At 35.8% G+C, this 144,179-nt stretch overlaps 1 protein-coding gene across 1 annotated transcript; it reads right to left on the bottom strand.

Moving 5' to 3' along the window:
* Positions 1–43,100: 43,100 nt before the first annotated feature.
* KAK (HECT ubiquitin protein ligase family protein KAK) lies at positions 43,101–122,544 on the bottom strand. Its single transcript, XM_089820880.1, has 17 exons — positions 121,455–122,544; positions 120,685–120,795; positions 119,937–120,053; positions 119,651–119,821; positions 119,405–119,566; positions 52,350–52,598; positions 52,138–52,259; positions 50,620–52,009; positions 47,890–47,982; positions 45,883–47,490; positions 45,528–45,758; positions 45,307–45,411; positions 44,765–44,845; positions 44,615–44,683; positions 44,390–44,518; positions 44,190–44,306; positions 43,101–44,100 (listed from the first exon to the last, which is right to left on the bottom strand). The coding sequence occupies exons 1-17, from the start codon at positions 122,298–122,300 to the stop codon at positions 44,035–44,037; spliced, it is 5,667 nt and encodes a 1,888-aa protein (XP_089677006.1). The 5' UTR covers positions 122,301–122,544; the 3' UTR covers positions 43,101–44,034.
* Between the last annotated feature and the right edge of the window lie 21,635 nt (positions 122,545–144,179).

Here is a 144,179-nt window from a genome sequence, read left to right as displayed (position 1 = left end):
AAATAACTATAGAGTTATCTGATAGAAGCTACCAAACATTAACACTCCCTCCTAGCAAGGGAGGATAAACACAAGACAAATATTACACCATTGGTAATATTAGGAATTTAATGATATCTCAGAAGTTTTCCACCATTAATATTGCATACGATATCAAGAGTATTGATCTCTAGAATGTCAACATATGGTATTCATCAATTACTCAAACTAGGGTATGATATCACGGGTCAGTGCAAGAAGTTGGGTCTCACTTTTGGCCAAAAAGTGAAAGTATTTTTTCTATTTTTAAATTTTTTTGTCAATTGATGTCAAAATTTGAGGCATTTAGAGATTGAATATAAAAATACTCTAGAAATAAAAAAAATTTAGTGTTCAGAATCTAGTTTTTGAATATGTAATTTATTTATGTACCCATATGATAGATTATTGTTTTGGTATGGATCTTTAAAAACCACTTTTCCAAAATGCCTATTTTAAGACCATACCATGCTTGTGTATAGACACCATAATTTGACACAAATAAATGAATTTTCACAAATCCTTTTAAAGGGAGTTACCTAATACACCTAAGATTGATGACAATATTTTTTCTTAATTTTTTATTAAATAATTATTAATTTTATTAATTATTAATTGGCTATAAAGGTAAATTTTTAAACCTCTCGTGTACAAACCACATAATTTGATCATAATCTCACTTTTTTCAAAAAAAAAAATTTAACCTCAAAAGAATTGCATGAAGATTGATGACATATAAATTAATTTAAGAAAAATTATAAAATAAAAAAGTTATTAAAGTTTTATTGAATGTCACTTTTTAACGTTTAAGAGATAGTTTTGATTAATAAATAATGAAAAGATAGAAAATAAACTAATACCACTATGAAATTTACATTTTTGGAATTAGAAAAGTAAGACCTATAATGGGTTTTTGTTTCATCAAAAAATTCAATGGGGACAATTATAAAAAAAATTACAACAATCCCAGAAATTATTGATTAAATGCCTTAGAAAAAAATGGATCATAAAGGCATGGCTTGGTGGGACCAAGCCTGTGCCATGCCTTTCCCCAAGGCAAAACCTCATGCAAAAGTCATGTGCCATACCAAATTCTCACTCATGTCTTAAGAATTGAACACTCGATTTGTAATTCAAAAATCAAGTGTCTGATTACATTTCAACCATTGTAAGAATTGGGTACTCGATTATTTAAAAATTGGGTACCCATTTCTTATGTACTCGTTGGGCCCCAAAAGCAACCCCCACAAATCGACTTTCAATGATTGAATAACAGTTTCGATCTGCAACAGCAAATTCTGTCATAATTATTTTGTTTTCTTGTCTTCTTATACAATTTGCAAGCTACTGATTCAAATTCAAAATTGGTGCAAACATCAGATCAAAACAAAAGAAGAAAGAAAAAGTTCTAATAGATGAGGAGATTGCAGCAAATAAAGAGAATAAAGCACGATGTCAACAAGAGAGAAGACAAAGAATTAGAGACTTGAACAATGTTTCAAAGGAGAAAGACATCAAGGATACCATGATGGATGAAGAGGTCAAAGAAGAGAACCCAATACAAGAAAATTCAGGTGCACATTCTAATCATGCATTCAATATAGGTGTGTCTCCAAACCCTCAAATTTTCTCTCTTGATGAAATTGGTGATTTTTTAGAAGCAGGTTATGATTTAAATAATTTAGATTTTCTTCATGAGAATAAATTGTCAAATGATCATGTACAAAAAACTCTAATTGAAATGCATGCCTCGAAAGAAATGCCAAGAAAAAATGAAAATGAGATTCAAATCCCAAATAATAGTGAAAATGAAATGTCAGTTGAAAATAAAAATTGCATGAATGTAGATATAGAAACACCAACTACTGAACAAACATGTCAGAATGATAGTAAAGTGTCTAAACATAATTTTCATATTCCTAATGATGTGCTAGATAATCTTGAGGGATTGGTTTCATAGAAACAAATTAGGACACATGCTAATAGATTGTATAGACATTTTTTTAATAAAAAGGAATTTGGGTTTCAATGTCAATTGATGTTGCAACTAATTAACATCTCTAAAATGTGAAAAGTAATGAGAAGGTTGGGAATGTATGCAAAACTCAAGAATAAAAATGAGTCTTTAAAACAAGTTGTATCCATTGTTGCTAGTGCATTTGATGTTATCAGAAAGAGAAGTCATTCTAAAGATAAAAATGTAGTACAATGAGCAATAACAACAGCTTTAGTTAACAAATCAACATCTAACAAAAGATTGATTAGCAACATAAGTGGATATCTTAATGTGAATCGTAATATTTTAGAAAGAGTTGTAAAGAGAAGGGCTAACTTTGAATATGATCCAGCAAATATTTTATGGACTTCTAGTGGTAGACTCCCAAGATGTGATATGAAACTTACTAGTGAAGTCAAAATTTTGATTGAAAAATTTTGGAATGATAATACAAGAGTATCAGCTAATTCAAAAGATGTTCTTAAATTGAGAATTAGGTCAAAAATATGTGATCCACATCCTAAACACCTTTTGGACATGACTCAAACTAAATTGTTTAGAAAATTTGTAGATGGTAAGGTATTAAAAATTACCATTAGTCAAAGATCTTTTGAAAAATGTAAACCATGGTCTGTAAGGATTAACAAGGAAAGAATCACATGTTGTAAAACTCATATTCAATTTTGTTACCATTATGATGTATTTTGATCTATACGTGGTACCATGCATAGTAAAGAAATGTTGCAAGAATGTGGTATAAAAATACCACCTCAAACTATAAAGGATTTTATATCAAGTTTGTATTGTAAGCCACCTAATGATCAATACTTTCATTTCAATGCATGTCTTTTTGGTACATGTGATACGTGTGGCAATCTTTCTTTGTTAGATGAATGTTTGCATGAAAATGCTTTGACTACTTTTGGACAACAATTAGTTAAGGTAAAAAGATTCAAAACTATTGAATATCCATTGAAGGATGGGAAGATTGGAAGAAGGTGTGATCTAGTTACAGATAAAGTTAGTTGTCATGCATTTATGAATGAGTTTAGGAGTGTGATCATACCAAAATATGTTAAATACTCTCAATATGCTAGATGGCTTGATGGACAATTTTGCATATGTAAGAATACATTTCTAATTGGTACTATACTTTCAGTTGTTGATAACGTTGCACATAACTACACACTTGCACCACAAGAAGAGGTACAACCACAATATTACAATTCAATGCAAGTAACAATTTGTTTTCATATAGTTTATAGGCATGCACCTGATAGTACAGAGGAGGATCAAAAAATATTGAGAGAGTACCATTTTTATATAAGTGATAATAAACTCCATTCATTTGAGTTTGTCCAATATTTTTTCAAGGTCTTTTATGTTAATGTAAAAGAGAGACAAATTCAAATGACACAACATTGGATATGGTCAGATAATTGTACAGGACAATTCAAGAATGCTAGAATGTTCTATTGGTTGAGTAGGACACATAGGCAAACTAACATCCAACATGTGTGGAGTTTTTTTGAGGCTGGACATAGTAAAGGAGAACATGATGGTGTTGGTGCATGCGTGAAAAAAGCCTTTAGTAGAGAGCAATTAAAATTTGAGGAAAAAGTTAAATTCAAAAATGCACATGAGATTGTTGAATGGTGTAACAAATATTTATACACAGGATCAAGTCAGAACTCTACAATCAAACATTTCTTCTACCTAGTTGAAGAAAAGAATATCCTTTGAAGATATGACTGTGATACAATTAGTGGATCAGCTAAATAGCATTCATTTAGGAGTTCAGATTCTAACACTTGGACTATATGGAGTAGGGAGCTTGCTTGTTTTTGTCAATTTTGTCTTGCAGGTGAATGGGAAGAATGTGAGAATACAGAATGGGTTGAAGATTGGCAACAAAAATCATTAGCACCTACTGACATGCATTTTCAAGATGATATAGTAAATGAAGGCCGAAATGTTACTTTTGCATTAGAAGACTATGATCATATTTCGGACCTTATAGAACCTGGTATGCACAATTTAATTAGATTTTTTTTTTATCTCATGCTTCAATTTATATAATTTTCATATGTATTCATGTGATTAAAGTGTTTTTGTAGTTTATCTTATCTTGTAGGACATGTTTATGCTGTTATTGTGCCTAGTAATAATTATGAATAGACTGAGTATTGGTGTGCTAGATGTATGGAACCTAAGAAAAAATTGATATCTCATCAAGTAGACAATGATGGTTTTGAGTATCTAGTTGGGTCTTTCATTTTAGGTAGCACTTGGCTACATAGATACCTAAAAAGAAGAAATGGTTTACTAGCATTTGAAGACTACCAATCCAAAAAGAAGATTTTACACTATTCTCATTTGATTGTGGCAACGAATATCAAATTAGAAAGATACAAAGGGAGACCCATCAATAAGGTTATGGACAATTTCAATGGACGAGCACGAGACAATCATAGATGCATTGCAAAAGAGAGAGGATGCAGATGGTACAATGGGATGACTACATTTAAATCAAACACATGTAAGTTTTTTCTTTATTATGTTATTTTTATATATGTACTTATATAATTTAATTACATGTATGTTTGCAATGTCAATACCAAATTAGAGAACTTATATATATTCCTCTTATTCAGGTCTCAATTATAATTAATGCAAATTTAAGTGTTAAAGTGGATCGAGCATCAACGTCTTGTGCAATTCCACATAGTGAGTATATACAAATTACACATATATTTACATAGTTCAGATACCTCATATTAATTTATGTGTTTATTAATATGTGTTTTTGTTTTACAATTTTATTTTATAGGACCTCATTTGAAGAGATGTGTTGAACCAATTTTATATTTTGAGTTCACTTCTATATATTTATCATTGACATTGTCTTACATATATTGTAAAATATGTTGTACAAACAAATTTAAAAATAGGAGTTTACTTCTATTTGAAATTTAAAGGTGTGCACTTGATATTATAAATTAATTTTCAATTTAAGTAATGACCTCCTATTTTTTTCCATTACTTTTACATTCAAGCATGTTTAAATTAATGTTTTTTTGAAGTTTCAAATTACTATTGATTGTAATTAATAACCCTTCACCTTTACATGATCATTTAAAGATCATTACTCATTGTATTGGTCATATGATATTGTTATGTTGATAATTAACATGTATGTTTAACTATGTTAACCATGTTAAGTGAGAAGGAGGGAAGGAGGAAGAGAGGGAGAGAGAAGGAGGGAGGGATATGGGGAGGGTTATAAGTGCTTGTAATTTATCAGAAAAGGTTATAAGTTCTTTTAGTATATTAGAAAGGGTTATAATTCCTAAAAGTAATATTTTCTAATGTGTCCTAGTAAATTCTAATATTTCCAAGAGGTTTTGATGGGTCATATGTGGTCATAAGAAACCTTAGGACCCATTATGACTCCTTGGAACCCATTCATACCATTAACATACTTTATAAATGCTTAGAACACATTAATCATCATAGGATACACTTTAGGGTTGTAATGTGTCCTATTCAATCCTATTTTTTCCTAAGGAGTTTTAGTGGGTTCTAAGTGGTTCTAGGAATCCTTGAGACTATTTACAACCTCCTAAGAACCATTATGACCCATTATGAGCCTTTATATAATATTAGTCATTGTAGGACACCATTTAGAGGTCTAATGTGCCTTAATGAATCATATGTTCTAAGGGGAAATTATGGATTTTTAGGACCCATTAGTACACATTAGGTCTCATTAGGACACATTAGGATCCACTCACACACATTAGGACCCATTAGACCTCATTAAAACTTCTTACAACACAGTAACCATTGCAAGACATAGTAATGTGTCCTAAGTGGTCCTAATATCTCACAATGGATCACGATTGGTCCTATGTGGTTTGAAAACCCATTAATACTATTTAGGGTTCACATTATGACCATTTGAAACATATTAAAATCCATTAATACCTCTTAGATAATCTTAAGGGGCATTTAAGACACACTAATGGGTTTTAATATGCCTTAATGGGTCCTAATATGTCTTAAGGGGTTCTAATGTGTTTTAAGTGATCCCATGACCTTTTAGGACCCATTAGGAACCCTTATAATCCATTAGGGGCCATTAAGACTCATAAGAACCAATTATAACCCCTCTGAACACATTCACCATCATACGATACACTACTATGTCCAAAGGAATTATAATAGTTCCCAAGTGGTTGTAATTAGTCCTAATGTTTCCTCTTGGATTTTAAACTATGGTTTTAATATATCATGAAGGGTCATAATGGGTTCTTAGTGGTCCTAGGACATCTTAGGGTCTATTAGGATCCCTTAGAAAACATTAACTATAATAGGACACACAAATAGGATGTTAATGATTCTAATGTATCATAAGGGGTCATAATGGATTGTAAGTGGCCCCAGGACCCATTACAAAACCTAAGAATATATTAGGACCAATTAGGACACATTAAAACTACCTCAATTGGTTATTTAATTACTTGGGATGTAAGAAAACCTAAGTCAAAGTTACAAGGAACCATCTAGGTATATGACTTTCCTAGGTAAATAATCGTATGAAAATACGTACATAGCCTTGATGAGAATATGTGTCAAAGGAAGGGTATCATCCATCATTTTATTAAAAAAAAACTTCAATCTTTACCTAAATATTATAAATTTGAATTTTTAGGATGAAAAATATTTATAATTTAGTAGGTCAAATTTATTTGTATGAATCTCAATGCATAAATTTGATGTGATATTTATCCAGTAATCTTTTTGATATCAGTACTAATGCTCTATAAATAGATAAAATTATTGTTCATGTAGCATTTATACTTACAAAATGTGATAAATGTTCATAAATAAAATATTTCGCAACAAAGAAAATGGTTTGAATACTTAAAACATGATGAAGCATAATGATATATACTACATATACTAGCATGATAAGAAGTCATAAAAAAATAGTACATGGTCTAACATGTCATAACATGATCTATGAAGTCAAAAAATGCATGTCATATAGTTAACTATCCTCATACAAAGTGTATCAAAATAAACAATATGTGTCATAAAAACACAATATAAAAGTTCCACCGAGACCTAATCTATCTGATGGAATGTCCTCTTTACTCCACGCAAAGAGGACTTAGATGGATCATGCTATGTAATATGAGTTGTCTCATCATGTGGGACACCTTGTGAGGTAGATGGATCATCCTATGTGATGGGAGGAGGTGCACTAGGAAAGCTACCAAATACAACAGTGGTGAGGTCCTGTAATTTACAATACACACATTTTTAAAATTTGATAAAGAGCATTTAATGAACTAAGCATGTACATAAATCACAATACTGACCTCAAAGGATGATGTAGGTACCTCCATCTAGCTAAGTCTTGTACTCTGAGCAACACTCATGGCAACATAGTCCTAAAATTATGGATACATAAAAGTTGAGTCAAAATTATATATACATGAATAATTACAAAGTACATAAACTAAAAAGTACATAATTTGTATACTAAATTTTTTATACACTATAAAAACATGTATATATATCATACCTAAGTAGTTTCCACTATCACAAATGTGTCAATAGGTATGCTAGCATGATGATCAAAAGATGGATTCAAAAATAAACTATATCAAGGCCTGTATGGATAAGTATGATCTATCTCCTATTCATAAAATCAAAACACATAAAATATATACATGAGTCAAAATTGTTTAGATTATAAGTTAATAACAATGTACATACATAAAAATAGTACAAATTATTTGTCTTTAGTCAAAAGTTCATATCGTATGTATTTGAGGCTATGCCTCAGTGGTAACTGGTGTAGCACCAAACAATCCCTACAAAATAAAATAAAAAAAACATATGAGCACATGTTAAAATTTGAGTTTGAATCTACATTTTTATTGTGTAATTAAAAATGCATACCATATGAGGGACACCAACATCTATAGGTCTCAAAAAAAGACTATACTGCCTCCTAGGAGGAATAGTATCATTTGTCCTCTATTATTTGAAAAGTCCAAATTAATATGGTTTATACAATTACACATATATGTAAAAAATAAATAATTATGTACTTTATATTTGAATTTTTTACATGTTTCTCTTCACTTTCTTCGGGCTCTCCCTACATGAGGTCAACAAATGATGACACATTAATCTCATCACTACCATCACTGTGGGTAGTGTATACATCATCATCAAAATCAGCACCCTTAGCATAATGGTCATCGTGCACTACATCAACATTTCTCTCGGGGCCTCTGCATATGACTCCATAGCTAGTACAAATATGTCCAAGTGGACGAGCATGTGTTGCCTATGTCCACTATTGTAGTAAATTTCCCAAAAGGGCACTCAAAGAGGTAAGAGCAGATGAAACTACTCGATGATGGTGTGGAGCAGATACAATGGGTGCAGGAAGAGGTACAAGGGGCTGAGGTCGCCTACGGTTTCTCATTCTATCACTGATCTTTGCCCCAGGCCTATCTTGAGGCATCCCTCCACCAACCCCCTAAAATTATTTGATATTAAAGTAATTGGGTTTCAAACCCAATTCAAACTCATTCCATAGCCTCCTAAGGAAGTACATGGGCACCTCGTGATTAGCGTGTGGTGGATGGTCAAATACCATCCACCATTGCTCCCAAAAGTGTGTTGCTATGCGTGAATGTATGCACCATCTAATTGAAATACAAGGCTTCTTCTCATTAATCTCCTCACCTGTCTTAGGGTTTATAAAATATCTTTGAAAATGCCCTTTACCTATTTTGAGGTTATGGACCTATCTATATGATAAGCCATTGGAATAGAAGGCACACAAGTTTTGCCTCCATAATCTAAATGAATCAACCTCACAATATAGATGTAATATGGTGTGAAGGATGCCTTGCTTGCTATCTACAAAGCATAGTAGGTGAGGAGGAGGGTGTGCCTCACATCTGATAGCCTAAATATCTTGCATGAGGTCATTAAGGTTACGCCTCATGGTCTCTCGCAAATCATCTACGATAGGTGGTGGAGGAGGATTAGGTGGGAGTGGAGGTGGGAGTGGAGGTGGAGGTGGAGATGGAAGGGGTGAAGGCGAGGGTGGGGGTGGCAGTAGGTCCATCAAATATAATCTACATATATGTTTAAACAACATTAAAAATGACAAAATTACTATTTAATAAAATTTAAATCTAAAATATCAATTATATAAATGCATAGATATTTAAAACCATATCAATTAAATAAATAAAGTTAAACACTTAAGTAAACTTTAATGTTAAGGCCAACTGAACATTATACTGAATTATAAGCCTTAATCATAAATCTTAATCATAAACCTTAATCATAAAACTTAAATATACACCTTAATTATAAAAACTAAATTATAATACTTATCCTATTTATATTCTAGAATTGAATACAAATCCTAATACTAGATCCTAATCTTAAATGTTAAATGTTAAACTAGGGGATTGTATTCTCATTATGGATTATATGTTCATCTCAGGATCAAACAAAGTTAATTTGATTATGGCAAGGTTATGGTTTAGAGTTTTGTTATGTTTAGGGTTTTCATGATGGCTAAGCTTAAGATTATTATAATGATTATGACTAATGTTAGGGTTTACCTAGGATTATAGTTTTCTAGTTAGAATTATACTTAGGTTTCAGATATTTATTATGGTGCTATTGTTTAAAGGATATATATAATATATGGTGTTAGGATGAGAGTGAATGTTGCAATTAGAATGAAAGCTTAGAGATAGAATTATGACTTGTTTTATATTTATGTTTATAGCTTATCCTAAATATTATCTGCTAATGCAAAAGTTATAAGTCTAGATCCTAATTCTAATACATGAACCCTATCCCTAACCATAATAATCCTAATTCTAATCATAATCCTAATTCTAATCATAATAATTAAACTTATAATTTATCTTCTTTATAATTTAAATCTTAACTTATCATTTAACAATTGTTATGAATTGTGAGCTAATAGAACTTTTCTTCCCTCTAAATCTCTATGTTGGAATGTGTTATATTAATTGCATTTTCTAATTATGACCAAAGTCTTTTTACCATTAGAAAAATTTGCATTGTATTACTTGATTACATCTTTTATAATTACTTTTGGATTCTTACTTGTCTTCCACCTACGAACTACTCTTGGGCCATCCAAACATTACCCTCAGTAGTTTCAAAATTAATAAAATATGTTTTCGTAATTTTGATTTGTAGGTGGAAGAAACTTCATAAATTATCATTTTTCTTAAGGTGTTTTAATGAGTTTCTAGATATAAACCTTAATTATAAACCTTAATCATAAATCTTAATTATAAACCTTAATTAAAACCTTAATCATAAATCTAAATATACTTATAAAATCTAAATTATAATACTTAGATCCTATTTATATTCTAGAATTGAATACAAATCCTAATACTAGATCCTAACCTAAAATGTTAAATGTTAAACCCTAACCTTATACATGTAAATCATAGTTAAGGTCACGATTAGGGTTTAACATTTAAGCTTAATATTTTTATTTAGAATTAGGAGAAGGGCTTAGGATAAAGGTTTAGAATTTAGGATAACTTAGTTAGTCTAAGGGTTAAGAATTTAGGATATAAAGGTTTAGGATAAGGGTTAGACTTGACATAATTAGAATTTAAAACTTAATGTCAAGGTTTAATATTTTGTAAATTAGGTGCATGTAATGATAAAATGGATGTAATCATGAACTCAAGTCACACTAAATAAACCCTACATGATGCTAGAAAACTATAAAGTGTAATGAGATTATGATCTTATAATATGAATTAGCTCTCAAATGCCCATAATTCACTCAGAAGCACTTGCAAATCACCTAGAATTATTTGCATAACCTTATTTAAAAAAATGTAGATATCTCAAAAGCTTGAGTTGATGGCACATTTATAGAAATCTATGGGAGTTCAATGGTTTGGATTTATTCTCCATGAGTGGTGGAGGTTGAATCCTTGATTGATCAATACATGATTAAGCTTTATTGGTGGGAATTAATTTCATTTTCCATTAGTAATGATATGGATAATTGATCATTTTAATTAATAGTTCTATCCATAGGATTTAAAAACTTTATTTGATTAATTTTGTTAGGATTAATTAATGAATCAATGCCCCTTTTTTAAAATTGATTTTTTATATTAAATTATTGATGTTTTATCATGGGCCTCTGGAGTAGGAAGCCAAAGGAGAGCCCACATAAGATGTCATTAGGGGACTCTAGAGAATATTGAGAGTAGCACAGTGATGGTCTAGACATAGGTGGTCATCTGAGCTAGCATGGTAATTGATCATGACAAGCAAATTGCAGAGCTAACTTCTCAACTGAGGATTACATAGGATGAGGCCACTTATCATAACTCTAGAGAGACTTACTATTATGATGAATACTCAACAACTATTCTAGTGGAAAGACAAGTTATTCACTTCTCTATATATTCTTAGGCATCCAAGGGTGTACTCCCTCCTACTCGCACTAATGTTCCACCTCCAACTTTTGATGGTGAGGGAGGGTTATTTAATTAGATGCATGATTCCTTCTTCTCTTCTAATTTTTTAATGATGTATCATTATCTTTGTATCATTTCGAGACCTTGATATTGATAATGCTTCGATATCACTCATTTTTTGATATTTTGATTATATCACCCCCATACATTGATAGTATATGCGATGATTACAAATATTATTTGATCTCATTACATGTGTCATGATAAATTTTTCTAGTTTATACATGAGATGCTCCTATATGGTGTTTTTCTTTTCTTATAATATGATGCTATATATAAATTTACCTAAGTACCCTTCTTGATTATCTATGATGGATGTAGTAAATGACATGTCTCTATATGATTCTTTTGATATGATATGCATGGATAATATAATGAAATGTTTAAATCCTTCCTATGCAATAAATGATGTAATTAGATATGTAAATGTTTTTAGATTCATATGACATGTAGATGTAGATATGATGCTCCCCTAGGATAATAGTTTATCATTTAAGGTTACGATTATGGTTTGACATTTATAATTATTACTTGGTTCTTAGGATAATTATTTATATATTAGGGTGTAGGTTTTAGCAAATTAAGATTATGGTTAGGATGACAGTAAGGTTTATGATTAGAGTTTTGGTTAAAATTGGGATTATAGTTAATCCTAAATGATACCCAGCCAAGGGATCCAAAGAACTAATCTAAAGTTTTACTAAGCAAGAAAAATCATGTACAATAATTTACATAAAAAACATAAGAGATTACATTCCTTAACAATTCCTTAACGAGCATATTTATATTTCATTTTTAAATAATTATAAATACTAGAAGTAAAATAAATAACACATCCACATGAAAGAATAACTACTTGAGTTCAATCCATTTAAATAATATATATTTGTTCCGAATGCCACTTGGCAAATTAATTCAGAATGCACAATCATCCACTATACATGTCACAGGGTATGAAAGGCTGAAAGAATATACATTTATAAAATAGTTTACATCATCCATTTTTGATCCATGAAACAAAGTACAATACAATAAGTAAAATCATTAAATACTAATTTTTTTTGTTTGGATCCCTTGACAGGCTGTTACGTAATTAAATACTTAGTTATATGTTTAAAGTTTCATTGTACAAAACTATATGGTTAGGTCAAAGTTATAGTTAGTTTAAATACTTTCTTTGTTATATGGTTTACAAACTAATCTAGATAATTAATCACTAGTTATTTGAAATTAATATTTATTTGTAATTACATGTTTAAACAATGAATTTACATCTAATCTAATCATTCAACATTGTAATAAATACATAAATTAAATACATTTCAAAACATCTAAAATAATAATTTTTAGATGAACATTATTTTACATCTCTTGCTCTCTCATCCTGATGATGGATCATGTAGTGTGATTCGAAACATTGATGACAAATATCTTTACACAATCTAATCTAGAAACTCAGTATCATAACTATTATAGATTGTGGAAATCTAATCACATTAATATCTACGAAACTATTATTTAAATTAATAGATACAATAATCTAAAGATAATACTCATTAACAATGTAAATTTACAATTTTACATATATTAAAACTATAAAAAAAAAAATTGACGTACATATAAAATGTAAAACTAAAAATAATTAAGTAAAATAGTACAAAACAAATTAAAATACCTATTATGTCAGAAAATAGCAGCAGGGGGCAGTCAGTAGAGGTAAAAAATGGGCTCTCGTATTGCTCTCAAATCGGGCTCCCATTTTTCAAATGATGAAAATGACCCCAAAATGCTTTAAAATGAGTATTTGTAACTTTTACAAATCAAGTACCCAATTTGTAAAAAAATTGGGTGACCAATTTTTAAGCATTTTGGGCACCCAATCCGCTTTTCAAAATTTTGGTGCCTGATTTGCAAATCATGACTCGAGTACTCGAAGTGCAATTTTAGAAACGGGTACCCGATTCTAAGTAAACTGGGTACCCATTTTTGAGGAGTACAATTTTGCGGATTTGACTTCCATAGAATTGTGACCCAACTTCTTGTAGTCACCCTCACATTTGATATCAAGAGTCTTGATCTCCCAAAATATCAATGATATTCACCACTTACTCAAAATATTTAGATATCACATTTGATATCAAGTGTATTGGCCTCCCAGAATATCAATGATATTCACCAAGTACTCTAAGAGTAATGGCCTCCTAAAATGTGAGATGCAAGACATTCACCATTTACTCAATTTATTTCATCTCATAATACAAGTTTATTATAAGATCGTCACCTTACAACAACTTCTCAAATACAAGTGATGATCATTTGGAAGTCATCACTTCCTCATGATGTACACAGGGGATAGGCCCATATAAAAGTCACATGGTCATAGTCCTCTTGATTGTGACAACTTATTGATCCTTATAGAAACCATCTCAGCACGGTTTACTCCCTCTTAATCAATAAAATTGGGTTCATAGGAGGTTAACCAAATAACATCCTTAGTCTTCTCCCATTGAATCTTAATCTCCCTCTTTTTCTTACAAAAACATTCTCAGAGGAAAAGATCAAGGAAAATAGCTCATATAGAGATATAAGATAAGAATGATAACATTAGTTTGATTTTTAGGAATTCAACTCATGCATATTACTAACAACAACATAAATGATTATACCATGACTCTTTATTTTGTATATAAAATTAAGATAATACTTAATCTTTACTTTACACACTTCCTATCTCTTACTGATTGTCCTTTATTAGGATTCTTTTCTACTTATCAATATATGGTTCTTCTACCTTCATTACCTTCAATTCTTATTCCATATTTATTTTGGTCTATCATATTATCATTGAATTTTTATTGCTTCTCTTTGTCTTGGTACTGTTTCCTTTCACCACTTATTAGTTGTTCATGTAATAGCATTTGGCTCCTTACCAACTTCTTGCTTATGTCGATGCATGTCCACACTATCATGTGTGTTCATATTGGGATTTTGTACCTTTTCTCTTCCTTACCTCCCAAATGGCTAGCATGTTTTTTTTCCACTTATATTTATTATTCACAGGTAGATGTGTAATTAAACATAGTGGAGAAAAAATTGGTTGTAACTATTTCTTAACAACAAATAAAGACAAACTATGAGATTAGTATGGTCATCCACATAACCATAGCTTGATAGGTTTTTGTATAATTAATCTTTAACCATCAGTTGTACATAGTGTGTCATTAGTGAAATGAATACCATCCCTCCCTGTGTGCTACCCAGCCTAATGTCATCAGATAAACATTTCTTTAAGAACCCATAGGGATTACAACATAGCATTTATTTGAACACCCAATTGATTATTACAAATACACAAGCACCCAAATTTCAATGATTTTTTATATATTTTCATCAAAATCATTTTATTGAATGTTGAGTAGGCACTAATCCCAACTCTATCATTTTCTTCAAATTTCTGACTTGGACCAAGATAGCATAGTATCAAACTTGTCAGATAGAGGTGTCAATTAATATCAAAAATATCTACAAGTTTTCTACCAAGAACTACAACTATCAAAGTTTCATGAAGTTCCAACATCTTTCAATATAGACTAAGCCCTTGTAGTCCAACAGGTTGTGTTCATTGTATCACTTGTTGATTCACCATTGAAGCAAGTATGTCCAAATCATAATGATTTAACTAACCTTCTTATGTCTTATGTCCACCACGATGGGACACATTTCATGTCACTAATAATTTTAGTCTTTTAATCGCACCATTTCCATATTAACCCCTATGGAGAGATTTTGACTCATATGCACATTTTTCATTGATAATTTTACTATTGGTTGTCTAACTCTCCTTTATCACCTTCTTACATTTGCAACTTGGCTCTAATACCATGTTGAGTTTCCTAGATCTATTGCAAATGTACTTGCACTGCCTGTGTATGGTATGCATTTTCCATATGCAACATCCTCTCATTTATATTAGGCATAGGTCAATGAATAGACATGTCTATTCAATAAATAGATAATTAATAATACAAACTTAATTGTTATATATATATATATATATATATATATATATATATATATATATATATATATAAGCTTATGTCTCACATACTATTATATCTCATATATAATTATATGAATAACCATAGAGTTATCCAATAGAAGCTACCAAATATTAACACTGATTAGGAGAGAATATTAAACTATTCTTGAAACCAAGTGAAGTTCAATATTAACCTATGATTGCATAACAACTAACTATGTGAATTTATGATTGCATGAAAACTAATTGAGTGAATCTACTATGACCTATGAGAGCATCATAGTTGACTTTGAGCCAAAAAAACAATTATTAATATTGCAAGTCATTGTAATTGTGATGGCCTAGTCTAACGGCTAGTTGTTGCTCCCACAAAAACTTTGTCACATACCCATCGCTATTGTGATGGTATAGTCTGACAGATTGTTGTTGCTCCCATAGCATTATTGTCGCTTTTACATGGCATGTGTGATGGTGACCTCGACAGCTAGTAGTCACAATTGTAATGGTGTAAAGATGAACTCTTGTCATGGTTACAACCTTATCCATCACAATTGTGACAGATGCCCTTGTCATTGCAATTTGCGACAATAGAAGTCTGACGCCCGTCCGACAAGAGCAAAATTGTGATGGTATCGCTTGGGAAATGGGTGGTTGTTGTAATTGGGATGGCCTGTCATCCCAATTTGGGCCCAAATATAGTAGTACTATCCAATGCCATATATGATACAAGCCAACAAGATCTCATTGATCAGGGAAAATTTGTCACAAGTGGCATACTCAAAAACTCTGATCACAAGGCTTTCAAGAAACCATTATCTAAATATGAGAAAAAAGAAACATCCAAAGCCAAAAAAAAGTGTAATGACACTAAGGTTAGTTATTCCTATACTAATACAGATAATATGATCAACATGATTAAGCTAATAAGTGGAAGCATCTACATGATGGGCCTTAAGTTCAATGAGGAACCCAATTATGATAGTGATGATGAGAAGCCTAAGGTAGTCCTGAGAATGTGCAACTCTCATCAAAGCTTCAAAGGCACTAGACCTAGGGTGACTCTTAGGGTGGCAGATTCCTCCTCTTCACATGGTGAGACCTTAAATATTGTCACTAAGGGGTGATCTAAGGTTGTTCTCAAAGTGGAAAATGATCCCAAGAATGCCTCATCTTCCAAATGGGTGGCTACACCTGCCATATCTAGTTATGATCTTGTAAGTCAATTATAGCTAACCCCCACACAAATCTCTATTTTTGAGTCACTAGAGTTGTCTCCTTTGCACAAGGAGATCCTAGAGAAATATTTACACACTGCTAATGTTCCCACAGACATTTATGCTAAACAATTATAAGCTATGGTTAACCATATTTCTTCACCTCATTATCTTAGATTTTCTAAAGAAGATGACAAATCTCTTAGTGATTCCAATAATCTCAGTCTCTACATTGAAGTTCAAATGTATTGAACCTAAGTTCAAAGTTCTGATAAACAATGGTGTTGGGTTAAACATTGTTTCCTTCAACATAATTCAATGACTAGGAATGCCATAGTTTGCAATAGATCCTAGAAAGAAGATCACTATCAAAGCATATGATGAGGTTGAAAGGTCTTCCAAAGGTCTAATTGTCCTTCCTATCCATCTAGGTTCTCCTGAGAAGGATGTGGTATTTCAAGTGTTGGACATCCCACTCACATACAATCTTTTACAAGGTAGACCATGGAATCATGAAATGCAAGTTGTACCATCTACATATCACCAATGTATCAAATCCCCATTCAATGGCGCAAAAATAATAATCCTAGAAGACAATTCTATGTCCATAAACATACTTATAGTTGTTGAGTCACTACTACCCCATAATCAACCCTCTAGTGAATTCAAACCATCTCTTATAGAATGAGAAAAGAAACTAAAAATAATGAGCATTGGGATGAGGGAGTACACTTTAAACTCCATTGTAGCACTACCAATTTCTCCATGGTCCTATGGAAAACCCTTTGAGAAAATGAAGCCTTCCACTTCCACCATGACTATTTTTGGCACTTGTTCAATCATCAATTCCTTTAGAAGTTGAAAAACAAGATCAAGTTGCTAGAGATTGGATCTATAGAGAGGAAGAGGATAATAATGAGGTCATTTTAACTACACCCATTTCTCCTAAGAGAGATGGAAAGGGTTACAAGTTTATTACAAAAATGGGTTATCAAGGTCAATGACCTTTGAATGAAAAAAAAAAAATTCTCTTTTTGAACCCCTAAGTCACACCAAAGGAAAAAAAAGAAAAGATACTACATGCTTAAGGTACATGTTGAAAATGACTTGCCACAGTTTGATAGGGAGGTCCCTACTAATTGTGATTCTGAAGATGATACTCAATACACTACTACTACTTTAACACATGACTAGGACTTCACCCCTTCTACATTCCTTATTTGGGGAGAAGATATTCTATTTTATGATAACACTATTGAAGTGTCCACATCTAGGCAACCCAGCTTTGATGAATCAAATGTTGAAGATCCTAATAAAGAGAGAATTAGAAGAAACATAGCTCAAATTGTGGCTCGTGATCAAAGTACTAACTCTCAGGAATATGATGGGAGTCCTTTTCTAATGCTTCTTGTAAATTGGGTGTGGATGTAATACATGCCTATCTTACCCAACTGAATGCAATTGATGAGTCTTTTGTAGGGTCAGATGAGTTAGATTCACAACTTGCCTTAGTTGACTGGGTTAATTCTTTTAGGTCTCCTCCTGGTTTGGACTCCTTTGGAGCTTTCTCTATAAGTCTGACCTCTCTCATCACCAAAGATGACTCCTCTCATATCAATAACCTTGAAGCTTCCACCTCACTTTCCCTCATGCACCTGATCTCATAGATTGGTTTGTTCAAAATAAAAGACCAAAGGTGCCCTCATTCCAAAATGATTATGAGATTGCATGTTACCTTAATTCCATTGAACTTGTGGTTTCTTCCACTAGTCAACTAGCAATCAATATGACTAAAAGAGACATCCAATACCTCAATCACAAACTAGAGAAAAATGGAAAATAAGTGCTCTAAAGGTGAAAACCACCTTGTGGTAGTGTCTGAACCAAAAAAGGTAAAAACAAAAACATATCGAAGGGTGAAAACCTTTTTGAGGCACTTGAGGATGAGGTATTGTGTAGTCTCCCAAGATACTTCCAGGATAGATCATTGATTTTGATGGAACTAATGCAACCAACCAATCTTAGTACTACAGAATCTCTTAAAATCATACATGTGGCTCAATCCTTATTAATGGAAGAAAAAAATAATTCACTCATTTTCTCCAAGAGAAAAAGATCGACTTTTCACGGACGTATGTTGACATGTCTAGACTTGATACAGATCTTACTATGAACCATCTCTATATACTTGTTTGCATTGATCCCATTAAAAAAATTTGAGAAAGATGTACCCACATGCAACCCTACATGTGAAAGATGAGTTATAAAACCTCCTAAGTGCAAAATTCATTAGAGCTATTGATTATGTTGAATGGATCTCAAATATTGTATCTATTTCCAAACATGACAAATCCATTCATGTATGTACTTATTTTAGGGACTTAAATAAAGCATGCCCAAAGCATGATTTTTTGCTACCAAATGTACATATGATAGTAGAGATGACTACAGGTTATGAAATGTACTCCCTCATCGATGGCTTCTCATCTATAATCAAATAAAGAAAGCTCTCAAGGATGAAAAGAAAACCGTTTTTACATGTGCATAGGAAACATCTTGCTAGAATGACATGCCCTTTGGTCTTAAAGATGCAAGAGCTACATATCGAAGGGCTATGACTAGAATCTTTCATGATATGATGCACAAATATATAGAAGATTATGTTGATGATACCTTAGCAAAATCTAAACAATGAAGCACTCACTTGTCTAACCTAAGTTTGATACTAAACTGCATGGAATAGTTTCAACTTAGGCTTAGTTCTTAAAAAAGTGCTTTTGGTGTCACATATGGAAAATTTTTAGGGTACATAATCTAAGCGAAGGTCATAGAAGTTGATCCAGAAAAGGTGTAAGAAATTATAGACATGCCACCCTCCCAAGAATATTATTCAACTAAGAAGTCTACAAGGATGTCTTCCATCTATTAGGAGGTTCATCTCTCAATTAGTTGATTGGTCACAACCATTTAACAAAAATATACACAAAGGATCAACATGCATATGGAATGAAGAATGTGAGAAAATATTGGTTCAAAAATTAAAGAGTGTTTATCAAAACCACCTATTTCATGCCTCCAATTCAAGGAAAACCATTAATTCTATATATTTTAGCTACAGATAATTCCCTCGGAGCTCTTTTAGCACAACATGATGAAAGTGGGAAACAAAGGGTCATATACTACATTAGCTACACATTGGTCAATTATGAGCTCAATCATAATAGCATTGAGAAAGCTTATCTAGCTATAGTATGTGTCACATAATTTTTTCCACTACATTCTCATGCACACCACATAGTTGGTTACTGAATTTGGCCCTTTACAGTATCTATTGAGTAAGAAAGTGCTTATGAGTAGACTAGAAAAATGGATGATGATTCTTTCCAAACTTTGCATTCAATGTGTTCAGTGTAAGGCCATTAAAGGACAAGCTATTTCTAATCAACTAGTTTAATTCCCCATCATAGATAGTGCTCCTATGTAAATTGAATTCCCAAATTCTTCCATCATGTACATTACAAACAAAACTTGGAAGATGTTCTTTGATGGGTCATATACTCAAAATGGTGTTGGTGCTAGAATTTTGTTTGTTACACCCCATGGCTATACCATCCCTAAGTCCTACAAGTTGTTGTTTCCATACACAAATAATATAGCTAAATATGAAGCTCTGCTTAATGGAATCAAGCTAGCTCTAGAATGGATAATAATAGAGTTGCATATCTATAGAGATTCTCAACATGTCATCAACCAAGTGAACAATGAGTACCAAACTAAATATGACAAACTCATACCTTATAAGAAGTTGATTGATGCCTTGAGGAATTACTTCACATTTGTCACATTCCAAAAAATTCCTAGGGTAGAATAAAGTTGTTGATGCTATGGCTACTTTGGTGTCTATCCTGCATCTACAAGAACATGAATCTCACTTTGAGTTCTTGGTGGAACAACTATGCCATCCCACTTATGATTCCCCTGATGATCAAGTAATCTGTACTATTGTCAGTCATGACTCCTCCTGATATTCTATCATTTTCTCCTACTTGTGTAGGAAAATAATCCCTAAAAACCTCACACAATGAAAAATTCCAACTTATCTGTAATGCCTCTCACTACAGCCTCATCTCTTGTGACTTATATAGGAAGGGCTTAGAGAAACCACTCAGATTTCTAGAGATATATGAGTCCAAAAAAGCATTAGCCAAAGTCCACAATGGCATTTTTGGGTCACTCTAATGGCCTTGCACTTACTCAAAAATTTCTTAAGGTAGGTTACTATTTGGCAACTATAAAATTCAATGTTTTGATGTATGTTTTTGATAAGAAAAATAGGTTTTACAGGGATCATGAAACCCAAAAGAAGTTAATACATATCAAAATGTTGATAATAAGCAACAAAAGCCCAACCATAGTCCATACATATCAAAAGGCTGATAATAAGCAACAAAAGCCCAGCCATAGTACTATAGCCAACCAAAAGGCCAGAACAATAGATAGACAAAAAGCCAAAAGCCAAAAACTACAGAAACCAGATAGTCCAAAAGACAGGAAATGAAAAACCTTTGTTACTCATCTGCCTTTCTTTCCAACTTTTACATTGTTTCTACCACTTCATAGGCTTTTTGGATCTCCTCAGCCATATGCTCCTACTTCTTCTAACTCATCTGATCCAAGTTGCTAAAGGTAATGTCCATAGTCATGTCCTCATCCATCCTATCTCTGGCTATGTCCTTTTCCTCATTATCCTCTAGGAAACCCCTAGCTTTTAGCTTTTTGACAAGAGAAGAGATATTTTTATTAAGAGAAGTTAGAATTGAAATTATTTGGTTGCCAAATTATGATTGTAATTTTCTAGATTATGAATTCTTTTTTCCACCAATCTGAGGCCATCCCCCTGATCTATCAAATTTTCATATTCTAACTTCTTCCCTTGGTTTTCCAACTGACCCACTCTTTCTTTGACCTCCTCCAGTTCATGGTAGAGCCATTTAATTGACTTGAAATTGTCAATCATACTATTTCTAGCATTATTTATCAAATTCATGCCAATTTCCCTTGCATTATCAGTAATAGCCACCAGGGCTAGATCAATGAGTTTCTCCATCTAGAGCTTTCCCTCTTTACCTTCAAGGATTTGGGGGTTCATGATTTCTCTCACAATTTCCATTTTTGATATTCTAATATTAAAAAAATTCCATGCAATGTACCTATCCTTTATAACTGCCTCTCCACTCTCATCCTTTGCCTTCTCCTTGTCATGTTCCTAAGGATGGGAAATTGGGGAAAGAGGAATGGCTATGATCCCTGGCCTCGGATCCATTTTCCCCTCTAGGGGCACATCCTCCTCCTTAAACTTGCTCTATTTTTTAGCTACTAGCTCCTCCCTCTTAACATCCTCCTTCTCCTTATTCTCTTTGTTCTTATTATAATAAAAAAGTTCATCCTCATGAATTCCAAGTGGGTGAGCTTGTTCTTCGAGAAAACTCTAGGAATCAGCAAAATAGAGAACAAAAGGGTAAGTTTGAGCCTAATTGGTTGGGTCCATATATTGTCACTATTATATTCAGATTTGGTGCCTATTAGCTTTCCACCTAATGAAGAATAGCTCTATGAGCCTATCAACATTCTTAACTTAAATAAATTATATGCCTAAGGATTCTATGGCTCAATTGTTTGTACATACTTTATGATCTTGAAAAAATCCAAAATAAATCATATTTGATACTGAAAAAATCCTAAAATTTGGAAAATGTCCTAAAAAATGATCATCTTAATGAAAACCTAGCAATAGGTTCTTTGATGTATTACCATAGAAAAATACAAAATATAAAGAAATCACAAAAACTCTTGAAAAATTGCCCAAGTGGTGAAAACTTGGAAATAGGCACTACTTGAGACCCTTGCACATATGTCTATCAGTCCTTCTTTGCACTCACTTGCTTCAATTTTCCTTGCCTAGCTTGGAATCAACTCTTTTTTAGATCTAGGGGGCACAACTACTTAGCTTATCAAGGTATCATTGTGCATTGGTGTTTCTATGGAAACTTGTCTAAATAGTGTTTCTCAACACTTCCCCTTGACATTGAGTGTTTTCCAACACTTATTAGATAATTTTCCTAGTCTATGACGTTGTGATATTTCTCACTATTAGATGCAAGTCCTAAAGAGATGGTCGTGCAACTTACACACATACACTTAAACATTAAACATATTAAGACTAGATTGACTTTATTTTTTGTGTTCTATGACAATTTCTTTGTTGAGTGTTCCCTCCCTAATATTCTCTCAAGGATGTCATGGACTAGAAGACTGGGGGTATGGGGCATGTTTTACTTGTTTTCTACTTGTGTGTATTCTTTTTTTATCTAAAGTGTTATGAGCATTCATGCTTGTCCTATTTGACATTTCGGGTATACAACATATCATCCTTGTTTGTTTTTGCAAGACCGCACTCAAGGGTTATCCTAGCACTTACATCTTATATATAATTGTAATCTTGCTATACTAAACTTAAGGAGTCTAACTGCATTTGTCATCTAGACCTATATGTCTTTGATGCTTAGTTTGGATTCCCATATATCTACCCAATAGAGATCATATTCATATTCTCATGAGCATTGTATGAACTTCTGATGTCCTTGATAAAGCTCAATGATGAAATTAGAGTCTCAAAGTTATGTTTCCCTTGTGATTAAACCTTATGCATACTAGTTTGCATTTTAAGGATCATTCTAGCTTAGTCTTACATATTGGATATATATATATATATATATATATATATATATATATATATATATATATATAGAGAGAGAGAGAGAGAGAGAGAGAGCTCTTCATCTTTTATAGACATGTCAACTTAATTATATTCATATTTTCTCACTCCCTCTTGATCATGTTTTTTGCTCCTCATTGATCATGTCCACTCAATGTTTCTTTTATTCCTATCACCATAAGGATTTAATATCATTATCATATCTAATCTATCCAAGTATCACATCTTCAAAATATGAGTTTGCATCATAATACGAGAGCTAAATACATCCATCGGATAGATACATCTATGAGCATACATAAACATGGGTATATATAAGTAATATCACATGGAAACATAAGAGAAAGTGATAAAACATCCATACAAATCCATCACATGAACAAGAAAAGAGACATAAATGATATTGAATCCAATATCTCATATATAAAGATGAATTAAAATACATATGCATGTGAGATCCAAAATATGGATAACTATCTCAAAATACATCATCAAAATGTCACAAGGACATCATCCTAGACCTAGCCCTAGACTTAAAACCAACTCCCTCCCTCATGAGTAGGATGTGCCTAAGGGGAGGTGCATGTGTCTTTGATGGAGGATGATTAGGTATACCTATACTCTCTTAATAGAGAAGCACTCGCTAGAATTGTAGCTATATAGACTCCATGATAATATGCTCCTCTGGCTCCCTATCTCTCTACCTCTCACTAAGCCTCTGCTAGATCCTTGCACAAGAATCTCTCCCTAGATCCTTTGGAAAGGATCTCTCCCACCTGTCAACCTCTACCCTTGTGTCAACTAGCTACTAGTCTCAAACTGAAATGGTCATCCTCAATTATTGTACCTCTGCCTCCAGAGCCTAGATTTGAGCATCTCAATGATCCTCCATGCCTCCCCCCACATGTTGCTACCACCTTGGCTCTACCCTCACCACCTCCTAGCATTTGATGAGTCTCTCCTCCTCCTCAGATTCCTCCTTGTCCCCCTCCTACTCCTTGGCTTCCTCCATCTTAGCCTCGCTCCACAACCATGTTCGGCTACCTGATGCTCCTCTAGAGTTGCTCCCTACCTCCCTCCTCCTGAAACCTCTCCCTCCAATGTCTCCACCATCTCCTCCCTACCCCACATCTTGAGGTAATGCATCTGACATATTAAAATGAGCGAAGGGGTGCCTTTGTATCTCATATGCATATGTTGGTTCTACTCTTGCATCTACTTCATCAGGGAGATACTCCCACACCTTTTGTTATAGAGTCATAGTATCCTATAGGGTTGTCTGGTAATCCAACATGGGCAACCAATATCATCTCTCCTCTCCAATAAACCAAGCATAAGTAGTGGTCCCTATAGACATCCCCTACCACTTCCCAAACTGCCACCATACATGGTTGATGAAAAAATGCTCTACAATCTCAAAATGTTTGTCAAGCAGTGATATGTTGTAGAACATGTATCCCATCTCATCATCAGCATCAACCCATCTTAGACACTACCTATATGGCCTCTACTCAAAACCTGAGAGCTCATTAAATAATCATTCATATTATTTCACATCCTTGGTGAGGTTGGGAGATGAAACTGGTATACCTATAGATGAAAGGATATCTCCTCTCTCACAATGTTTCTTGCAGCCGAACCACTACTATATGCTCCCACGCCCAGATATGGGCCAAAATTGTACCACATTCCCATGTCCTCCCCTTCAAGTACATAATCTTATGTAGCTCATGATACATGTCTATGAGGATAGCCATTCCCCACTTCATTTGCCTCGGTCATCCAACTAGGTCTTATACCAATCTACCCTAGCCCAAATGGAAGCCCTTTTGGCTCCTATCTATCACTAGAGCCTGAGCTACCATAGAACATACAAGATAGGCTATGGGATACCGATCCCTGTACTCCTTTATCAACTGCTCCCACCTCAAGTGTCTACCTAGGATAGTGACATCCTCAAGGAGATCATGTATTGTTGCCCTCCCCTCTATCAAGGTTTGATCATAATACACATGTGACACACTAAAGCTCATGTCAACACTCATAGTATGAAATCTATGAACCAAAAGAAAAAAAACCTCAAAACATTTATGCTTTATGAATCCCCATGAAATGGTACCCAAAGGATGCGATACACATCCTCTAGTGTGATTGTGGCCTCTCTAGTGGGAAAATAAAAAGTGTTATGCTCACTATACCACTACTCTACCAATGTTGAGAGTAGGCTGTAGTTTTCCTAAATATGAGGCATCCTTAACAACCAACTAAAACCCATGCTATCAAGTATCACTCTATCATAATCATCTAGATAATGCACTACTCGCAACCCCACCAAATTTAGGGCTTTGAACATCAATTTAGGAAACGCCATTCGCATAACCAATACAATGGAAAAAGTGCATCAATACTAACCATGATGGATCTAAATATATGAGGAAATGAGAAATCAAAATCAACATGACTAAATCCTACTTCAAAACATGTGAAATTGCTCAAAATACATCTGTGTAATACTTTCTATAATACTCATGCGATACTTCTAGTTGATCTATTATTGTGTGATACTTTGCATTATACGTGTGTGATACTTTGTAATCGTGATACTTCACAAGGTATCATACAACTAATGGGTAGCCCTCATACAATACTTCCCCAAATAATCGAGCGATACTTTTTCATTGCCAGAAGTATCACATGATAGTTTCCATAACAAGCATGCGATACTTATAAAGTATTGCACAACATTTTGCACAAAACTATTTAAAAATGAGTAAAGTGTGCCAAAAACATGCAAAAAATGACTAAAATACTCAAAAAAATATCAATGACTTACCAAGGCATCATACTGTGGAGGTCGATTATGTAACTGATTACACTCGATTTGATGCCTGTGTGACAAAATTCTTGCCTCTATCATCACTATCTCTCTTGAACCCCTTATAAAGCCTTTGGACCTCATTTTGACCTAATTTTTGAACTTCCTAGAATTGCACAAAAATTGCACCTCTTCCTAACTTTGGCATCCTAGATCCATTTTCAGGATTGAAATTAAAGTCTGATTTTATCTTTATGGTCAAAATCGCATTTTTAAATTTTGGCTTCTTCTATCTAGTTAGCTTATTTCATTTTACATCCATATTTTCTACTTGATTTGACCTAGTTTTAATACTTTATTCTTCTTGGTCAAACTAGAGCATTCTATCACTCTTTGTGATCAATCTTGGGTTTTAATCATATATTTATCATCATGGACCTTTCTTTATCTTGATTTTATCATATCTTTCTCATTTTTCCATCCTCTTTACTTCATTTTGATTTCAATCCCAAGGAGGAAGGAATATTCTATTATCATTGCAAATTGTTCTTCTATTATGGCTATCCATTTCTCAAGAGCATATGCTTGACCATTCTATTTTCTCTTAATCTATCTTCTTTGCTTGATGTTATTACTCTCTTGAGTTTTGATATCATTTTCCTCCCCTAGTACTCAGTATTGTCGCTACTAGGTTATGCATTCAAGATTTGCTATCTCACTATGAATTTTGTTCTCCAAAATTAGATCTCTTTATCTACTTTTTCCTACTTAGCTTCTTCATTCTTTGATGTAATGTGTTCTCAAAAAGATCACACATTAGTCAAAGAGGGGCCAATGTAATCACCCAAAAATGGTCACCTAGACTATTAGCTCCCTTCTCAGCATTTTGGTTAATTTTATTCTATAGTTTGACCACTATATCCTAAGTTTGTATTTAATTAAAATGGACATCTCCCCCTTTAATTAAATAAAATACCCCTTTCACCTCTTATCCTAAGTTGCACACATAAATCATTTTCTCTTGTTTTCAAGTTAAAAGAAAATATTTTTGTCTCCTATGGAGACACAAAAGTCAACTCCCTCTGATTTGAGGAAAAGATTGTACACGTGGATCATGCTAAAAGTTAGCCTTCACCCTTCATCATGTGCCTCAAGATATTGATCTCTACCATCTGTACATCTTTAAAAGGGAGATCGCTCTCCTCATCTAAGGATACAAATTTGAATTATTGTTATATTGCAAATTTTTCTATGGATTTCTTGGAGCATTTCTGAAGAACTTCTATCTTCTCTCTCATTCTTCCGTAAGCATGCTATCTTAGTTTCATAGTGCATTGGCTTAGTTTATTTTGTGCGACAGAATAGCTCACATAGTTTAATTAGAAGGATTTGCAACACTCTCATATTACTAGTTTAGTTGCATTCTTTTCATCTCATTTAGCTAGTTGCATTGTTGCATTGCATTCCATGGAAATTCTTGGAAACTAGCATTATTTCTCGTCTTAGAATCTCTTGTTTCATGGTTTATTTGCAAGGGGTTGCATTCCTTAGGTTTAGAGCCAAGAGTCATCTTATTATCCCTTTGCACTCCATGACTAGGGAGCTCTAGGCTACCATTCAAGCTTCTCAATCTATGGGATACTTTGGATAGAATGGTTTAGAGAAGTGCGCAATCTAAGTTTACACAACATTCTTCTACGTCATCAATGTTCTAGCACAATCCATGATTGATATGTTCCTCCTTTCAGCTATACCATTATGTGGAGGGTTCTTTCATGTAGACATCTATCTCTTGATTCCTCTATTATTTCATAATGTGTTGAATTCCCTAGATATGAATTCACCTCCTTTATCAGATCTTAGACACTTCAATCTTTTACTTTTTTGATTTTCAACTCTTGTGAAATACCACTTAAACATTTGAAATGTATCATATTTTTCTTTAAGAAATATCACAATCATTATTCTATAGTAGTCATCAATAAATAGAACACAGCATTTGTCACCATAGAAGATTTGCACTCCAATATGTCTACAAAGGTCAGTATGAACCAACTCTAAAATAAAATCAAAAGTATAGCACTTGCTCTTGAAATTAGACCTTTTCATTTTTCCCAGTTGACATTGTTTACATGTCACATTATTAGGTTTCTTCATTCTTAGTAACCCTCTTAACCTCTTCATCTTACTAATACTTACCAAATTATCAAAGTTCACATGACATAGCCTCTTATATCATTACCATATACCATCACATTATGCAAACAAACATGTATCATCATATAGGTCTAGATAGAACGAATTACATTTTGTTCGATCTTCACTTCCAATCAATTCACCAAAACCATTATAGATCTTTTCTTTTTTGTTCTCAAATTTAACTTTGTATCCTAAACTGTTCAATTGAACCACACTCAACAAAATGTAGTTAAGTCTGTCAACCCAATCAGCATTATCACATCTGACCTATCTGTCATTCTTATTGAACATTTACCTTTCACAAGACATGTGCATCATTACCAAACTGCCTCTTTTATAATGTTCTAAAATTTCAAACTTACTTTTATCGCCATTCATGTGATGTGAGCAACCACTATCAATAATTCATCTATCACCTTTACTCACATATGAAATAAGTTCAATTTTCTCATCTTCATCAGAATCATTTTTCATAGGAAGATAGACAACTTCTTCATCATTACTATCTAAATCACTATTAGTCTCTTCTTCAGTAATGTAACAAGACGTCTTACATTTTCATTTGTAGTATTTGTATCCTTTGTTGTCTCTTTTGTCTCTTCTTCCTTTGAACTTGTTGTCTTCCCTTTCATCATTTCTATCTCTGTCAGGATATCTTGCTGCAATATGACCAATTTTATTAGATGAAAAACATATTTAGGGAGTTTACATTTGAATTTTTCTTTGCCTCTTGGCAACCTCCTTGGCATTAATGCTTCAAGATCCTCAAGATCGTCATCAGAAGGTTCACTCTCATTTTCCTCATACATTCCTTTCTTCTTCTTAGACTTGTGTAAAACCAATTGTGACTTGAAAGCATATTCAATAGCAGGGGCATTAGAATTATCAAAATTTGACAATTTAAAAGAAATAATTCTACCAACTAGACTATCCAAGATCAAGTCATTACCAAGAGTACATCTCAGTTCTTGTATTGTAGAAACTCTAATGGCATCATTATGAAATAAGGTTCTTAGTACCTTGTTGATCATAGTTTCATCATTAATATTTTTAGTGGCTCCTCTGATAGAATTCATAACTTCTTTGACTCTTCCAACATATTGGGCAATGCTCTCACCAATTGTGACTTGAAACAAATTCAATAGCAGGGGTATTAAAATTATCAAAATTTGACAATTTAAATGTTGTAATTCTACCAATCAGACTATCCAAGATTAAGTCATTACCAGGAGTACATCTCAGTTCTTGTATTGCAGAAACTCTAATGGCATAAATAGGAAGTAAGGTTCTTAGTACCTTGTTGATCATAGTTTCGTCACTAATATTTCCATTAGCTTCTCTGATAGAATTCATAGCTTCTTTGAATCTTCCAACATATTGGGCAATGTTCTCACCTTTTACCATCCTCATGTTATCAAACTTTCCTCTTAAGCTTTCTGATTTGGCTTTTAATACATTCTTATCTCCTCCATGGATCTTTGCCATCTTTTCCCACATTTTCTTTGTAGTATTGCGGTCCTTTATATCATCAAACTTTGAATAGCTTAGAGCATATGAAATATCCAACATTGATTGATTATGCTCTTGTTTCTCCTTTATCAGTTGGGCAATCATAGGTGTAGGTATTGTTACATATTCATTTTCCAAGTAGAATATTGTTGAATCTCAAATTCTAGCAATGTACAACTTCTTTAGACTTTTCCATGCAAAGAAGTTCTCCTTGTTCAACTTGGGTATCTCCTTTCTATACATCTTGATGCTAAAATTTTCTCTACAAGAACCAATGCTCTAATACCAATTGTTAGAATGATTTAGAATTAAATGAGAGGGGGGGTGAATTAGTTATCCTCGGGTTCAAATGTACCAATTAAACTTTTGAACTCTTCAAACAACTTAGATCTATTCTCTAATCCACTCATTCTCTGTAGAAACTTATCAGTAACATAAACTTAGTCCATTGGCTCAATAATAACTTAGATATAGAATGATAAACATTAAATAGTAAAACATCTCAAACAACATCCACACAAGTATAACACTTGAATTTAACGTGGGAACCCAATTTGGGAAAAAACACCAGCAATATGTCACCAATTTTTCACTCTTCTAAAGTGAGATCTACTAGGAGCCAACCTTTTTAAAGGTTGCGATACACATTGTTAGGTGTGACATTGTCAAAGGATTTAATCACCCTATTAGGAGTGGCCTTGTTAGAGAACTTAAGAAAACTCTATTAGAATGTCACCTTGATTAAAGGATTTACAAATGACTGTTAGGTCAACCTTGATTAGAGGATTTACAAATGACTGTTAGGTCAAATTTGATTAAAGGATTTCAAGCTGATATAATGGTTAGAAAGTAACAGTGGGTTGATCTGATAAATTACTTAATCAAAAAAATAGCAAGTTGATCTAATAAATACAACTCACTTTGCAAATTCATATCACAATGTAGCTCATCTTCTAACTCACTCACTGAACTCCATCATTGTCTCTAATCTGCTTGGCAATCCTTCAGGAAATCACTCTTTACCTCATCTCTTCTCCTTCTCAACCTTTTGCTTTAGTTTGTCACTCAAAAAATTAGCAATTGCTAACCTTGTTAGGTTAATCCTTATGCCTCCTTAAATAGGTAGCTTGATCTTTTTCCTCTTAAACATCACCATTGATCTTAGGGTTAGGTTAGATTCATCGAATCCTTCCATCATTTTGTTCATCCCTCTCCTTTTAGAAACTTCTCAAAATATCTCTTTGAATTTATGCCTAGAAATGCTCAAACAGGATTTCTCTTGCATTAAATATTTTATCTCATCAATCCTTATCTTCAACACGCTTTACATATTTCAAAAATTCAACTATGTCGGCCAAGAATCTTAATTCTTTCACAAGGTAACAAATGTTGGCACTCAGCCAAAACTATTATTCTCGGCCTTAGTCATCAATACATTACTCGGTTGATACTAATTGTCTTGCTTGGCTTACTATGTCTTCGCCCAGTCTAACTTTTCTGATACTTTTTCTTTACTGGTGCTCATCGACACTATATTTGTTCACCTTCTATTAATAGTTCACATGGTTGAGACTAGTATAGCTCAGCTTCAACTATAAGTTCCTTAATATTCTAGTTTGAAGCTCGATTAAGCTTATGTATTTGTTCCTTCATTGATAGTTTCTACTAGCATCTCTACTATCAATCAACACAACTATCTTCTACACTTAGTGTTATGATTAAATAACACATTACCTTGTCAAAGTCTAACTAATCAAGTACCCATTGTAGGTCCGCATAACTCAACCTTTCCACTAGGTCTTCTTGTTATCTCTTCTTCTCAAATCTTCTTCATCAATCATCATGATATGATACTCTACTTAGGTAGCAATTGTCTCATTGGTAAGGTTTGACATCAATGACAACATAAGAGTTGTTCCAATTGTAGTTTCCAACACCAATCAGCATCAATTAATCTGTATTGATCATGATCATCAGCATCAATTAATCTTTATCAGTCATGATTAGAAACTTCCATGATAAAGAAAGAATGTCACTACTAAAGCTCCTTGTTTGGTCAAACTAGAATCAAATATCTTATTGTGGTAATCAATGTAGTCTCTGTTAAGAGGGATTCTCTAATGAGAGAAAATGAACTATTGTTATACATGTTGCTAATGAGTTCTTTGTGAGATAAATTTGAGGTGAAATCCCTTGTTCCACCCTTAACGAGTAATTATGGTGGATCCACCCTCTACGAGTAGGCATGGTAAAATGCATACTTCTATGGAAAAAGATCAAGGTGCAAGGCCTCATTCTATCCTTTGTAAGTAGGAATCGTGAACATGCATTCTTTTCTAGAAGAATTTAGAGGTGAAAGTCCTCATTCCACCCTCTGTGAGTAGGTATGGTGGATCCACACCCTCTATGAGTAGGCATGTTTCATGTGTGTGATTCCATGACCTTAATCTTATGCTTTTATAACGTAGCTATGGTGAATAGTGTTATGCTGAGATAATGTTTTATTGATATGAATTTATTATTGCCATTTTTTGTTACGATTATGTGCACCTTCCATACTAAAGATCTCTCTTTCAACAAGGGAGAGGTGAAGATTATACTTGCAATAGATATCCAAGTGATCATGAATGGCATCCAAGGTGTGGTAGGTGTCTCACTCTCTGGCATTTTATTATATAAGAGTCATGTGACATGCAAAGAGACATGCATTTGGAAATATGAAGAGACCTATAATTGGAGATTTATTATTTTAATGAAAGGAAAAAAATTCTACTGTGACTTGGATTTTCTCAAGTTGAAGGGTTGTTTATATTTATTTCTAGGCAAAATATTAACTCTATTGAAACATTGATTTTATAGTTCTTAAAAATATTTGTAGTGTGTAATTCCCATCATAATACTTTTGGGAAACATTGGTAGCAAGTTTTTTCCTCTATAATCAACTGATAACACAACTACTTTCTTTGCATGATAACTGTTTATTTGGGCTATTATAGTATGCAATTCACTTAATATTAAGAAATTATTTATGAAGTTTATTAGAAGATCAAACTCTATGTTGGTAAGCACAATGTTTATTACCTACAATTCATGCTCAACAAGTTTGGCTTTAAGGGTTCACACCCCCCATCTTCTAGAGCGTCTAAATCTATGATTCTTCCACCTACCCATTTAAAGGAGAATCCATGACCAAACCATTTATTTTTATAAAGAGACAAGTCGAATTATGGTAGAAATCTTCGTACATATTCAAACCATTAAGATTGGAGAATATCATATAATGCATCAAAGTGGTAGTGTTTGATTCATACCATTTTTTTAAAATAAACTATAATTTTTTACTTGAGAACTGAAGAAACATAGTATAACTATGCAAACATTATTCAAACAAGGATTCCAAAGAAAGCATTTTTCACAAAAGATTAAAATATTTCTCTACTTGTAACGTAAATAAATTTGTCTTATCAATTCCAAACAAATTATATTAGCTATAACATTAGACCTACATATAAGTAATTACACCTAAAAATATATTAATAAATAAAATATATGTGGTGATTTTAGAAATTGTCACATTAAAAAAGAAATTTCTTTAATAAATAATTTGTAGACACGATATGAAAAGGATAAAAATGAATTTTATTTTTTTATTAAATAATCAAGGTACAACCATAGTATATTATAAATAAAGTCAAATTAAGAAATTGTCACCATATTATGGATCAAACCGTGTACTACATCAAATTTTCTTTGAAATTTTGCAATACACAAACTACTCAAATTTTCTTTGAGATTTTGCAATATACAAATTACCATCCAAAGAACATTATTCTAATATTCACTCAGATGTCCATGAAAATATTTATAAATCATTGCTTAACTCTATGTTGGTAAGCACAATGTTTATTACCTACAATTCATGCTCAACAAGTCTAGCTTTAAGGGTTTACACCCCCATCTTCTAGAGCTTCTAAATCTATGATTCTTCCACCTAACCATTTAAAGGAGAATCCATGACCAACCATTTATTTTTATAGGGAGACAAGTCAAATTATGGTAGAAACCTTTGTATATATTCAAACCATTAAGATTGGAGAACATCATATAATGCATCGAAGTGGTAGTGTTTGATTCGTACCATTTTGAAAGAAAAAGAAACTATATTTTTTACTTGGGAACTGAATAAACATATTATAACCATGCAAACATTATTCAAACAAAGATTCCAAAGAAAGCATTTTTCACAAAAGACTAAAATATTTCTCTACTTGTAACATAAACAAATTTATCTCATCAATGGCAAATATCGCTTTTCCAAACAAGTTATATTAGCTATAACATTGGACATACATATAAGTAATTACACCTAAAAATATATTAATAACTAAAATATACGTGGTGATTTTAGAAACTATCATATTAGAAAAGAAATTAGTTTAATAAATAATTTGTAGACACGATATGAAATAGGGTTAAATGAATTTTATTTTTTATTAAATAACTAATCAAGGTACAACCACGATATATTATAAATAAAGTCAAATTAATGGATCAAAACATGTGCTACATCAAATTTTCTTTGAAGTTTTGCAATACACAAATTATTCAAATTTTCTTTAAGGTTTTGCAATACACAAATTTACCATTCAAAGAACATTATTCTAATATTCAATAAGATGTTCATGAAAACATTTATAAATTATTGCTTTTATCAAGTTATGAAGGATGATCAACTACAAACATTACTATAATGTCAAGAGTTCATGTTGGGAAAAGTAATTGTCATGGACTCCCAATAAATGTTACTAATGTCTATACACTCAACATTTTTTTTAAAAAATTGTTAATGTTGTCTATACACTTCAATAAATTTAAAACAATTATTGAGTTTAATATTTTTATATAAGAGACAAAAATACTTAATAATACGTAAAATGAATAATTAAAAACTAATGATTAGTCATTCACATTTGGATGAATTAAACATCTATGTGGAGAAAAATTATTGAATTGGTTGTACATTATCACAATACGTAACACATATAAGGGTTATATTATCTATTGTGAATTTTAAGTAGCCTGGTAAGTAGGCAAAGATACTATAATGCAAACAAGTATTTTATTAGAAAAAAGGTACGACATAATTTTTTGTTAGATTCTTTTACTTTTTGTTGCACACTATAAACAACTTAGTCAGAAAGGGCAAAACTTGATGGATAGTTGATTTATGAAATTACATTTCTAGGAGCACAAAAAATAGAAAATCTCATATGACCTATAAAATCACTTTTCAAGAAAAAACTATGTTGAAACATTACTTGGGGTGGGTACTAGAGTTGCCCAACTCAAGAAAGTAAATGGCGTTGTCTATGCTCATTGGGTTGTATAGACCAAATTGATGTAAATTGCATTATATTTCACATCATTTGGAAAGCATCAAAATCCTAGGTTGTCAAGAAGATAAGGTAGAACGGGCTTTATCAAGAGTATTATTAATCAAGTTGATTTGAAAGGATAAAAAATTACATTTAGACTCTATCACTAATATGAATTCCTTAACATGGTATCGGAGCAGAATTGATAGAGCTCTTATAAATAAATTGAAATTACTATTCAAATCTAAAACTTATGCTAAGGCAATTCTAAGGAGTAACAATGGCAAACAGAGTCAAATTAGAAGACAAACTCAAAGGTCCATTAAACTTTGTATCATGGAGAATTAGAATAATGATCATTCATTGAGAACTCAAAATAGAATCATATATGAAAGAAAACAAAACCATGTCGAACAGTGAACTAGATAAAACCATATGGAAAAGGAATAACAACAAAGCCATGAAAATCTTTATAGATCCATTGAAGGATCATTTACTACCAATTATATCAAAAATGGGAACTACCTATCAATTATTTAGGACTACAAACACGTATGAAATTAAGAATACTAACAAGGTTCTTAATTTGAAACATCAACTCCTTCATAGCAAGATGAATAAAGGGGAAACAATTATGTCATATTTTATGAGAATTATGGAACTAAAAGATAAAGAGTTATCCTTGATAGCCCTAAATGGGTTACCAACTTCCTGAGAATTTTGTATTCAAGGGATTAGAGTATGGCCTGAATTTTCTAAATTTGATCAACTTAAGAATGAGTGCACTCAAGAAGAATCAAGATTCATTATGATAATAATCAATCTAAATAAATAGGGAAAATACAAGCCCTAAATGCAAATACAAACAATAACAGGAAGAAAAGAAATCTCAAATGAAAAAGAAGGGAAAATAGCCCTAAAAAAATCTTTAAGAAGAGGGATATGTCCAAAATACAATGCTTCAAGTGTGACAAACTCAAACACATGCACATTTAATTCTCAGAGAGAAACAAAACTTCTTCCTATATAAGTTGAAGTCAAGAAAGCTAAAAATCAATGTTCTTAGTCGTATCAAGTGAACTAAACACTACCAAGAACATTTTGATAATTGATAGTGGTGCATTTCGATATATAGTTTGATTCAGAGAACAGTTCTAGACTTTTGAAGGACACTCAACTAAAGAAGTTACAATAGGGGATAACTTCATGTATATAGTGAAAGGAATTGGTACATGTTAAATACAATTAAAAACTAGAGTTACCTTACAACTAACAGATGTATTATTTGAAGAAGTCCAATTTTAATATTGCGGAGTTCGATGGCTCCCGCTCCTCCTTTTCAAATTTCTGGAGCCCCTGCGCATGTTTCCCCTACTACGGTCTCTGACCCCGACTGGCGTCTGGGTGGTGGTGCGGTTAAGGGCGGATGTTGTTTGGTTGCTTCTGCGGGTGGGGGAAGGGCTTTGCCTGCCCCTCGTTCGGCCTTTGAGTTGCCTGCTTCTTGTCTAGGGTCTCCTGGCTCTAGAGGTAGGTCTTTTGCGGACGTGGCTGCCTTTGAAGCCGGCCTACATGATGCTTCCATCTCATCTAGTCCCTCTCACTTTTCGACTGTTAGTGCTTTAAAGCCTATAAGGGTTTCTTTAGATCCTAATTTAGTTGAAGACACTTTCCATACGGCTGAAGACCTTTCCTCTCTTGCTGCCATTTTTCGCTTCCGCGGCTACTGGCCCTCTCTTGCCGATCTACATGGCTAGATCTCCAAGAACTGGTTGCCACTGATAAATAAAAAAGCCCACATCTTCCCGTGTGCTAGGGGTTTTTTTATTGTTAAATTTCAATGCACCATTGACAGAAAAATTATTTTGTGTCACAATAATTTTTCTTGGCAGGGCAGATTTCCTCTCATGGCCAAACCATGGCACATGGATTGCGATCCTCTCTCGGAATCCTTTAATAAGATCCCTACCTGGGTCTGTCTCCCTAATCTTCCGTTACATCTTTGGCAAGATTCAGTTTTTGAAACTATTGGGAATGCTATTGGGGATTTCTTATATGTGGATGCTGATACTTCGGATATTCTCCACTCGACCTGAGCTCGCTTTCTTGTTGACTTGGATGTCTCTAAGGGCCTTCCTGAGGCGATTTGTTTGGATTCCCCTAGGGGTTCTTGGACACAATTGTTGGATTATGAGGGTGTCCCTTTTCGTTGCAGGATATGCCACTTGATGGGTCATATTGCTGCTCGTTGTGCTGCTGGGAAATCCAAACCTAGGCGACCACTTTCTTGGTGGTCAAAGGCCTCCTCTGAGCACTACACAGTGAAACATTCTTTGGTTGCTCCTGACGATTCTGAGGCTGAGGCTAGATCCGTGCCGGTGACTGAGGAGGATGCTCTGGTGGATCTTTCCTTGGATGCTTCTAAGGACTTTGTGGCTGAGGATTGCGTTCTGTCCGAGCCGGTGGTGGAGGTGGATGCTTTGGTCTCTTCCCTTGGTTCGGATGTCCCTCCTAGGGGTCAAGCGTCTTCTGATTCTCTCACGGAGGTTGGTGCGGCTTCTGCGTCCCCTGGGTTCCTCGGGTCTTTGTCTTCTGAGGCGTGGGTTGCTGAGGCTACGAAGATTGAGGACGGTTGGATTGCGGTTAAGCGAAAGAAGAAGTCTTTTTCTTCTGCCCCCCCTTTAGATAGGGTCCTTCGGTCGGGTAAGGAAAAATTCATATCAAAAGGAAAATCCTTTGTTTCCTTATGTTGACTGGTTTTTTGTGTTGGTGAACTGGTTGCTTTACTGGTTCGTTGGTCTCTGGTCTGGGAGGTTTTTCAGGTTGCTATTCCAGTCTATTGACCTTCCAGGTTCCAGTACTATTTTGGTTGTTTTTTCTGGTCACATCTATTGGTCTCAGGTCCCTATTTAACCTGGTTTAGTTGTTTTGCTGGTTTCAGGTTTCTTTTTAACCTGGTCATGCTTAATGGTTTATCTTTCTCTTAATTGTAAAGGGTTTTGGGGCCCCTTCAAAACCTGTTTTTACCTTAATCTAAAACAGATGTATTATTTGTGTCAAGCAATAAGAAAGATTTGGTGTCCATGACCAAGGGTGTTGTGTCACTTTTCTAGAATATAAAGTTCTATCTTGGCCAAAAAAATTAACATTAAGAATTCAATTACTATAGGATCTAGATATGGAAGTTTCTATAAACTTTGCAATATTCAAAACCAAACTTTATGAAAGTTTGCAAATCTAGTAAAATTTGGGACAAAAGGTTAGGACACCTTCATTTTCATGCACTACCCTCTATAAAAAAAGATTGTGATAGGTTTGCCTAAACTAAAATCTAAACATGTTGGAACTTGCAAGGGACGTGCTTTAGGAAAGAACTCTAAAGGATCTTTTCCATGTAGTGAACATAAAATAAAAGTTGTACTAGAACTTATTTATGATGATTTGTGTGGTCCAATGTTAGTGTCCCCCATTAGGGAGATTCTTGTATTATGTGGTTTTTCTTGATGACTGCTATAGGAAAACCTCAATTTATTTTTTAAAGCTTAAAGAATCAAATGGATTATTATTGAAATTTAAAGAGTTTAAAGCATTAGTTGAAAAGTAAGCTAGAATGAAAATTAAGACTTAGAGATCATACAATGGAGGAGAATACATTTTAGAAAGCTTTAAAGAACTATGCACTTATGTTGAGATCAAGGAGGAGTATACACTACCTTATAATCTACAACATAATGGAGTAGTAGAAAGAAAATAAAGAACCATTATTAAAGTTGCTAAAGCCATTATCCACAATCAAAACCTTCACACAACATTTTGGGTTGAAGCCTTATATGGTTGTGTACATTTAAAACAGATGCCCTCATTCAATTCTTGAGAATATAACACTTGAAGAAGCCTTCATAGGAAACAAACCAAACTTAAGTCACTAAAGAATTTTTGGTTGCCTAGTGTATATTCATGTTCCTAAAGAGAAGTTCAAACTAGAACCCTCAAGAATGAATGGTATATTCGTTGGCCATAGTGTATCCTCTAAAGCCTACAAAATTTATATTTCATGACAAAGAACAATTGAAATAAGCAGATATGTTAAATTTGAAGAAGATATTGCATATAAAATATCTACAAAAAATTGAAGAACTTAATGATGAACCAACCAAAGAATTGGATGAGAATCGTACTATTGAGATTCAGAGGGAGAATTGTACAGAAGATCATGAACTCATGCAATCTTTCATAAAAGTGATAAAATTTCATCCAACAAGAAAAGACCACTATGGGCAAGGAAGGTTATCAAAGAAAATAATGTAGCCCCTAATGAAATTTTCAAACAAAGCAAGAGAATAAGAAGTCACTCATGCTAGGCCACACTTACAAGTGAACTTATCAAATCTGAACCATCGAATGTTGAAGAAGCTTTAACATGCCAAGCTTGGAAAGACGCTATAATTGAGGAAAATCAAGCCATGTTGAAAATGATGTCCGAGACATGGTACGTAGATCTAAGAACAAATCAATGGTCTCCTCTAAATGGCTATTCAACATTAAACATGCACCAAATAAAAGTATTGAAAAACACAAGGCTAAATTTGTCGCTAGAAGCTTCTCTTATAAGGCTGGAATTGACTATGAAGACACCTTTGCCACTGTTGCTTGATAGACCTCCATTAGAACTATAATTGTCATTGTTGCATCCAAAGGATGGAACATACATCAAATGGTGTTATTGATGAAGTATGTCCAGAGCAACCAGAAGGTTTTGTCATACATGACAAGAATTCTCATTTGTGTAAATTGAAGAAATATCTCTATGGCCTTAAACAAGCCCTCAAGGCAGAGTATGAAAGGATAGGTAGATCGTTACCTTAACAAACTAGGATACTCTGGAAATGAAGCAAATCCAAATATATACTTCAAAGTATCAAATGATGACATGATAATACTTGTGCTTTATGTTGATGATTTACTACTAATAGGGGAAGATTATCTCATTGCAAAATGTAAACAAGGCCTTGAGTTTGAATTTGATATGAAAGACCTACATCTCTCGCAATATTTTCTACGATTAGAAGTATGGCAAAAAATAACTATATTTTCCTAAATCAAGGCAAAGCATCTAAATCTGAGTCTACAGATCCCACACGCTATAGACAAATAATTGATGCACTAATGTATTTGCTAAATGCTCAATGCTGACACCTATTATGCAACAAGTGGATCAAGTCAATTCATGTGTGAACCCAAGAAAAATCATCTAATGGCAGCTAAATACATCTTCAATGGCATTCAGATTTGGAGTAAAAGTACTACAAGTTATTTTAGCCTAGGATCCCCAATGATTACTGCTTCTATAAGAAGCAATCCTCAGTTGCACAGAGTTCTACTAAAGCATAATACATTGCACTCTCTATGGGAGCTCGAGAAGCAATTTGGCAATCAAAGTTGCATACACTGCGGCAATCAAAGTTGCATAAAACTATATATCAGTAAATCCAGCCTTTTACAACAAATTTGAGATTCCCTATGTGTGGTTTTGACTATTCAAGATGTATATATATCCATTGATGTCACTAGTGGGAATATATCTTTCATAACACATACTTTTACCTTCAACAATATCACTGTTATAAGCGACTACACCTGCAATATATAAAACGTGTATTAAAGTAAAATAATATACTGTGGTAGAACAGTGTTTTAAAAGTACAAAAGATCAAATCAAATGTTTACAGATATGAGATCAAATTCATTATTTATATCAAGAGTGTTATCAATCAATTAGATTTGAAAGAACAAAAAATTGTATTTAGACTCTATTTCTTATCTGAATTCCTTGACAATAATGGGTTCATAATCAGAAATGGATAAAACTCCATTACAACTACAAATATTGAATTTTCCATCACAATTAAAAAGTTCGGTAACTAACTTCCCATTGATCATAAAGCAAACTGGAAATGAATGTTCTCAGATGCATCTTTGTTTCTAACTTCAATAATCTCACAAGAGTTTGTAGTGTCAATAGACTTTTATCAAAATTTAAAATATTAAAGCAGCAAGCACTTTGATGAAAGATAGTATTGCGCTGGTTAGGCAAGTACCTTGAATAGAAAATTGATAGCAAAAGCACAGATCTTTGATACCTCCTAAAAGTTTAAAAAACAAAATTTATATACAAATAGAATAATTTCCAATCAATAATTGGGAAAATAAATTAGGAATTTGAATAAAATGTGAAGGTATTAAAGTATCAGATTTTTCATGTTTATGCTTTCATCCAAAACCATTATAACCAATTTGATGTCATTAGCCTTACCTCCTAAAACATTTGAGGCATTACTCCGTTCAATAAGAAAAGTGGAGAAATATTATGATATGAAACTATCCCATTAACTATCCCCCAAACGGAAATTTGAAGATAGTGAATGAATTAGTTGTCGGAATCATACCCTGAAGGCCGGATTCAAATTTGTGCCTGGACTCTTGCCAGTCCCCGCAGGATCCGTGTTTTTACCCTACGGATCCAGAAGGGTCTGCAGTCATATGAATCCAGCCAGAACCACAGGGTAAAAACGTGGATTCGGTTCAGATCAGCATAAATCATGTGAGGATTTGCTCGTATTCTCAAGGATCCAGCGAAAATCCGCAAGAATACACAGGCCAAAAGTGTTAAAATTATTTAGTTTTAGTTTTAAAATTATTTAGTTTTAGTTTTAAAATTATGTATATTTCACTATATATACATGAATCCAAATTATAGATTCATACTATGAAATGATTTAGTGTTAGAATTCTGCATTATACATGAATCCTTACGAACCATAACGGGAAAAAATAACGAATCCACAGATCACAATCGGCAACTAAGGTGACTGCCAAAATAAAGGCAAGGCACCCAATATATGACAGAAAAACTATTGTATTGAAGGATTGTAGCTAAATTAGCCATACAAAATAAATGTATTCACATTGCAAAAGAGAAGATATTTCAATACTGCTTTCAAAATAGGGGATGGGATGCTTGGGTATGTCAAAAAAAATTTAATAAATATATATTTAATATAAAATATGAGTTATAACAATGGTTTTCAAAACTAGAACAGTGAAAGTTTGCAGATGTAATGCATTGTTTTGAGTTTCACATTTGCAATTTGTTTATAATAATATTATATGTTAAATGTTCACACATAACAGAAAAGACAAACTTTAAACATGAACAAGAAGATCATAAATCATATAGCACTGACATAGAAAATGATAAACTGCTGACTTGAACAATGACAAAGTTTACTATTAATCAGTATTGTATCGAAGTTTCAAACTGATTGCATATTGAAATAAGATTTATAAACAGCAAGCTGATATGCAACCAAAAAACTGATACCCATATGATGTGAACTTCTTACTATCAATCTATGGAGGACCTTGGAATGCAAACATAAATTGCTAATCTAGTTAAAACTTTCTACAGCACTTTGACGTACTAATATTGAGACAGTAGAATAAAAAACAATTGCAACTTCAGATCACAATACCCATTTACATTCCATAAATTTTAAAATCATCATGATGTAGCAAATACAGTCAAGAAATCAATTAATAGCTTCTTTATCCTTGAATGTGTTGGAGACAATTGCTTTTGTAAGATGCCTAAAGGTCGTGTACCATAAGCTAAAGGTTTTATATCCTTTTGATGCTCCAAGTTTGAAACAAATATCACCCATGCAGCATATTATACTTGAGATTGGGCGAATAATTTAAGAAGTCCATTTGCTCCAAATTATTATGTCATTTAAAATATACTTGCATTTGCAAAGATCTTCACGCCTTTAACAAAATCAAGATTAAGGCTGAACAAATACAAACATCAACATCATCCATTGGCCCTGATTGAAGACCCAAAATAACATGAGACTGATAAAAAAAAATTGTAAACGCCACTGGAAAAGGCAGCTTCTGATACATGAAGAAAGCTAGATAATATTTGAACTGCAAGAGGAAATTCCTCCTGCCTCAAACACTCTAGTCAGAAAACTTACTGGAAAAGGAGACATTACTTTAGCACCTTCCCTAGTAAGTTACAGCCTAGAAAATTATACACAACGCATAAGCCATAGGAGCAGCAGAATTTTCCAGTTTCCAGCTGCAACATCGTGGAGACCTGATATGCACATGTTTCAAGATTATCCAAATAAGCAGGCAACTTCAAGTTACCTTCCGGTATGACTTTGTACCTTGATTTCTAATGTAGTGTGCGCAAATAAAAATTGGTTGTGTTAAAGGGCGCAGTGTTCAGAACCAATCTTCTCCAGAAAAGCCCACCATCAATGCCTTGTAAATTTCATTTTGACAGCTTTATCCTGTTTAATGGCACAAATAATATACTCGGCATGCAATTCCCAGGAGGTGTCACCAGCATGTGACATTGGACTGACTTTACAAAAAGAAATTGCATGTGTGGCTGTATGGTGAAATTATCAAGCAGCATGTGTGATGAAACAACTTCAGGAGAGGTCAAAAGATCCTTGACCCTCCTGTATTGTATAAAGTAGTCTATCCCGCATCACTTCCTGCAGTCGACGAGTCAATATTTCATACATATTCTATGATGATCTGAAAAATTTTACAACCACATGATACACCACATAATGAGACTAACCTTGCTCGAGTAAGGAGGAAGTTTAAGGTAGTTAGCACAAGTCATTACACTTGGCAAGTCTCCATCAGCTGCTTCTGCAGATGCATTTCCATTTGCAACTCCACTTGCCATTGAATGCTGTAATTAAATTATCAGAACCCCAGATGAAACAAATAATCATCCAAAAATAACATATCCACCAGATATAACAAATAATGTACCTTCCTAACTATTGTCAACTTTGGTTTCAGTACAGCTAGGCCTCCAGGAGGAAGTCTCGGAGCCCCAGTCACAAACTGGCAGAATGCTCGTTGCTGTTCAGGAGTCAACTCCCCCATGATTTGAAGAAGCTGCAGCCCCAGAAAGTCGGCAATTAAAAAGCTCTTATTGCAATGCCCTCAAATATGCTCAATAGATACAATCGAAACAATACAGCTAGAACTTACATTGATAATGGGAGGGCTCTTAGCTGTATATCCATGATCAAATTTGATGTGATCAGCAAGAGTTTCTGCCTGCAAAATGTGCAATACTTGTCAATTTCAAGAAAGCATTTATGGATGAATAAGCAATAAAAAAGTAAAGAATTTGCATACCACCCATAGCTCACGCCGACCACAAAGAAGATAATCTAGCTCACTCGCAATAAATATCTGCAAAAATGAAAGAGGGAAGACCTGCAAAAAGTAAATACAAGACGTTACAAAGCAGACTGAAAATTACAAAAAAACAACTGAAAATGCTCATCAACATAAAAAAGCATTTATATGTAATAAAAACACCATATTTGCATGGAAGACACAAAGGCTACTACTGAGACTGATCATTACCAAACAACATAAACAAGGATGGTGAACATAACCATAACCAAGCTTGGAAACCTATCTTCCAAACCTTAAGAATACATTGACAGAATTTTGTTTTCAATAAATTCATATTCTGAAAATGGCAAATCAAACACGTACTTAATCATCCTGATAAGCAGATGAAATGTATGATCCAAGACATCAATTAAACAGAAAGTGTTGTGGTTATTCCAGATAATACCCACTCAACAAACTCTGGAAAAATATATCATAAAAAAATAAATATACAAGGACAGGGCAAAAGTGCATTAAATTCCAAAATGGAATCTTGCCTGATTAAATCCAGCGCGAAATGCGTCCATTTGTGGCATAATGCCTGTTTTGACAAATGCATCTACTACCAACTCAACATACTCTTTCAAATTATCCAGATCCACCTGCAGCAAATGGAACTGTGTCAAAAGAATACTTTAAAAAATGACCTGCATAGAACGAACACATACAAGTAAATCCACATGGCACATATGTTAAGAATCTAACACAGAAAACGTACCATAGTATCACTACCCCCTGTTTTAAGACAATATTCAGGATATCCAGGCAGTGTAAAATCAAGGCAAAGGTCTTGAATTTTAGCACCACGAAAACGTAATTCAGATAGTTCTCTGCTATTATCACCTGCCATAGATTCCAAGAACTGCTTCCTACAAACAAGTGCTTGCATTTCTTGTAATGTTGTTCCAAGCTCGGTATCAAAAGACATAATATCATATAAATCAAGTTCCTATATAAGACAAAACACAATTATCAAATTATTTGAGGAACACAAAAATCAATAGGTAACAAGTAACTATCAGACCTGTTCAAGACCTAGTGTGTATAACCTATAATAGTTAAATTATAGTTACCTGTCCAAGGACTAGTTTATAAAAGGCTGGTGAGAGAGGTAAATCCAGTAGTCGACCATCTTGTAGAGCTTTTGCCATTACCCGTCCAAGGAGACGAAAATAATCTATCACTTTAGAAAACCGGGTTCCACTGGAAGAATCTGAATTAGATGGCCATGGACAAGGAAATAAGCCAAGAGATGCTTGCACAAACTCTCCATTTTGATCATCACACTCATGATTGATTTTCTTGACAGATGATGATGAATCAGTTATCTCAAGTGGCTTCTCAATGGCTCTGCTTTTAGTGACAGGAGAATTCCTCCACATGCCAAGTGCACTCCTTTGTAATTCATGGCTCAAAAGAGTGTAGAACTCTAAGGTTGGTCCAAGACCTGTACCCACCTCACCAAAATATTCCACTTCAAGAACAGCTTTCTGACTAGAATACATTTCCATTACCTTTGCTGCCGAATCCAATATGCGGCTTCTTGAGACACGAACCTTTTGGCGCTGCAACCTTCCGACACGCAATTCTCTTTCACCAACCAGATTTGGATTATCAGCAGTCTGCTGTTGTTGTAACCGCTGCAAGGCACGAGACAATCCAAAAGCAGTTGAATGAAAATATTGCCTCCTTGTCTCAAATGGAAATAGGAAGGGGCAGGCTTTGGTCAGTTGGTGACACCATGAAGGCAAACTTCCACTGCATAATGCCAGTGCATCTTGAATTTGACGTGATAATTTTGAAGTTAGTTTGCTGCTTAAAAATTCTTCTTGTCGAACAATGGGGCCTACAATTCTCAATTCATCAAATGTAGACATCTTCCCCTCTGCAAAGCCATCTAATGCTGCTCCAACCCTTAAACGAGGTGCTAAACAGTTAAGACCTTCCAAAACTCGTAGTAGCAACAAAATATTATAGGTGGGATTTGATTTTTCTAGATCACATGGAAGCTCTCCTTGCATAATGCTATCCAAGAGTGATGCCTGTTGCCATGAAGTCTCAGAGCTGGAACTGCTAGTAGTAGCATTCTTAGAAGTTTTAAGTGTGGAAGAGCCTGTAGAGAATCCTGTGAAATCTCTCTCAGATTGGAAATCTGCCCTTTTATATGTAATAGTGTAAATCTCATCCCAAAGCCTTCGACCCTCACCAGGGGCATTATCTAATCCAGTATATCTTTCATCATCATCTTCATCTGCTACAGCTTGGCGTTGGATTGCTTGATATATTGTTAAAGATCTCTTAAGTTGCTTCCCACATGACAAAAAACTCAGTCTAGGAGGATCATTTGTACAGTTGACCATTGATAAAGAGCGATGGTCTCTAGTTCCCATTCCACCCCTACTACCAGAAGAAGAAAATCCAGCCATTGTTGCTGCTGCAAAAGATGTTTTTGTGCCTAAAGAATTACCAGGTTTCATATCAGTGGATTCGTTTCTCGTTAAAATGGTAGATCTGCTTTCGTTTCTTGTTAAAATGGTAGATCTGCTTCCAGATCCAGTACATGGATGTGATTGAATTTTTCCTCTTGAAGATGTATGAGAATCCTCTTCCATGGCATCTCCAAGTTTCACATCATGCACTCTCTCTGGCACACAAACAGGAACTGGCTCTTCTCCATATACCTACACACAAAGTGTATTAAGCAAAAGTTGCAAAGCCCAATGCCACAAATATGTGTAACACATGAGCGTACATATATTGCTTCCTATTTATTTAGCATTCTCTATCAATAGCAAAGTAACAAGAATTGGAATCGGATCGAAATCGGCAAGGCCGAATCAAATCGTGAATCGGCCATGAATTGGAATCGAATCGGCCATGAATCGGAAAATTTAAAAAACCCTTGAAATTTAGTGAGTAACTTATTTCATAAACCCTTTATCACTGATTCAATTCACCGATTCACAAAAAATCGGTTGGCTTGAATCGAATCGCCGAATCGCGTGAATCGCATGAATCGCCGTGATTCTTGGAACTATGATCAATAGATACCTATTATGTGCTAATACAAACATACACACCTCATGTTGTTCGTCTCCATCATCAGAAATGTCATCATCTTCTATCACTAATGCCTCATCCATATCAATAGGGGAGACATCAAGGTCCTCATCCTGCAACAATTAGGAATAAAACAGATATTATTTAAAGTACACTATCGTAGAAATTTGGGAAATTCTTCAGATTCTTGATTTCCCCGTTATGCATTCAAAACTATGAGTAAAATGAGCATTACTTCTTCACTTGGAAGTGAATACCCATTGAGATTGATAAGTTTAAAATACATTCCACCAAGATGTGTACACATTCACATTGGCAGAACATGCCTTGATTTTTACATGCACAACGGGCATTTGTTTGGAAAGGTGCACCTTCACCATAGACGCACATATATGAACAAATAGAACTGATATAGTTTGTGACCCCTGTCAACTGACTGCCACATCATCTCAGCACAAAAGATCCCTGCAATCTTGTTTAAGCACAAAAATTGGTTCCTTGCATTAATTGTATTTAAAAAGTATTTGAGGCCCCAAAACCTTTGGACATTAACAGACACTAAGAGTTGTGTCCAGCCACAGTTACCAGACCCTCTTGGCTATTACAAAAATCATTTCACTTCCAAATCTCTTAAAAATAAATAACACAGAAAAATCATAGTTAAACTAATAGCCAGACCCTTGGCCCATCTCCTGTATCGGAATCCCCAACTTAGAGACCCGAATAGGGATGTCTCTGCCAATAGGATACTTCAGTTTAATTGAAATTTTCCTAATAGAAATCTAATAAACTTATATTAGGAAAATTAAGTAGTCTGTCTATTATAATTAATACTTTCTTCCCTTGAGATCTATTTCAATGGTATAAAATGTTTCTTTTTATTTTTAAGCATTTAATATATACTAAATCCCTTAAGCATGCATATTCATTGTATAATTATCTCTCTAGGTGCCAATCTCCGACTTATTTGAAAATGGCATACTGCTGGGCACTCCTGCACCCCCCGCCCCAAGCCTATTCTGATTCATGTCTCAAGTTAACTATGAGAAAGATATTACTAGCTTAAATAGCATGTGTCTGTGTTTTCCTAAGCAAACTGCTTTCCAGGTCAAACAGCGAAATGCACGTACATCTACGAAAACAAGAATCAACAATCAGATTAAACACAGTTAAATGCTTCAACTAACATTTAGAATACATTATCAGAACAATGAACATAATAAACAAGGTCGTATGTGAACATAATAATACACATTGACATCCAGGGTGCTGTGCCCCAAAGTACAGCAATACAGCATGTGGTTCCCATGTTCCAGTACAAAAGTATAACACTATTACCTTCTATCTAGTATGACAAGGAATCCTAGAGATGGTTTCCTCGTATATCACAGGAAGCACAAGAAGAATGAGCATCGAGAAATTCATCCTTGGTAAACCATCTCCCTAAGTTCTCTCTTCACTTATCCTTCAAGATATCTGCTTGATTATGTTTGGAATTTTTAGGCAGCATTTTCCATAGTGGCTATCAGAAACTTTCTGAGGACATACTCGAATGCAGTCTTGCATCCTTGGGTTAACATTAACAGCCTTTTAATGTTGAAATGAGCACTAAAGATTTAGATAAGTCAAAGTTATGCATATTTTAAGTTTACATGCTCAATTATGTTTGTTTTATTGGCACTCTTTAACATACAAGACTTTTCAGTGAATTATCTTGTTAAGCATACCATGCATGTGCCAGGGTGGATTGACTTCCGTAATTTGTGAGAAATCTGTCATCAGCTTCATATCAACATATTTGTCCCTCCAACTCCCTGATTCGCCCTTCGACCTTCTTTTTCCTTCTAATGTTTTAGTACTAGTTTCTGGTCTTCTATTAGTTGCAAAACACTAAATAAGCACTCAAGATTGGCAGATATAGGTAAAATTACAGAACCGAACCACCCCATGAAGTAAATGAGGATTATCATAAGGCAGATACAAACACTGGGAGGAGATTCAATATGCAGACATAAATCTATTTCCTTTATGATGCTTCCTATCCAGTCTTCATACACCACAATATCATAGCTACCAGAAAAAAAATCACTCAAACCTAGTATCTCCTTAGATCAACATTGACATACTTGCACATAGATATCAGTCTCCAAGATCAGATTTGTAAGGCAAACCTAGAATCTCCTTACATCATCATTGACATACTTGTACATATATATCAGTCTCCAAGATCAAATTCGTAAGGTGTGAACAATCAAATCTGCCTCCGAGACTTGAATTAAATTTAATCCGAGGACAAGATCTTTTCAAAAATTAGACATGCAGTTAGCTCAGGGCCATTTTTTTAATAGAGCATCAAAAAAGATAATATATACAGTTCTACACCTAGATGGAACAACAATATTTATTTTAATCTAAATGTATTGAAAAGGATAGTAGCGATAGCATATTCCGTATATACTCCAAATGATTAAAAGATTATACATACATCTCTTTTGACAAAAAAAATCTTTCAGAAGCATTCATATTCAACGATTTCCAAAAGCTGAACATTTATGAAGTTTTGTGTACTTACCATGTTAATTATCTTATAAGCTAAGTGAAAATTTCTAATTAAACATACTTTAAATCCTAGATTGTGTTACAAATATAGATTCAACAAAAGTGGAGGATAAAAAAATTTAGATAATTCATTGGTAAGCATGAATGGATCCAACATTCAAACCTCATACAAACACTCTTTTTTAACATACCTCAGATCCTGAATTACCCAGTGTTTGCTTCATCTGCAGCTCCCTATCAGAAGCTCCTTTTCTATGTGTGGTAATTCTTGTCTGTGAGCCCCTCAACTCACTTGGTACACATTTCAATACAGCCTTTCCCTTCCCTTTTGATATGTTAGCATGGGCATCATCCATTTCTTTGCCAGCAGCAGTGCCAACTCCAACCAATGACCTAGACCTTGTTGTTGGGCAGCGATCAGATGTAGCTGAAGCTAATTTAGATGGACATGATGTTCCTTCTGTGCCAGGTATACCTGCAACACTATCAGAAGTGCCAATTGCTGATGATGATTTCTGCAGAGATTCACTTCGCTGAATTCTAGGCCAAAGAAATTCTTCAACAGCAGCCAAATTAGCTAAAGGATCAATGAGAATAACATTGGATGAATAATCACGAAGAGACTTTTCGCCTTGTGCTCTACAAAGACGTAGTTTGAAAGGCTGAGACAATGCACTAAGTCCTGCTGCAACACTAGCATTTCCACTAGCTGATCTTGGAGCATGGCTCAAGATAACAGGGAAACGTTCTAAGGAAGCTAATGCATCTTGTAGTTTGTTTACTAAGAATTTCATAGGAGCCTCTTTCCCTTCAGTATTTAAAGGAAGAGCTATGTCAATAAACAATGTGAATCTTCTTAGTGCCCCCTGATGAAGCTTCATAAAATCTGCTTCTTGCATACTTTCTCTAGATAATGTAGTACAAGAAAAATAATTCAGTAATGACTCTACAACCCCACTACCAATAAATTCAAAAGTTGATACACCATCACCTTTGCTAAGTTGTTCAAGAATTTCAGCAATAACATTCAGACATTGCTCATCATTAGAAGCTGATATATTTCCAACAGCTTTACCCTTCCCTTTTGACTTCCTCTTTGAATCCAGCAAATTGCCATTTAACTTCATGCATAAGGTTTTTAAAATACACAGTCTCTCTGTAACTCCTGCATCAACAGGACCTGAATCAGCAGGGAAGTATTTATCTTTGAAACGTTTAGCATGAGCACTAACAGCTGCACGAAGACCAGTATTGAAGGTTGGAGTCGATGCATCCCCGGCAGTTGCTGAGCCCTTCTGCTCTTCAATTCCATTCGTTTCACTGTTTGATCCACCACTTGGCCGCTTGTTGCGTCTGTGCTTTGCCATTGCCCCTGTGAGACGATCTTGATCCTTCCCTGTATGCATTGAAATTGTACTAGGTTGATTTGAAAGTATTAGTGCATCTACAGCATGAACAACGCCCTCTCTAACAAACATTGTGGAAAATATATCAGGCAGTTTTTGCATGAGAACCTCTGCCATCTGCAAAGCTGGTACCAAGACCTGTGGATCTTTCCAAGCAAGAATTCCAGCTAGAAAGCTGCACTTAAAATTACTAATATCTTGTCACCGAATTTATATGTAAATCGATAATCTCTTGTATGGAATTTAAAGCTTAAGATCATATATAATCTAGGAAACACATTAATCATAAATATAGCTTAATACCTTGAAATATTTGTCACTCGAAGCAAAGATTGCAGCATGTCAGATGTACTGAAATACATCAATTTGCTGATAACAGAGAGACATATGTGCCGAACAGGGGCATTAACACTCGAACCGTAGACCTGTTTTTCCAAGAAGATCAAGTGTTGACAAACTACTAAGATTGAAAAAGTCGAAGTTTAGAGTTTCACAAATGTGTTCATTGGGCTGACCTGTACTAAAACTGGAAAAAGATCCATTCCAAGTTGTTGCAGAAGCTCTGGTTGATCACGGAGTAGTTGTTCCCGAGAAGATATCTCTGGAATGCTTCCATTTATATCTTCTTGTTTTGCAGAATTGCTTCCAAAACTCTGCTTCCCAAATGAAACCTTTGATTTTATTCCATAACTCATGGGGAGGGAGATGGTTCCTTGGGGTAAAAGTGGAAGAAGTTCATTCACTAAGGAGACAATTTCATACATCTGCTTAAAATAGAAAATAATACATGCACTTAATTAGCTGAAGGTTTCTACGCATCTGGGGCACAGGCAGGCCTACACCTAAAATATTATATAAATTTACGACCTGAACAGTAACATTGAAGAGTTAATTTAAACATAGATAACCAGGTGAGATCTGCACATCATGAAAAATGGAGTTAACCTTTGGCAATAGTACCAAATACACCAAATTCATAAACCCCTCACTACATGACTAGGAAGTTCATTTTGTAAGCAAAAATATGATATTCCCATAATGCTCCTTACGATTCTCAGAACCATTCCAACTATAAGCATCCATGATTTCCAACCTTATTTGGAACAATTATATTTGTGATAAGACAGCTTTAATTTTGAATCATCCAATCTAAAAAGGACTCTGTCAAATTTAATTTTATTCATCGCTGCTAGCTTTTCCACAAGGCCTAGAAAGTTTTATCTGGGATAAGTAAACATATGCTACTACCAGGAAATAGTAAATAGATTTTTCACTAACTACACAATAAATACCCTTAGGTCATGCAAAACAAATCTAAATTTGATTTTGAGCTGGGGAGATTCATGGGCACAAAGTTGAAAACAAAACCCCACTTATCTAAATAATAAATATATGATAACTATCCCAGTGCTAGATAAAATGGCAAACCATCTCCGTAGTGAGAATTGAATTTCCTTTTGATTAGCCAGCTCAACTCATGCATCTTATATGACTAAACAATTGCAAAATTTATATACCACAGTAAAAATCACTTTTGTTACTTGCATTACTAATTTACTACTAGAGCTAGTAAATTGGTAAATTGTTCAGTTACGGTACTGGAACAAAATTTAATACATTGGGCAGTAAAATTGATATTACCAAATCAGTACCAATGCCCAGATTCCATTAGTTGCAAGGACTCTTGGACTCCAATCATCGTCTTCAAGAAAATAAAATTGTCACATGTTTGGGGTCACCAAGCTTGCGAAATTCCTCCTTGTAGATGGTTCAGAATAGTGCATGTGATTTGCAGTAACCAGATAAACATTTGCTATACACTACATCATATTCAACAACTTTTATCCGATCTAATTTGAATTTTTCCCATATCTATGAGTGCATTGTTCATGGCATGCACACAAGGAGACTATCGGTACCCTACAAAACTTTGCCTGCGCTCAGTTCTTTCTACTCAAGTTAACAATGTTAACTGAAATTCTTCAAACTTGTCAAATTGCAAAATGTTTGTATCAGTCTAGTTCTACCACTAACAACTTTGTAAATTGTATGAGGTTATATTGTACTTAGTGGAAGAAGAAGAAACTCCAAAACTAAGGGAGATGAATACATAAAGGGGAGGTGAAATAGTTCTTGATTGATGATCTACTCCAGCAATAAGAAGAAAGGAAAGAAAGGTCAAAGACTTTGAATCTTGATACCTGATTGGCAAAATGACTAAATAAACTTCATTCAAGTGATATATAAGCTAAAAGCAAATATGGAAGGCAAAACAGTCACTCTTTTCTCGTGGCAATGAAACCTAGAATTCTAATCAAAAAGAAAATGAGACAAGAAATCAGAAAAAAGAGAGTAAAGTAGTCAAGTTGTCACCTTTTCAAAATAGCAAAGCCCAAAGAAATTCATGCCAAGGTGATCAACAATTATGTCAATCATAAGAAGTGGCGAGATCTGTTAACAACGTAAGCAAATTGCACTTTTTAATTATTGATGCTATTCTAAAAGTGTGTTTCTAGTGGCAAGGAATGACCAAGAGTATAACCAAAATTAAGACAAGTTGAAACAAAGACTAAGTTGCATTTTTCATAGGCACCCTGTCCCAAAATTGCAATGCAATTGGAAAATACTAAGTTACTGATTTGGATGTGGAATCCAGAAGGGGATGTGAGATGCAGGAAAAAAAAATTTGGATGCAGATGCGGGAGGAAACATATACACACATACATGAAATGCAAGAAATATCTTTGTTACCAGATTCGCCTGGAAATGGCCGGATCCGGACTCGGGTCCAATTCGGATCCGGATCCACGTATGGATCCGTGAGGATCCGGGCAAGATTCGTAATCCTGCCTGTGGATCCGTAAGGATCCGCGGCCCGCGGATCCTTACGGATCCACAGGCAGGATTACGAATCCTGCCCGGATCCTCGAGGATCCACGCGCGGATCCACGTGAATCCGTGGCAATGACAAGAGAAACTTGCAAAAACGTGGGGCCATTATCATTTTTTAATGTTTTTTTTTTGTCCTAAAGGCCCTAAACCCTAAAAACGACCCTCTAAATCACAATGCAAGTTCATTTGCTCTCTATTTTGCTCTCTCATACTTGCTAGTTTGAAGTGAAGTGCTTGGATTCGAAGAAGATCGATTGTGGAGCTTCAAATACCTTGCAAGAAGTGTTTAAGGTATGCATTTCAACCATATTCTTGAATTTTTTCATAGATTATTGATTTATTTTTAGTTTTCCAAATTTTCAAGTTTTTGTGCAAGTGTGAAGCATGGTTTTCTTTCACTTTTTTTTTCTGGATTGCAAGAATAGAACAATGAGTAGTCAAGGCTCAGTGGGTGGGGGTGGGGCTGCATCACCAAGCTTCAAAATTGATAAGGGGTCTCCTTTATGGAGACACACAACAAGAGTTGCACAATGTCCTGGGGGTGAGGCATACATATGGAAATGTAATTTTTGCAACATACAACATAGAAGCTCTTATTCCCGAATTAAACTACATTTTTTGGGCCCTGCGGGTGAAGGAATTCACATGTGTCAAGGTAGTGATAAGAAGGGATTACCAGCCGCACAAATAGCAGCATTAGCAAAAGAGCAAGATGATGCTGATAGAGCAGTTGCAAAAGCAAAACATGGTGCTTCCAAAAAAACAAATATACCAACACCATCATCTGATCAAACAAACACAAGAACACATCCTTTTTTGCCTATGCCAACTACAAATGATGAAGATGAAGACCCATCTCCACTCACCCGCAAAAGAGGCCCACTAGATAGGGCATTCCAAATTGAAAAGAGAGACATTGCTGATCACAAAATTGGACGTTGTTTAATTGCAAATGGTGTTTCATTTAATTTTGCTAAATCACAAATCATTTGATAGTATGACTATGATACTTAACCCTTTTATCAAAATTCAAGATATTTCAAAATTCATATGATATATCAATATGTGCTTGTCCAACATTAGAGTTTAGTCTTAGACAAATATAGGTCATGTTCAATATTCCAACAAAATAAAAACTTAGTTAATAATTTAAGATTCAGTCAACTTGCATCAGAGTTTGAATCATAGGGATTCGCAAGAAAATTCACATTCTCATCATCATCTCCAACTGCTGAAAGATCATTTGAACCAAATATGGTTCCACTTATGCTAGATGCACCATGTGCCTTGCTATCATCATCTCCATCTTCGACTGTAATAAGATCATGAAGTGTTACATCCAAATCCGCACACTCAAGGGCTACATCCCAAAGCTCTGTTGCCCCTTCCTTGTAATGATCATTCTTACATGAAAAAAGACACAAGTTGGTGTGGACAAAGACCAAGTCCTCAGTTTTCTTGGAGCCCAACAGGTTGTGCTTCACTGAATGGATAAAGGAGTATGTACTCCAATTCCTTTCAGCAGAAGAACTATCAACCTAGATAGTTATCATAACAAATGAAAAGAAAATTAATTTTAAAGAATGTGTGAAACACTAAATTCTAGAATGCAAGTGTAAACATAAAAGTTTAAAACAAAACAAAATTAAAAAACTTACTTGTGAAAGGATCTTGATTGCAAGAGGTTGAAGATGCTTGAAAGGTTGACCATACATGTACCACCATGTGATAGCTCCCATTCTATTTTGGTCCTCTAGTGCAAATGGAGAATGTGTGAAACACTAAATTCTAGAATGCAAGTGTAAAAATAAAAGTTTAAGACAAAACAAAATAAAAAACTTACTTGTGAAAGGACCTTGATTGCAAGAGGTTGAAGATGCTTGAAAGATTGACCATACATGTACCACCATGTGATAGCTCCCATTTTAATTTGGTTCTTTAGTGCAAATGGAGAATGCTTTAACCCTGAAGCAAACAGCCCAAATTATACCCTCACTTTTTCATGCATTTCTTCTAGTGGGAAGAGTCTTGTAAGAGCTTTGTGGCACCCCTCAATAACCTCCTCATCCGCAAATGGTGCAACTCTACCTGGCATGCCAACTACCTCCTCACTATAGTATCTAGGAGATAAGGCATATGGAAGAAGGTGCAATGGGGTAGTCATCTTATTGATTGCTTGCACTTGTTTGCATAAGGTTTCGCTTTGTGTGGGGTCACTCTCATATGCTTATATAGAATGTTTTACCTTCTCAACTATGGTGTCCATGCCATCATACACATCCCCCAAGCAAGATGTATCTGTATCACCAAAACGGAGCATAGTCATGATGGGCTCAATGAAATCCAATACATATGCCACACGAGCCCACCAGCTCTCATTCAAGATCAAATTCCTGATCCTTTGTGCTCTTTCTGAAATTGCGGCCTTCCATATGTCCCATTGATTACCGATGACCATTTGGCCCAATTCATCTTTTACCTTGAGAAGTCATCTCATAACAATTGTATGAGATGCAAAATGGGTCTCGGCAACCTAAGCAAGTTAACAATATGTCAATTGACAATAAAATTATAAATTTTAATTTTTAACTAATTTACAAATCCATGAAACTTAGTAATTTAAAAAACTCAATTTACCTTCAACAACTCCAATTTGGAGTATATTCTAAAAATGGATTGTGACATGTGGTGGTTTGTAACAAACATTTGTATCTCCTCCCCCTCTAGGTATATTTTCTTCACCCAAACTATTTTGAGTGCCAATCTTCTGCATGATTAAGGGAGTGAACAATGCATGGGGTCCAAAAAATATGGTCCTACTAACCCTCAACTAAAGCACCCGCACCCCTTCAATTTTTGGCATTCTCTGTGACCACTTGTACCACATCCTCACTACCCACCATCTCAATGGCCTCGATGTGAATTCTAGAAATGAATTTGGCATCCTTCACTTGCCCTTCACAATCAACAACCTTCAAAAACATTGCCCCTTTGGGGGAAATTGCAATCACATTAATTAGTGGCCCATTTCTTATATCCTTTCAACCATCTAACACAATAGTTAGACCCAAATTTTGTTGCAATAGAGTCTTACGCACCTTTTCATACCTCGAGCTTATGTAGTCAGCTGGTAATTCTTTGATTGTTGTCACCATTTCCTTCCAATATGGTGATCTCACAAAGTTGAAAAGAAGTCCATTCGCATAGAGGCAATGTGCAATAGTATCATCGGTGCGGTCTCTTGCCTTCATTTTAAATGCGGTGTGCAATGGGCCTCTTTTGCAAGTTGAAATTCCCACTTCTTCTTCATCCTCTCCTAGCACAGGTACTTGCAAGAATGGGTGTTGGGAGGATGCAATTGGTTTAGTGGGTGCATGCATCTTGCTCTTTGAGGATGGACCTTGATAGTAGATTTTTTTTTTGATCTATTCATCAATGCATCAGCAGCTTCTTGTTCTCTTAAAAATGAAAGTAGTTTGCACTAGTCATCCCAGTACCATTTTTGCCTTTGCACATTCCAAATCCTTTACCAGTAGGGCCCATAAAATAAAGCTTCACTTGGGAATAAGAGCTATTGAAAGGTTTTTCCTTTGTTAATTTGACAATAATTGCACTTCCAATAGTATGAGCCACCTCCTGCAACTTATGATATCTGTATTGTATGTCTCCACAAAGGAGAACTAATATCAGTGTTGACATTATCAATCCCTTCCCCTCCGCGGCCCCCGACTGAACTTTAGCTAGCACTACTACCAGTATCCATTCTTGCCTAGTTTTTTGCAACCTAATCTATAAGAAAATAAATAAATTTTAATTAGGTCCTAACAACTATGAACACCATGCATACAAGTGAAAAGAAGTGACAAAAAACTACTAAAATAGATACCCAAACTTGAAAAACTTGAAAAACATATCTTTCAAAAAAAACTTGAAAAAATTCTTCAAGATCTTGAAAAAATTCATCAAAATACTCAAGAATCGGATTGATCACTTACCTTGAATGATTTAAACTCCTTTGAGAAAGCTATATCTTGCTCTTTGATCGATCCTCTTCGAAAATGCTGAACTTGGCTTCACAATGGCAATGCAAACTAGAGACCAAATGAGAAGTGGATGTAGGTGCAAACAAAGTTCCAAAATGAGTTGTGAATGCTTCAACATTCACCTTTAAGGTCATTTTAGGGTTTCATAGCAAAAAAAACTTTTAAAAAGCAATTAAAACATGTGCATAATGGGCAAGTTAAATTGTTTTTGAGTTTTTTTTTTTTTTTTGGGGGGGTGGGGGCCGGCGCCTTTTGGCCATTGAGCCCGCAGATGCGTCCGGAAGATGCATCCGAAAGCCTATGGCTGACTTCCGGCTAGCTTCCGCAAGGCTTCCGAACGCACTAGCTTCCAAACACATCTGGTAGCTTGTAGCTAGCTTCCGGCCAGCTTCCGCAAGGCTCATCCAAAACTCGACCGTTTCGGCTTCCGCACCCAGGGGCAGGAAACACAAATCAGTAACATAGGGAAAATACATGGCAAAAGCACAGCAAACATGAGATTTCAAGTTATTAAAAAATGCACTTTTAGAGTGGCAATGCCACTCGAATTTTCAACAAGAGATTGTAAAAGTGGCAAACAGTTCATTAATCTAAAAACCCTCAAAAAGATCAATCTCGAGTAACCCACTGTTTCCGCGGAATAGCTAGTAGAAGTTGCAATGACAATGGACAAAGAAGTAAACATAAAGTGAAATTAGTATAACCATTAAGTAAATCACACTACTGCAATGTTTGGACTAGCCTAGGAACACAAAATCTAAATCTAAGTGGCAATTAATGAGTGAAAGCATGATTTAATTAAATGGGAAGACAATCATTGAAACACGATCGGAGATTAAGTTACAAAAACATTAAACTGGTCACAACTTTCAGCTGGTATAACCAGAAAAAGAGAGTGGCTAGCTGGAAATCAGAGCATGAAACCACTTTGATCAAAAGTGATTTGAATTTCAGATGTCGCCTTTTTAAGCGACCTCGTCATCTACAAAGCACAACCAAGGAGTTCAAGCCATCCCCACCACTTAGCACCAATCTTAGCATCAAAGTTATGTTACCAATTCACCACTACACCTTTCAGTTCAGATCCGATCTGGCCCAGGGTCAGATTAAGGTCCAGTTCAGCAAGGGTGGTGAGAAGAGTTTGAAAATGTTCCTGCAAGCTCATCTACGGTGATGCCAGACAAATCTGCAATGAATTTCAACAATTTTCCTTGCAATAGGAATGAATTTTGACCTTTTTTCTTACAACTGCTATGGATTTCACCATTTCCCCCTTCAGCCACAATGAATTTCATTTTTTTCCTACAACTTCAGCAGCACTCACATTGATGTAAATTGTGTTGGGTTTGTTATGCATCAAGACAAATGAATTTAAAAATGACATATATATATTTAATTAAAATTTAATAATGCTAAAGTTAATAAATAAAAAGTCAATTTTAAAAATGATAATATTTCTTATTTATAAATATAAATTAATTATAATTTTAGTATCGATTCAACTTTATATATTAATTACAAATATGTTATATATTAACTATTTTAATTATTGGAGGATCACCTTGTAGTGTAGTAGTAACTTGGTTGAATTATTAATGGTGCAACCAAGGTTCAAATCCCAGCTTGGCCAAAAAAAAAACAGTGTTAATGCTGGTTGGGCCCACCTTGGTTGTCATGCATGGTGGTGGATAAATGCACATATATGGCATGCTCATGATGAAGATCACAGGGTTGAGGTTGCTCACCAATGGCGAGAACAGTAGTTAACTCACAAGATCGTCGTTATTCTAGGAGTGCTTGCGGACCCTATGTCAGACCCACATCGGGTGTGTTGATCGTGCCCGTCAAGCTTGACATCCCTATTGGACTTCTAGGCTTGTAGGTGTTGGTGGTTGTATTTGGGGATGAGATCCCCCAGATTTGTAGCCTCACTAGTTTGTAGCTCCAATCAAAAGCAAAATGTGAACCGATCAAAAAAAGCTATTTTAATTATTGATATCAACTTTTTTTATTGTATATTATTATTAGGTACAACAAGACTGTGGGAGAAATGGAGCCATCGTGGAAGCTTTATGTTCCTTGGGTTGTTCTTCATAGAAATCCACTGTTGTAGTGGTTCAAAAGTGGCTAAATGATGGGGGCACTCTGCTCGGTTAGATTGAAGGTGTTTTCTCAAAGACAGCAAACCATTTGGGGGTTGGGAAGAACCAAGGCAGGGATTGATGGTGCACGGATGTGGAAGGGAGATGGTGCCCATGGATATAAAGCCTATCGAGGAGAATACACAAACTAGGGTAGTAAGCTTTTGGAGGGCCTACAGTCTGTGGGCGGCTATTGGGCATGACCCACAGAGATGTGGATCAAGTGTCAATCTATGATGTCACCTCCAAGGACAAGGCGGGAAAAAGGGCTCCCTAGGTTTGTCTCTCCTGCAACCAGGAATGGCCCAGGGAATCTCCAGGTAGGAGAAGACATATAGGTGCATTCAAGCATTTTAAATATTTTAGACTAGTGTCCCCTAGTGTCCTTACCATGGAACTCAAAGGAGTAGAGGAGGTGTCTTATAATGTTGTTGTTTTTACAAAGTTTGATTGGGCAGTTCAAGGGCCTTTGGCCAGATATGAATAGATTTCAAAAGTGGATCACTAATAGAGCTTTCTTATTGCTGGTTTTGAAAATATTCAGGACAGAAACACAATTTTGTGTGACTATCATTAGAGCTTGGAGTACAAGTATCCGTTGATGTTGAAGCCTTGGAATCCTACCTTTAGTCCTACATCTAAAGCTTTTGATAGGGTTTCACTTTAGGTCTAACTCCCTTAACATTCCTTTACATCTCTAGTTTAAATCATGTTTTGAGGCTATTGGAAACTCTATAGCCAATTTTATGATGGTGGATGAGGGATCTTCAAACCTTATGCACTCAACATTTGCTCAGAATTTTGGTAGAGATGGATATCTCAGTCTTTCAAAAGAAAATATAATCAAAACTTCAAAAGGTTGATGAGTACAACACTATAAGGAGAAGATAGAAAAGACAATTAAGGAACTTCTAGACATGGGACACATCAGACCTAGCTCCAATCCCTTTGCTTCTTCAGTTGTATTGGTGAAGAAGAAGGATGGCACTCTACACGTGTATTGATCCGTGCTCTAAACAAGAGGACCATCAAGAATAGGTACCCAATCCCTCGCATTGATGAGCTACTGGATGAGTTACATGGCACAATTTACTTCTCAAAGATAGATCTCAAATCGGGTTACCATCAGATACGAGTTCGCGAGGAGGATGTGCAAAAGACAGCCTTCCGACGTCACTATGGTCACTACAAGTTCTTGGTTATGCCATTTGGACTCACTAATGCGCTAGCTACATTTCAGTCATGTATGAACCACATCTTTAGAAAGCAGTTGCGGAAGAGTGTATTAGTATTTTTTGATGACATATTGATTTTCAGCAGAACTTGGGAGGAGTAATTGCAACATCTAGATGAGGTACTCAATATCATGGAGGAGCACTCATTGGTGCTAAGGAGTCCAAGTGTGAGTTTGGATTAACCAAGATTATTTACCTTGGTCACATGATTGGCGCAGATGGGGTGAAGGTACATCAAGAGAAGATTTAGGCAATCCTAGATTGGCCACCACCGAGGAATGTATCAAACTTCAGGGGATTCGTGGGTTTTTGCTCTTACTACAGGAGGTTTGCTAGAGGCTCTCAGATAGCGGCTCCCCTCACCAACCTCACACGGAAGGGACTTTCAAATGGATAGTTGAGGCAAAGGAGACCTTTTATAGGCTCAACTAGGTGATGAGCACATGCCCAATCTAGGCACTGCCTAATTTCTCTCGACCGTTTGTTCTTAAGTGTGATGCTTCAAGGAGTGGTATAGATGCGGTTCTCATGTAGGATAGGCATTCGATCGCTTATGAGAGTAGGAAGCTCAAGGATGGCGAGAGACTATACTCCATTTATGGTAAGGAGATGTTGGCTATTATGCATGCTTTACCCAAGTCCAAACAGTACCTAGTGGGGGGGCAAATTCACAATTAGGACGGATCACAATAATTTGTGCTACTTCCTAGAACAAAAGGATCTTAATGAGACAGCAACAGTGGGTGAGCAAGATTTAGGCCTATGATTTTGACATTGAATATGTCAAAGGTAAGAACAATGTAGTTGCTGATGCACTTTCCAGGAGACCCTTAATAGCAGAATGTTGTGCTATTTCTGAGATCTCAGCAGATTGGAAGTCTAAGTTGCTAGTTGAGTATTCTAAGAATACTCAAGCATGTCAAATTATTGATGGACAGCTTCAGTACAGCAGGTACAAGATAATAGATGATGTGATTTTCTATAAGGATCATATTTACCTCGTACCAAGATCTAAACTCAAAGGTAAGATTATGGAAACTCTACATGATGCACCACCATCAACAAGACACCCAAAATTCTTCAAAAACCTATAGACAAGTCAAGGAAAGATTCTCATGGAAGGGCCTCAAGGGCGATGTCCTCCAGCATATCAGCGAGTGTCAGACTTATCAACAGAACAAGTCAAAGCATGAGTTTCCAGCCAAGTTATTATAGCCTCTCCCCGTTCCAATACAGAAATGGAAGAGTATTTCCAAGGATTTTATTACAGGGTTGCCTAGGGTGCAAGGCAAAGATTCTATTTTTGTGGTGGTGGACAGATTAACAAAATTCGCTCACTTCTTCACCATAACAACAGATTGGTCAGCCTCTCATGTAGCTGAGTTATTCTTTCGGGAGGTTTTTCGTTTACATGGTCTTCCTCGCACCATTGTGAGCAATAGGGATAGCAAGTTCCTTAGCACATTTTGGCAGGAACAGTTTAGATTGACCGATACGGAGTTAACACCCAGCACGAGTTATCACCCCCAAACGGATGGACAGACTGTAATAGTTAACAAATGGGTGGAGGATTATCTCCGAAGCTATTTAGCAGGACAGAAAAGAGACCAAGTTAAGTGGTTGTATCTAGGGGAGTACTGTTACAAGTCCTCCTACCACATGTCCATTCAAATGTCTCCATTTCGAGCTATCTATGGCAGCGAGCCCCTATCATTCGTAGACTTGGATTTGCAGGACAGCAAGGCACCACTAGCCGGGGATTGAATACAAGATCAGCAGGATATCCTTAGATCTCTTCGAGAGAACATTCTATGGGCCCAGAATCAGCAAAAGATGTACGCTGATCACTGGCAGACTGAGCGGAGTTTGTGTTGGGTCACGTGGTTTATCTCCGTCTCCAACCATACAGGCAGAGTTCCTTAAAGAAGAGTGGGTCTCAAAAACTTCAACCCAAATTTTTCGGTCCATATCGCATTACTCGAAGGGTTGGTGAGGTCACCTATGAGCTAGATTTACTTGATGACAGCAGAATTCATAACATGTTTCATGTTTCATGTCTCAAGAAAGCAATTGTCCAGCATACAATACCCTCCATAAAGTTGCCTCCACTCGATGAGGAAGGGAAGCTTGTATTAGATCCAGCAGAGGTGATAGAAGTCAGAGAGAGGAAGCTGTGTAACAGGTCCATTAAGGAATATCTAATTCGTTGGAAGGATTTACCTTATGAGGATACCACTTGGAAAAGCGAGTCAATCCTACAACATCCGGCATTGAGATTGGTTAAGGGCAAGCAATCCTGGGAAGGGAGGACTGTAATGTCCTCTTCTTCACGCTAGCTATAATGGCACCTAGTTGGTCTATCTTTCCATCTGGATAGACTAACGGCATGTGATTTAGGATGCCAGCGAGTCACAGGAGTTTTGGTTTCAATTGAGGAGATTTTAAATGGGATATCCTAAGGTTAAAGTCACTTTATTTTATTGAGTTGAAATATAAGATACTTTATTGTTTAAAAGTCACTTTATAACAAAATGACTTAAGTGACTAAAAGACGAAATAGTCTTTTATCCCACGCTGCTAAGATGTTTGTATCTCTCCACACTTCCAGGTTGTAAAAGAAAAGAATTTGCGTTGGATTGTCACCTTGAATATGAGAAATGTTAACATATTGCTACAAGCGATTGCTTAAATGTGACTGGTAACTCTGAGGACAAAACCCCTCAAGTTGTTTGAGGAAGTTGGAAGTCACCCCAGCCCCTCATTTGGATTTAGGTACAGTTTCAGGCAGAAATCAGTAAGAAGAAAGTGATATCAGTTTCAACAATTGGAAGTAAGTTGCATCGAATTTTCCTTCATACTTATGAACAGTGGCTTTGCCGGCTATGTAGTAAGGTAGGAGATCAGAATACAGGTTTGCAAGTGGGGACAGTATTGCGTGACTTTCTCACACCAGTCAGAAGGAGTTCTACATCAGATTAAGGAGGCCATTGGAATTACAATCACAGTCTGAGCCGTCAATCACTTACTCAACCAATACTCGGCATATTTCTTTATCACTGTTGGTGGATGTCTGCAAGAATGGTGTAATCTGCAGGTTGAAGATCAACGATGCGCTGGAGTCCCACCAATCACAGCAGGAGTTTCAGAACCTAGGCAATGCACGCTAGCAGTCACCTTAGATCCCACGTCAAGGAAAGAGGGTCACGGGTGTTGATTACCATTGAAGGCACAGCCTGTGGCAGATTACAAGTCCCAGATGACACGGTCAGTTCACCTTCAGCGGCTAACTCCAGGTTCCTTATCCCTTGTTTATATTTTTAAGACTGTAATCGACTTCTGCAAGTAATGTTATTGAACTTCATTCATTATCCTTGCCATATTTTCAATGAGCATTTCGTACACAATATTAATCTGACAGCATCATTCCAAGTATTGCTATTATAATTGAGCTCCGCATTATTCAATCTTTCTTAGACTTTTGGCATGCATTAGTAGAATCGGATTTTTCAGTGGCTTCATAGTTTAGTACAGAGATCACACACCGTTTGACAAAATTCCATCAGCACAAGTTTAAACTTTCTGAGCAGATTAGGCAAGGGTTACTACACACCTATTCATTATACGGCAGAGAAGGACAAGAAGTATAAGAGCTATTCTCAGGCTATGAACAATGAAATGTCACAACAGTCTTCTGGGACGCAGAATCACATTGTGCGGCCAATATGGGGCAGCATTAATGTGGCTAACATTGGCGGTGATATGGAGATGAGGGACAGTAATTACACTGCAATGCCAGAGGGAAGAGAGAGAAACAGTACACTGAAATCTCAGGAGTAGAGGGATGATTCTGGGTTTCCCAAAGACTTGAATCAGCAAGGTGAAAGTAGTTCTCTGGATATGGCGATGTGCTGCAAGGTTAATCCATTGGAGTGGAAGAAGCAGGCAGACACATTTGAAGAAGGTTGGCAAACTGTGAAGGGAAAAGGGAAAAGAAAGAAAAGAAGGTATCCTTTAATATGCTCCTTTGTTCTCAGACAAAGGGAGGTGTGAAAACGTTGAACGTGGAACTGTGTGTATGGCATGGAGCAAGACTTATAGGTTTTAGATCTTATGGGTCTCTCCTGTGCCTTCTTTCTCTAGAACGGTGGTTCCATTGCTGTAAACAACCTTGGACTGGGCCAGGATCTTTCCCACTATTATAATAAAAATTTAAAAACCTATTACCAATCACAAATTAATAAATAATAATATATTAATATTAAAATTTTATATACACAAACACATAGTATTAATATTATATATTGACTTTATTACTTATATTGTAAATATAGATTGTCTAATATTCTTATATTCTTAGTTTAGGTTATAAATGTGTCTGTATGAATGGAATTATATGTTTTTGTACTAATGAATTCAATCAAATCGATAACTTAGCATTTAAGCAATGATAGCTTCTCATGACATTGGCCTATGAAAGAGCAATAGCATACTTGTAATTTAAGTGTTTGTTTTCTCTTAGCAGTAAATAGAGATGAAACATGATTTAAAACACGAACATCATTATTTTATAGTTAATATTTTTAAAATCTTCTCTTGGACAAGTTGTAAATAAATGCCTTGAACACATTTGCAATGTTTGTTGATGTTGAGACTATCCTACAGAATTTGTTAGTGAAGTTATTAACTTATTGTATTTTCATGTATTCCTTTCAGTAAATTCTTTTGATTCATAATTTGCATTATCAAAATTCATTTGTTCAATTGTAGCTCTGAATGCAACTCAACAATTTCCTTCATAAAATCATGCGGTGTTTGGGAGTCCTAAAAATGTATAATTATTGGCCTTTGGCTTAGGCAACAATAAGCATCTGTTGGTATTACTCAATCAAAATTTTCTTTACCCAAATAGAGGTCTCTGCATTAACCAGTAGAAGGCGTGTTTGTACTTGGATCATTTGTCCTCATTAATCCGAAAATCTTCCTGCAAGTCTTGACTGTTGAATGTCTGGTGGTTGCATCAGGGGCAAAAATAGTCATTTACCAAATTAATTTTTTTCTGAGAACCCCCATTAAATCTTGTACAATTTACATACTTGTCAATTTGTAAGTTACCATTTAGTTAAATCTCAGGTGACTCCCCTTAAGATTTGATGAACAGTTCCACGTACACATTGCTCCATTTTGTGTTGTCTCAAACAAGACAAGTTAGAATGCAAGGGTAGATATATTTGTAAACAACTTCAACCAAATTCTCCACAGCCATGCATGCACAGGTCAGATTTATTATAGCATGCACCAAATTCTCAAGGTCAACCTGCTCAGTAGCATATTCTGCACATTGCAACACCTCTTTGCTAAAAATCACATGATTTTCTAAGGAAAAATTTACCACAAACTGTGGAATTACTTCACCCATACAGTCTGCAAATCACAGCTTTTCTTTCCAGAAAAGCATGCTAGGGCTTTCTTCATTTTTTTGTGAATTTTACTCATGCAAACTAGCGTTTTTAAGGGTTTTTTGCAGGTGCCACAACCTGCTCTTCTTCGCACATTACAGTGTGTTGCAACCAAAGTTTTTTTGAATTATTTTCTCAACCGTTATTGACTTTTTGAGTCCTGCCAATGCAACTGGATTTTTTTCATGATAACTCTGCTCAAGCTCATCTACCCACACAAACAAGTCTTCTACTGATCTTTTTCTGCATGCAAAAAAGCCTGTTCAATAGATTTACAGCCTAGGGATTCTACATGTTTTTTCTCTCAGCTTTGCCAAAAAAAGTTATGATTTTTGGATGAAATTGCAGGTTTTCAGCATCAATAGTTTTTTTCCAATTTTTTAATGAAAAAAATCTAAGGTACAGTTTTGGTGTTTCAGTTTGGGCGTGGGGCGGGACTTATAGGTTTTAGGTTTTTCAAAAAAAAATGCTCAAAAATTTTCAGTCTGATCTGCAATTTTCATCCCTTTCCTTTATTTCGAATCGAAAAAGGGATGGCTTCATTGTCCAACATCATGGTGGAAGGCTCTCAAAAGATTAATGGCAAAAAATACAACCCCCGGAAACAGAAAATGCTCACCATCTACAAGGTCAAGTGCCCTGCAGGTAAATCAACTCGTCCAACAGTTGCAGGTAACCATAAAGACTAGATCAAATTCATTATGCTTCCAGAAGTTCCCTCAGGCAATATGTCTGCAAAGACTCAAACTCATCTAATTCTCTGCACAAACAGTTAAATAAAGGCAGGGACGTCTTTGTTAAGAATATGTTGTTCTCAATCATCAGGATGAGAAAATGTCTCTGTAGGATCATTTGATGATTGAAGCCACTTGTCACAAGATGGAAGTGAGAATGCTTAGCATGTTCCTATGATCCTTTCATAGAGGATTTGAACACATCTCTACCAATGTCGACGTGAAGTTCGATGAATTGTCCAAAGAACTCTTGCAACAGAGGAGATGCAAAAAGTAGTTTGGTAGAAGCAATGATTCATGTGGAACAAGCTTTCACTTCCAAGAACAAAAGTAAATCCACTCAGCATAAAGAACAAGGCGAGCCTGATGAGTCTCCAAAGAATCTCAAATTTATCACATCACTGTTGTGGTAAACTTGGTCATATCAGGAAGTTAACAAAAAGTTGCTGGCTGACCAAAAATCCAACCAAGATGGGTCTCAACAAAAGGCTCATGTTGCAGAGCATTCACAGGAATTGGTCTTGTATGGATTCATGGACAAACCAACAGTAGATCATGCAAACTCCTTTGCATGGTATATTGATTCAGGAGCATCTAAACTTTTTATAAACAAGAGAGATTGGTTCACAAAGTATAAGGCCTCATCCAATTCAGTAATCTTCAGTGATTGTGAGAAGTATACAACTGTATTCTTTTGTTTGTTGATGATTTCAGTAGAAAAATGTCAGTGTTTAAAGCAAAATATAATGCTTGTAATGAATTTCAAAAGTTTAAATCATTGGTAAAAAAAGAGTTAGGAAGTCCAATCATCACACTTTAGTCTTAGCAATGGGGATGACTTTTTCTCACACATATTCACTTAATTGTATTCTGAACACGAAATTAAATGTCAATTCACCACACCTTATATTCCTCAACAAAATTGATGTAGTTGAGAAGAGGAACTATACTATCACAAAAATGGCCTATTGTAAATTGAAGAACAAAAACAATTCCAAAATGTTTTGGGCTAAACGAATTTAATTTAAGTACCTTCTTAATAGGCCTGTAACACTGGCTGTCAAAAAGAAGGCCCTAGAGGAAGCATGATCTGGGAGGAAACCACGAATCAACCATCTTAAGGTTTTTAGTTCTATTGCATATGTTTGGATTTCAGATGCCAAGAGAACCAAACTTGACTCCAAAAGTCAAAAGTTAATGCTTACAAGTTGCAGGGTATAGTGAAAATCGTAAAATCTACAGATTGACTGATGTGGCCACTGATAGCCAAACATTCAACAGGGATTTTAGTTATCGATGAAGGCAGACCTTGACGAGAATGCACTAATACTGGGGGTAATCAGTATTAAGACCAATTTTAACACTCATTTGAAATTTAAAAATATAATTTTAAAAAATAAACAAACAACACATGCAAGAACACAAATTATTTGGAAAACAAAATCAGATAAATATTGCTTTGATCAACTCCTTATAAACCATAGGCAACAACCCACAAAAGACACCAATCTTACAAACGTGAGCTCCAATTCACTAGAAGCATCAATTCCCTCTGAGCACCAACAACATATGAGGCACCAACCTCCAATAAACTCTTGAAAAAACTTCTCTATACTCTGCTCAAACGAAAACCTTCTCTGTATTCTGCTCAATAAACATTAAATCCGTATTTCCTCTTTTTGTCTCCTCACACTTTATCTTTTTAAATTACAAAAAATTCTTCTTCTTAAACTGCAATTTTATTAAATCACTGAAATATCATCTTCTTAAACTGCAATTTCCTTTTTCATTTCATAAATATCCATAAAACTCTTCAAAAGTAAAAACTACAAAAAATGGTGCTGCTGTTTGGATTCTCAAAATTAAAGATTTCTAGAATATTTTATGCACCCAAATCTGGTCAGAAAACCTTGTAAAACCTTCCTTTTTCATCACATGGGATATTTCTTTTTAATGAGACATTCAATCTTTCTTTTTATGACATAAATCAGATTTGGTTTATCTTATCATATTCTCAAACATTCTTTTCTTGTTTACTTCTCAAACTGCTAGATTTATGTGCTTTCTTCCCTTTATTTTCTTAGCAATGCTTACCTTCTTTTAGCAATATCAAACATTAGGCAATTCCTTTTAACACAGCACATTCTTTCTAGCAGCAGCATATTCTTTCTAACAGCAGTTTCTTATATCTTTTTGCATGCATCAAGCTTTGAGATCAATGACAACTATCTAACACGCCATTTCATCTCTCTTCTCCCACCAATGTTCTTCAGATTTGGATTTTCAATATCATTTGCTTCACCTCAAGAGGTTGATTATGATTGTTACGGAGCTAGCTTTAGTTCACAAGGCTGGCTTTAGCGCATGCCCAGGATGAGCCTTCTCCCTTAGAATCTCCAATCTCGCGCCGCAGTGGCGATCACTATTGATGACTCCCATTGCGGTCGAGTTGTTTTCGTTCACCCAAACAAAGCCTTACCCCCAATCTTCACCAATTGTCCACACACCTGATCACATTAACATACACCCCTACACATAGAAGTGCATGACAAACTTCCATGGCTCTAATTCCTTTGCTGCACCATACATGCATCCTTGAGCTTTAAGCTCCACTCCTGTTCAGCCCACATTGAGCCCCTAACTTAGCCCATCATGTCTTTGCCTTGGCGTCCCCCATAAGACTACCTGCTACCAACACTAGCTGGAGTAGTACTGGGATGGGTGAACTCCCGAGAAGTCCCGGTGCTTCACCCCTATGAGCATCACCTAGATCCAATGAGTGCCAAGTGTTCCATTTATTCTCATGAGAGATGGATTCATGTTGAATCACTACTCATGAAACATGGGTCAATGAGTTTGACTTAAAAATCACACAATTAAATCCTGATAGCAATATCACAATTTGACTTGCTGTGGAAATCATCTCCTACTTATCAATTGATGAGCTTAAGGGGCTTTCTAATGAATGGTTCATAAGGCACAACACTTGGTGAAGGTTTTGCAAATGGGGTTGCAAGCTTTGGGTTTAACCATGGAGGAAACTAAGTAGTTGAGCGCACTCAGGCTGGAGCAATACTGAGATGGCTGACCTCCCGAGAAGTCCCGATGCTTCACCCCTGTGAGCATCACCTAGATTCAATGAGTGCTAAGTGTTCCATTTATTCTCATGAGAGATGGATTCATGTTGAATCACTATTCATGAAACATGGGTCAATGAGTTTGACTCAAAAATCACACAGTTAAATCCTAATAGCAATATCAAAAAATACTTAATTGTTACATTAATTAAATAATAACGAATAGACATGTCCCATTCTCTCCATGTGTTTTCCACAATATAAGAGAGAGATTGCTACTCTTGGAAAACACATGCCGAAGAGGCAATGTAAATACATTTGCAGCAATCTTGATAAAACAACATGGTATCAAGGCAAATAACCCTTCTAGTATTTGCATAAACTTCAACAGTCCTTAAATCACCGGACCATATTCGACAGGAGAGGAAACACTTGAATGCAACGAAAGCTTGAGCAGTCACGAGAGGAAGAAGTTTTTAATATACATTGATAGCGAGGCAAAGAATTGCAAACGTAGATTGAAGGTTGGAGACTGACAAGGAAATATGGATAAGAATGGTGTAGACCACAAACCACATACCGGCATTCAAAATTGACAACAGGATACGTAGCAAGCCAAAACACGAATAAAACAAAATTCCAATGAAAAGAGAAGTGTCTGATTGGTTGGCACAGGCGTTACATCCTCATTGGAAGTGACAAATAAGTAGAGATGAAGACATTTATAAAGCAAAATCAAATATTAAATAAAATGGCAACTAGTATTCCTTGGCCAAAATCCTCCACCAGCAAATTATGTCATTATTAAGTCAAGGAGATGCGTTGGTAAGACAAGTTATCTGCAAAGAGGTTCATTCAACTGCATAAGAGAAGGGATTGAAATGCCAAATGGAGGATGAGCACAAATATTTGAGCAGAAGCGACTTCTCCCATGCATGCTTCTGTAAATCCCTCTATGTAGTCTGCAGAGAGGATTAGGCCTTCTGTGGTTGGGAGATCATTTCCCTTATGACTACTCGGTCTCCTGGTTCTAGCACATTAGCGCATTGCCCTCAGCTCAAGCCTGTTCAAATGTCATCTTGACTCTTGTGCAAATTGTTGACTATTAGAATGGTTCTATAGTGCCTCTCCCATTTGATTTCTATAAGTCATCCTAATGGATGCAACATTGATGATATTTATTTGTGAGCGATCATGATTGGTCTACACCCTTGGGGTCATTTGATTTATATTGTTGCATTAGCTGGTCGATTATGCTTTTGGCTGATTTATGAGATTATGATGTATTTGACGATTTCACTGAGATTTGTGCCAATAGTTACCTAGATTGATGTGGTATCATGACCTTGTTTCGTGATTACCTTGAGATGTGTGCATTGATTGCATAGTGTATTATTATTCTGCAACACTTGACTAGGTCCCTGCAGCAGTGCTTACTCATGTATTGGACCATGTTAACTTATATGTTTATGATGCCTTTTCCATTGTTCAGTAATTACTATTAATTCCATTATTGTATGCTTAATGGATTAGGGAATGAGCTATCCATATTAGATTCACGGAATTATGTGCTACGGATATTTACCTTGTTCATTTCAATAATTTATGCAAAATGGACTATTTAAATGATTATTTAAATGAAATTAATTAAATGCTTTAATTACGTGATTTCGCGTAAATATCGCTTCGGCTATTATTATTGTGCATCTACAATTGATTGGGTTTGTTTATTGTACAGGACTTATATCCCCAGCAGTGGCACATGGAGTTAGTGATCAAATCTTTCATGTTGAGCCAATATCGCCCCTATATGGGGGATGTATCTTTTATTGTTATTTTAATCCTCTGGTAATTGGTAAATCCGGATTCATTATGCATTATGTGATTAGAATCGTGAGCGTGTCTGTGCATTTAGGATTTTGCATCTATCGTGAAAGAGATCTAAATAATAAAAAATTAATGGCTTAGAGGGATTTTAATTATTTGATTTAATCATTATTTTAATTACCAGCAACTTTGCCGTAGCTAAATTCCATTTGATTGGAATTGCCCGATTTTGTCTGGGTTAAAAAGGGATTTAATTAAGTGAGCCAGCTATTTTCCTATTTTAATATTTCAATTTTCTGGTGAATATATATCCCAAAAAGTGAGTTCTTTCTCACTTGACTTTTAAAACTTGATTTTGGAGAGCAAAATCCCAAATGCTCTTAAGGAGGAATTACTAGTTTGCTCATTGTGGGAGCTGTGGGCGTGGAATCAACACAAGGTTGATCTCGTTGGATCCAACTCGAGGAGACCTTGATTTGCCGAGACTTTTGGCAATTTTAGCGATGCGATTATTTTATCGCTAGCATTCCCGTATTTGCCCTTTTGGCTACCAGGTAGGGCTCTATCGTTTGTATGTTTCAGCTCCATTTAAGAGTTTGTTTTGGATAGTAGTTTTACTAGGAGGCAGGAAAACTAGTGTTCCCCTCCATTCGTGTATGCTGGCTATACCCATTTGGGCGTGTATGAGCATTTGATTGCCTCTTCACTTAGGGTTTTGGGTTTTCATACCATTATGTTCGTTGTTTTTGCATACGGAATCCAAACTCAAATTATATTTGATATTTGGGGTTTTTATACCCAATCATAAAAAGGGTTTTAATGTCTGATTTTCGTCAACGTTGAAATTTGGGCATTTTTACATTGCCTCGATTTGTGTTGTCCAGTTTCCTTGGGTGTTTCTTGGCACTAATGTCGGTGGTGGATTCATATTATCTGTGAGGATTCTAATCCGACCATAGATGTATTCTACTTGCATTGGGATTCGATACGAATCCGTACTCCTCACAATGTGCTTGGTTGAGTGGATTTTATAACTGGTGTTTTATTGTTTCTCATCGAACCCTTGTTTTTATTTCGTGGACACTAAGATTCTTGTAGAATTCGTACTCCAGGATTTAGGCCGATTGAGTGAGTTCATGATGCTTGGTGTTTTGTTGCCATATTGGGATTCATGTAGAATCCGTACTCCCAGATTTAGGCCGGTTGAGTGAGTTCATGATGCTTGGTGATTTGTTGCCTTGTTGGGATTCATGTTGAGTCTATACTCTCGAATATAGGTCAATTGAGTGAGCTTTTATAATTGTATCAATTGTTTCTTTTCTCATATCCTATAGTTGTATTGGTTTTATGTGATTATATTTGTAAAGTTGGTTGTGCCCACACACGAGCATGTGCACGTGCATATGACAGGATCTTGCAAGGACCCAAACTCCCGAATTTTTGCTGGTTGAGGGATTGTTCATTTGGGGGTTGGGTTTGGAACTTGCATTGTCTTTGGGCACTCATTGTGTGATGAGCATGGGTATATAGGGTAGATGTGTGGAGTGGCTTATCTCATTACCCCAAGTAACATCTCTGACAAGGTAAACATAAAGGAGTTTCTAATAAGTGATAACTAAATGAATTAATGGGTAATAAAACTAAGATAAGAGAATATATGTACGGGTTGATCCAAGGATATGTGCCTATACGGGGTCTCTAAGGGCGGGTGTCTGTACGGGTTTACCGAAGACACAGTGTCCCACCTCCCAAGGGAGAGTTTCTGCACGATGTTTAGCATGGGCTTTCCAATAGATGTTGGTATCATGTTTTTGATTGGCATGTGTGTTAGTTAGCCTTGGGTGATTGCCTTATGTGATTGTGGTCAGGTCATTATCTCCATTAGCACAACGGGTGTGGACCTATAGGCACCACGTGGTTGGGATGCATAGCTACCTATACCACTGTTGGGGACTGGTGTACAGAGATGGTCTACTTCTAGTTTAAGGTCAGTGCTAGATATTCACTTGGTACTTCGGTGTATCTAGAGTATGTTCCCTTTTGATTTATGCTTTGCTAAATGATGTTTCTTACCACTGCTTTGGATTAGTGATGCTATTGGTAGGTTAGCATGTTGGATGTACATGTTCTTATGATATTAATTGATGGTTAATGGTAAGAACGATCTAACGAGACAACACCATCTTGTTGGCAATTTGGGGTTCATGCTCAGGGGTATGGTTAGGGTCCTTGAGGTCTCATGATGCAATTATGGTAGGGAGGAAACGACACAATTGTATTGAGTTTTTTTTATCTGTTTAGAGAGAATATCTTATGGTTCTTTATTCCTTATTAATGTGACATTGCTTGCATTCATTTTTTGGTTATGATGCTATGGTTTAGATCAAAGTAACAAGAATCGAAATCGGATCGGAATCAGTAAGGCCGAATCGAATCATGAATCGGCCATGAATCAAAATCAAATCAGCCACGAATCGGCAACTTTTAAAAACCCTTAAAATTTAGTAACTTATTTATAAACCCTTTATCGCTGATTCGATTCATCGATTCACAAAAAATCGTTTGGCTTGAATCAAATCGCCGAATCGCGTGAATCGCTGTGATTCTTCGAACTATGGTTTAGATGGATAGATGCTTTTGCTTCTTCATTCTAGTATGTGAGGGTTATTTGATCTCTTTTATTCTTTTGAGTGATCATTCCTCGAGCTGGGTGGTTTCAGTACTCCCTAGTGTGGAGATTCTAACCCTATTGTGCCTCTTAGATGGCTAATTAGCCTTATGTTCTAAACCTAGGCGATATTTGTTCAGCATTGTGCGATACTGGCAAAGTATCATACTGCAATAGTGAAGAGTATCGTACGATACTAGTAAAGTATCACATAGCCATAGTAGAAAGTATCACATGGATAAAGTAGAAAGTATCGCATGGCCATAGTAAAAAGTATCGCATGGCCATAGTAAAATGTACCGCATGGGGTCTATGAGAAAACTTGCTCGAGAAAACTATGGGTACTTTTTGACTTGTTCAATGTGCTCTTGAAGGAGATTTGGGTGCCCTTTTGGGGGCTCTTGCTTCCTATATATAAAATATATGGCATTCTCTTCTTCCTTTACTCTTCTTCTTCTTCCTTATACTTAAGATATATTTTATATATATGCGACGATTCATTTGAGATAGGTTCCAGACCTCTTCGAGTTAAGATAAAGATTCTAGAAAATCCCAGGGCTTCAAGAATTCAAACTTGGTCAAATTTCAGGGCTTTAGGATTCCAAACTTATCCAACTTCAAGATTCAGCATTTGTCTTTCAGCATGGTGTTCCGTAGATGAGTGGTTGTAACCTTGAGCCCTCGTCTCATGCATGACTATTTGAGCCAACTTCAAGATTCAGCATTTGTCTTTCAGCATGGTGTCCAATAGATGAGTGGTTGTAATCTTGAGCCCTTGTCTCATGCATGACCATTTGAGGGTCTCTTTTTTTATTTCTTGATTATGAGATGGTTAGTTTGAAATGGATTTGTATGTTTAACCATGCTACGAACTTGTTCTTTGGGGCTTAAAAAGAACATCTCTCCCTGTGTATTCTCATGATTCGTGTGATTTGTAGTTGTAAGTTATGGTTTAGTGCTTGGGGATCTTTGGAAGTGTTTGTAAGACTTCCGCCGGTTTAAGTGAACATGTGAATTTAGCCATGTCCCCTATTTTATTCTCTTGTATAGATGTTTCATTCTTGCACATGGTTACTTTATGTTGTTGTTTAGTAACTTATCTTAAGAAAGAAAGATATATATATATATATATATATATATATATATATTCAATGCATGTTTTATCCTTGTATTCCAAGGATCTCCGAACAAGGCATTACAGGTTCACTAGTATTGTTGAAGGGGCGTGTGGGGCCAATCGTCTCCTCTCCCATTTCTCCCACCCGATTGCCATCCTTGGTGTAGGCAATTGGTGGTGCGAGTTGTCTTGTGGTGCGAGTTGTTGACCAAACATGACATACAACATCATCAACATCTTCAGCAATATGTGGTGGAAAACATGTTGAAGATTGATTGTTTAGACAAAGTCAGATTTAATGCAATGATCCACGTCACACTAAAATATTATCGACAACATAGCCTTGCCCGTTGTATGGATCCATTATCCCTATTATATAATATGGTGTCTCTCCATGTAGTTAGAATATGTTAAAGGAGCTGAGAATTTTGTTAATAATTTATAAAATTGTTAAGTGAAAATTTTGTATTAGATAGTATAATTTACTATAATGTTAAATATGTACATTAAGATGAATTTATATGTAGGCATATTTGATTATAATATATTTATGGATATATAATATGCTTATGGAAATAAATTATGATAAATATATTAATAACTACATCGAATAGTGGAATAGAATTAATTCATCATGAATTAAGTATAAAATCAATTTTCTAATGTCAAATGGAATGAAATGAAAGGATATTGATGTGCAAATATGTGTTTATTATCCTTGAGTATTTTATTTTTCCTAATCATTTTCATCTCTCCCTTGTATTATATAAGAGTTATTTGCCTTAATCTTTTCCAAGGATGCTCTTGCAGGAAAAGGAGGATTGAAATCATATTCGGAGGGAGTCTGATACTCCATCAAAAGCATTAATGGATGAGGGGCTCAGATGATTAATATTCAAAGGGAGTTTGAAACTCCATTTGTGTGACTGTATATTTTAATGGGCCTACCCCCTGTGTACGTCATGAGGAAGTGACAACTTTCAAATGATTATTACTTGTATTTGCAGAAGTTATTGGAAAGTGACAATCTTACAATAACTTAAAATCATGATATACATTTTATGTAAATGTTGAAACAGATCATGATGTATTATATCAAGTAAAATTAACAAATAAGCGTTAGATGTCATTCACTTGATGGTCTATGAGCTATTTGTATAAATATATAATAGGTATTTGGCGAATATCGGGTGTTGATATTCTAGAGGCCATTACCTTATTGAGTACTTGGTGATATGTTGAAATTTGTAAGCCACTACTCAGAGCATTTGGTCAATGTGAATATCATATGTTGATATTCTAGAAGGCAGTACTCATGATATCAAATGTGATATCAAAATGGTGGATATCTTCCAATCAAAGATATCCTTAAATTGTGTCATTCCATATATTACCAATGGCATTATATCTTTGTCTTTATCCTCCCTAGCTTAGAGGGAGTGATAATGTTTGGTAGCTTCAATTGGATAAACCCATGAGACTAAACTGAAGATATATATAATATATGCGAAATATAATATATATAGTTAAGTACTTCATCGTTATATTAATTAAATAACAATGAATAGCCATGTCCCATGAAGGGATGTGTCTCTCCGTGTGTTTTCCGCAATATATGAGACAGATCGTTGCTCTTGAAAAGCATATACCGAAGAGGCAACGTTAATACATTTGCAGCAACACCTATGCAAACCGCCAAAGCATACTCAGAGGTACCAAAGCACCTCGAAACCCTTAGGACCCGTCTGGATCGCGGATTTGGACAAGAATTAGAATTTGGAATTCTCAAAAATTCCTAATCCGTTGTTTGGGTCTGCAAAATGGGAATGGGAATTTGGAAAAAATAGAATTTGGTATCCTCATTTACCACATAAAACCAGGATTTGGTCATCCATTTAAACAAGTGGAATTGCTCAACAACTCGTTCTAATTCCAATTTGCCAAAATGAGCATTCCAAATTAATTGAAATAAAAATGTTTTTGACATCCGAACATGGGATTTTTGTCATTGCTACCTTTGCTCATATTTTTGTTTTCTCCATTTACTTGCATATATGGTCTGTTTACTCGTAACTTTTTTCATAGACAAAATCATGCAGCAGTAAGTCTCTAACGTCAGAGGCCACAATATCAAGATGAAGAACCCAAAAGAATGGTAGCTTGCTCTACAACAATCCCATCACCATTTCATTGATTTTAGCTTTGTAAACAGTGAAGCTAGCTCCTCCAGTCAGATTTAACCCACATGTTTGTCCCCATATCGCCCTTTTGTTGAAGCAATGGACCAATTTAACAAAATGGGATTCTCAACTGAATTTACAGCTCTTCAATTGTTTGTTTCTCTAGCTCCTCTACTATGGTGGAAACAATCCAATCTGCAGCACAAGAAGACTGAAATGTGGTGGTGGAATATTAAGATCCAACAATCCAATCTGCAGCACGAGCAGACTGAAATGTGTTAGAGGAATATTTAAATCTGGAAGCATAACTTTTGTGCATCAATTTTGATACATCCCTCTCTTGTAGATACGAAGGAAGGTTGGTTAGTTTCAGAGCTGGAGACCTAGGAATGTAGTTTATAAGTTCATCATTAATATTTTTTAGCTTTGTTTTCTGCATGTGCTAATTGGGTGATGGGGGGTGAGATTTATCCTCTTCGGCTGTGAGCAAAGTCAGCTAGAATCTGGGTGGGAGTTAACAAGCTTGTGAGCGGTGTGGCTTCCATCACACTTCTGAGCTTTTCTAATGCCATCAATGTTCCTAGCATTTTCTTCTTCTGCATAGGATTTGCTTTTTAGGCAGTTGTGTTTGTGTATTTTTCTGTGCCGGAGACAAAGGGAAAGACCTTTGGAGGAGATTGTCAAGTACTTTATAATAGATCAAAGGGAAAGAGTGATAGTCAAGACAATTGGAGCTTGAAATCAAGAGAAGCTAAAATAAAAAAATGTTTATTCTTGTTGGTATCCCAATTTTAGAAATGTGCAATCAAACAGAGGAAATGTCTTTTGGCATTATGAATTCTTGATAAACCAAACAGTCCCAAATCAAATCCCCAAAACCATAATCTGGATTTCAAGTTCCAGAATCCCAAATCCAGGACTCTAAATGCCAATTCTCAAATCATATTCCAGCAACCAGATGTGCCCTTAGAGTACTGCAGTCTTAATCTTGCATGTTGCCTTAACACGTGCACTGTCTCCACAACTTGACTTCCCATGTCGGTCTCTCCCAGCTCGCCATGAACCTTGAAGCACCAATCCATTCCCACAGAACTGCTAATTGCCTTAGCCAACACTAAATCCAAACATTGAGCCCCGACTGCTTTTTAGTAAGGCAATTACTTAGAGCTGAAGACTTTGGGCTTGCATTGTAGGTAATTTTATTAATTTTGATAATATCCAGTAAGAGACTTTGTGCCTTACTGCTTACTCCTCTTGAATCATCATTTGAAACAAGCATAGGAGACTTTGGGTTCTTGTATTTGTTTCACAATATATAAAAGTAAATTGCTGCCCCTAGTATTGTTCTTATGTCAATTCTAGGGTCACCGGTATTATCATAGCAATTAGGTAGTTTTTGTTTAAGTTAGACAGTAGTAGTTGTATGCTAATCATTCCTCAAAAAAGAGGAATTGATTAAAAGAAACATCCTTTTTTAACGTTAGTTAAGTTACTATTGAAGCCACCAAGAAGGGAGCCTCCCCTATAGCTAAGATACCTAAAGTCACAATTTTGTAAGTTGTGGTCATAGTGACTTGAAAAAAAATTAGCCAACAATTATGAAAGTATCCCATTTAGATGTCGCAAATACTTTTAAACAGGGCATTTGGTGGCAAAGTGTGCTAAGCTACAATCCAACAAACAGGCAACGTGGTGGAAGATCACCTCCTCCCAACATTATTCAGTGAAAAAAGTAAGTCAGACAAAAGTAAGGTGGATACCAAGGATTTGAAAATTTCAAAACCCTCATCCTCAAAGGCCTCATAAGGGTTAACGGCTGCAGATGTTGTGGATACCAAGGAAGGTACTTTTGATATGCTCCTCAGATCTCAAGACCAGACAATAATGGAGCAAAGAAAAAATCTTGAACCGATAAATGGGACTCTTCACTTGGGTGCCTTGATTCTACAGGGAGGTGGGTCTATGTTTGTAGCCATCCCTGGTTGCGCCTAGCATCAAAATCTGGCTCAATAATATGATAATCTGAGACCTTTTTACCAATCCAAAAAGTATATAATTAAATCTAATATAATATTCATAACATAATGATTATACTAAATTATATCATGATAATATATTAATATAACAATTATACTAACAACAATAGTTACTATTTTATTATGCTGTGATATTATAGTAAATTATGTATCCTTTTTCTTGAATCCGGTCTTTTACTGATTTTTTGCCTATTTTTATCACTTTTTTCAAAATATATTCTAATTTTGATTTGCCTAATACAATCCTTCTGCCATCAAACTATCAAGCAGCCATTATATTAGAGTATTTTTTTCCTGATCAAGCAGTTGGGCATTGTCTTTGATGGTGCTCACAAAGTAGCATCTGTAAAACATTCTCATAACTTTAAAAGTTGTACCATTAAATAGTCAAAGCGATTACATTCCTATTGTTGTTCATTAAATATGGATTTCGTAACATATTTTGAACTTACTTCAAGGCCTTTAGGCTATAATTCCCTCTTTGGATTTTGTAACATATTTTGAACTTACGTTAGGGCATTTAGGCTACAATTCCCTGTCTTTAGCCAGCATGTCCAGTGCCCTATATAGCAGCTAGGTCCATGTCAAAGAAGCATGCAAGTACTCAGTTTAAGCATTATACATATCCATACTCCAGAAAATGAAACAGACAAAGGTTATTGTTCGTCTAAAAGGAAGAACGTTTTTAATATTTTTTATTTAATAAATATGTTTTCAAACATTTAAAAACAAAAACTTTATATTTATAAAAAACTATTTTAATATTGAAAGGGAGGATTAGCGTTTGCAAGTCTAAACATGTTTGACTTCATATCTCTCCTCTACTGCATTGAAGATACCTGATTTTTTTGCTCAATTGGAGTGTGAAGTGGAATTTGGATATTTGCAATGTAGAGAGATGTCCAGATGAGAGAGTGGGATTTGTAAATATACACAAATTCACAAGTTTCATGTTAAAAATGTTTTGAAGGCTGACATTGTTAAGCCCTGTTCAACAATTTTCTAATCATTAGAGGTTCAGATTTGGGCTCAAAATGGTTCCTCATTAGCGTGAAATTCAGCATTGCCGGTTGCTCCCTAACTCAATAGTGACAAAACCAGGACATCATCCCTCATTTGAAGTTAGGAAATGACCCCGTCCTTCCAAATGCTAGCTTTACCCCTATGAGCCTAGACCCCAACGCTACCCTGTCAAAGGGTAGGAAAAGCCATTGCTCTTCAAACAAAACCTTAGCCCACCCCATGCGGCCCCACCATACGTAGCTCGCAGGTACTAACTAGAATTCAAAATTGATGACTTGGTACAATTGCTAGATTATTGCTGAATAATATTTCTTGATGGATTGACGATCAACCACTTGAATAATATTTGAGTCTTAATCCTACAATGAAATTCTCAAATTGTAAGCATTGCTGAGTGTATTTCTAAAATCTGCCTTGATTTGATGAATTGAATGATGCTTAATTGCTTGTTAATTGATTTCTATCCTGCTGTTCTGAATTAATCTTCTGAATAGTTATGATCTGAAATTTGTTTTCAACCCCTTCTAGATGATGATCTCCTCCAACAAAAAATTGACTTCTCTTCTATATCTCTTCATAGGAGGGTTGCACCTCTTCCTTACTATCTCTTTGCGCCTAGTCACACTCAATGGAATGCCATCTTTTGTTTACTTTACATAAGATTTTATTTAATTTTAGCTGCCATGAATTAATCTCAATGCTTGGCACTTCAATTTTTTTACATTCTAGTCAGCCTCTTTACTCAATCATTGCCCCTTATTTTCCTGAATCGTCCTTCATTCGTTAAATTTTATAGTCTAAGCTTATCATTGGCAATTGCCTGCAATCTGCCTTTTTATATGTTGCAATCTAAACTGGTATTTTGTGGGCCATGACATGGAGATGGTTACCCTCAGGATATATGATGCACGAAGATAAGAAAATAAGTGCCATTTCAATAGTCAAGATTTTAGGTTCTTACTAAATTTAGCTCATTCTTCTAGAACCTTAGTTAATGGTTATTTAAGCCTTATTATTAGTTTTCTGTTCTGGTCTATATTTAGATTAGGGAACTTGCTTTACAGTTAATGCTGTTTTTAGTATTTGTAAACATTATTTATTTTAATGTCTTGTTAATAGTTATTTTCATTTTTTATAATTTCATGGTATCAAAGAAAATTTTCTAGGAAATTATTTTTCCTATGATTCATGATTGGAAAACACGTGAGAAAAACAAAACAAAAAATCCATGGCATCAAAGCGGATGGATGGGATTTCATAAAATTTGGCGAATCTTTCTTCATAAATTCAAGCCTCTTCTAATCTGGATTTTGTTTCAGAAAATTTTTTAAAATTGTTAGAGGTATTTTATGAAAATTTTGTGGTTTGGTTTTGAAATGTTGTATTGAAAATCGCAAGCTTGTTGAGGGTTTTAATCACGCAACTTCCTAGTTTGAGCAAAATTTCTAAATTTCAAGGGTTGCATTTACTTTCATGTTTGTTGCATGCACCTGCATATACTTGTATGATCTTGCATGTTGCTTACATGTGCCTTTTGTGAGTTGCATGTTGATTGCATGTGTTGTTTCACCCATGAAGTCTCCTGTTTTGCCTCACAAAGGTTTCTCTGATGGGTTTTCATAAATTTTTCCCTAAAAAACAATTCTCATGGGTTTTCACAAGTTTTTCCCTTAAAAAAATATGTTGGGGTATTATAAATAATTTTCTCTTTTAAAAAATTTTTGGAGGGTTTTAATAATTTTTCCTCAAAAATTATCTGGTGGGTGTGAATAATAATACCTCAAAAAATTATCTAGTGGGTTTTCATAATTTTCCAATGCTTCCTAGGGACTCGTACCATTCCCCCTAAACATCAAAGTACTCATCTCGAAGACATCCGCACACAGAGCACCAAAGTACCCTACCTCCACCATTCCACAACCAAGCCGCTATCAACACAAGAACTTGATTTTTTGTTTGAATTTTGATTTTTATGTTACTATTGTTAATTTCTTAAATCCAGTATCTAGGTAAATAAATCAGATCTAGATTTACACTACTAGATTTATTTAATGAAATAAAACAAACAAAAACTTAGAAAAGCAAAACACAGTTCATATGTTCTTCAATCAGTTCATCATTCAAAATAACTTTTGAACTTACAAGAGCTCCTAGTACATGGGAAAATGGCTCTGAAAGAAGTTACAAACAAAACAGAAAACTTGGAATATTCTCGATATTGCTACCTTCTCCTTTATTGTTAATTGTTGTAAACTTCCATCTTTCTGCCCTCTTGAAAATCAGAAATCTCTCTCTCTCTACCTTCTCCTTTATCGTTAATTGTTGTAAACTTCCATCTTTCTGCCCTCTTGAAAATCAGAAATCTCTCTCTCTCTCTCTCTCTCTCTCTCTCTCTCTCTCTCTCTCTCTCTCAAGATTATTGAATTCTATTTGACCCTTAGCTTTCTTTTATAATAGCAGTTGGGAAAAGTAGAGTCCTACTTGAAGTCTACTACAATAAAGTAGCGTCCTACTTGAACTCTTCTTATTAGGTGACTGCTTTAATTAGTAAGTGGATAACTTAGAGTCCTACTTGAACTCTACTTCCTCAAAGTAGAGTGGCTTGAACGCTACTTCCTCAAAGTAGAGTCCTACTTAAACTCTACTTCTGACTTACCTTTATGAGCTACAATTATCAACATTCCCTCTTAGCGAGGAAGGTATTCACCACCACTCCAAGCTTGTCTCAAAAGAAAACAAACTTCCCTTCTACCAAGGGTTTGTTGAGTATGTCTAAAACTTGTTCATCTATCGAAATATACTGAAGCTTAATTGCTCCCTTCAAGACCTTGTCTCTAATGAAACGATATTTGATCTCAATTTTGACCAAACATGAAACATTATATTTTCTGAGAGTTTTATGCAACTTTGATTGTCACAATTAATCACAGTAGGGTCCAAATCTTAATCAAATTAACTTGTAAGCAACTTACGAAGCCAAATTGCTTCACAACTTGCCAAACTAGCTGCCATGTACTCAACTATAGCTGAACTAAGTACTATTGAGGTTTGCTTCCTATTGAACCAAGAAATCATGGCTAACCCTAAATTGAAACAACACCCTAAAGTACTCTTCTGACCTCTATCACTACCTACCCAATCTGAATCTGAATACCCTTGCAACTTTGCTCCATCTCCACAGAGGTATTGCAACCATACTCCACTATGCCCAACAAATTTTTGAGTACATGCTTTGTTTCGATCCAATGAACCTATCTTGGCTCTACCATATACTGACTCAAGGTGTTTACAGAAAAACAAATGTCTAGTCCAGTGTTGATGAGATACATCAATGAGCCAATTAATTGTCTATATTGTCTGGAATCTACCAATTTTGACTTTGAAGAATCAACTTTCTTCAAGTTGGTTACCATTGGAGTAGCCATTGATCTATTGTTCTCCATCTTGAATCTCTCAAGGATCTACACTGTATACTTCCCTTGTCCAAGAAAGATCTCTCTCGATCTTTGCCAAACCTCAAGTCCTAGAAAATAATGCACCAACCTAATGTCCTTCATCTCAAATTTTGTTACTAAATCTGACTTGCACTCAGCAATCAACTTCTCTACCCCTGTAAAAATTAAGCCATCCACATAGAGCATCAAGATGAGGATCTCATATCCAACTGGTATGAAGTATAGGTTAGAATTTGCCTCTCTCTTGCTAAAACCCATGCTCTACAAATAGCTGTCGATCCCGGAGTACCATGCCCTCAGAGCTTGTTCGAGTCCATACAAGGCTTTCTTAAGCCTATATGTGACTCTCTACCATGTACCTCAAACCCCTATGGCTTCTCTATATATACTTCTTCCTCAATGATTCCATTGAAGAATGTTGTCTTCACATCCATCTAGTGAATCCTCCACCCTAACTTTGAAGCAATGGATATAACAGCTTGAATAGAAGAATATCTAGCAACAAGAGCAAAGCTCTTTTCTACTTCCTCTTTCTGAGAGAATACTCTGGCCACAAATCTTGCTTTGTTCTTCTCCACACTTCCATCTGTTGCATGTTTGATTTTGAACAACCATCTAGAAGACACTACTGACTTCCCCAATGGCCTTTGCACACATTCCCAAACATTGTTCTTCATGATGAAGTTATGCTCCTCTACCATGGCATCTCTCCACATGTGTTGGCTACCTACTTCCTCAAACCTAGAAGGCTCTGAGTCTATGATGTCAGTTATCAAGGCCATATTCGTCGGAAACTTTTGTGAAGGCCTACTCTCCCTGAATGTGATTCTAGGAGCCTCAACATGTTCCTGAGCATCTCTCAAAATATGCTCAAACCATTTGGGCCTCCTCCCTAATTTAGAAGAGGTTATTCTCCCTCTCTTGAAGATTGGTTGTTTGTACTAGAAGTTAGTGAACTCTTTTTTTGGATCCTCCTACAAAATATCCTCTACAACTATTGATGGATCATGAGATTTCTTGGAGACCGAGCACTCTAACTATAGTGCTGGTAAAAAGACAGGCTACAAGGGGAAAATCATTCCCAAACTTTGTTGCAAATACAATCTATTGAGTCTTTGTTGTTGTTGCTGATGCTGCTTCTTGTGTCTTTCCTGTTGCTTTCTTCCTCTTCGGACTTTAAGAAGCATAGTGACCTTACTTATGTCAAACAAAGCACTTGATCTTGCTTAAGTTTTTCTTCTTTTCAAGATGATGTACTTCTCCATAATTTTTACCTTTTTGGCTGAAAGCTTTCCCTTTGCTTTTCTTAGTCTTGGTGATGAGGGCCAAGTTTTCATCACCACCTCCTTGCTTGTTGGATCTGATCTCCTCCTGAGTCTCCCCTTGAATACAATCATCCCATAGCCTTTGCCAATCTGGAATGTTTTCTCGAGCACAAATTCCCTTCACAAATGGTTCCCATGACTTGGTAAAACCATTTAGAGCTACATTCACCAACTCTTCATGCAGGACCTTTTTTCCAACTACTGCAAGCTGATCATAGATTTGTGTGACTCTTGTAAAGTAATTGGCAACATTATCAGATTTGGTCATCCGACACTCTCAGAGCTTGTTCTTTAGAGCCATCTTTCGATTCATATTGTCACTTTGAAAGAGACCAACTAAGGCATCAAACATGTCCTTGGCTTTCATCTTTTCTGCTGTATGCAGAATCAAGTGATCCTTTACAGCATCTAGAATGACCCTTTGTCCTTTAGGGTGCTACCTTAAGTGCAGGATCTGATTGTAATGCAAAAACCTTTTCTACATTATCCCACAAGTCTTGCCATTTGAGAAGCAATATGACTCTTGCCTTCCATGGCAAGAAGTTTGAAACTCCATCTCGCATGTCCTTAAGTTGTCGTTTCAGATTTGGGTTTGGATGCGGGTTCGAGATTTGGGTTTAAAATTCCTTCAAGATTTTTTTTGGGTGGGTTTGAGTTAAAAACATATGTTTCATATATGTATGTATGTATGATATGTATATGTATGCAGCAGAAAATAAGTTCATACACCACTATGCTAATAGTAAAGCAACATAGCAATATACACCACTATATATATATATGTGTGTGTGTTTTAGTCCAAATAACATATGTTTTCTCTTTGTAGCCTTTCTTGTGGTCTATTTTAGGGTTGGGGGATTGGATTGACTAAGATGGACCAAAAAAAACTTTAACAAGGTAAAAATAAATCCATTTTTTGGTCAAATTCAGCCTGGGTCCTAATAGTAAAGCAACATAACAATATACACCATCATATATGTGTGTGTGCGTGTGTTTTAGTCCAAATAGCATATGCTTTCTCTTTGTAGCCTTTCTTGTGGTCTATTTTAGGGTTGGGGGATTGGATTGACTAGGATGGACCAAAAAAACTTTAATAAGGTAAAAAAAATCCATTTTTTGGTAAATTACAGCCTGGGTCCTACTACAGATTTTGCAATTTGCCATAGAAACTGCAAAGTTTGTGTCAGGTTCATCTAACAAAATTTGGAATGACTTTTGCAAGAATATGATAAGGACCAGACTTTTGCAAGAATGGAACCAAACTATGGGTTTGCCAAGGAAGAATTTGGTAACATAGCCTATCCTCAAACCTGAGACTACTGGTTGTCATATCTCTCTTGTGCTTTTCTTTTAAAGCTTACAGCTCTAATACCATGTTAATTTCTTAAATCCGGTATCTAAGTAAACTTCTTTCTTACTGCCCTACTGAAAATCAAAAATCTCTTCTCTGGTTTTCTCTCTCTCTTAATGTCCTTGAGAAAGATTATTAAATTCTAATTAACCCTTAGCTTCCTTTTATTATAGAAGTTGGGAAAAGTAGAGTCCTACTTAAAGTCTACTTCCATAAAGTAGAGTCCTACTTGAAGCATACTTCTATAAAGTAGAGTCTTACTTAAGTCTACTTCCATAAAGTAGAGTCCTACTTGAACTCTTCTTATTAGATGACTACCTTAATTAGTTAGGTGGACAAATTAGAGTTTTACTTGAACTCTACTTCCTCAAAGTAGAGTCCTACTTGAACTCTACTGCTAACTTACCTTTATGAGCTACAATTATCAACAACTATTGGGTATGTACAAAGTTACTATGTTTGATGTTAAAAAGTTTTGGTTCATGTTGCAATTTTCCTATGTTCAAGTATTTCAATTTGGTATGTTAGACATCATTTCATAACTAGCATTTCAATTTCTATATGTATGGTATACAACACCCCCAACCATCCCAAAAGTGAGGCCCTTTGCCTCTCATACCTACATCCCAATGTCCTGACATCCCCAAGCCCCAATGTTACGCTATAATTTTTTCCTTTAAAGAAAAAATTGTTCAAATTTTACTTGTTTCACCTCAAAAACAAAATTTTGTATTTCTCTGATCCATGTCTTGGAATCTATTAAAAAAGTTTTGATTGATTTTTTACCTCAAAAAATTTTGTTTGGTTTTTTTAATTTTATCCCAAACATCATTTCTGATTTCTATAAGTTGTGAAGTTCACATGAGATGTTATGTTGGATATTCTATTTAAAGGATTTTATCACTTTTAAAAAAAAACTAATGCTTTTGGGGCATCCTATTCATCGGCAATAGTTTGGAGGGTTTGTCAATTTTTTCGACAAATCGTGACAATTGTTCTCAATGTATCTCTATTTTCTAGGAAGGACAGTTCAATTATCCAACATTTTTGTTGAATGTTTTGTGGATGTGTTCTAGTTAGAGTTTTTACAAATTCTATAAGGATCCGTTGACAAACTCATCCCAACGACAGGCCTTATCTCTTTTTGTAGACTATTATAAAGAAGGGGACAGCCTTCTCTATTTTTCTTTTTTGGCGACTCTTGGTCATTGACATTTTGCAAATCAAATGAGTGTCTCGATGGCAACAAAATGGTTTGTAGGGTTCATGATCACAAGACATGTCCAGTATTTTACAAGGTTGTTGATAGAATGACCATTAAAGGAGGGTATTAGATTATTTTTAGTATCCTATTTTCTTACTAAATTTAGTTCATTCTTCTAGAACCTTAGTTAATGGTCATTTGGGCTTTCTTATTAGTTTTATTATTCTAGCCTATTTTTAGACATCGTCTCTTTTTAGACAACTAGTTTTTCAGTTAACACTATTTTCAGCATTTGTAAACCCTATTTATTTCAATATAGTGTTAATAACTTAATACAATTAATTTTGTTTTTAATAATTTCAGTAATGTGGGTATCAAGATACAAGCAACTTAGGATATTTAAAAAAGATAAGGCACTACACATTTCTAGCATCAATTGGTCATGTTTTGGGGTCAACAAGAAACATGAAGATCCCATAGGGAGATTTTATGGGGAAGTTCAATATATAAATGAAAACCAAAAGCAAAGTGGCAATGTTATTGACCATCAAATTACAGAGCTCCAAGATGTATCACGACAAGGGGAAGGAAGCACCAATGGGCAGCAACACCACCATATTGGTAAGGGAATCTGCATAGGGAACTCTTATAATGACCCTCAACCGTAGCCCCAAGTGCAAAACCTTGTCCTCTTTGGCATCATGGTCCTTAACCATTTTTATGAGGTGGTGTACTTGAGGAGGGACCTTCTGTTGTTCCCCCTCCTTGTACTATTATAGATATTGTTCTTTGATTCGACAATTTGAACGACTATTAAGTTATGATTAAGTATTTATGAATAGATGATTGAAGAGTGGTGATACAATGAATGCTAGTGTGATATATTGGTGGGTTATGGTTGAATGGATGTTAATTTGATAGTGTGATATTTGATTGCTGAATTATGTTATCTTAATCCAAGATGAAGTGATGATTGATGTGGGTTTGATGACTGATTGTAATGTTCCCTTTTTGGAACATTAGAAATATTGAAGCTTTATTTTATGCAATATTAAATTGACTCTGAGACATAGGCTCAAAATATTTTAAAAAGTTGATTTAATGTCTTAGGGAAGTTGAAGAGCCACAAGGGAATAAGACGAAAACCAGAGAGGAGCCTAAGAGTCTTGGTTTGTGTTTTAAAAAGGGGAAAGAGGTTCACTGTGGACAGGCTTGATTTATTATTCAATTCAGATTCCTCTATTGTGAGAATCTCAGAAAGCTTCAGCTTTCAGCTAGTTGGAGGACGTAGCCCCTCGTCCTAGCAGGCAGTGAACGAAAACCCATTGTCTCGGGAAACATAACTCCAGGTGTTTCATTCGTGCTTACAGGTTCTTATCCTATCTTTCCAATCCAACTGTTAAATCTATATTTAGGATTGGCTTCTGTATACTGGTTATTGTATTGCTGTTGTATAATACAATAACATTTTAGATGTTGGTTGTTATATTGTTGTTGTATAAGGCAATAACGTTGTTTAAGGAATTAAGAGTTGCTAGTTCATCTCATCAGTTTGTAATTCATCGTTATGTGTTCGACATCTTGAATGTTATTTTGGAAATAACAAATTGTTATCATGTGGAGAAGTCTTTGGCTTTATTGTTGTCTCGTATTGCATGTTCTTATAATTACAACTGAATATTATATTCATAAAGAGGTTGGATATATGTTGGTTGGTCTTCTTCTGTTTTCGATTGTATTCATAATACATCTGTAATATTCAGTTTTAAATATCCTGAAAAGGGGAAAATGAGATAATATCCGGAAACAGATATTACAATGGTATCAGAGCCAAAGGTCTTGCCAGCCTGTGAGGTTCAATGACAGTGGTATTTATAAACGCTGGTTAGATTTCTGAAAAAGGGCCTCATTAAATTTCTTTTCGGAAGAGACTAAGCTTTATCTTCCAAAAATATCAGTACAGGTACTTTATAAAGGCACAAGATCTGAAGTACACATTATATTATGACCCTCATTGTGTTTATAACAAGTCTTTACTAGACGAAGAATAGGTAGATGTTATTATAACTCCAGTAGTCAAGCAATTACTCCCTACACTTACTCTTATATCTGGGCAAGAAGATGCGGTTGAATTGTTACAATTAGTGAAAGCAAGGTATGTAGTACAAACGAATAATGGCGAAATTGAGACCAAAGGGTTGCTTTCTAGAATTCTATATGCAGATAGACCAATCGATTCTTTCAAGACTTTGTTATCAACAGCCTTGCCACATGTACAAATATTAGAGCCTTCTCTGGAGTCACCTTTGGATGTTCCCATACCATTATAATTGGCCGATATCTACATAATAGAGATGTTTGGACAGCACAAGGTGGTTCCAGTAACCTTACGGCAATAGAAGGTTCAGTTCCAACAAGATGTCTACATTTTTGGATATGCCAGAAGGGAGCTTTCAAATGAAGGCTTAAGAGATCGCATATGGGGGTACTTGAAGCCGGCTAAGACAAATTCAGAAAAGGTAACCTTCTAAAGTTGTTTCTGATTTTCTGAGCTTGGTTGCATATGTTTCTAGAACATATGATAGAGAGGAAGGCTTTATAAGATTGGACAAAAATATTGTGGAGCATGAAGAATCGAAGAGTGGAAATGAGGGGCCTTCTAGAAGACTGTTTTATTTTGCTTTGCCTCCATCAGTGTATCCAATATTATGCAAAATTTGTTAGTAGTTCAATTTGCAAACCATCTCTTTTTGCCTCGTTGGAATAGTGATAACTTTAATAATGTTCAGATTGTATTCAAGGAAGATCAGATGAATTTGAAACTCCATTCCAGCCGAAATCGCGTGAGATGCCAAGGGTGACAGTTAAGAAGCACTTCCCATCGTCAATGAAATCACCACGAATTTTATGGTGTTTGAGATATAATTGCATCGGGTTTTGCATGTACTTCGAGCGTCTTTAGAGCCGCGGATTTGAGAAACGAGAAGCAAAGTAACGTCTACCAGGAGTTTATATATTTTGGACATGTTGGGAGCTACCGTTGTGAATTATTTGGACGGAATGATTATACCTTCGAGACTAAGGGTGACTCTAATTTGGGAAGTCATCATTTAAAATGCCTTAGCAGTCGTTACTTGTCAGAAGCACCTGTGCATGTTCGTTTCGAATGAAATCGAGGGAAGCCTTATCACCGAAGGAGATTAAAGAAGTCGTTCATGTGAAGTTTGATGTAGCACTAACTATTATTTATTAATGAATTATGAAATTTTTGCGCTTACAGGATGATGATGATGATCTAGAAGATGATGGAAGCAAGATTGAGCCTTTCAATCTGAAGCAAGTGAGAGAGGAAGGTTACTTTGATTCAGAAGGGAACTATGTGGAATAAAATTGAAGTATGCTTGGCTTGATAGTGTGAAGGTGGACACACATTTTGCAGACAAGCACTTGGAACATTATATTCAAGAAAGGGATAATGATTAGGAACTTCCGTCTCAAAAATTAGTAAAATCAAGAGGCGAATAGCAAATACACTACAGACAGGAGAGACGGTTTTACATGCTTTGAGGAGGATGAAGGGAATCTCCAATGATAAAAGTAAGCGGGAAAAAAATGCCAGAAGAAACAAAAGTAGTCTTTGACAACTCACAGATGATGCCATGAAATTGATGGATAATGGGGATTACAATGTATATGACGACAAAAAGGAAACATTTAAGCGAGAAGCTGAAGGACATGAAAGAATTTTTCGTGTGAAGGGTGGATCATTGGTTGACAATATGGACACTAGTTTAAGTGTTGATGCTGATCAAATGGAAGATATTACAAAACAAATAAAACAAAAGCTCAAAGAAGCAAAATATCTGGATCTAGAGGGGAGAAGTGATTATAAGATTAGAATTATGAAGGAAGTTCGGGCAGATAAGCAAGCTATGCTTCTCTTAGGAGCCTCTAATAAAGACAAAGCATCAATGCCACAGCTAGTCCAAACTACACCTCCACTTGCTCCTTTGCCACTTCCTGTAGTCACTAATGCATGAACCCAAGAAAAGATCATGGAGAAACTTAAGAAGGTTGAACAAGCTATGGATATAAAATTTCCATCTTCAAAGTCTCCCCTTGAAAAATATCTTCAAGTTGACACTCTTCCAAATCACACAGTTACTTGCACATCATTGAATGGTAGTGTTGTTTCTGCTTCTACCAATGGATTAATGAAAGTGCAATGTGAAGTAAAGGACAAATCAAGTATGGGATGCAAAGGCAACAATGTGCTCAAATGCTCATTCCATTAGAAATAAGTCACTAGGAAAGTCCAGCAAACTTCATGTACACAACTCAGATGAGCCAATTTCTTGTTCACAGTCCCAGCAATTCGCTACATCAGGAGATTCGGTTGTAAAGGAAGCAACACAGTTTCAGCCCTGGTGGGAAGGACCTCAAGGCCAGATGATGGTTTGCAGTCATACAAGCAAATTCCTTTGGGGCAGAAACAAATAGAAGATCCTCTCCAAGCTAGCAAAGATGTTGATGATCTCATTTACAAGTCAGGAACAAAGGTCTTACAACAAGAAGAGTTGGCATCCACCCGAATTAAGTTTGGTTCTATAAACCATGGAATCCACTCCTCTATCTCTTTGAGTAATCTTGAGGAAAGTGTTGAAAATTCTGATCTGTGGGTATTTCAATTAGCAAATATAAGAACTGAAATATTCAACATTTTTAAGGAGTACCAAAGACTTCCTCTCCGAATTCAGAATGTTTTATCATTCAGTGATTACATGGAGTTTCATCTAGACCAGCAAAATAAGACTGAGTTGGCAAAAAGAAAGTATCTAGATTTGGTTCAAGATCCTCTTGCAAGGGGCCAAGGCAAAAATGTGTATGAGAAATTTCCAACAGATCACGAGCATCGAATAGAGGTTCTTGAAGAAGAAGAGCAGCCAACTCCTATTGATTTTATGTTACCCAGCAACCACGTGGAAGATGTTACCCATGGTACAAGTTTTTATGTTGGTGAAGTGGAGGTTAGTGTTGACACACGGACGAATGAGGGCAGTTGCACTCGAGATTATTGCAGCTTGGAATCTTGGTATGATGAATCTTTTAATTCTGATGCCCATGACATAAAATTAGAAGAACATACCGAGATGACCCTATAAAACGATGAACCACTTCAAAAAGACCATCATGAAATGCACACCTTAAGGCGTCAGTTCAAGGTTAATGAAGATAGAATTGTGGCTTCTCTAGTACGTTATGACAGCACTCACAAGTTGGTTGAGGATATCTACAAGAAGGTACAAAGGGAAGGGAAAGGAGATTGGCTTGTTGCAGATCTGCAGGTGGTCAAAACAGCTATTGAATCCATGAAATCAGAATATTTGTATTTGCTTTCTGACAAGGATTATATTCTTAAGGTTGCTGAAATTTATGTTGATTAATTGGATAAAAAAAGGAATGAGATTATGGAGCTCAAAGGGGAGCTTAAGGATACTCATGAGGCATTAGATGATGTCCAATTTTCTCTTCAGGAGGTAGAAAATCAGATTAGAACTATGAATCACTCTCAAGAACATGAGAATAGAATGAGGCATGAGTTCTTCCAAGAAGTCATTGACGAACTTGAGAGCATTCAGCAGATATATGATTTGGAGAACTGCCCCAAACGGTTACGTAGCAAAACTTCAAAACGCTTTCAGCTTGTTGACAACCCCTTGTTTGAAGTTGTTGCTGATTGGACGTCTGACAATCCTCTTTTTGTGTTAACTGAGGGATCATCTCTTGTTTGCCGTGAAGAGGAAGAGTTTGATTTTAGACCTTGGGATCGTAGCTCAGATTCTAGCAGTGAACCTAGATCTCAGCAGGGGAATGATGAATCAACTTCTGTTGCTGATCTTTTGATCAGTCCCAACATATTTTCTGATTTCATCCCATTTAGGAGTTGGGCGAATGTTCTTCATTAGCCTCTGAACAGTTCTCGGTGGAGTATTTATTTGAGGTTTGTGGGTAGAGTCTCAGTGTCTTTCATTCTCATTGCACCTATGCGTTTGGGAATTCTCCCAGTTTATGCCAATAGTATGAACTTTAATGTCCATAGGATGGTGGATTCAGCTTTTGAGTTGTTCATTTCTTACATGATCCGCTTAGGTCACGTCTTCATATTCTACTGGATTATACACGGACCCTAGATATATTTCTATCTCATTATAGCAGCGAGGCAGGGCAACAGAGTTTGGGATCCAGGTGCTAAGTTTTTTCAAAGAGTTATATGGGATCCAAGGATCCGATTGAGAGATAAATTGCAGAGAGACATTTGGCTTCGCAGTATGGCCAAAATTGTTTTCAATTTTGATCATAGGACTGCCTGCAAACTCGTATGGGATCTTGGTACTAAGCTTGAGGACAAGCAATTTTGAGGAGGGGAGATTTGTAATGTTCCCTTTTTGGAACATTAGAAATATTGAAGCCTTATTTTATGCAATATTAAATTGACTCTGAGACACAAGCTCAAAATATTAAAAAGGTTAATTTAATGTCTTAGGGAAGTTGAAGAGCCACAAGGGAATAAGATGAAAATCGGAGAAGAGCCGAAGAGTCTTGGTTTGCGTTTTAAAAAGGGGAAAGAGGTTCACTGTGGAAAGACTTGATTTATTATTCAGTTCAGTTTCCTCTCTTGTGAGAATCTCAGAAAGCTTCAGCTTTCAGCTAGTTGGAGGACATAGCCCCCCGTGCTAGCAGGCAGTGGACGCAAACCCATTGTCTCGAGAAACATTACTTCAGGTGTTTCATTCGTGCTTACAACTTCTTATCCTATCTTTCCAATCCGACTATTAAATCTGTATTTAGGATTGGTTTCTATGTACTGGTTATTGTATTGCTGTTGTATAATACAATAACGTTTTAGATGTTGGTTGTTATATTGTTGTTGTATAAGGCAATAACGTTGTTTAAGGAATTATGAGTTGCTGGTTCATCTCATCAGTTTGTAATTCATAGTTATGTGTTCGACATCTTGAATGTTATTTTGGAAATAACAAATTGTTATCTTGTGGAGAAGTCTTTGGCTTTATTGTTGTCTCGTATTGCATGTTCTTAAAATTACAACTGAATAAATATTATATTCATAAAGAGGCTGGATATATGTCGGTTGGTCTTCTTCTATTTTTAATTGTATTTGTAATACATCTATAATATTCAATTTTAAATATCCTAAAAAGGGGAAAACAAGATAATATCCAGAAAGGGATATTACACTGATTGTTTGCTTGAACTTGTTGATTGCTTGATTTGTTATGTAATGTCCCCTTGGGACATTAGGAAATTGCCAGCCAAATCAATTAAATATTGAAAATAAGAAAAGGTGGCAAACAGAAGGAAGAGGAGTGGAAGACTAATGGAGAAAGCTGAAGAGTCACAGCTTTGAGCATTGAAAAAGGAAGCAAGTTCATTTCAGATTATGCTTGAATATTGAATTTGATTTCAGTTTTCTCTTGAGAAACTTGGAAGCGTTCAGCTTTCATCTTCAAAACCTGACGACAAAACCCTTCACGCTCATCCGTGGATTGAATGCAAACCCGATTCATCAGTTGTGGTGAATTCACAACAAAGCTCCCATATGGATTTACAGGTTCTTTTCTACCATTTCCAATCTGACAGTTGACACTATATTTAAGATTCAATTTTTGCTATGCTATTATATTGTTGATTATTATAATACAATATATTATATAACAATTCTGCAGATTTCTACATGAACATTTGCTGGTTTATTTACAAGTCAATCTGGAATTTATTGCATAAAGTTATCTATTTGCATTTTGAAAATTATTTTAGTTTTTTGGAAGAAAAGATGCCATCTTGAGGATTTAATGATTGATGGAAGAAAGATGATGATTGATAGATCCTACTCCAATGCTTGGAATTAAATCTCCCTTATACTTAATTGGTGAAATCAAATAATTTATAATTTCAGAATACAGTTTATTGAAGATGTATTAAAACAGTGTTGAGGTATTTATAAATCATACGTATCTAATTTAGTCTGCAAGGAAATTTCATACATCCCAGGTTGTGTTGATTGTACAGAAGAGTACTTATAACCAGTTTTTAGAAATTGTATAAATAAGAACTATCACTGAAGTATTACTGGTGTAATATGTCTCCGGATATGAGTTATATTGTAACCGGTCATCAAATCATTCAAAGATTTGGAATTGTATTTGGATTGGTGTTCAGATTTGTTGAGTAGGTGCTGAAGTTGTGAAAGAGTTGTTGCTCTTGAACATGGGTTAGGAGACTCCTTGGGGTTGGAGCCCTTAATGATTGTAATTGGTTTCAGATTCATGGAGCTGGTTTAGGACAGCAGATCCTAGCAACAATACTCACCGTGGTTTTTCTCATATTGAATTTTCACCATAACCTTATGCACAGCGTACTTGATCTTATAGTGCTTCTCTTGTGTCTTTACATCATGCTTTAATTTTAATATGCAATTAGAAGTAATTGCTTAAAGTTTGTGATTAAATAAAAAGTTTAAGATACATTTATTACTAGTAATCTTGTGTTCTACATGGCAACAGCACACAGTGCTTGTCACAGTCCTAATCAATCTAAGAAAATCCTATTAATAGAACACACGGCTAATTTAGAAGAAGCATCCTCAAAAAAAAGCATCTCTGTTTGATGGAACAAATTCTGATTCCTGGAACATTAGAATCGAAAGTTGCACTGATTCAATAAGTTATGATGCTTGGATGTCAGTCAAAAATAGTGTCGCCTTACCTAAAACCCCAACTGATCCTGCAAATAAGAAAGACTATAAAAACAATGCTAAAGCTAGAAATGTTTTGTTCTGTGGTTTATGTAACAATAAGTTTGTTGAGGTTTTGCATTGTAAAACAGTAAAGAAAATCTGGGATAAACTGAGAAGGAACAATTAAGGGACTGATAAGGTAGAATAAGCAAAATACAAGCATACAAAGCCAGGTTAGAAGAATTAAAAATGAAAGAAAGAATGTATTGGTGATTGCCTTTTAAGAGTAGATTAAATTGTCAATGTTACTAAAGGTTTAGGAGAAAAGGTAAAAGAGCCAATTGTTGTTCAAAAAGTCTTGTGTTCTTTACCTTCTACATATAATGCAAAAATTTCTGCTATAGAAGAGGCCAGATATCTTACTAAAATTACAATGGATGATTCGCATGGTATTCTAAAATACCCATGAGATGAGAATGGCAGGTGATGTAGAGACTAGAAAGGAAGTTGCTTTTAAGACAACCAAAAAGAAGGAAGATGAAAGCTCAGAATCAGAAGATCTAGAAGGACAGCTAGTTTAAAGGGTTTCATAAAAACAAAGAGAAATCACTATGAAATGCTTTAACTGTGGGAAAAATGGACATTTTGCAGCCAAATGTCCTTACTCTAATAGTGATGAAGACAAACAATCTAAAAAGAAATAAATTGTTCATAAATCAAAAAGGTTTTACAAAGGAACAAAAAGTTTGTGTTAAAGAAGGTAGTACTGATAATTTTGATTCTGATGATTGTGAAACTTTTTTTATGGTAATAAGACCCTGTTCTACAGATCAAAGTGATGGTGATTCAAACAGTGATGTAGAAGATGAAGTTGATCTTGAAGCAAAGTACGTATGTGCACTAGAAGAAATCAGTCAATTGAAGAAGGAAAAGTCACAATAGTTGGCATCAGTCTCCACAGGTAATGCAGATATGTTGGCTCAACAGCGAGATTCTAACATCAAATCAACATTAGGGTTTAAGAAAGGAGAAAGCTCAAATAGTGCAAAAGATAAAAGGAATTACAATGAATCAAACAAATGCTTTCCTAGAACATTTTATTCACTCTACCGATATTGTAACTTTTGCACCTATCATGGTCATAAAGCAGTAAATTGCATGGTTATGCCAGGGAGATAAATCAGTTTTGTAATGTCCAAATTCATTTAATGCATTAAGGAATTTCAATTTGGTTGTTTTAAATGTCAGAATGTTGGACATACTGCAAGAAATTGTCAATTGATGCAGGAGCATCCTAGGGAAGTCAGCAATCCTGTATGTAGGGGCTTCACGCTCGAGTTTGTGGAGTTATGATTCGCGCAGTTGAGGATCTGTTCAAGGCATATTGGGGAACCTTTCCTTAGCTACATGTGATGTTTGGAGTCATTGTCTTGGAGTTAGAGCCATTTTAGTGGTTGCTGGTAATGTGTTCATATTTGCTGGCAGAGCTTTGGAGATTGTATTCGTGAGCTTCAATCCAAGGGAGTTAGCGTGTGCGCTCTTGGATTTGGATAGTTGGATGGCTCATGGACCTATGTCTATGTCCGCATATTCTTAAGTGGTCTTATGAGTTAGTTATGCATTGTAAAGTATTTAATTTATGTTATGTATTTAATGTTTGTAGCCAAGTTGACTTGTGGCTTGAGGGTGTATTTAATGTGAGTATTTATTTAATATCTTTTATGCTAGGCCGACCTGTGGCTTGGTTTAGTATAAGTAAAGGGTCTTGCGGAGTCTAGAGTAATTTGTCATTCAGCATGGACAAGAGGAGTAGCTAAAAGGAAGCGAAGTTTGAGCAAAGCTATTACTTAAGTGTGGCTTGGGAAACAAGAAGGTTGCTTGGTGGCTTGCGAGCACGAGTTGAGATTCTTCTTGGAGTGCTCTACCAAGTTGTAGATCTGGTTTAGCTAGTGGTTTGGATCTTGCGAGGTCTTGCAGAATTACTATTGTAATTGTTGATGTATTTGGCCATAACCCGAAAGGCCTTACAACCAAGCATGTTGGATGAAAATCTTATTATGAGAATTGGCATTGTGTGGATCTAAATCTCTATGTTATTGTTTACCACTGTGTGGTTGTTTGTTGGGGGCTAGGACATTTCCTTTGGGGATTCTCCTACCTTGCACTGCATCATCAATTGAGTTTTGCTGATTCAGGAAACAGATTCTATGACAAGGAAAAAAAACTTTGGAGAAAGAAAGAAAACAAGTCCCTTGGTGTTACAGCATTGCATGATGCAGGAGAAAACCTTTGGATTGTAGACAATGGTTGTTCAAACCACATGACATGTTATGAATGCGAACTTTCCAAGTTTACATAATGTAACGATGGTCCTATGAGATTTGGGGACAAGTCTTCAGTACGGATATGAGAGGTAAATGTTCCTCAAGCATTATCGGTATGTTAGAAGCAAATAATGTATGGTATGTTGAGGACGTCAGATAAGAAAACCTGATTATGGAAAGTTAATTGCTGAAGGAAAACAAATTCAAGAGTAATATTTATGATTTAAGAGAAGAAAAAGGCAAAAACTGTTTGATAAGTCAACTTGATGAAAATTGGTTCTAGCATAGGAGGCTAGGACATGTAAATTTTGACAATCTTGTGAAAATCATTTCTTGAATTCAGTAAGACATATGCCAAAATTGTAAACCTGAGAATATTGTTTACAAAGAATGTCAATGGGGAAAACAAACTACAATAAGTTTCAAGCCAAACGAATATTCAAATTTATAACCTCTTGAGTTGATTCACACTGATCTTTGTGGTCCAACAAGAACTAAACATATATGAGGAACAACACAAAGACAACTTCACAGATTCTATTGTTGATACAGATAGTGTGTACCGAAAATTCTCCTGCAAAAGATACTTCTAAATCAGATGATGAAAAAAGTTCAGAGCATGCTAGTCAAATTTCTTTTGAAAACATTGGTGAAAAGAATCCTTCAAGTTTGTTGAAAGAAACCATTTCAACAACAAATAATAAGAAATAAAGATAATGGAATTCAAACAAGGAAAAAAGTTGTTAAAAATTATGCTGAAGAAGCTAATGTCTTTAAAGTTCTGAAATGGAGCATAAAATATACAAAGAAGCTAACACAGATGTTAACTGGGTAATGCAATGAAAGAAGAATTTACTCAAATTGACAAAAATAATTCTTGGGAGTTAGTTCCTCAACCATCAGATAAAAATGTAATTGCTGCTAAATGGGTGTTCAGAAATAAGCTCAATGAAGATGACAAAATTGTTAGAAAAGCCACTAGATTGGCATGTAAAGGTCATGCACAAATTGAAGGGATTGATTTCGACGATACATTTGCTCTTGTGCCCAGATTAGAAGCTATATGCATGTTTTTGGCATCCTCAGTGTGAATAACTTTAAAGTTTGGCAGATGGATGTAAAGTCAACTTTCTTTGAATGAGTTTTTAGAAAAGGAAGTCTATCTGGAATAGCCATAAGGTTTTGTTTGTGCAAGTAAAGAGGACTATGCATTGAGACTCAAAAAGATCTTATATGGTCTCAAATAAGCACCTAGGACTTAGTATTCCGGACTTAATCAGCATCTTTCACAGCAAGGTTTTTATAGAGGTAATGGGAAGTAATTATATTTCAAATCTATTGGAGATAACGTTTTTGTTGGGGTTGTATATATCAAAGTAACAAGAATTGGAATTGGATCGAAATCGACAAGGCCGAATCAAATCGTGAATCGGCCATGAATTGGAAAATTTGAAAAACCCTTGAAATTTAGTGAGTAACTTATTTCATAAACCCTTTATCGCTGATTCGATTCACCGATTCACAAAAAATCGTTTGGCTTGAATCGAATCGCAAAATCGCGTGAATCGCATGAATCGCCGTGATTCTTGGAACTATGGTATATATAGATGATATTATTTTTGGTGGGATGATGAAGTTAGTAAAGGTTTTGCTAATCAAATGTCATCAGCATTTAAAATGTCTATGATAGGAGAGTTATCTTATTTTCTTAAATTACAAGTTTCCCAGTTGAATGCACACAAATTTTTGTTACAAACTAAACCCACCAAGGAAATGCTCAAAAAGTTATAATGGAGGACTGCAAACCTCTTAGTGCATCAATGGTTACATGACGTAAATGAGTAAGAATGATGATTTTCCATCTACAGATCAAACAAGGTATAGGTTACTGATTGGTAGTTTATTGTATCTCGCGGCATCTAGACCAAATATAATGCAAGCAGATTGTATGGTTGCTCGATTTCAAGCTTCTAAGGTTTCTCACCTTGATGTAGTTAAGAGAATATTCAGGATCTAAAAAGGTACTATTAGTATCAATTATAGCTTGTGGTAATCTAGATCTGATGACTTTAAATTGACAACATATACAGGATGTCAATTGGTCACATTGTGTTGATAATCATCGTAGCATCAATGGTAGCACCTCTCTTTTAGGAAACCAGTTAGGTTTGAGCAAGAAGCAAGACTCTATTACTTTGTCTACAGCTAGCATTGAATATATTGTTGCAGCTGCTTGTTGTACACAATATTGTGGATGAAGCAACAATATATTGCTGCAGTTCTCTCACATACTAAGCATATCTCTATCAAATATCATTTCTTAAAAGAACAAGTTGCTGATCGTGAGGTTTGTCTTGAATATGTTACTAAACAGAATTTGGCTGATATCTTTATTAAGCCTCTCCACACAGCTACTGTTGAGTGGCTGCAGCAACAACTTGGAGTGGCACACTACTTTCTTGCATCTAAGGTGGTATATAGGGAGAGTTTCTTCTTGTATCTATCTTTCATACCCAACTATTTGCCATTGATGTCAAAATGGGAGAAATTTGCTATGTTTTAGATTTGGTGACATGTTTTCAGGGTTTTGGCATATTTGATTCAGTTGGTTTCAGTGTCAGATTGGGTCAGTTTTTATGGTTTGATTTCAGCATTGAATATTGGTAATTTGGTTCAGTTGATTTCTGTGTCAGATTGGTTCAGTTTTTATGGTTTGATTTCAGCAATGTATATTGGTTTGTTTCACTGCCGATAATACTCCATTGTGGGTGTTTCAACATCAATGTCAAAGGGGGAGACTGTTAACATTATTGTCATTGATGTCAAATAAAAGAACTATCAAATCAATATCCAATATCTTCTGTGCATTGCTAACGTTTTAAGCTATGCATCTTCCGTGATAGTATATGCAGACCATAGGCACAGTGGCTGAAGAAATATATCTTCGCTGGAAATTGTAAACAATGTAATGGTTCAGGGGGTGTTTGTGAGCTCTATGAACAGTAGATGACAAAAGATGAGATTGATATATTACAAATTTTGCCCTTAACTGTCAAAGAAGAAAATGTGGAATTTGTTCAAAGATGGTCAACATGAACTAACATGCCTTCTATAGAATTATTGAACCAGTTATAAAATACTAAAAATAGTAACTTTCCTATATTGTTAAGTGCCTGGTCCCTCATGTTTATTTTATATAAGCAACTATTCACTTATCGAATATAGTATATCCTTTAATTGGTCAAATTACTCTGAGATATTTATGTAAGGGCTACACCAAGGATACCTATCCATCTCTAATCTTTGGTGCCAAATTGAGATGGTTTTTGAATCTAAACACAATCATGGGCCTCATGGCGTACTGCCTATCAAAAAAAGAATATATATATATATATAGTAAATCCTTTGTTAAGTTAATAATGAAATATGATTGTCGAAAAGATGTAGTTGTTCCAACAGAAAGTGTGTGTCCAGGACTCCAGACAAGCATTGGAGACTTACTGTTTATTTTTAATAAATCTTCTTAATAAGGAATGGCTTCTATACCTAATAGTTTGAAAAAGATATTTATCTTTAAATCAGCAGTGCATATTACTCACCACTATATTATCAGGCTAACACATTTTTGTTAAAGCTGTCAGATTAAGAAAATAAATATTGAAAATTAGCTGTCTATCGCCACTTGTCACATTTTGAAGGCAGCGGCACTTGTAACTGGATAATATTTAATAGACAATATTGAATAGACATGTGAGTTTATATTTATGTTCTCAATCTCGGGAAAGTGTGTGTGCAGAATCATTATAACTCGCAAAATAGTTTGTACACTTGACTGGAAAGTTGCAAAGATGCGTTGATAAAAGAAATTATATGTTATGAAGATGATGTAGGTGTGTTATTGAAAAAGAAGGGAATGTCTGAAAAGGAAAAATTCTGACTACACAGAAATCTGAAGACAAACTGAGCTGTGTAAAATAATAAGAACAGGTATATATGCTGAACTGTAGCAGAGACTGGAATGTTATTGGATAATTGATCGAAAATCATTCAGCGAGAGTGGCAGAGTTTGGACATGGTCTTTTGGTATCTAATTGAATTCCTCAGTATTCAGGTATCTTACTTTTGGTAATCTGATTATCAACCTCAATCACATTAAAAATTATAATCAAGATTCAACAACTGTTAGAAATCAAATAATTTATACTTTCAGATCTCTTTCAGTTTATTGAAGATGTATTGAAACAATGTTGAGTTATTTATAATCATATGCTTCTGATTTAGTCTGCAAGGAAATTTCATACATCTCAGGTTGTGTTGATTGTACAGAAGAATACTTATAACCAGTTTTTAGTAATTGTGTATATCAGAACTATCACTGAAGTATAACTTGTGTAATATGTCTTTGGTTACTAGTTATATTGTAACCGGTCTTCAAATCATTCAAAAATTGGAGTTATAATTGGATTGGTGTTCAGATTTGTTGAGTAGGTGCTCAAGTTGTGACAGAGTTGTTGCTCTTCAACGGGTTAGGAGACTCCTTGGGGTTGAAGCCCTTAAAGATTGTAATTGGTTTCAGATTCGTGAGGCTGGATTAGGACAGTAGATCCTAGCAACATTACTCACTGTGGATTTTCTCATTTTGGATTTCCATGTCATAACCTTGTGCACAGTGTACTTGATTGATCTTATGGTATTTCTCGTCTTCATTTGATGCTTTAATTGTACTATGCAATCAGAATAATTGTTTAAAGTTTGGAATTGGATAAAAAGTTTTAAGATATATTTACTACTAATTCACTCCCCCTCTTAGTGGTAAATCTGTGTTCTACAGTAAAAGCCATAATCCCTAGTTCTGCTACACTTAAAAAAGGTCACAAACTTTCATGATTACAACCCTTTTGAAAGAGTCACAGCCCATCATCAAAAGAGTCGCAACCTTTCATAATCCCAACCCTTCATCATTGCTGCCCTTTGAAAGAAGCACAACCTTTCATAACTCTGGCTTTTCAAGGAGTCACTTTCTTCTTTCCTTCTTATTCCTTCTTCTCTTCCTTCCTCTTCCCACTTTCAAATGAATTTTTCTTCTCTTTTCATATACCGTGTTTGACAGAGTCACAACTTTTCATTTCATGCCTTTTGACTTAACTAAATTTTAATTACGTTATAGTTTAATTTTATTCTTTTATATTTTTTAATTAAATTTTATTTCTATCCTCTTATATTGGGAAATTTTTATTTATGTTGTTTTTATTTAAACCTATTTCAAAAAGGGGACATTATAAATATGTAAAGTTTTAGTTATGGAGATCAACCACCCTAATGCTAATGTGGATTAGATACCAAGTGACTTGTGGTGATTTATTTTCAGCTCAAGGTATAGTCATAAAACTCAGCTATATGATTGGATCCTCTACCAACAGAGTGGCTAACCAATATAGTAGATGGGTACATAGAATGCACAAACTTCTAGACATGGGTGACTTCGGCATAATATTAGGCATATCAAAAACATCCTATGGGAGAGCTTGCCGTGGAGTGGGGTTCAAGAAAGAAAAGATGTCACTTCAAGATATTGAAGAAGTTCCTGCTGTCACCATGGCTCAATAAAATAATGATTGTTTCATAGCAAGCGTAATTTCTTTATAAGCCAAAGAAGAGCTTTTAATCACATGGTTCTTCAATCCATTATTGAAGTTTTCTCAGCTGGTACAGGGAAGTTCCACACTACTATCTTCTTGAAAGTAATCAAGGAACTCGGTTTTGTAGCCAGGTTATTGTGCTCCAATTGATCATATTGCAAAATTCATGTCTTGGATTATCAATATCATTCAGATCTACAGATACAAGGAAGTTTTCTTTGCTAGATATCATGTGTATGAGGTCTTGTCTTTTGAGAAAAATAGGTTGCACTATTCCCATAGACATACTGGTGTTTGAACATAAATCCCAAGAAAAGTGTGACTGTTACAGCCACCTTCCAATCCACCAACAATCTGATCCAAGACATCTTTCTAATGGTAAGCCCTGAAGCTTGATGAATGTTGCTGCGAATATGAGGACTGCTGTTATTATCAATTTCAATCATCTCTGCATATTATTGGAAGCCATGAAAAAGTTGTCAATTAAGTGCTACAGCTTTGAAGAAATTCAAATGGCCAAGCCACAGAAGAAGAGTACTCCTGGGGATGAAGGTCACACAAGTGAGCAATGAGGTCATTAAAACAGTGAAATTGAAATTTACTTATCTGAACTCTTTGCAAAACAATCCAACATACTCAGTTGTCAAGAAATACTTTGTTGATCTTGAAAATGTGGTTGCAAAGAATATTGCTATACAAATAACCAGTCCAAAAGGACTTCATTTCTGTCTAATAGGGCCACATGAAAAGGTGTATTTCCAAATCAGATGAATTGCCTGCTTGTGCACTAACGTCGAGGATTAAGCATAGGGCTGTATACCATGATTTGAGAAAGTGTACATGCATTATGGTATATGTATGGGCTTCAAAATATTATCAGGATTAAGGTTGGATACAGCCCACTATTCCAGCCACTTCACACTGCAGTCATAAAACTCAAAAGATAGTTGACAGTATCCTAGAGTGACTCATTAATCAGGTCTATATTATAATAGGTGATGGGACCTAAGACTCCAGCTATTATTTGCCAGAAAACTCGAAGTGTAAATTAAAAGTTGCAACTGCAGAGATATAAGAAAACTATTGACAAAATATTGCTGCATAGGAAGATGCTTTGATTTTGACACAATAACATGCTATAAATGCAGCTCATGAAGAAGCAGAGAGTTTTGAGAATGGTGGGTTTTTTGAAGCTTGTGGGTTGCTGTAATGACCCGTACCAGCACTCTAATAATTTGAACCAGCACTATATTGTCCTGAATCCCAGTTTCCCCTTAAATGTGAATCTTAAGAGTACGAACCCATATAACAGATAACCCACAATATGAATAATCAATGATATTCAGCTAGGTATTTACTCAAACTCAATTTTAAATAACACACTCAGAAACACATCCACATGCAGATGAAATATGAACAGCAAATAAACCTGAATCCTCTCCACTAAATCTGTCTTTTAAAAATGATATATTAAAACTCAAGCATATGAAAATGTAATACAAATCCAAAATACTAAACCAGCATCCTTTCAACAAATCCGGAAGCATGTTATTGACTCATACATCAGCAGAATAATAACCAGCAACATCCAAAACAGCTCTTAAGACATTATTGTATTATACAACAGCAATACAATAAGTAGCAACTATAAATCCAATCTTAAACACAGTTCTACAGTCAGATTGGAAAACTAAAGAGATGAACCTGTAAGCACAACCGAGACACCTGAAATGATATCTCCCCTGACAATGGTTTTTCGTCCACTACCTGCCTGCACGAGGGGCTACATCCTCACACTGGCTGAAAGCTGAAGCTTTCTGAAAACTCTCACAAGAGAGAACTGGAATCTGAATATGTAAATCATGCCCCCCAAAGGATAGAGCCTCATCTCCTTTTATGCTCGCAACGATGACCCTTCCACTTTTTTTTTTCTGGGTTTCGTCTTATCTTTCCACGTCCTCTTTTGCCCACTTGGAATATTAATTTGACTTTTAATTAATGACATTTCTGCTCTCATAGTCAATTTAATATTATAGTGATGACCCTCCCTTAATATTTCTAATGTCCCCAAGAAAGGGACATTACAGTTGCTGTAGTGGGTACACTGTCACACTTGCCAGCGGGGATCAGGATTGTTGTCTGATTCTTGAATCACCATTTTAACTTGAAGGATAACTGACCTGTATAAGGAGAATGATCAATGAACCCATGATATGCTACCTTGGTGTGATGTGGACAGAGTTTCCAGAGTTGTCATAGCTTGAAAACAAGCAATATTTGGGGCAAGGACTGTCATATCCCCTTTCATCAAGAAAGGAAAATTCAAAATATTAATATTTTTAGTCTAATGAGAGTGTTTTTTTAAACACTAAGTTAATCATACAAATATATATAAATAAAAATTGTTATACTATTTTTAAAGAATATAAATTTCAACTTTAAGGGACATTGATTTCCAACTCTTGAGACTGAAATCCATCCACAGGGTTTTTCCTTCAAGTATAAAACAAGGCAAACTTTCTTCGAGAGGGGATATTTGGTTTGCAAGAAATTTCTGATTTTATCAGCTGCAGCTGTAGCTATCATTAGGGATGAAAGCCCCAAGTGACCAAATTTGGTAAGAAAAAACATTACCAAGTTTTCCTGTGTAAATTCCTAGCAAGGATTTGCAAAGCATTATAAATGTTTAATCCACCATTTCAAAACAAAACTTAGCAGAGCACTGGCTTGATTCATACCCTTTATAGTCAGTCAGCAGGGATCATAGATGTGATTTCTAGTCTGTCTGATGTGATTTCTCTAGACTGTCTCTTTTGTTGTGAATCCACTGACCCACATGACACTCCTAGTCGGTCTGATGTGATTTCTCCAGACTGTCTCTTTTGTTGTGAATCTGCATAAGTAAAATGGCCCCCTTGAGGAGTCTTGGTCCTTCGAAAAGGTCTTTTATGTTGTTCACTTTTAAAGTTTCTTTGTGCTGGTTGTGACTGTCCTCATATGTTGTACAATCCTTCAGATAGTGTCGCTCCGTTTCCACCATGCCCTCATTGCAAAATCTGCAAACTTTGTCCTCCCACTCTTCCTTAGGGACCTTCCATCTACCAGTTTCACATCTCAAACAGTGTGAACCAAAGCGATTAGGATTTTTGCCTTTCCTTTAATCTCAGCTCCTAAATACTCTTTGTCGTCATGTTCACAGGTGGGATTAAATTCTTTGATATAATAGGCTTTTTTTCTACCCAACTGGTTTGCCCACATGGTAGATCTGAGTTTTTCTGCCACCCATTTTTTAATTTCAGAATTGTTTTCTGGGCACTCTTGGTAGTCAATGTGCCACTTGTTGGACCATTTATCATTTTGTTTCTTCCACATCTTCTTCCAACGAGCCAATTCTCCGTCAACCACCCTACTAGGCCAGCAATGTGCATCCATTTTACTCACTTTTTAAAGTTAGCTCAACAATCTAACAATTGATAAGTAGGAGATAATTTCCACAGCGAGTCAAATTGTAATAATTTCCATAGCAAGTCACACAATTAATTCCTGAGAGCAATATCACAATCTAACAATTGTCGAGGCCTCCATCGGGAACATGCCCGCCTCTACTAAAATAATCTCGTATGAAACTATTGATTTGATTTTGAGATTAGTTGCAATGAAGTGTTTTTGAATTCTTTCAATTTGTCGCCATTTATGGTTCGATACACTGCTCCCCCATACCTTGCTGCCATATAAAATAACTGGTATCACTGACAACCCAAAGAGGTTTTTCTTAGTCTTCCGGTCCTATAACTCTGTTGTCCTGCACTTGTTTTGAAGAAGATAAGATGCCTTCCATCCTCCCAGTATCCTTTTTGATCTACATGTTTCCCAATTGAGCCGGTAATGGAAATCTATCCCTAGATACTTGTATTTTTCTACAATTTCTAGCACTTTGTCATTAAATATGAAAGTGCATTGTTGTTTCATTTTCCTCAAGGAAAAGACCATGACATGTCATGTCCCCTCTTTTAGCTCAGTCTAGCAAAGACATGTGAGTCAGCATATTATGGGGTCTTGTAGGCTAACAAGGTTGGATAGAGACCCAGTATGGTTATTCAATGTTGGGGACTTCATGTTCTGGCAATTATTGACCAGATGGGAGATGTTCCTTATTTTTAGGAGGCAGTTCCTACTTTTTAGGAGGTATGATCTTGCCCGGTGTTGGGTCTCCATGAGATTACACTTTGGGTTCAGTTTCAGAGGGATAGGGCTTGTTTCCTAAATTTTAGGAGCATCCTTAGATTTTAGGGATGATACTGCCAGTGGATCCTTGATTTCTGACTTCAATCACAGACAAGTGACAGGATGATTTTATGGTTTGTGATGTCAGTTGGGCATTTTGTGGCTATTTGAGTTATATTTTTAATATTTCATAAGTTAGCGTTTAATAATTAAATAAAGCTAAGTTATTAGCCATTTTGGAGTAATAAGGGGTTTTTGGCCTCATCTGGATGCGCATCCAATAGTGTGATAGCTCGTTGGAAAGGTGTCGAAATTCTCTAAATCTTTCTCTTTGGTCTCAAGGCAATTCAATGAACAGATTTCCATCTATGAGGAAAAAGGTCATTTTCTAGTAACATTACAACTTTAAAATAAGAAATTATAACACTTTCACTACCCAACGCCACTTGGAGACACTTAGGGTTCAATTTGCAATTGAGAGGGATTATAAAGAGATAGAAGCTTCATTCTAAGATCATCTTTTGCATATTTGACAACTTGTTTATGAATTTGCTCTAAATGGGCGATTTCTAGTCTGGAACACAAACCCCAGGTTAGTGATTGGCTAAGACGTAGCCCTCAACAATCTTTGGCACCGAATCTCTTAGGCATTGTGTGTGGTGATTAAGGACAGAGGCATCAATTCTCATTGGGGTTTCAGCGTGGCATATCATCTTTTCAATTGGGACGTGGTTCATTGCAGCTTGTGGGATGCCATTTGCAGCAGATACACCACGCGGTGTATAGAGTATTGCTTGTATTCACCTCCAAATGTATGTTGGATTCAAGAACAATCTTCAACTTCCAGTTTGACATCAAATTTGTATGTGAGCTTTGGGAAATGCATTGGATTTATTGCTTGGCTCTATAATTCAGACAAATTTGCCTGGTACAATTTGCAATAATTCTAATTTTTACTGAATACTTATTTATTTCAATGTTGTTTCATGGTTGATGTTCCCTATTCCTTTCTATGTTATAAAACCATCAAAAACAAACAAACCTTTCTGCACTTTTGTCTAGTTCTGCAAGAAAACATAAATAAACATGAAAACAGATTTAAAAATATAAAATTACAGCAGATCACCAAAAGAGATCCATCAAGGATCTTTCAGTGGTATCAGAGCTTACATCCTGCCAGCCTGTAGGGTTTGTAAGAAATTATCACAACAATTTTCAACATCTGGGTATTGGATAAAAAGTTTTGATAAATCATTTCAGCATCTAGGTACTGGCTAAAAAGTTTTGATAATTCATTTTGACATCTAGGTATTGGATAAAAAGTTTTGATAATTCATTTCAGCATATGGGTACTGGTTAAAAAGTTTTGATAATTCATTTTGGCATCTGGGTACTGGATCAAAAGTTTTGATAATTCATATTAGCATCTGGGTAGTCACTAGTTGGTGGATTGAATACAAATTGATGCATCCAAGAGCTGAGATACACAAATTTTATACGCGCAAGAGAGCTCAACGTAAGGGTTTGGAATACACCAGGAACCTATTATGGCAGAAGAGCAGGTGGGCGGCACAGGGAATCAGGATGATGAAGAGAGAGAGAGATGGTGCGGACCCTATTCACTACTCAGCCCAGGATAGCTCAGGCTTTAGACAAATTACAGGATACCTTGGAGCGTTTGGAGATGGGTGGACACAAAGCCGGGTGAAGTAGATCAGTTTCAGTGGTTGGTAGTCAGTGCAGCCATCAGTTCCATTTTTCAGTTGGGAGCTCCCTTCATTCCTCTAGGCGGCATCGCCATCGTACACCTACTACGAATAGACCATTGCTTCCTCAGTTCATACCAGATGAACAGCCAGCACAAGTGGAACCACCAGAGGTGGGGTTCCAAGAGTCAGTTTTGGCAGCCACAACTAAGTGGAGAGCTCTACCCCCTGAGGTTAGGGATGTCTTCCCTCTTCCCCAGTATTATGCACAGTGTAGAGATACACCTAGGTTTAGGGGAGATCGTGGTTATAGACCACCACAGCAGCAGCAGAACTATGACCTCAATAGAGCTACTGGGAAGATCACATTGGCTACATATAATGGCTCAGGAGATACGAGTACACGAGCTTGGGTTCACAAGCTGGATATATGTCTTTCATTATGGCCCATGCCTGAGCGAGAGGCTATTCAGTTTGTTGTGTTGCATCTGGAGAGGACTGCCTATGATTGGTGGCACCATGGATTGGTTACCCAAGATCACGCATTAGTACATTCCTATGTTGAGTTCACTGAGCGACTCATTACACGGTTTGACCGTAAGGATACAAAACTTTACTATAGAGAGTTGGCTCATCTGAGACAAATTGGTCATGCAGAAGCTTATATTAATCAGTTCCAACGCATTGCAATTATGGTACCTGATATGACACAAAAGCGTAATGTGATGCTATTCATTGAGGGATTGCAAGACAGGCTTAAGGGATTGGTTCGTGCTTTCAAGCCGGCCACTCTTAAGGATGCTATTGATGTGACATTGAGATTGGACACCACTCCTACCTCTTATCCGACTGATAAGAAACAATCGAGGAATGTACAAGCACCACAGAGACCTCCTTTACAGGCTAAGGACATGCCACCTCCACCTCCCAAAGTAGACCTGGATTCTAGAAATGAACTAAGGAGGAGGAAATTATGTTTTTCTTGTAAGGAGCCATGGGTACCGGGACATAGGTGCCTTGGGCAGGGAAAGGCACATCTTATTGAGGTCATATTAGATGCGGACGATGAGGAGGTTCGGGATATAAATGACAAAGATGATGGTGTCCAAATTGAGCCCGAAGATGCTAAGGTTGCAGTCGCAACACAGGGGACTATGGCTACGTTGTCAAGTGCATCAATGATTCACCTCTTGTACATCTCAGGTATGATCCATGGGCATATTGTGAATTATTTGGTGGACAATGGGTCTACACATAATTTTATAAATACAAGAATGGTAGACCGATGTGGTCTACAAGCATAGAATTTTCCAGGAATAGATGTGACTGTGGCCAATGGTCTTACTTTGCAATGCGTCAAGGGTATCCCACAGTTGAGCATAGGCATGAAGGTATCATACACCTCGATAGATGACTTTTACACGTGTGATCTAAGGGGCACGGATGTAGTTTTGGGTGTACAGTGGTTGCAATACTTGGGGAGATACAGCCAAGACTTCAGGAAGAGACAATTGGAGTTTATGGTGGGGAGAAGGAAGATCGTGCTCAAGGCATGCCCACTTCCGTCTCAGGGTGGATCAGCTAGGAGTATGATTACTGATCAGGACTCAGATAGTAACAGTGATTTGATCATAACCCCATGTCCCTCAATATCTCAACACACAAGAGCGGATGCCTTAGATTTGCCACGGAGATTGTATGAGATTTGAGACGGGTTGCATAACAGGATTGTTTTGGGACCGGCTACTGGTCTGAACTCTGACAGGAGGACAGGATGGCCATTTGTTTGGATTCTTGGGCGCGAGGGTATTCAGGGGTGGATACTCTATTGTGACGATGTGATCTACTTCACTTCTACACCTTACAGTGGGGAGTATGTTTGTCTTGACGAGACACTACAGGTTTGGGGTCGATCGGTGCTCTGTATTTGGATTGCTTGGGTTAGTGGAGGATAAGTGTTTTACTGCTTGTAGGCAAGCATCTCCGAGAGGGGAGGACTATCATGTCCCCTCTTTTGGCTCAATCTAGCAGAGACGTGTGAGTGAACTTATTATGAGGTCTTGTAGGCTGACAGGGTTGGATAGAGACCCAGTATGGTTATTCAGTGTTGGGGACTTGATGTTCTGGCAATTATTGATCAGTTGGGAGATGTTCCTTGTTTTTAGGAGGTAGTTCCTAATTTTTAGGAGGTATGATCTTGCCTAAGGTTGGGTCTCCATGAGATTACTCTTTGGGTTCAGTTTCAGAGGGATAGGGCTTGTTTCCTAAATTTTAGGAGCATCCCTAGATTTTAGGGATGAGACTGCCGGTGGATCCTTGATTTTCGACTTCAGTCACAGACAAGTGACAGGATGATTTTATGGTTTGTGATGTTAGTTGGGCATTTTGTGGCTATTTGGGTTATATTTTTAATATTTCTTAAGTTAGCGTTTAATAATTAAATAAGGCTAAGTTATTGGCCATTTTGGAGTAATAAAGGGTTTTTGGCCTCATCTGAATGCGCATCCAATGGTGTGATAGCTCGTTGGAAAGGTGTCAAAATTCTCTAAATCTGTCTCATTGGTCTCAGGGCAATTCAGTGAACAGATTTCTGTCTATGAGGAAAAAGGTCATTTTCTAGTAACATGACCACTTTAAAATAAGAAATTATAACACTTTCACTACTCAACGCCACTTGGAGACACTTAGGGTTTGATTTGCAATTGAGAGGGGTTATAAGGAGATAGAAGCTTCATTCTAAGATCATCTTTTGCATATTTGACAACTTGTTTATGAATTTGCTATGAATGGGTGATTTCTAGTCCAGGATGCAAACCCTAGGTTAGTGATTGGCTGGGACGTAGCCCTCAGCAATCTTTGGCATCGAATCTCTTAGGCATTGTGCATGGTGATTAAGGACAAAGGCATCAATTCTCATTGGGGTTTCAGCATGGCATATCATCTTTCCAGTTGGGACGTGGTTCATTGCAGCCTGTGGGATGCCATTTGCAGCAGATACACCACGTGGTGTATAGAGTATTGCTTGTATTCACCTCCAAATGTATGCTGGATTCAAGAGCAATCTTCACCTTCCAGTTTGACATCAAATTTGTGTGTGAGTTTTGGGAAATGCATTGGATTTATTGCTTGGCTCTATAATTCAGACAAATTTGCCTGGTACAGTTTGCAACAATTCTGATTTTTACTGAATACTTATTTATTTTAGGGTTGTTTCATGGTTGTTGTTCCCTATTCCTTTCTATGTTATAAAACCACCAAAAACAAACAAACCTTTCTGCACTTCTGTCTAGTTCTGTAAGAAAACATAAATAAACAAGAAAACAAGTTTAAAAATATAAAATTACAGCTGATCAACAGAAGAGATCCATCAAGCATCTTCCATAATATTGGTCTTAGAAGTGTTGACCTCCATCCCTACCTCTATGCAAAAGGTTTCTATGTTCTTCAAATGTTCCCTCAGCCGCTGTGTTGTTTTACCAATGAGAATAAGGTCATCAACATAAATAAGCAATCTGATCATATATTCAGCCAACTGAATTCCCTCTCCATTGGCTTTGTTTAGCCATTCCTCTTACTTGTCAATATAGAGGCCAAACAAGGTAGGAGATAACGGGCACCCCTGTTTGACCCCTATGTCGCTGCCAAAACATTCCGACATGCCCACTTTGGTTCTGATTTTCGCTTTTACCTGTTCATAAAGTTTATAAACAGCAGCTCTATACTCTGTTGGGACCTCCAATTCTTCCATTTTATTCCATAAATTATCCCCAGGGATGGTGTCGAAAGCTTTCTTAAAGTCAGCAAAGCAACAAAAAGCCTCTTCACCCTATTTATCCCACATTTTTTCGATGAGGAACCTTAGGGTAATGCAGTGATCAATGGTGAAATGTTTTGGTCTGAAACCCGCCTGTCCCATAGCTCTTTTCCCTTCTTTTTCTGCCTATCCGTTGATTCTCCACTATACCATACTCGCATAGAGCTTGCTTAATAAGGGGTTCACCGTGATGGTGCGAAAGTTGGAAGGGTTGTTGACATCCCCGCTTTTATGGAGAGGAATAACTACACTGGTGGTCAACTCCATGGGAAAGCAGCCTTACATAACCATATTAAAATTGTTCCTAATGTGTGGAGTCAACAAATCTGTCCCCGACTTTAGAAATTCAACCTGTAGCCCATCAATATCTTGAGTTTTTCCACTCGCTAATCTCCTTAACCCTAGAGTAATGTCTTCATCAAAAAATAGTTCATCCGAATTGTTGATTGTGGGGAGTGAAACTTTGTCCTCCGGCCTCTCATAAAGAGTTTTTACATATTCTAACCATTGAGAATCTGTAATTTTATTTTCAACCTGTTTTCTAACTTGTTGTAACTTCCTCCAAAAATCTTTAGGATTGTGCTTTCCTAACATGATTAGCTCCTTCCTCCGATTAATCACATATTCCTTTTTTTTGGATTTGATCAGCTGTTTGTATTCTTTTATGATTGTTTTGTTTTCCTTTCTCCCTTTAAAATTCCTTTTTGCGGCCTTGCATTCTTCGTCATACCATGGGTTTAGTCAGAAAGGTGTTTGAGATGCTCTTTTTTATCCTTGTTCTCTTACAACCCTTTAGCACTTCCTGAATTAGTGGGATTAGGGAGCTGCTACTGATGTGACTTTTCTTATCACTGTTTTCCTTGATATTCATGATATCATGATGCATTTGGATCTGCTGTTCAAGAGCTGTGCAAAATATCTTTTGATTTTCATTGTTTATAAAAATCTTGCCCTCTTTACGTCCTTTTGTGCTTTCATCTAGGACCTGATCACTTTTCAGCCTCAATGAGGAAAGAGAAGCCACAAATCACACACCCTACTCAACACGCTAGCTTAGATCAGTGGAGAAGAGGGACCCTGTGTCTCAGACCCATGGATCAAGCTCATCAGCACTACTTTCATACATGCCCCTTCACCCCACCACAGCCATCTGAGTATTGCTCCACTCAAGGGAATTTACTCAACCCAACCAGCAAGAATCATTGCAGATAGGTTCAAGGTGAGAGTGATTAGACCTAACTGTCATCAGTATTATCAGACCAGCAGTGATCAGCAAATGTTTATCATCTGATGTAAAAATTGTAATCTGTAGCTTCTGAGTTGGCATTCTTTGTATGGGTTGCATTTTGATTGAATTCTCATACAATCCGTTAGCTGTAAATTGTTATGTTATCATCTGGTTTATGAGGAATGAATTATTTAATTAATTCATGTTGGAAGTAAATTCAGAGATAGCTTAGTATATGTTAATATTCAGGAATTTTAAATCGGCATTGGATGAACTGTTGTTTGTATTAACTTCTAGGATCTCTGCAAATGTAATAATATTGCCGTTATAATTGATATTTTCCAAATGCAGATCCCATACTCTTATAAATACAAGAGTAGGAGACATGTCTCTTCAGGAGACATGTCTCATGAAGAGACATGTCAAGAGTAGGAGACATGTCTCATGAAGAGACATGTCTTTATGATTAATCATTATTAGTTAATATATATTAACAATATAAATCACAATATAACCTTATGATTTATATCTAAGTTGCACGGGTACCTCCCCCCCCCCCCTCCGGACCACGTACCGGTTCGAACCAGTTCGTGGTTCTGGTCCGGTTCGACCTGGGTTCAACCTGGGTTCGTTTTTGGAGGCCTGGTTCAAACCAAGGTTCAAACCCAAGAGAACCACATATAAAATTTTGGACCAGGGTTCGAACCCAGGAGAACCACATATAAATTTTCCACATTACAGCATGTTTTAATTTAATTTATGTTGATACATCTTGGGTCTAGGTTGGTAGGCATTACAATGCCACAGTTTTTTAGTGTTGAGTAATCCCTAGCTGTAAAACACTTTCTATTTGAATCAAAATGCTACTAAATTTGAGACACCCACAAGAGAAGATGCTCAACATGTGGCGACCACCATGACCAATTTCAAGGAATTTCAGGGCCTATTTGAGTAGCAATATGAATTTTTCAAACACTAAACAATAAACAACGTTTTATTGAGAAATGTTGCCCTGCAGAAGAAAGTTACGGTCACATGAATATGGTCAGGTGGAGCAGCTACTTACCACATTGTCTATCACTGTTTGGCTGATTATTTCTCCTCTAGGTATATTAAAAATTGTATTAAAGAATATTGAATCTGGGACGTCAGATTGTGTTATCCAAAGGCCTCCATGAATGGTCTTTTTCTAGTTTACTGTTGTTTATCAGTGCTTGGGAGATTGTGCCCAAAGAGATTGAAGAATATTCAGCTGGTCAAAGGGATTTACCTTCTACAAGCTAGATCTAATTAGTTTTTGACCACGTTCAATCGATTATGTTAATCATAATAAGAGTTTGGTAAATAAATTTATGAAAAGAAGAAATTTTTATTAAAACTTACTGTTGATCTGCATAAACTAATCAGATACAGTTATGAATTTTTTAAATGAAAGGGAAGAGATCTAGTCGCTAGAGGTTCCAATGATCGCTGTGGTTTGCTACTATATTGTTTATGCTGTTTTAAAGTTTTTTGTTGTTCAAATGTGTTTATGCTACTATGCTACATTCTAATTCTAACTCATGCTTCGTAAAGATGTATATATATATATATATATATATTTTTTTTTTTTTTTTTTTTAAATTTTAAATTTACATGTTTTTGTACTAGCGAACCCAAACGAACCCAAACCCCTTTTCAAAATTTTGTCGAACCAGCGAACCGGTTCTCGAACCCGAACCCGGAACCGAACCGCAATACGGCAACTTAGATTTATATATATGTATAATAAATTATATATATAATATAATATAATACATACATGTATATATATAATATAATATAATATATATAATATCTATATTAATAATATTATATATATATATATATATATCAACATTGCATCTTAAGATTAAATCAATCGGACTGTAGCCATGATCTTAACAGTTTCAAACTAAATTCAGAATTAGTTCAGTTTGAACAATACCCTATAATCACTACATTGTTTCTCATATGACCTTACATTCAGGCAATGTTTTAACAAGTAAAGCTAAGTTATTGGCATGATATGATCAATTGCCTTATGATAATTAAGCAAAACATCCTACCCGTAACAGAATTGAAGTGGTTTAAATACCTGTTCAGGAGGCCTGTTTAAAGCTGGAGAAATGGATATGCTGGAAATAACGCCAGAACCAGCCAGGATATCTTTAAGGATACCGCTAATTCCAAGGACTAGAAGCGTTTTTGTTGCTAGCGTTGAACCACTAGCACATGTTGAAAGAAGTCTGATCAGACCCTGCATGCTCCACCCCGTTAAAGAAGTGAGAGTTCACACTAGACATATTAGTTTGAACAGTACAATATTGAATTGAAAGCCTACCGTATAAGTTGGAGTGCTAAGTGATGCCTGAGCACCACCTGAACTACTGACTGATACAAGCCTTGTAGTCTGTGCAACTAAACCATGATTGCAAAGTTCATCCAATTTCTCGGGAGAAGATGCAAAAGATTCTGCAATACGAGTCAAGCAAACAGATGCATGTTCTAACACCTGTAGAACACAGCATTATGATGCAACCAATAACTGACTAAAAACACATTCCAATATTTCAGAGTAGAAAAGAACAGAAAAGAAAATGCAAATTCATTGATTAGTTAAACTTTACCTTGGAATCATGATAATGAAGAAGATTTGTAAGCAAGGGTACAGCTTCCATAACAAAATCCGCGGCATCAGATGGTAGTTTTTTGCACATGTTGGCTGCTGTTGACAATGCTACCCTCTGATGAGTTTCAACATCGTTGCATCGTTAGCTTATGAATAAGAAAAATCATACTGGAAAGGAGGCATAAAAATAACAAAAACTGTAAGTAACCAATGAAAATCTATTTATTAAAGACTAAAGTAGCTATCAACCTTATAACATCTAACTGTCATATAACTAGGTAGTCAATAAAGAGTGACTAAATCTGTACACAGATGTAAATATCTCCCTTCCAAAACAGTCCACTGACAATACATATAACAGAAAGAATTTAAGGACGATACCAGGACAAAGATATCTATGAATTTCTGGCATTCGGTATTCGGGTAACAAACATGAGAAATATTTGTGCAGGACAAGAATATATCTCCCTTTTTAAAAGATCATCGCTCATATGACATTATTATAATCATAGCTCACAAGCAAAGATAATAAGAACCCAGATCCTGATATGCGCCACTGGCATAGACATTATGTTAGCCATTAAAGGCCCCATAATATGAGTAGATCTTCGACCCATTTCTTTAGACAAGTTCGAATATCCCTAGTGATCTTTTCTATGGTTCAAGTACAACCTACTGCCAACTACGGTGAATGTGGTTTATTATTTGCTCGCTGATTTAAAATTTAGAAAACTTTCATAGATTACCTGAACACCAGTAGAGAAGAAGTCAAGGTATGACAACACTGCCATAAGGGCCCCTGCCCGGAGACAAGCAGTTGGGTGCTCATGAGAAATCTTCTCCAGCGCTTGCAAGGACTGAAATAGAGACCATGTAAGTCAAAAAAATGAAATAACTCTCACTATCATGTTAGATTTGTTTGTTGAAAAATCCATTTCATAAATAAAGATAACAACAACGACGAAACCCCCGTGTAGTCTTGTAAATGCGAGCAAATTATGCGAAGTTTAGTGAATTTTTAGATGAAAGTACTCATATTTTGAGAAAAAATTCTAATTTGACAAAAGCATCACACTTTTTTTCAGAACAAATAATTTCTTGTCGGTCATCAACTAGATTAATTTAGCCCTTAAATTTTGAAACTTAAAACCAGCCGATGTATCGCATGACGTAAAATCGGCCCCAATTGGAAGCGCGAACGACGATTTCATTCCAAGGGTAAAAAAAAATAATGTTGGAAGTTTTGAAAATGTATAGAACGAGAGAGGGAAGTGAAAGAAAGATGTTCATTATGTTGTAATCTCTCTAGATTCAATCGTGTAGTCATTGCTCTCCATATTTTACGCGGAGCAGCTTGCTAAAATGCATCTTTCATAGCCATTATACAGTAAACATGGTGAAACATTATACACAAAATATGAGGCAATTAAGATTGACTCGAAAACTTGGCAGTGGAATCCCGATAAATGATCACACATCATTTGTAATGAAATGACAATCATGGTAGCTTAACTACCTGTTCTGCCAGATCCATGTACTCGATGGTGAGCAAGCGGGCACAAAAAGAGGGAACGGCTCCATAATGCACTACCGCAGCGCATGAGGAAGGCAGTACATCACAGAGGTGAGTCAGAGCCCTTGCGGCAAGTAACATTATGTCTGCGTTAGTCTCGTGATTGACCAGGCCCACCAGCACAGGCACGAATGCATCGACCGCGAGGCTACTGAGCGACTCCTCCGTGCCTATCGACACCATCTCGCACAGTTGACTGAGTGCTTCCACCTGCCGCCCCTCTTCCCCGTCAGCCCGTAGTCCTGATAGAATTCTCTTCACGCGCCCATGAGAGCCTGAGCCTCCCCCACTTCCTCCATGTGAACCTCCCGGCAACAGATCATCCAGCCCTGCCCCCAACTTCCTCAGTAACCCCTGCAACGCACTGCTTGCCGACGTCAGATTCTGGTGCAGTATGCTGTTGCTATTGCTGTTCCTATTCTCTTCCTCCTCCTCCTCATTCTCCTCTTCCTCCACTGCCTCCCTTACCCTCTCCCTCTCTCTCTCCCTTTCCCTCTCCCTCTCCTTTTCTTTGCCCTTGTCGCCTGAATCCTTCTCTCGCTTACTGTCGCCGTAACTCCAATTCTTTCCGCCAGAGTCCCGTCGGGAGGCAGAAGCAGACGCTGAAGATGAGTCCATGCGAGAATTTGTTCGAAATTGCGATTGCGATAGAGATCGAGATTGAGGGTGAGATGGCGTAGGAGTCGATATGGAAGATGAAACGCAGAGGCGAGCTCGTTTGGAAGCGCGGCGAGAGGAAGAGTGAGGAGGGGCTGAGGCCTCCGCCCGCTTGCGGCTGCGCGTTTCCATACACAATTATTTCACACAAAGAAAACCCCACCTCACCCCCTTCCGCATTTAACCTCTCAATCCATCCATCCCAATTCTAATTCTGTAAAAGCGATTGCTTGAGACCCAAACCCTGTCGAGAAATGGATACTGCCCCTGCCTACCCGAATTCCTTCCTCCCTTTATTCTTCACAGTCCCTTTACATGTTACTGTTGAGGCAAGTGCAAGAAGCCACAGATGCGTATCGTCCAAAGCTGTTTTTGCCGATATTTCTTCTTCTTGTGTTTATTTATAGCTTGGCATAAATCAAGAGCAACAACGGATCCGTTATGGGTGGCGTGTGTGAAACGAGAGAAACGGAAGTGGACTCCCCTCCGAAGTACATTCTCTCACGCCATGCATAATACCCAACAGTATACCTCTCTTTAAGATCAATCTATAAGATGGAATAAGCCAGAGAACTATTACACAGCATTCAATAGTTGCATTCAATAGTTGCTACAAAATAATTCTAAACATATGAATAAGTTTTTGCATGTATTTGATACATTGGGTTGAAATTGCAAAATTAGATGTTTGATTTGTTGAATCTTATTTTCGAGTATCTACCTCACTAATAAAATATTAGGGCCTATTTTATCAAGGAAATATTGCATTTAGATATTTGTAGTGTGGAATTAAAGTAGATTCAGTTGAATTTTAAAGATAAAAAATTGCTCTTTAAGATTTGCATTGGATTTTTAGAATTTGTCAATTGTTTATGTACTAATTTGATTTATGTGCCTACAAAACTAAATTGGTATGCAAACTTGAATAAATTTTAGTTGAAATGAACCAATATAGATGTAATGGTTAGAATTCACTTGTGTTGATCTTCTTGTGTCTAAATTTGAACACAAATTAACAATATTTGGGAACATGTTATAATTATAATATCTTATTTTAAATTTCTTGTATTCTCTTGTACCAAACCTCTAATTAATTGTACAACTTTAAGTGAAAGATTTAACAATAATAAGCAACGTGTAATAGCACTTATGATAACATCATAAGCATACAATGCAAAAATTAATTCTCTTTTCAATCTCTTCTCAAAATTTCAACATTCCTAAGTTATTTTACAAAAGAGACTGAATGTCCCAAAAAAATGACCAACCACGAGTGTACGATGAGTTAGGTAACAACAACTAGTGGAAGGGAGTTGACAAAGTTTTGTTTTGGCTTTGAAATTTAAAAGTCTAATGTTCAAATTCACAACTACAAATTTGTCCTGGGTCAAGTCCACACTCATAAATTTAATCTAGGGTGAGAAATAGAGGAATTAGTAAATGGAAACAAAACTCTAGATTAATATGGTCATTGGATTAAGATATGAGGATATTATGAGGCAATTTCATGTACGAATACGTCACTTATACACTTCATATTATATTTAGGAAATTATAATAAAGTTGACCCAATATATAAGTGAAAAGGGCATGGATATGTATTTTCACCATTGTATTTCATCTTTGCTCTTTAATTTGACCAGATTACTAGTCAAATGCATGTCAAAGTAAGATAATCAAGAACATGGAATTGTTGGCCCATTAATGGGTCTTTGAGTTTCATCCTTCATCTGTCACAGTCATGAAGGACTCTTGGGGGCCTCCAGATAAAGGTTGGATTAAAATTAACTTTGACAGGGCCTCAAAGGGCAACCAAGGTTCTTCTGGGGCTATATATGTGTATCGTCTTAAATTGGAAGTAATTGAATTTATGACTATTTAGCACCTATTTTAAAGTAATTTAGTATTAAATTTGCATTTAAGATGCCTTTGCATATGTTTCTTATCATCTTCTTGAATGGGATCTAGGTAAGACCTATAAGTCCTCTTGGCATTCTTGGCTTATAACACAAAACTCAAGGTAGAATCTATTTACTTAGGTCCTCCCCTTCCCCTTCTTCTAATCAATTCATCTCTTTTTTTGCACTGAATTAGGATTTCCTCAAAATGTGTACCTAATTTATAAGTTCTGAGACCTATTTTGGTTCCCAAGGCTACCCTAGGGACTCCTATGCCTAGTTGGTGGGGACATAATGCATCCTTGCCCAATCAAGGATGCAGTACATCCACATTGGACCAATTACGGATGTAGTACGTCCCTATATGGATCCCATTTTGGGTCCTGATCATTGAGTCCTTCCTCGAGGTTTGATTAAGAACTTTATTTTTAAGTTCAGTCAACCTGCTAGAGAAAGTTAGTCAGGAATCCTTTATAAGTACCCTTAATTGCTTCATTTGCAATGATGCAATATGGCATGATGATCAAGCAAGAATAGGTGGGCAATCAAACAAGCAAATATGTACATGCTTCACATGGACAAGCCATTGTGGACATTATAATTTGGCATAGTACATTTACAAGGTAAAAGCAAGGAGGCTTGGAAACATCTTTTGAAGCAAGAGATTTATTTATCTTCTCCTTCCATTCTATCATTCAAGCATTTTCAAGATTCAATCATGGAGTATGAGTATGGGTTAGAGTGCTTTACTCTTAGGGGCTTGGTATTATTTATAGGTTATCCTTAAATTTATGCATTATTGCTTCATCCTCAAAAACTTCATGTTAGGGTTTGGATCTAGGTATTTAGATCGTGGCATTGCACATTCAAGGCTCATACACAAGCATCACACACATTACAATTGACATAACGACTATCTATGGAGGTGGAAACCACCAAAACAAGGAGTTGACTAAGGAAAAACCCCTACATAGCCACCCAAAACACCAAATTTTAAATATCGGCAGATCTCAAAAGATGGAACTAGTTGCAGATCTTAGTACAATTTTCATCATTTATCAAAACTACAAATTCAAAATCAAGGTCAGGCACAATTGATCAAGGACGCAATGTTCCCCTTCTTTAGGAGAAAGTCACTCTTGCGCAAAAGTCACCCATGCTAGATTATCAAATAATTTATGGGTTTTTCTAATTTGGTAATTTTGAGCCCAAATTCGCAAATTTGGATTTGTTCATCCACGGGGTAGTACAACAAGCATAAATTTGGATCTAAATACTTGAGATAAGTTCTTTGTCTATAATTTATCAATTCGACACTTTATGTCTTTTACTTTACATTATATATTTTACATAGATCTAGAAGTAATTAATTAGGATCTCAAGAGTAAAGTGCATTCTTTTACCTAACTTCATAATCCTTAAATCTTGGTTTGAGTTAATACTCCATTATCATTTGGATTCCATTGACCTCTTAAGGTTTAACACCTTTGAGGATCATTTTGAAAGAATCATTTTCCTTATACTCAACCTCTTGAGTGAGGCTATGTGATAAACTTAGGGTTTATTCCCTTGATTCAAATTCCCCTACATATTTTTGGTGAATCCACTTGCGATAATTCTTTCTTTTATGGTGTTAGATTTAATCTTGCATTTCATATTTTGATTACATATTACATGCATAGTAGATTTCATCTCTCATATGTTCTTGCATTTCAAAAATACAAAAAATCATATAATAGTAAAAAAATAAAAAATACAAAATCCTTGCATTGCATTTAGTTTTCTTTCAAGATGTTTGATTTCTTTTATGAATACTTCAATGATAGATTTGTTGTGTCTAAGGATATTACTCTAGATAGGGATCATCCTTGTAAGAAAGATGTATTGGATGAGGTTTCCCCTAGTTCACTTCTGCTCCCTTTTGCATCTTTTTCAATCAATCTTTATGACAAGTTGTGTGCATGGTTTCCTCTTTCAACAGTTGTTTGTTCTATTGATACAACTCATATACGCTATGCAAAACCTTTGATGATTGTTAAGGGTTTTCCTAAGCTTATTGTTAAGGGTAAACCTACAACCCTCTAAACTACTTCATTGATCTATATTCTATTGCTTATGCTTATCACACTTGGAATTATCCTCAACATACTATTCCAATTTCTTTACCACCTTCTCAACCCCTGCTTCCTCAAGTACCTCGATTGCCAACTACTTATTTCAAAGAGTATGGCATGGTGAAGCAATTGTGAGCTATTTCTACTAAGATTTCTCTTTGGGAATCACTTCAAACTTCAACTACCTACCATAAAGCTTTGCAAAAGGCTATATCTACTCTTCATGTTCCTCCACCTAATATAGATGCTATTAATTCCTTTTTAAATTGTAAGTATATTGTGTCATCTATTCCTCCTATTATCTTCACTAAAGATGACCTTCCTCCTCTTGAAGTTCAAAATAGGTGTGATGCTCTTATGGTAGTTGTGTCTATTAATAGGAACACCATGCGACATACTCTAATTGATAATAGTTCAGGATTGAACGTTTGTAGCATGGACATGTTAAAAGCTATACAAGTTGATGTATCCACTATTAAACCTAATCATGTTCTTATTTGTAGATTTCATAACATTGCTAAACACACTTTAGGCATTATTACATCACCCGTTTAAGTTAATCTTGTCATCTTGGATACTTATTTTCATGTTATGTATGGCCCGTTAAATTTTAACCTTCTTTTAGGAAGACATCGGTTGCATTGTATGCATGTTATTCCTTCTAATATTCATAAAAAGGTGCATTTTGTTCACAACAATCTCCTATATATACTTCATGTGGATGATGCACCCAATCCTTGTTTAAATGTGAAATATGCTCAAACTTGATCAAATCAAGTGAGGTAGAGGTGATGCAGAAATGAGTGAAACATGATCAAAACAAGATAAAGCAACGTCCATGATGACTAGATAAGAGATTAAAACCCAAGAGTGACCACTAAGAAGTGATAATATACTATAGTTTGACTAAATATGACCAAGGAAGATAAAGCATGAGAATTGGGTTAAATCAAGGAGAAAGATGAAATGAAATGAAATGATCCAAAAGCGTGGAAGAGAGTAGAAATGATGATGCCCTAGCGAGATTCAAAGATTAGGCCTCAAAAGGTCAGCCAACTGCATAGAAGAAGGAAGGAATTTTAAAATGTGATTTTGACCTTCAAGATTAACTCATATTTTAATTTTGATCCTGACAATGGATCCAGGATGTCAAAATTAGCTAGGGGTGCAATTTTTGCACAATTTTGAGAAGTTCAAAAAATTAGGTCAAAATTGGATTAGAAGACTATATAAGGGGTCCAAGGGTCATTTTCAATTCATTTGTCTTGTGATTTTGAGAGCTTTTGAGCATTTGAGAGAGGTAGTGATGACACAGACAGGGATTCCGACTGATAGACATTTTTTGAGCGCAATCGGTTACATAATCGGCCTCCATAGTATGGTGCCCTAGTAAGTTTTTGATTTCCCCAGCATTTAGAGCCATTTTTTGAGTATTTTTTGTCTTCTTTTTTTCTAGGTTTTATAAGTTTCTTGTAAAATCTTGTGCGATACTTTAGAACTATCGCACGACAGTTATTTGAATTATTGCAGGATACTTCTAGTGTCAATATAGTATCACTCGGGTGTAGGAAACATTATTGTATGAGCACCACCCTTTAGTCAAACGAGATGGTGTGAAGTATCACACAACTAAAGAGTATCACACGATACAAAAGAACCAAAAATTTTGCACACTATTAGAAAGAAGTATCGCATAGTGTGGTTTTGATCATTTTTCTCATTTTTTTGTCATTTAGGTCATTTTTCTCAATTGCACAGTAGAGTATAAGCATTTATGAGTTTTTTTTGATATGTCATGATAGGTACTGACATGTTTTGCATGGGTTTTTTGTGCAGATGGCTTTCTCAAGGTTGATCACTAGAGCCCCCAAGGTTGTGGGATTGAGAATAATGCAATTTTTGGATGTTGAGCATGGGAGAGCACTGGCGACCATGGGGTTTGGATGGTTGCTACGGATGTCCCATATTTAGGAAAACCATGGCCTTCTAACAACACTCACAGAGAGGTAGCATAGCAAGCATAACACTTTTCATCTACCCACCGGAGAGGTGACGATTACCTTATAGGATGTGTATCGCATATTTTGAGTGTCATTTCACGGAGACCCGGTGAGTGTGATGAGTATGTTTAGATGTTTTGCTTTACTTTGTTTCTTCTTTGCCATGAGTGCTAATATGATTTTTGTGTGCCATAGGTGTACTATGATCAAACACTAACAAAGAGGAGGGCTGCAATGCAAGAGTTATTTCAGGATGTCACTATCTTGGATAGACATCTGAGTTGGGAAAGGCTAGTGGAGGAGTACAGGGAGCAAAATTTGGTGCCCTACATAGTATGCTCTGAAATATCCCAAATGGATATTTGCTCTGCTACTACTATTTGTTTAATTATATAAATTATATTTTCATGTAGATTTTTCTTTGATCTTATAGAGCTAGACAGAAGTTGCAAAAGAAGGTTGTTTCTTTTTGTATTTTTCAAAATATAGGTATTACAATAAATAAATAATAGTAGTTGATAAAATAAAAGTGATAGAAATCATATGCAACAATACATATTATTCTGGAAATGATTCTAAAATCGTGCTAGCAGAGTCTGATTTATTTCAAAATAGTACCAATACAGATGTACTTCAAATAAGGTTGACACCAAATGAATATGGTAACCAGCTACAGCCAAACAAGATCAAATGATAGAGCCCAAGTTGCTACAATAAAACAAATCCAGTCTGCTGCAAATAAAGACTCAAGAATTCCTCCTACTAGCTACTATGAGGAAAAGTCGGGTTGAACCAAAGTTGTTGCCTTCCCAATAAATCCACTACCTGCAAAGTGTGACTGCAATACTAGAAATTGATCCTCTGTCGCGATCAAACTATATGCATAAGAACCTTCAAATATGATCCTGTTGAGGGATACATCCCAACAAATCTACTCTCAACACTAGGGTTTGTGTTCTAGGTGACGAAGGATCTTCCAGAGCAATGGCATCCAAAATAGGTTGAAAAAATGATAAAGATACTCATCTTTAGGTTGCCTTCTCCTTATATCCCCTCTCTAAGCAATTCGAACCCTAAAAGAACCCTAAAGTGGATTGTATTTGAACTTTATAATATAACATTATTTTCCAATGAAGGCATCCAAATAGAAGGAAATCATTACTTTATTAATGACAAATAGCTCCAAGCATCAAATAAGTCCTGGCAAGTGATAATCAAATAATAGAGACTAAGCTCTTTCCAACAAGCTATCACACATAGGCAGATCGATCCAAATGGAGCTAGAAAACTCCTTATTACTCCAAAATGGCTAAACTCTTAACCTTATTTAAATTATTAAAATGCTAAGTTAGGATAATATTTAAATATATTAATATATTTCCCCAAGTAGCCAAGGAACAACCCAAACACCTCTAAAAGATGAAATTGAGTTTGTCACCTGATTGTGACTGATGTTAGACAACCTGGGCCAACTAGCAGTCACACTCTCAAATCTAAGGATACTCCTAAAATTTAGGGAACACACCCAAATCTCCTAAAATTGAGACTCGGGGTGATCTCATAGAACCTCAACTTTGGAAACGTCACCATCTCCTAAAAGGTAGGAATCTCCTATAATCAAGGAACTGCCTCCTAAAATCAAGGAACTACTCTCAACTGATCTACAACTACTTGTAATACCAAATTTGGATGCTGAAAACCTTTATTGAGTCTCTGATCACCATTGCCAGCCTACGAGACTCCATAATAGGCTAACTCTCACGTCACTGCTAGACAAAGCTAAAAAGGGGACATGACATGCTCTTTAGTGGCATAGGCTTTGGTGATTGATAGAAACCAAAAGGGTTGGGGGAGACTAGTGATGGACTTGGTAGGGCGGGTGTGACACGTGGCATGGGGCCAGCCATTCTTGTAGACATGTATCATGAGTTGCATGAGATCGTCTATTGGAAGGGGAGGACATGGGCGTACAGGGCTGTATAGCCCAAATATAGGTATTGGATCACATTGCAGTGATAAATATCCCTATATTTATAGATATTCATTGCATATCTACATAGTGGAGATATCACCTACTATTAGTGACCTTTTGATGAGTTATCAATTTTTGAGTGGAGGCCTTATAGGGCATGTGAGGTTTGGCGATCAACTACATATTTTGTGAAAAGCCACTACTAGGCCAACATTCAGAGATTGTGGAGAGGTTTGTGATTAGATAGGCCTGAAGATAGTTTGGGTGACGATAGGTGGGGTCTACTGAGACTACTACCTATATCAGGTTCAAGGGAGATGAGAGCCTCAAATGGCTACTGATGCTCAATTATATGGTAGAAGCAAAGGAGATAATGGGGTTATAGTGGGAGAGATGAGATGATTACCTCCCAGAAGTTGCAGATGTAGGCATAGATCTTGCCTGTGCTTAGGAGAGATAGAGGTATCCATTCCCTAGTTTTACTACTCCCGATCCATTGTCAAGAAGTGTCAGTCATGGGGTTATGCAAAGGATGGAGATAGGTAGTAACTTTGGCGATGCATCGAGTAGTCAAACTTGAGCACAGAGTCGGGAGGAGATGGAGGAGGTGAGGAGGAGGAGAGGGAGGAGGAGGAGGAGGAGAGACTGATCAGGCAGTCATAGGTGGAGAGGGGAAGAGACTCGAGAGCAAAGTAGAGGCCAGAGTAGCTTGCAAGTGGAGAGAGAGGATCCTCAAGATGCTCAAATCCAAGCCCTAAATATAGAGGTACGACAACTATGGATGGCTATCACAGTGAGGGGCTAGTAGTTGGTGGATGAAAGAGTAGAGGCAGATAGGTGATAGAGATCATTGTGAAAGGATCTAGTAGAGGCTCAATGAGAGTTAGAGAGACAGGGAGCGTGAGCATCATACTGTCATGGGATGTATAGAGTTTTTGTTTTAGTAGTACAACAAGTGCCTCTCTATTCCAATAGAGCAGGGAGATTAGAGGGAGCAATGTAGCCTCCAAATAAGATATAGACACCCCCTTTATAGCTACCACATGATACTCACTAGGGAGGGATCCAATCATAGGTCTAGGGTTAGATCTAGGTTTTTGACACCCTTGTGACACTTTCAATGTATATTTTTGAGATAGCTATCCGAACTTTGGATCACATATTGTACTTGATTGATTGTTATATATATGAGATACTGGATTTGATTTATGGTTTTGTTTACTTGTCTCCTTTCTTGCTCATGTGATGGATGTTTATGTATATTTCAACACTCATTTTTATGTTTCCATGTGATGTTGATATGTATGCTCATGTTTATGTATGTTCATCTCATGTTTATGCTCATGGATATATCTCTTTCATAGATGTTTTTAGCTCTCGTGTTATGATGTATACTCATGATTTGAAAATTTAAAACTTGGATTTGATTAGGTATGATGATGAGATTAACCCTTGTGATGATAGGAATCAAAGAATCATTAAGTTGATATGACCGATAAGGAGCGAAAGTCACGATCGAGAGAAAGTGAGAAAAGGGTGAACACAATTAGATCACATGTATGTGAAAGATAAAGAGAGAGCTCTCTCATCATGGAAGATGCAAAAGGTAAACTAGAATGAGTACTAAAATGCAAGCTAGTATGCAAAGGTGCAATTACAAGGGACACATAATTAGACTCTAATTTTCACCATTAACCTTTATTAGGGACATCGAGAGATCATACAATCATCACTATTATAAATATGAGGATATGGATATGATCTATCTAGAATAAAAATGTAGAAACCAAACCTAAGCATCAGAGACATATAGGTCAAGATGACTAATGTAGTTAGGTTCCCTAAGTTTAGTATAGCAAGACTATACTTGTGTCAAGGCATAAGTACTAGGATAACCCCTGAGTGCGGTATTGTAGAAACAGACAAGGATGATATGTTGTAGATCTGAAGTATCAAGTAGGATAAGCATGGATGCTTATGACACTTTAGATCAACGAAGTATACCCATAAGCAGAAAATAGGTAAAACATGCCCCATGCCCCAGTCTTCTAGTCCATGACATCCTCGAGAGACTATTTGTTGTTATAGACAACACACAAAGAAAATAAAGTCAATCAAGTCTCAATAAGTTTGATGTTCAAGTGTGTGCGTAGAAGGCACGTGACCATTTCTTTAAGACTCAAATCTGGTAGTGAAAAATATCGCAACATCCCAGATTATAGCTAAGATATCTGAAAAGCATTGAAAAAATACTCGATGTCGAGGGAAGTTTTGAGAAACATTGATGGTCGAGCTACCAAAGAAATACCAACACACAAAGAGACCCTAATAAGCTAAGTAGTTTATGCCCCCTAGACCTAGATGAAAGTTATTTCCAATCTAGGCAAAGCAAAGTGAAGTGGATTAACACAAAGTAAGACTGATAGACATTGGTGCAAATGTCTCAAGTAGCACCCGTTTCCAGGTTTTCACCACTTGGCAATTTTTTTGGATTATGGAAAGTTTTTAATTTTTTTTGGTGATGCATCAAAGCACCTATTGCTAGGTTTTCACCAAGATGGTTGTTATTTTTTAGGACATTTTTTGATTTTTAGGATTTTTTAGCATCATATATGATTTTTTGGATTTTTTTAGGATCATAGAATACATAGAAGCAACTAAGCAGTGAGAGCCTTAAGCATAGAACTTCTTCAGATGGAAAATATTGATAGACTTAGGGAGTTGTTCTCCCTTGGGTGTAGAAAGTTGATAGGCACCAGATCCAAATGCAGTTGTGACAAACTAGGACCAAACCAGTTAGGCTCAAACTTATCTTTCTTCTCTTTGTTTTGTTGATTCTTTGGGTTCTCTTTAAGAACAAACTCACCCACTTGGAACTCATGAGGATAGAATTTCTTGTTATAATCGGTAGACATCCTCTTTTGGTAAGCTCACATGTGATCAAAAGCAACCTTTCGGTGCTCATCTAGAGTCTCAAGCTCGTGAGTCCTTTTAGCCCTATGGTCCTCATTAGTGATCAATCCATATAAATAGATGCATTGCAAAGAGGGAATCTCAACTTCTAATGGGCAGATAGCCTCAGAACCATAGATCAATGCAAAGGGTGTAGCCCGAGTGGGAGTGCATATAGTGGTCTTATAGGCCCATAATGTCAGATTAATTTGTAGGTGTCAATCCCTTCCTAACTTGTGAACTATCTTGTGCAAAATCTTTAGCGGTGGTTTATTTGAGGCCTTAGCTTGGTCATTCCCTTGGGGATAGTATATGGAGGACCAATGTAGCTTGATCTTAAACTTCTTGTAAAGTTGCCTTAGGTCCTTATTTTTAAACTACCCCCCATTGTTAGTGACTATGGAAGAAGGAATAACATAGCTACAAAATGATGTGATTTAGTATAACCAAGGCAACATGTTTGCCAATAGCAACAGAAAGTAGAACAACTTCATGGAAAGGTCAGTGTGTAATAGAGGGAATGAGTTCATGCCTAGGAGCACAAATCAAGTTACCATGTAGTTGGAACTTCTTACATGATTTAGCATATCATACAACATACGTTATCAGCTTGCATAGTTGGCGAATAGTATCTCGCCCTAAGCAATTTCTAAGCAAGTGCAAGGCCATTAAAATGTGACCTACAAATGCCATCATGAACTTTGGCTAACACCTTTTGGACTCATCTATCTCTAGACACCTAAGAAGTGTTCAGTCTAAGCTCTTTCTATACAGGTCACCAGAGACAGGGGTGTAATCGGAGGCATTATGGATAAGTTGATACTTTTCATTGCATGCAAGATTTTTAAGAATGATTTGGTCTTGTAAATAGGAAAATATGGTGGATTAGTGAGAGGAATCATGACTGACAATAGTGTAAATTACTCGTTCATTAGGGGAATCGTAAGCAAGATGGCATAGTTCTTCCACCAAGAACTCGAAGTGAGACTCATGCTCTTATTGTTGTAGGATAGATGCCAAAGTTGTCATAGCATCTGGAATCTCTTTTTTTTCCCTAAGAAATTGTTGGAATGTGACAAATGTGAAGTAATTCCTTAGGCACCAACCAATTTCTTGTAAGGTTTTAGCTTGTCATCCTTAGTTTGGTATTCATTGTTAACTTGATTGATGAAAAGATGAGAATCTCCATAGATGTGTAACTCAGTTATTCTCAATTCAAGGGCTAGCTTGATTCCATTAGTGAGAGCTTCATATTAAGCTATATTATTGGTGTATTGGAATAATAGATTGTAAGATTTTAGAATATTATAGCCATGAGGTGTGACAAAGAGAGTTACGACACCAACTCCATTTTGAGTATATGACCCATCAAATAATATCTTCCAGGTCCTTTCTATAACATGCACGATAGATGCGTTAGGGGAGTCAATCTACATGGGAGTGTTATCTATGATTGGGAACTCAACAAGTTGATTAGCAATATCCTTTCCTTTAATAGCCTTACGTTTGACGTATTGAATGTCAAATTCTAAAATAATCATCTGCTATTTTGCTAGTCTATCTGTAAGTGCAGTCTTACTTAAGGGATATTTCAAAGGATCAGTTTTAACAACAAGTTGCATTGTATGTGTGAGCATTTAGTGGCAAAGTGTTGGTAATGTCAACACTATATCGTGACAAGATTTCTCAATATTTTTGCAATCGAGCTCATAAGAAAATAATGCACGACTAATATAGTATATAGCTCTTTCTTTCCCATTCTCATCATATTGTAGTAATAAAGCTCCTAGAGAATTTTCAGTAATTGAGATGTAAAGAATCAAAGGCTTCCCCTGAATTGGAGGCATGAGGATAGGGGGCTTTTCTATATACTCTTTGATTTGTGCCAAAATCTTCTCATGCTCCTCATTCCATATGTATGCAAACCCTTTATGCTGGATTTTGTTAAATGATTGAGTTTTATCAACAAGTTGAGATATGAACCTCCTAATGGACTAAAGGTGCCCTTGTCGACTCCTCGGTTGACTAATGTTCTTGGGAGGTGACATTTCTATAATACCTTACACCTTTTCTGGATCAACCTCTATGCCCTTAGTTGATATTATGTACCCTAAAAGTTTTCCAAATGTAACACTAAAAGCACACATTTTGGGATTAAGCCTAAGTCGTAACTATTCCATGTAGTTTAGTATCAAACTCAGATAAAATAGTGAGTGCTTCGTTGTTTGGATTTTTCAAGGGTATCATCAACATAATCCTCCATGTTTTTATGCATCATATCATGAAAGATTGTAGTCATAGCTCTTTGGTATGTGTAATCACCTAAAAATGGTCATCTAGACTATTAGCCCCCTTCTCAGCATTTTGGCTAAATTAATTTAATCATTTATCTAGACCAAATTGCTAATAATCAATTTATTTGATTATAACCTATAGTTTGACTATGCTATCCTAAGTTCATTATTTGATTAAAAGAACATGTCCCCTTTTAATTAAATAAAACACCCCATTCTTCTAACCCACTTAAAGTGCACACATAAAGTCCTTTTTCTATTTTACAATTAAAAGAAAAGGCTTGTGAGACTTTTGTCTTATGTGACAAGTCAACTTATATTCTATTGGTTGACTTGTGTGTGCACATGGATCACTCCTCTTTTCGAATTCCATCATTGATCATCCATCATCTTCATCTTGATCTCAACCGTCCATACGACTTTAAAAGGGAGAGAGCTTTCCCCCTCAATCCATCCATCTTTTGAATATTGTTATGCTGCAGGTTTTCTAACAGGTTTCTTTGGAGCTTTGTGGAGAACTTCTCATTTCTCGTCTCATTCTCTCATTCCATCATATTAGCATAAGATCATATGGCATTCTTAGCATAGTTGCATGTTAGTTTAGCTTTGATTCTTGCAATAATCTCACATAGTTTAAATAATGGTATTGTAACACTCTCATTCACATTCTAGCATAGTTGCATCTTGCATTTCCATTCAAGTTTAGTCTTCCATCTTGCATTGCATCTTTGAGGAACTCATTGTAGACACTTGCATTCTTGCTCTTGTTTCAAAGAACCTCTTGTTGCATGGTTTACTAACAAGAAGCACATTTCTAAGGCTTGTCCGAGAGCCTTCATGTTTGAATACTAGCTTCTTGCACTTCGTGGATAGGGAGCTCTAAGTCGGCATCTAAGCATTCCAACTCATGGAATCATTTGGATAGAATGGTTTAGAGTGTGACACTTTCGAGTGTACAGTATGTAGCACCTGTAATCACCTAAAAATGTTCATCTAGACTATTAACCCCCTTCTCAACATTTTGGCTAAATTAATTAATCATTTACCTAGACCAAATTGCTAAAAATAAATTATTTTGATTATAACCTATATTTTGACTATACTATCCTATGTTCATTATTTGATTAAAAGAACATGTCCCCTTTTAATTAAATAAAATACCCCATTCTTCTAACCCACTCAAGGTGCACACATAAAGTCCCTTTTCTATTTTACAAATTTAAAAGAAAAGGATTTTTGTCTCACATGCAAAGTCAACTCTTTTCTTATTGGCTGACTTCCTCTTGCACATTGATCATGCTCAAAGTCAACTCCCACCCTTGATCATCCATCATCTTGGTTTCAATGTCAATCATTTGTACATCTTTAAAAGAAGGAGCTCTCGCCCTTACAAAGGATTGATCCACACTTATTGTTATGTTGCAGGTTTATCTAGTGATTTCTTGTGAGCTTGTGGAGAACTTCTATTTCCTTGTCTCATTCTCTCATACCATGGAATTTTATCTTAGATTCATGTAGCATAGTTTTTGTTTCTTGCAATAATATAGATCGCATAGCTTAATTAGTTTAGATTGGTAACACTCTCATCTCATTTAACATAGTTGCATTTTGCATTGCATATTAGCTTAGTTCACATTTGCATTGCATAAGCTTGAGAGTTCTTGTGGACACTTCCATTCTTGCATCTTGTCTTAAGAACCTCCCATTGCATGGTTTACTATCAAAGGTTTCTAAGAGCCTATTTCATGCTCATTTATGCACCCTTCCACTCCATGGATAGGGATCTCTAAGCCGACATCCAAGCTTTCTAACTCATGGAATCACTTGGATAGAAGGGTTTAGAGTGTGACACCATTTGAGTGTACAACACCTACATTTTTAGCCCAAATGACATGACATTCCAGAAGAAGGTACCCCCCCATGCACAAGTGAAGGATGTTTTCTCCTGATCTTCAGGAGCTATCTTAATCTGATTGTACCCTGAGAAGCCATCCATTAGGGAATACATTTCATATCCCACAGTCATGTCTACTATTATATTGATGTTAGGTAGTGGAAAATCATCCTTTGGGCATGCCTTGTTTAAATCCCTAAAATCATTGCAAACACGAATGAACTTGTCATTTTAGAAACATGCAGTATATTGGATATCCATTTTGCATAGTCAATAGCTCTGATGAACTTAGCACTTAGTAATTTTTCTAGCTCATCTTTAACTAGCAAGGAAACATGAGGATGCATCTTTCTTAATTTCTTCTTTAACAGGTTTAACCCCAAGAGCGATGGAGAGATGATGCATAATGAGCTCTGTATCTAGGTCGGGCATATCAACATAGGTCCAAGCAAAGTTAATCTTTTTCTCTTTAAAGAATTGTGTGAATTATTCTTTTTCTTTTGCTAATAAAAATTGGGCCACATGAATAATTTTGGGAGATTTATTAGTACCCAAGTTGATAGGTTGTGTCAGCTCTATCAAAACTGATGATTTATCCTGAAAGTAACTTGGAAGACTATCTAGTAACTCATCGTGAGTGCCTCAAAGAGGTTTTCACCTTCAGATATGTCTTTATTTTTTCTTTTCTTTTTTGGTTTAGATACCACCACAAAGACATTTTCACCGTCTAAACTCTTATTTTTCATTTTTCTTTTCAATTTGTGATTGAGGTACTTGATGTATGTTTCACTCATGTTAATTATTGGTTCACTAGTGGATGATGCCATAGGTTCAATGAAATTTAGGTAGCATGCGATCTCATAATCATTTTGAAATGAGGGTAGCTTAGGTCTTTGATTTTGAATAGACCAGTGTATGAGATCAGGGTGCATGAGCAAAAGTGAGGTGGAAGCTTTAAGGTTGTTGATGCAAGAGGAATCATCTCTGGTGATGAGAGAGATCAAGCCTATAGGGAAAGCTCCAAAGAAATCTAGATTAGGATAAGTCCTAGAGGAATCAATGTGATCCACTAAGGCAATTTGTGAATCCAACTTATCTGACTCTACACGGGACTCATCAACTATGTTGGGTTGGGTAACATAGGCATGTACAAATCTACATACAATTCACAAGAGGCATCAGAAAGGGATTCCCACTCATATTCTTGAGAATATGTGCTTTGATCTCAAGCCACAAGTCGAGCAATATTTTTCCTAATTCTCTATGCATTAGGATTTTCAACATCTAACTCATCAAATTCAGGTTGCCTAGATGTAGATGCTTTAGCAGTGTTATCATGAAACAACATATCTTCTCTCCAAAGAAGGGATGAAATCTACTTCATGTGTCACAACAACAATAGTAGGTTGGATATCATCTTTAGATTCATAGTTATAAGGACTTCTCTATCAAACCATGGCAAATCATCATCAACCCATTACCCTAAACTTGTTGTATCTTTGTTTTTTGATCCCTTTGTGTGACTTAGGGGTTCTACAAGAGCAATTTTGTTACTATTGAAAGGTCCTTGAGTACGATAACCCATTTTTCTTAGAAATTGATAGCCTTTTTCGTATCTTTTAGGAGAAATAGGGGTAGTTAAAATGAATTCATCATTATCCTTTTCCTCTTTATAGATATAGTCTCTAACAACTTGATCCTATCTCTTATCCTCTAAAGGAATTGAGGATTGAAAAAAGGTACTAAAGATAGTTAGAGCCGATGAAGTGAGTTTTATTGTCTCAAACAGTTTTCCATAAGAATATGTAGATACATGCAATGTTTCAATAGAGTCCAAGGTATACTCCCCCATGCCAACACTCATTGTTTTTATCTTCCTTTCACATTCTATTGAATGATGGCCTAATGTCACTAGAAGGTCAGTTATGTGGCACTTGCAAATCTGCAATAGTAAGCATATTGATAGACGCGAAATTATCTCTTGGGATCACTATTTCTACACCATTGAACAAAAAGTTAATAAACTGATGGTATGTTGATGGTACATCTTGCATTTTATGTATTAATTTCCTACCCAAAAAAATATTGTAAGCAAGTGGGATGTCTAATACTTGGAAGACCACATCTATCTCCATAACACCCACATAAATAGGAAGCACAATTAGGCCTTTGGAGAACCGTTCAAATGCATCATAGGCTTTGATGGTTATCTTGCATCTAGGATCAATTTCAAACTCGAACATTCACAAATGTTAAATTATATTAAAAGAAACAATATTTAACCCGACACCATTGTCTAACAATACTAGTTGAACTCAGGTGCGGTAGATTTGCATTTCAATGTAGAGGGTGAGGTTATGGGGACGACTAAGATATTTGTCATCTTCTTTAGAAAACATAAGATATTGAGGTGAGGATATGTAATTTACCATAGCTTGGAACCTTTCAACATTAATATCTATAGGGACATTATCTATCTGTAGATCTTTCTCTAAGATCTCCTCGTGCAAAGGAGACAACTCTAACAACTCAGATATAAATCTATGCGGAATTCATTGTAATTGACTTACAAGGTCATAACTAGATATAGTAGGTGGGGCCACTTGTTTGGAAGATGAGAAATTTTGAGGTCATTAGCCACTTTGAGAATAACCTTTTATTTCCCACTAGGCCCCCTAGAGACAATGTTTAAGGTCTCACCATGAGAAGAGGGAAGATTTCACCACCCTAAGGGACACCCTAGATCTAGTGTCTTTGAAGTTTTGATGAGGGTTGCACATTCTCAAGACCTCCTTAGATTTCTCATCATCGGTGTCATAATTTGGTTCCTCATTGAACTTGGGACCCATCATATAAACGATCTCAATAGGTTCCAACATATTAATCATATTATTTGTTTTGGCATATGCATTACCCTTTTTGTTGGCTTTAGATGTCTCTCCTTTTTCATATTCAAGCAATGGTTGTTTAAAAGCCTTATGGTCACAACTTTTAACTAAGTCGTGTGTGACAATTTTTCCCTCGTCAATGAGATCTTGAATGGCATCCTTGACCTTGTAACAATTATTAGTATTATGACCCTTATTCCTATGGTAATTGCAATATTGTTCATCTCTCTGCTGATTTGGTTTGATGGGTGGGTCGTAGGGTTGAGAATTGTCTGACAGTGTGATGAGCTTATTAGCAAGCAAGGTTTTTAAGACCACTTCATATGAGTCAACCATTGGTTTATAAGTGTGTCTTGGTTTAAAGGGCCTCTCAGTCTTATCGAAAGAGTGTGGCTTTGAGGTTCCTTGTTTCTTAGTAGCATATATTGTATTAGACAAGTGAAAAGTTGTTTCCTTAGTCTTAGGAGTGTCTACAACTCCATCATTGACTACATACTTGTTTTTGTTCCAAGGCTTGCTTTTATCTTTTTTGTTTTTGTTTTTATTTTTATCCTTGTTGAGAACAATATCACCCTTTTTGACAACAACATCTTCAATGCGATAAGCACTTTCAACCATGTCGTTGAATGAGGTAAATAGTTGTTTCATAATATAATTCAAGCATAAGTGTGTTGATGAAGATGTCAATTTTCTCAATCTTAGGAATTTCTAGGGGATACCTAGAATGTAATGATCTCCATCATTGTAAATATGTGGCAAATGATTCCCTTTGTTTTGGTTTTATGTTGCATGTATCCAACATAATGATAGGGTGTTGTATGTTTTAGGAATATTGTTAGACAAATCACTACGCAAGTTCATCAAATGTTTTAAGGGGAGGTGACAATTTGGTAAACCATTCCATGGCTTGTCCCCTTAAGCTTCTAGCAAATAGTCTCATGAGGTATGTGTCCTCGTGCATGAAGTCCATGCTAAGAGTGTAGAAGTGGCGTACATGGTCATGTGGGTCACCATTTACATCATATGTGTCATGCTTAGAAACCTCTATATCTCAAGCAAATGGAACCATGTAGAGACTTCTATCAAATGGGAGAGCACATATAGTTTCCACAAAAGATGTTTTTGGTTTCTCTTTGGCCATTTGTAGTTTGGCAAGTTGACTTCTTAGTTCTTGCATTTCTTTTCTTAGGATCTCAGCCTTAGTTGGCTCTCTTTTCTAGATGATCCTTTGAATATCATAGTCATGAGGGATTTCCATCCCCGATAGGTCATGTATTGAAAGTATTGGTCTCCATTTTTCTCTAAGGCTTTTAGCATCAGTTATTGGAGAAGTTTATCTTGCTGAAATCTCATGAGGTTCTCACTAGTAATCTCATTATCTACCTCACTCTCATGGTGCAATTATGAAGGTCTAGGTGGGGAGGGACATCCCGCAGCATGTGTTCATGGAGATCTTGGTGGCATGTTATTGCCATTGTTTCCACAAGATATGTTTTTTCATAAATTAGTTGTTATAGTTTCCATGAGCATGTCTATTTTCAAAGTCATGTGCACAAGTACTAGTTTCAACATATGGATGAGACACCTCTCTCGCAATTATATGCCTAACTTCTTCTAGTCTTTCTCTATCCAACTAAGTGTGTTATTCTCTAAGCGAAAAAATATCTTCTAGGTGATAATTGCTCTCTTTGGGAATCATGGTGAGTGAAACACTATCTGTGGCCCTAAGAGCATCAAAGGGGTATCAAAGATATTGTCCAAGCAATAAAGAGGGTTGTGCAAAGTAGTGGTGTTAGCCTTTTCTTGCCTATCAAAGAAAAGTTCTTCCTCACAAGCTTTCTTACAAGGATGTCTAGCAGGGGTGGACAATTGTGCAAAAGTAAAAGAGGGATGACTTCCTTGACCGACTTGTAAGGGTAAGCCTTTAGCGTAGCTAGCCAACATAAATCCTTTCAGAATTAAAACTTGTATAACCAAAATGATCACTTGTCAAAAGATAGAGTGGAGTGAGTAGTTTGTCAAAAGTGCTCAAGAATGTACAACACTAGTGATTCCAACCAAGAGTTGAGCAAGAAGCTCGATAGAAAATAAATAAGAAAATGAGGTAATCGAGTTTTTGACAAGTCAGCAAAAGAGACATTAAGTTTGTATCTGAGAGACTAGACTCTTTTTAGATTAAGACCATACCAGACATGGAGATTTTAGACTAGATCATGGTAAGAATAGGTAAAAACACCCCTAGTCTAGCCAAAACATAATCTAGACTCAATTCGACAAGCAGTAGAAACTAGGTGATAGTCTATAGGACATTAGGCAATATAAGATTAGTAAATTTTATCATGTGATAGTTTCCATAATACATAGGTGATACTTTCTAGATAGGTGATGCTTCCTAGCAGGTTGTATGATAGAGTGTAGCATAACAGGGTGATAGACTTTGTTAAGTAGTGTGATACTTCTGGCAAATCACAAGTATCGCACGATATTTCTCAAAAGTGACATGTAATAAAAGTCTAGTAAATTCCGAAGCATGTGACTTAATGCCTAAAACATCTATGTTTTGATTTAGTTTTTAGGTGTTTTTAGTCCAAAATATAGTAGTGATAGAGGAAAATTTTAGTTTGCAATTATAGACACAAATTTTTGAAAATAATTGGAGATGTAAGCATGTGTCTTCAAATAATTGAACAAGAGATAGAGCAATCTTGTCAACACAAACATTTGTGATATCTCAAAAATAAAACTCTATGAATGCTAATGTCATGTGTATGTTCAAAATGTTTCCATAGGTCTATCACATTTAAAAATACACCAAGAAAAACTACTTAAAGGTCACAACTCATTACTCAACAACTTGGCCCACACTCAATGCCCCCTCACCTCACACAAAGTGGTTTCCCATAATAGATGTTGGCTTTGTCATGGAGGTGTCATTGACACAACCAAAGGGGCACAAATTGTGAGTGTAAAAATCTTGGGGTGATTTAGGTAGTCCACTAGGATTGATCCTTGCACCAATATGTTGAGCGGATAATAAGGGTAGCTTCTAATTCTAAAGTGTTTAGAAAGGGTCTTGTTCGCAATACTCCTCTTACGCCTAATAATAGGACACCTTGTCAGAGACAAGTAATGAACCTCGTGACCACTAGAGTACCTTAAGCTTTCCCACTTAGTGTTTTCCTCATGGTCAAAATTCCACATGTACTTTCACTAAAAGAAGACAAGTGATATGCCCCCTAAGGCTTTGGCCTTTGTTAAGGGGTTTTTTATTATAGTGGGTCAGGTTAGTTGGGTTGTTCTTGTTCCCACTTTGGGTCATTCCTATTGGTATCTTTCCACCAATAGTAGGCCCTAAAGGAGATAGACAAAATGGATCCACACAAAAGAGGTCAAGAATTTAGATTCACCCAATGGGTGAAGAGCATACTCTCCTATTCTTAGTGCTTCCCCTAAACAATCCAAGAAGATTAATTAAGACCACTAAAAAGTGGAATATGCAACCCACTTTTGAGACACAATTAAGGATCAAGATTTCTGATTTACCACAAGGGTGAAGAGCATACTCTCCCACCAACAAAGAGACCTACTCACAACTTTTATGTGCCTAGGAAAGAAAATGACTAGTATATATATGCCACACATAGAAATGAAATAAACATCAAGCACACTTGGTTTGTTTATTTTTTCTTTTCTTGGGTAGCCCTGCAAAAAGATTAGTAGCCCTTTTTACCAAATAGTCTTTGACACGCGTTCTTTTCATGAGAAATTTAGCAAGCAACTTAGGCAACCCTACAAAACAAATGAATTAGTACATAAAAAAGGGTTAGCCAAATATAAATAACTTGCAAAATTCCACTGCTCAGACAATAGATAAACCAAAAAACCCAAAGAGGAGATATTTCAAGGGCTCAAAACACTAATAAAAAGCTAAAACAATCTTTTGTTCTAAACTAGGTGATATTTTCAGTTGTAGGAATATCGTACGATACTTCACTATAT

The sequence above is a fragment of the Cupressus sempervirens genome, chromosome 3, assembly GCF_028749045.1.
Source record: "Cupressus sempervirens isolate cs-2001-9-10 chromosome 3, ASM2874904v1, whole genome shotgun sequence".
Classification (NCBI taxonomy): Eukaryota; Viridiplantae; Streptophyta; class Pinopsida; order Cupressales; family Cupressaceae; genus Cupressus; species Cupressus sempervirens.
The sequence above is the reverse complement of the archived record's forward strand: the minus strand, read 5'-3'. Positions and strand labels throughout refer to the sequence as shown.

Excerpts from the sequence above, each read along its gene's own strand:
- KAK (XM_089820880.1), bottom strand. The coding sequence starts at position 122,300 with ATGGAAACGCGCAGCCGCAAGCGGGCGGAGGCCTCAGCCCCTCCTCAC. Across the intron at positions 47,983-50,619 it reads TGGGTAATTCAGGATCTGAG|GATGAGGACCTTGATGTCTC; the intron begins GTATGTTAAAAA and ends TAATTGTTGCAG. Across the intron at positions 44,519-44,614 it reads AGAGCCCTCCCATTATCAAT|CTTCTTCAAATCATGGGGGA; the intron begins GTAAGTTCTAGC and ends CTGGGGCTGCAG.